This window comes from Hemitrygon akajei, chromosome 8 (assembly GCF_048418815.1).
Source record: "Hemitrygon akajei chromosome 8, sHemAka1.3, whole genome shotgun sequence".
Classification (NCBI taxonomy): domain Eukaryota; kingdom Metazoa; phylum Chordata; class Chondrichthyes; order Myliobatiformes; family Dasyatidae; genus Hemitrygon; species Hemitrygon akajei.
Window position 1 is genome coordinate 27,114,635 of NC_133131.1, and position 115,787 is coordinate 27,230,421.

Sequence of the window (115,787 nt, forward strand, 5' to 3'; positions counted from 1 at the left end):
AGTTCCCTTACCTCACTATACTTGCTTCTACCTCCTACCCAAGATCCACGAACCTGACTGTCCAGATAGGCCCATTGACTCTGCCTGCTCTTGCCCCACTAAACTTGTTTCTTCATACCTCAATTCCATTCTAAGACCCCTTGGTCCAGTCTCTTCCCACCTATATCTGCAACACTTCTCATGTTCTCGATCTCCTCAATAACTTTCAATTCCCTGGCCCTGACCACTCCATTTTCACCCTGGATGTCCAGCCCCTATACACTTCTATCCTCATCAAGAAGACCTTAACACTCTCAGCTTCTTTCTCAATAAAAGAACCGATCAGCTCCCCTCCACCACCACCCTCCTCTGTCTGGCAGATCTGGTCCTCAACCTCAACAATTTTTCCTTCAGCTTCTTTCACTTTCTCCAGACTCGAGGGGTAGCATGGTCACCCACATGGGCCCAACTATGCCTGCCTTTTCATTGGCTACACAGAACGGTTCATGTTTCAAGCTTTCACCTGTAATTACACCTGTAATGCCACTCTTCCTCTGCTACATTGACAACTGCACTGGTGCTGCTTCATACAGTCATGCTGAGCTCGTCAATTTCATCAACTTTGCCTCCAACTTCCACCCTTCCCTTAAGTCCATTTCTGACACCTCTTTCCCCTTTCTCAATCTCTTTGTCCTCTATCTCTGGAGACAGCCTGACTTTTATAAACCTACTGATTCCCACTGTTATCTTGGCTTTACCTCTTTCCAACCTGTCTCATAAAAATGCTGTTCCCTTTTCTCCGTTCATTCGTCTCCACTCCATCTGTTCCCATGATGTCCTCCTTCAAAGAATGGGATTTCCCTTCCTCCACCATTGATGCTGCCCTCACCTGCATCTCCTCCATTTCCTGAACACCTGCTGTCACTCCATCTTCCCATCACTTTAACAGTGATAGAGTTCCTTTTGTCCTTACCTACCACCCCATGAGCCTCCGCATCCAACACATCATATTCCTCAACTTCTGCCATCTGCAAAGAGATCCTACCACCAAATATATCTTTACCTGCCCCCCCTCCACTTTCTGCAGGGATTGTTTCCTCCGTGATTCTCTTGTCCCTTTGTCCCTCCCAGCACTATCCCTGCAAGTGGCAAAGTGCTATACCCGCCCATACACCTCTTGGACATTGATGTTTCCATACTAGAATGTGATACAGTCAGAATACTCTCTGCACACCTATAAAAGTTTGTCGAAATTTTAGGTGACATGCTGAATTTGCCAAACTTCTATGAAAGCAGAGGCATTGACGTGCTTTCTTTGTGATGGCACTTTCATGCTAGTCCCATGATGGATCTTTTGCTATGATAATAACACCCAGGAATTTCAAGTTACCAACCCCTCTCCACCTCTGACCCCCCTAATAAGGATAGGCCCATGGAGGTTTCTTCCTCTTGTAGTCACTGCTCAATAAAGACTGAACAAGTGTCCTAAAACTACTTGTGTCTCCTAAAATTTATACTTTTTTAGTACTTATCAGATCTACAATAGTAGAGCTCCAATCAACTCAGCATATCATATTCTCCGTGGAGTAAAGAAGATTGAGAGATATACCATATCATAACTAGCTATGTTGTTGTTCCTTTTGTGGCATATCAGGCGGCATTTTTGCCATTTCCGTAGAATTTGATTTTTTTTTACAAGACCGAGTTGCTAGCTCAATGCTCAATGCAGTACGGATGGACAGAGTGCAAGGAGCTGGCTGGATTCAATCACCTCAAAGTCCAGTGCTAATACCACTATACCACCGGGTGGCTATAACCAGTTATGAGGAGAAGAGCTGTTCCCAAGATTAGATAATTCAAGGGCCATGAGAAACAGGTTTGAAATTTTCTGCAAAATGTACATGCGGTGTGTTGAAAAGCTTGAGCACTTGGAATACATCGTCTAAAATAATGGTGGAAATAGAATCAGTCTGGTCTCCAAAAGGGAGTTGATAGGCACTTGAGAGTCAATAATTTGCAAGGTAATGGAAAAAGAGCAAGGAATGGCACTGATGGGATTGCATGATTAGGAGCCTATCTACACTGAATGGGTTGAAATGCCTCTGGTGTTGTAACAGTTTTATTATGTTCTGACCATATTAATGAGCGTGTTGTATGAGCCTGCCTAATACAAAAATAATGCCACATTAACTTCATACAACTTCAGAAAAATACATTTATTTTTTGGAAATATTAACTGCCTTCAATTGCTTTCTTTGTGGGGAGCATGGGGTCGGCAGCAAACTTGAAATGAATAATTGGTCATTTGCCAGGCTCCCCCTTTCACATGCACAGTACATTAGAAAAGGAGCGATTGCAATTTTCTCATCCAGCAAGTTATATCTTCTGTACTTTTACAGAGCAACATTAGTTACAAGCCTTCAGGTCGAAAGGCTGTTTGCGATGACATGCATTGACGACAAGGTATTAAAGCATCCAAATCAAGATTTTTTTTGGTGGGTGGGGTGAAGATGAAATAAAGGAAATACATTCTTGAAGTGCCCTTCTCAAAAGGAGGGCACTGTGTGTGCATCATCTCATAGCAACAGAGGAAATGGATCATAGTTCATTAAAAATCTTCCAGCATATCTTATGACTATCTGAATAACAGGTATCACTTTTAACTTGAGTGACCAGCGAAAGATGCAGATTTGATTTAGCACTGAATGGGGAACAGTTGCTCATGTACCCATACAACAGTAACCCAAATTCATTTCTTGCAAACTGATGTATCCTTGGAAAACAATGGTACGGAGAAGAGGGTGCTATCGATGAAAGTGAACAACACACGTACAGTAACAGACCAGAAAGCAGTCAGTGAGAAATGGAATATGCTCACTGGGGAGGTGAAAGCTCTTCTAGACATTTGTCCAAGGAAGAATGATATAGAGGAACTATTGAATCAAGTAAATGAAATGCTGAAAATAGATGACAATCTAATTATTGAATCGGTAATTGTTTTAATCTACTGTTTTGGTCAAAACTTTGCCTGGTTTACATATGCTACCTTTTCAATTTGCTTGTAATTTGTCCTTGGAAGAGTTAATTCTTGAAACTTATTGTTTTAATTTTTATGCACAAACTTCTCAATGTTGTTCATCAAGGTGATGTTAAATATATTATACTATCCAACTCCTTTGGTACTTATACATTGACATGATAGCATTGTTAGTTTCTTTCCATATTGATGTATTATTTAACATAGATAACACCACATTCTTATTAATATCTTTATGAACTAAAATGTAATTCGAAGGTAATGCTGTTTAACCCTGTGACAACACTAATAGAGAGTCTTAATTTTATAATATTCAGAATGTTATAAAAAATAAACGAGCACTTCAGACATTATTTCTAAATCTGCCAGTTCTATTTCTGTTTTGGGCTACCAATTATAGTGTAGGGAAAACGGCACTGAGATTATAAAATGTTTTGCATGTTAAAGTTTGGTGTTATATTATTTTGTCAGTTTTTATTTAGCTTGCTAACTTGCATAATACCTACTTGTCACATTAAAGCAAATACTGATTACTACCTGGTGATTGGTGGGACTAAATTGAAATGAATATTCTGCAAATAATTATAGGGCATTAAAGTCATTTTAGATAAGATTTATGCTAACTGTAAGCTCTGCAGAATTAATGTAATCAGATGGGAAAATTTGTCCCAATATTTTCTTTAATTTTTCAATTGTCACTCTAAAGTTCACAAATTATAGTTATTTAGTGTGCCTTTGGCTTTTTAAAATATGAAATATCAACAAGTGTTTTTTAGATCCTTGTTACTGCACTGCAGAGCTATTGGCCTACCTGTTCCCATAACTAGAGCTACTGCTGGCAGGCGAATCATAGTTACAAACAATCTTGCAAGCCACTGCAATACAATCTTATGCTGCTTTCCCATTACAAGCATAGAGTGAGTTTAACATTATATGATGCTAAATATGAATGTATTTTTGTTGTCAGGGACTACATTGACTCTGAATTTAGAAACCATTAAGGTGTGTGTTGATGCTACTGCTAAGGGAGACAGACAGTTTAAAATCATGTGTGCCTCGAGTCAGGAGCCCAAAAATTAAGAACATTTTAATTTATACAGTTCTGTGATCATGCAACTAAAGTTATATATATCTGATATCTTTACAGTTAGACCTGTGTTCAACCTTATTAACCTGTATTTTATTAATACAGAAGAAAAGGATTACTTCTATAAAACAACATAACTAAATTGCATTGTAGATACTTTGATAATTTATAAAAATTTAGATATCGAGATTGCTGATGTAATAAAATCTTCAGAATTAGGTTTATTATCACTGATACATGTCATGAAAATTATTGTTTTGTGGCAGCAGTACAGTGCAATACATAATAATAAATATTATCAATTACATTAAGAAAAATAAACTTAAAATTAAATATTAATCAAATATTTAATTAAAAAATAAATAAGTAATGCAAAAAGAAAGCAGAAATCTTGCATATCTTTAGTGTTAACCATATATATTTTGAGAATTCATGGACCACATTCTAACCTGAGCTTTTGCCTTACAAAATTAAAATCTGTTCTAAACCCTAATTGACTGAGATCGTCGTCACTTGTAACTTGGATCATCAGTAGTATGTACTTTTATGTCAATAGAACATTGCAGCTTTCATAACAAAATGGTAATAACATTTCATTTATTTTTTTTAAAAAGGGCATCTATTGATCTGTGACCTGAAATTTACAGATTAACTTCTGCACAGAGACAAGGAAGTGCAATTGCCAGAATTTATTTGAGAAATAAATTCTGGCCTCAGAATAGAAGGATGTCCATTTAGAACAGAGATGAGGAGGAATTTCTTTAGCCAGATAGTGGTGAATCTGTGGAATTCGTTGCCACAGGTGGCTGTGGAGATCAAATTATTGAGTATATTTAAGACAGGTTGATAGATACTTGATTAGTCAGGGCATAAAGGCAGGAGATTGGAGCTGAGAGGGAAAATGGATCGGTCATAGTGAAGTAGTGGAGCAGACTTGATGGGTCAAATGGCCTAAATCTGTTCCTATATCTTATGGTCTTACAGTAAATATCCTAATAGGGAAGCAGCAAATAAACAGATACTCTGCTATCTCTACGAAAAGTTAGACCCCAATCTGTTTTATAGCAAACATGAAAACTTAGCTAATTTTACATACTGAGGTTAAGTTCAAGTTGCTGAATTATATTTAAGTATTCAAAACAAAAACAGTGGTCTGCCATTTATATGGAATGTGAATAACTATTAGATTTTCACTGTGAATTGCAAACTTATTACAGCGCAAACACTAAATTTAAAAAAAAAAACCTAAATCACAGTAAAAGAAAAAGATGAGTCCTATTGCTGGACCATTTCAGTCCATAGGATTGGATTAACAATGCACAAGAATAGTTATTCTGTATGGTGTATTTAAAAACTGATAAAATGACACAATGTCATTTCTTCCCTGTATTTTTAAATCAACATCGCTTAATTAAAACTTATGGTAAAAGTGCAACATTTTTGAGTGGTTATATGCTGGTTCATAAGCACAGCAATTTTGAATTAATAATTTTATTCTGATAATATCCATGAATGCTACCTTCCTTTAGTATCATTGTACTATTGTTTCTTATTTTATTCAGAACTATCAGAACATTATAAAAGAACTTGAGATGACTGGGGAGCTCTGGGTAGATCCTGAATTTCCTCCTGAACTTTCATCACTAACCTATGAACCAGTAGCCCCAGAAGAAATCAAATGGATCCGTTCCTTGGTAACTACAGAATGGTCTCACACTTGTTGGTCCTAGGTATAGTTTGTTACTGTCATAAAAAACAATCGTGCTAAAATGTACTGGAGATGAAACAGCTGAGATCATCTGGATTTTCTTCATGATGTAGAGGTATAATAAACGTTGGGCAACAGTGCAAAGCGGATTATACTGTGTATCAGTTAGATAGAATAGAGTATTGATTAGTCAGTGAAACTCTTCCCTTTTAACGTGGACAAATTTTAGTCCTGCACTTTGTTACAACAATATATTGGCTTTTCCTTCCTGTAGACAATTTACAATGGAAAAGAAATGATTCTAGCACATTCCTTGTTAGTTTTATTTAAATTTATATATCTGATGGCAAATTATGAGGTGACTAAGTAAGATGAAGATGTTGATATTTAACAGTGTCAGTAGGAATGTAATAAGGGATTGAAGGATAAATGTTATGGGAGTGTTTTTCAAAATACCAAACAGCAAAGCTTTCCTTAGGTAATGATTAGTTCTTCTTGAATAGCCATAAGGCTAAAAGATCCTCAAAGATCTTACAAACAAGAGAAAATCTACAGATGCTGGAAACCCAAGCAACACACACAAAATGCTGGAGGAACTCAGCAGGCCAGGCAACATCTATGGATAAAAGCACAGTTAATGTTTCGGGCCAAAACCCTTCGGCAGGACTGGAGAAAAAAAGCTGAGGAGGAGATTTGAAAGGTGGGGGGGGGAGAGGAGAGAGAAATGCCAGACAATAGGTGAAACTTGGAGGGGAAGGGATGAAGCAAAGAGCTAGGAAATTGATTGGTGAAAGAGACAGAAGGCCATGGAAGAAAGAAAAGGGGGGGGGAGAGAAACACCGGGGGGGGGGGTGATGGGTGGGCAAGGAGATAAGATGAGAGAGGGAAAAGAGGATGGGAAATGGTGAAGTGGGGGGTGGAGGCATTACTGTAAGTTTGCGAAATCAACATTCATGCCATCAGGTTGGAGCTACCCAAACAGAATATAGGGTGTTGTTCCTCCAACCTAAGTGTGGCCTTATCACAACAGTAAAGGAGGCCATGGATGGACATATCAGAATGGGAATGGGAAGTGGAATTAAAATGGGAATTAAAATGCAAACATCTTGCACGCTCTGTAAAAGGCATCTGATTTCTCAAACACTTCTAGCATTTTCTGTTTTAATTTGTAAGCGATTTGCAGCATTTACATAAGAGCCCTACCATTAACTTTCTTAAAATTTATGCTTGTATCAGCTTTTTTCATCTCTCAAATGAAGTGCCTTGATACATTTTCTTAAATTAAAGCTGATGTACGCAGTAGATAATCATGTAAATGGAAATGGTTAAGGCTAAGAGGAGTGATGGGGTGGGGGATGGCAGAGCTTTATCACGGACATGATGAACTGTATTTTATCCTTAATAAATTCCAATTTGTACCAATTCATTCCTCTGTCTTGAAATACTGAGCAGTGGAGTAGGATTCTACTTATGATAATCCCTGATTTCTTTGGTCTAGGACCTACATGAAAGGCCTTACTTTATGACAGATGGAGTTAGCAAAAGTGACATTGTGCAGGGTGAGCTTGGAGACTGCTGGTTTTGGGCATCAGTGGCTACTATAGCCAATTATAAAAGATTAACAGAACGAGTTATTCCATCAGGTAAGCATTCCTATCTAAAAATAGAGATTTTTGGTGTACTATTAGTGTTGTAGATTTCCAGATTAATGTTTAGTGTTTGCTTTTTTAAAATTTAACTATAATTAAAATTTAAAAATTAAAGTTATGCATCTATCTTATAAGTACTGTATATTAATGGTCCCAGGCCATCATCCCAGAATTGAGGCCTTTGAGGGTGATTCAGTGTGTAGCAGGTGCCCAGTTGCCAGGGGAGAATGCCTTTAAGGTATGATGCCCCTCTTTTCATGCTGCTTAATGATGTGTCAGCAATTGCACCAAATTGAATGCAGTGTCATTGTGAACCATGAGTTCTTGTTACAGCACGTACAGTATTTCTGGGTGTAAGTCTCCTCAGCATGGGTTAAAATATCTTTTGGCCAATTCTCAGATACTTTGTGGGGACCTAAATGAACAGCAGTTTAGCACACTAAAGAAGGCCAAATCCAATTTCTAAGCACAAGTATTTGGTTTTGGAAGGGTTAGTTATGACTGCATTCACTTACTACACTCTGGCATGACTTCAGCACTAGCTTGGAGATGTGCCAGTGGTATAAACAGAAGGATTGTTATCCCATTTCACTGACAGATTATACTTGATGAAATATTCATTCTTTCTAATTCATTGCAACAGCAGGTAACATGGTTGCATATGCAAACCATGCATTTTATATAGGGCAAAGGAAATAAGTTGAATGGAAAAACAAATTTAAAAATCAACCAGACATGTTTTAAATTTACACTGTACATTCATGTTTCTAATTTATAAATGAATAGTAGATCAGCATTATTTTAAATTTTAACATCTAGCAAATAAAATACAATTCACTGATCATTATGATAAATGACAACTACATTAAATAATAAAAGATATTGAGATGTATGAAGAATCTCGAACAAGGGGACATAGTTACAAGGTTAGAGAGTGGTCACTTAAAACCCATGCACATAGGAACAACACCTTAAAGCATATATGTCAAACTCAAGGCCCGCGGTGGAATTATCTTTGGCCCGCGAGATAATATCTAATTACTATTAAAGCTGGCCCCAGTAATCGAAGCGCCTATGGCGTATGATATGGCTAATGCTGAGTTTATTCAGGTACCAGGTTTTCAGGGTTTTTAGTGTTTATTCGGCAGTCTTGCTCGGCAGTCTTCTTCATAAGAAACGGAATTTGTAAAGTGAAACACTTTGTAGTTATAGCAGAGACTGAGACACATGAGAGCAGGCTGAAAAAACGGAGGCAACGAAAGCTGCGTTCGCACGCGTCCGACTGATCCGGCCCGCATGAACCTGCATTTTGCTCAATCCAGCCCGTGACCTAAAATGAGTTTGACACCCCTGCCTTAAAGAGTATAACGAATCTCTGAAATTCTCCACCTTACAGAGTGTGGAAGCTAGATCACTTGGAGTACTTAAAGAGGAAGTAAGTGCATTTCTGATTGATCTGGGCTATGGGAATTGAGGGCTATGGAGAACTAGCACAGAATAGGGGGTAAGGCTTGATTATACTGAGGGCCAAGTGATCTCGATCCTCTTCTAATTCCTCATTTTTTTATATGCCAGTATTAAAGCCTCGAAGAATATGTAATTGTTTTAGGTGCCCATTTCCCTGTTTGACAAATAAATACATCTCAAACTAATACTCAAAATAGTATTAATTCATTTTCTTAGTCTAAGATGCCAAAGGAACTGCAAGGTTATTATTCAAATGTTAGGCTTAGTTAGAGCTAGCATTTCTAGTAGTAGCCAGCTCCCTAAGAGATTGAATAAATGAAGAAAATATTTATGATGTTATTCCATTCAAACCCATTGCATTTGCAGGGAGAAATTGCAGGGAAATTCCATTGAATATGCTGATTCTGAAATACTTGAACGTGTGAGAGATTTGCTCTTGTTTATCAGTTCTCCACCACCTGGTAATTAGTATAGCATTCAGCTAAGACACAGGTGTGATTCAACCTGTCAAGTGCACTTAATTAATATCTTAATACATCACAAAATCCCAGTGGCGTTCTTCCACAAGTGCAGGCTTGTGTGAAGACTTTGGTCCAACAAGTCTGAATACACGATAAACAGAGAGTTACGGGTAACTGCCTGAACATGAGAATTAATAAATATGTCTATATTCCATTTTAAACATCTATTGCCATAAGTGTCAATACATTTTGATTAAGGCATAATTTTTTTTGAAAATTGCACTTAGTCTGCCAAGTTACTCAGTGTATTTGCTAGTATCAGAATCTGAAACAGAAATCAGAATCAAGTTTATTATCACTAACATATGTCATGAACTTTATTGTTTTGTAGCAGCAGCACAATGCAATGCATAATAGACTATGAAATCCAATAGGAATATACTGTATATGTAGTGCAAATATAGTGAGATGGACTATTCTGAAGTGAATCTCACATGGACCATTTTGACATCTAATAGCGGAGGGGAAGAAGTTTCCCTAAGACATTGAGTGTATCTTCAGGATTTTGAACCTTCTTCCTGATGGGGTAATGAGAAGAGAGCATGTCCTGAGTGGGGAGGGAGGTCCTTAATGATGGTGCTGCCTTTCTGAAGCATTGCCTTTAAGTCGTTACTTTCCAGGAAAGCTTATTATAATTATCATCAGTTAACCTAAATTTCTCTTGTATAATTTGTAGTGTATTTAATATTTCAGTAATATTTAAGAAATACTATATTGTTTGATTTAAGCATTCTAGTTCATTTCAAATAATACATTATGGATTATATGTAAGTGGCGTATGTCATCATGGCACCCGGTGATACATGCACACCTTGCTTAAAAAAATAAACTAAGACTCTCATCTCTCAGCTTCTGTGTCTTTCTTTTAATTAGTTTTGATGTTTTTGAGTTACAAGGCATAACATAATTAATGATTAGAATCTCATGTTTGAAGCTAAGTAGGTTAGTAGAATATCTTCTGGTTCGTATTACCTATCATGACAACATCAGGCAATGAATCCCTCCATATACTGAAAGTAAATAGTAAATGGAAAGTAAAAGTAAACATAATATTGATACATATTTGAGTGAATAATATGTCTGTTCATCCGTAAAATATTCCTTGCACCAATATAAGCAGCATTGTACCTCATGCAAGCTCCATAGGAGCTTAGAAAGTCTTGCAGACTCTCTAGGTAATCAGTCAATGAAATTGGCAGAGGTGGTTTTCTAACATTCTTTTGGGGTATTTGCTCCTGGTGGACTGCAATTAAGGCTAATGAGCCCTTTATAATTGGGAGGGGAACTCTTGCTTAATTTGTACATAAGTATCCATTTCCACAGTGACTAGAGCTTCAACTTTGAGTAGGTCTGTCTGGAATCTTTATTTTCCAACTCGAGGGTGTGATTACTGCCACAAGAAGAAGGTTCGCTTCTTCCCTCATTGCAATGTATTGGTAGAATTAAGTCAATCCGACTGTTCTCTAATACATCACAAAGTAATGAATGTTATAGAACATAGAACAGTAGAGCACAGTGCAGGCCCTTTGGTCCACAATGTTGTGACGACATTTTAGCCTACTCCAAGATCATTCTAGACCTTCCCTTCCACATAGACCTCCAAAGGAACACACACAAAAGTTCGTGACATAGACCTCCATTTCTTTCATCCATGTGTCTATCTAAATGCCCCTAATGTATCTATCTCTACACCACCCCTGCTGGAGTGTTCCACACACCTACTACTCTCTATGTGTGAAATAAACCTACTTCTCAATAGAGCCCAAGGGCAAATGACTGGTGCTTCACACACCAGGATGTTGGCATGGCAACATAATCCTAATTCAGTTTTAATGGGCAGGTGAAAAGAGCTGTGGGGAGAGTGAACCGAGATGTGTAATATTGTGAACAACCTAGTAGGGTGGCTAGGAAACAAGTCCTTTTCACATTAAAAGAAGCACTTGTTGTGCTGTAGCCCATAGGACAATGGAGGAGGATTTAGAGCTGAGTTCCCACCCTGGGGTCCACAGACCCCTTGCTTAATGGTATTGGTCCATGACATAAAAAGGTTGTGAACCCCTGATTTAGAGTGATTGTCTTTCTCAATGGCTGTGAATTCATTGAGTTCCCTGGGCAATGAATCTTTATGATGGTGATTCAGGCAGTTCCAATATTATTGACTGCATTAGCCACCAAGTCTAGCCTCCATCTTTCGCTCACAATCATATCTTTCATTACTTTTCCTTTATAAGCAACTATTTTATTTACTTTCAGCTTAATGATTCCACATCAACATTTCTCTGAGGTTTTGAATTTTCATCTTTATTGTAAAATATTTATTTTTCAAAGCTCCACTTCAATTTATTTTAAAAATCTGTGCTCTCATGTTAGCAAGAACTTATGCCAGGTATGCCCTGAAGCTGTGTTATTTTCTTAGTAGTATCATCTAGAGAACCAGCAAATGAGTCATAAGCAGAGCAAAGCTTTCCATTTGAAATATTTAAGGTCAACAACTCTCCCAGGAATCCAGCTGTCAGCTCCTGCAGAGAAAAATGAATGGGGGAAGATAGAATAGAGTTCCATCATAGACAAAATGGAAATTATTGCTCTTCATTATGAGATCATACCTAATATTAACAGTTTTACATTAATTCATTTGTATTACTCTTTGAAAACTCTTAAGGGGAATATTAATTATTTAAACTAAAGGACGAGGCAAAGAAATCAATGAATTTTCTGAAGTTCATTAATGACTTTTTTGTATATACAACCTCTCATTCTGGATACCCCATAAATGGAGTAATTTTTGTTTGCACCTACTCAAACAAAATCTTGCATTATTCCCAAGATCACCGCCAGATCACAGCATTCCCTAACCTTCTCTAGAGATATTTATGTTTCTGTCTATTTCACAGGATTCAGGTTGTGTAACCCTTACCCCAAATTCCAAAATCCATAAAACCCCCAAAATCCAAATTTTGTTTTGAGTGCTGATATAACGTCACAAATCGAGAGTTCCACAAGACACTGGGAAGGTTCCAAAGTGATGGGCAGGTTTCTGTGTACCACAGACAGTTCTGAGAAGTGGTCTCATATATATAGTGAACAGAAATGAATGCAAAAACACTGCATAAAGCCGAAACTGAAGGTCTTGATCGTGTATCGTCAGTGGTGGGGCAATCATAAGCTGATCGTGAAGCAAGCAAAGATTTATCACGACAAATGAAAACAGAAGGTACTTATGAATATTCAGTGGGCTGGTTGTAGAAATTTAAGAAAAGACAGAATTAAATTTCTAAAGCATTTGTTGATCATGAAAATCTAATACCAGAACAAACCTACAATGCTGGTTGTTCTTATACCTTACATAAAATCAAAAAAAAGTGAAATACAAATTCAACGTACTGTAACTTTTTAATCAAACACTGCGTTTTAGGTGAAGACTGAAAGCTTGTTGTTTATCAATAACTGATTCAGGTATTCTCCTGAAGCTGCTTTTGTTACCCTGCACACATTATATTTTCATTCTGTTAATTGTATGTAATAATTTTTTACTGTTAAGTACATATGTGTGATGAACAAGTGCAAGACAAGGACTGCTTACTGGTAACACATAAATTCAGGGTCAGGAATGATGACGATCCCAAGCTTTCTCATTATATACCCAAAATCCAAAACAATTCCAGCCCCAAGCATTTCGGATAAGGGGTGCTCAACCTTACAAGCACGTACGGTATGATGATAAATTGCTTTAGTTATTGAAAGTCATTTTGTAACTTGTAAAGGGATGACTCTAAATTGAATATCTAAATGCTTACAGGTCAGTTTATCACTGGCAGTTCTCCATACTATGGAATTTTTCGATTCCGATTCTGGCAGTTTGGGAAGTGGGTAGAAATCTTGGTGGATGATTATTTGCCAACAAGGAATGGAAAACTTATCTACGCCAGATCAGAAGCGGACAATGAATTTTGGCCCTCACTTTTTGAAAAGGCATTTGCAAAGTAAGTACATCAGATCAACCGATTGTCAGGATTGTGTTGAAAACTTAAAAGCAAGAGAAGCAGTGAGGTGCGCTAATGCATGAGAGCTGACACTCTGCTAGTCAAATCCTTTCAACAGAGCATGTTCAACAGTGCCGGGGCTGTTTAATACAAATGCTTTGTTTTTTGCTACAAATCTTGGGATAGAAAAAAACTGCAGATGCTGAAAATCTGAAGTAAAAACAGAAAATGTTGGAAAATATCAGCAAGTCAGGCAGCATCAGTGGAAAGGCAAACAGTTCATGTTTCAGGTCAAAGTTCCATTTTGTGTGTGTTGCTTAGATTTCCAGCATCTGCAGATTTTCTCATTTGTCATCTGAAATTCATTCACTTAGATGCCTTAGGTCTGTGATATGGTGGTATAAGACAAGAGACCAGAAGATATAGGAGCAGAATTAGACCATTTCACTCATCGAGTCTGCTCTGCCATTTCATCCCCAATCTACTGCCTTTTCCCCGTATCCCTTCATGTCCTGACTAATCAAGAATCTATCAACCTCCGCCTTAAATATACCCAATGACGGCCTCCACAGGTGCCTGTGGCAATGATTGACCACTCTCTGGCTAAAGAAATTCCTCTTCATCGCCATTCTGAATGGACATCCCTCTATTCTGAGCCTCTGTCCTCTGGTCTTAGACTCACCCAACATAGGAAGCATTCGCTACATCCACTCTATTGAGGCCTTTCAACATTTGATAGGTTTCAATGAGCTCACCCCTCATTCCTCTGAATTCCAGTGAGTGGAGGCCCAGAGCCATCAAATGCTCCTCATATGAGAAGCCTTCCAATTGCGGAATCATTTTTGTGAACTTCCTTTGAAACCTCTCCAATGTCAGCATATTCTTTCTTAGATAAGGGGCCCGGAACTGCTCACAATACTTCAAGTGAGGCCTCATCAATGTTTTTTAAAAGCTCGACATTACATCCTTGCTTTTATATTCTAGTCATCTTGAAATGAATGCTAACATTACATTTGCCTTCCTCACCACTGACCTCGCCTGCAAACTAACCTTTAGGGAATCCTGCATGTGGACTCCCAAGTCCCTTTGCACCTAAGATTTTTGTATTTTTTCTCTATTTAAAAAATAGTCCATGCTTTTATTTCTTCTACCAAAGTGCAACCAAAGTGCATGACCATACACTTCCCGACACTGTATTCCATCTGCCATTTCTTTGCCCATTCTCCTAATCTGTCTAAGTAGCCTCACTACTTTATCATAACTACCTGCCCCTCCACCTATCTTCGTGTTGTCTGCAAACTTGGCCACAAAGCCATCAAATCTGTCATCCAAATTATTGACATATAATGTAAAAAGAAGCATTCCCAATGCAGTCTCCAATGGAACAACGCTAGCCACCGCAATCCACATGGAAAAGGCTCCCTTTATTCCCACTCTTTGCCTCCTTCCCAATCAGCTAATGCTGTATGCATGCCTGTATCTTTCCTGTAATACTATGGGCTTTTAACTTGTTAAGCAGCCTCATGTGTGGCACATTCTGAAAATCCAACTACACATCAATCAATTCTTCTTTGTCTACTGTGCTTGCTATTTCTTCAAAGAATTCCAACACATTTGTCAGGCAAGATTTTCTCTTAAGGAAGCCATCCTGACTATGGCCTATTGTATCTTGTGCCTCCAAGTACCAGGAAACCACATCCTTAACAATTGACTCCAGAGTCTTCCCAACCACAGAGGTCAGACTAACTAGCAAGTAATTTCCTTTCTTCTGCTTGAAAAGTAGAGAGACATTTGCAATTTTTAATTCCTCCAGAACCATGACAGAATCAATTGATACTTGAAAGATCATTACTAAAGCCTCCTCAGCCACCTCTTTCAGAACCCTGGTGGTGTGTTTACATCTGGTCCAGGTGACTTCTCTACCTTTAGACTTTTCAGTTTCCAAAGAACCTCCCTAGTGATGGCAACTTCACACACTTCTGACCCCTAACACTCTTGAACGTCAGGTATACTTCGAGTGTCATCACAGTGAAGATTGATGCAAAATAAGTATTCAGTTCGTCCAGCATTTCCTAAACCCCATTACTACCTCTCCAGCATCATTTTCTAATGGTCCGATATCTACTCTCCCCTCTCTTTTACACTTTATATATCTGAAGAAACTTTTGGTATCCTCTTTAATATTATTGGCTAGCTTAACTTCATATTATACCTTTTCCTTCTTAATGCCTTTAGAATACTTTTTTCTCTTTGGGATATATACATATATCCTGCACCTTTCGAATTGCTTCCAGTACTTTCAGTCATTGCTGCTCTGCCTTCATTCCTGCCAGCATTCTTTTCCAATCAATTTTGGCCAATTCCTCTCTCATGACTCTGTAATTCCCTTTACTTGGGAAAGTTGATCCCTTAGTGGGCTTAACCAGGAGATGCTCTAAAAAGCCATCTCGTAGGCATTCTAGAAATTCCCCCTCTTGGAATCCAGCACCAACCTCATTTTCCTAATCTTTCTGCATATTAAAATCCCCGAGGACAACAGCCCTTTTGACATGTACTTTCTATCTCCCATTGTAATTTGTAAACCACATCTTTACTACTGTTAGGGGGTCTGTATATAATTCCCATCAAGGTGATTCGATCCTTGCAGTTCCTCAGCTCTACTCACAATGATTCAACACCTAATACTATGTCACCTCTTTCTAATGATTTGATTTCTTTTTTTTTACCAACAGAGCCACACCACCCCATTTGCCTCCCTGCCAGTCCTTTCGATGCAATATGTATCCTTAGACATTAAGCTCCCAGCTATAATCTTCTTTCAGACACGATTCAGTGATGCTCACAATGTCATACATGCCAATCTGTAACTGTGCTACAAGTTCATCCACCTTACTTGTTATACTGCGCACATTCAAATATAACACACTTGGTCCTGTCTTCACCCTTTTCGATTTTGTCAATCTTTTATGTTGCAACCCATCCTGTTGACTGCAATTTTGCCCTATCATCAGCTTCTCCTTGCTAGGCATCTCAATACACACTGCCTCTGTTTGTAAACCAGCTACCTCATCCTCAGCGCCATTGCTCCACTTCCCGTGCCCCTGCCAAATTAGCTTAAACCCTCCCGAACAGCTCTAGCAAAGCTGCCCACAAGGATATTGGTTCAGATGTGACCGGTCTCTTTTGTATAGGCCATGTCTTCCCCAGAAGAGATCCCAATGATCCATAAATTGAACCCCTTGCACCAGTTCCTCAGCCACACATTCATCTGCAAAATCATCCTATTCTTACCTTCACTGCTATGTGGTATGGACAGCAACCCAGAGGTTACTACCCTGATGGTCATATTTTTTAGCTTTCTACCTAGCTCCCTAAAATCCCTCTTCAGGATCTCCTTACCTTTCTTGCCATTGGTGCCAATATGTTTCAAGGTTTCTGGCTGCACACCCTCCCCCTTCAGAATGCTGTGGACCCGATTTGAGGCATCCCTGACCCTGGGTGTCTCTTTCTCGTCTCTGTTCTTCTGACTATGGAATCCCTTCTCACCTCTTCACCTCTTTTTCCTTCTGAGCCACAACATCAGACTCATTGTCAAAGACCCGGTCACTGAGGCCCCCCTCCCTCCCAGTCAGTTGTCCCCTTCAACGGTATCTAAAGTGATATACGTATTATCGAGGGGAATGACGACAGGGGTACTTTGCACTGGTTGCTCATTTCCCTATCTTCTCCTGACAGTCACCCAGGTACCTGCCTCTGGCAACATAGGGGTGAGTACCTCCTCGTAGCTCCCATCTATCACCTCCTCATTCTCCTGTATGAGTCAAAGGTCATCACACTACAGCTCTAGTTCCTTAATACATTCTCTGAGGAGCTGCAGCTCAATGTACCTGGTGCAGATGTGGTTATACAGGAGGCTGAAGCTCTCCCAGAATTCCCTCATCTTACATATAGAACAAAATACTGCCTCTGGAGCTAAAAGACTCCATTTATACGACCATAGACATAGGAGCAGCATTAGTCTATTCAGCCCACCGAGTCCGCTCTACCATTTCCTCGTGACTAGTTTATTATCCCTCTTAACCCCATTCTCCTGCCTTCTTCCCATAACCTTTGATGCTGTTACTAATTAAGAACTTATTAATCTCTGCTTCAAATATACTCAATGGCTTGGCCTCCACAGCCATCTGTGGCAATGAATTCCATGGATTCCCCACCCTATAGCTAAAGAAATTCTTCCTCATCTCTGTTCTAAAGGGACATACTTCTATCCTGAGGCTGTGCTCTTTTGTCCTTGACTCCACCCACTATAGAAAAGATCCTCTCCAAGTAGGCCTTAATGTACATACATTCTATCTGTTGAAATCAATAAAAACAAACTTCTGAAGTGAAATACATTGCAAAGCCACTTCAATAGTATGTGCTTTTCAAATGACCAAAAACAAATTCATGAACTTGTTTATTTGCATTTTCCTGTCATGTTTTGCATCGTGCATTCCTGAGCTTGCATTTATAATAGAAGGCTTCGACTGAAAGTTACACTGCAATTATTTTCCTGATAGAAATGGCAGATGATATCATTACAGTGTAATTCTAATTTCAATAGTGATTTCAAATAAGGGAATCTTTTAATAGAAATGTAAGAATAAAGATATGTATAACTTTAAAATTTGAACTGAATTGTCCTGACAAAATCTTGGAGATATCTACTCAAATTATGATAATAATTGTTCGTTCATTATGTGCTGTGTTGTGTGACATGGGCGATCATGGTCTTTCCATGACCATAATTGTTCTTGGCAAAGTTTTCTACAGAGGTGTTTTGCCATTGACTTCGTCTGAGCAGTGTCTTTACAAGACTGGTGACCACAGCCATTAGCAATAACCAGGACTTGTGATATGCAGCGGCTGCTCATACAACCATCTACCTCCTGCTTCCATGGCTTCACATGACCCTGATTGGGGTGGGAGCTAAGCCCAAGGCTAGCTGAGGGAAGGAGCCACTTACACATCCTTTGGTAGAGACATATCTCCGCCCTGTCATCTGTATGATAGTAATAGGTAGTTTTAAAATGCCAGATTCCTTCAAGTATTCCAGCTTTTCCTGAATCTTACCCCAGATTTTGAAGGGAATTGAGTGGAGAAGTAGAACCAGTGGGAATGTTCCAAGAGGAGGCATTAACACAATGACCCTAATGATCACTGTCTATGATATGAAACAATATGAATGTAATTTGCACTGAGCTTAGATGTCTCCTCTGGTGACATGGAGATTGACAACCACAAGCTTGCTTTGCTTCATGCTGTTGAACATTCTCCGTGCCAGCCATCAGATGGATTGTGAATTTCGGTGCTGTTGTTTGCCCACATTTTTCCCAATAGGTTACACGGTTCATATAAAGCAATTGAAGGTGGATGGACACTGGATGCTCTGACAGACCTCACTGGTGGTGTGGGTGAAATTTACAGATTTTCGGAATATACAGATAGGTTTGAGGAACTATACGACCATCTTGCAGCTGCCTCCAGGAAGAATGCTCTAATGACCTGCGGAACAGAAAAGGTAAGGCAGGTGAGATGGAATCACCTTGAGCTTCCATAATCAAATCAGGAGATTAAGCAGAAAATTCCAAAGATTTACTATCTTCTGTATGAGGAAATTTCTGTTCATCTCAGTCACCCAAGGGAAACTTCCATTCCTTTGCCCACTCTGTCAAATTTTTCTGTAATTCAGGAAGGCTCCTCTCATTCTTTAAGGTCAATGGAGTACAGGCCCGGTCAACTGAGTGCCCCCTCATCAGTGTTTTCCCAAGAATCTCACAGCCCCTCTCAACATTTCTTCTCTTTTCTCCTCCATCTGCATGACATCCAAAATCACTTGGATCCACAAAACTCTTGCTCCACTACTTCACTTGCTTTTTAATATGGGCTATCTCCCCTCTAACTTTCCGTCAAGATGAAGAAAGTTGACCTGAAATGTCAATGTCTATTTTCCTTCACAGATGCTGCCTGACCCACTGAGAACCCCCCCCCCCCCCGCCAACAGCATCTTATAGACAATAGACAATAGGTGCAGAAGTAGACCATTCGGCCCTTTGAGCCTGCACCGCCATTTTGAGATCATGGCTGATCAATTCCTATCAATACCCGGTTCCTGCCTTGTCCCCATATCCCTTGATTCCCCTATCCAGCTACCTATCTAGCTCCTACTTGAAAGCATCCAGAGAATTGGCCTCCACTACCTTCCGAGGCAGTGCATTCCAGACCCCCACAACTCTCTGGGAGAAGAAGTTTTTCCTTAACTCTGTCCTAAATGACCTACCCCTTATTCTCAAACCATGCCCTCTGGTACTGGACTCTCCCAGCATCTGGAACATATTTCCTGCCTCTATCTTGTCCAATCCCTTAATAATCTTATATGTTTCAATCAGATCCCCTCTCAATCTTCTTAATTCCAGTGTGTACAAGCCCAGTCTCTCTAACCTCTCTGCGTAAGACAGTCCAGACATCCCAGGAATTAACCTCGTGAATCTACGCTGCACTTCCTCTAAGCCAGGATGTCCTTCCTTAACCCTGGAGACCAAAACTGTACACAATACTCCAGGTGTGGTCTCACCAGGGCTCTGTACAAATGCAAGAGGATTTCCTTGCTCTTGTACTCAATTCCCTTTGTAATAAAGGCCAACATTCCATTAGCCTTCTTCACTGCCTGCTGCACTTGCTCATTCACCTTCAGTGACTGATGAACAAGGACTCCGAGATCTCTTTGTATTACTCCCTTACCCAACTCTATACCGTTCAGATAATAATCTGCCTTCCTGTTCTTACTCCCAAAGTGGATAACCTCACACTTATTCACATTAAACGCCATCTGCCAAGTATCAGTATCTGCCCACTCACCCAGCCTATCCAAGTCACCCTGAATTCTCCTAACATCCTCATCACATGTCACACTGCCACCCAGCTTAGTATCATCAGCAAATTTGCTGATGTTATTTTCTATGCCTTCATCCAAATCGTTAACGTAAATGGTAAACAGCTGTGGTCCCAATACCAAGCCCTGTGGCACCCCACTAGTCACCACCTGCCATTCCGAGAAACACCCATTCACCGCTACCCTTTGCTTTCTATCTGCCAACCAGTTTTCTATCCATGTCAATGCCTTCCCCCCGATGCCCTGAGCTTTGATTTTACCCACCAATCTTCTACGTGGGACCTTGTCAAATGCCTTCTGAAAATCGAGGTACACTACATCCACTGGATCTCCCCCATCTAACTTCCTGGTTACATCCTCGAAAAACTCCAACAGATTACCGTAGTCAAGCATGATTTACCCTTGGTAAATCCATGCTGGCTCGGCCCAATCCTATCACTGCTATCTAGATATGCCACTATTTCATCCTTAATAATGAATCTTGTTTGTTATCTCAGGAATAATTTGATAAATCTTTGTAATCCTTCTATCTCAAGGATATTTCTTCCACAGGTGGGGAGAACAGACCTACGTACAGTATAGCAATCGCGCTTCAGTGCCAGCAGTAAAGATTGGAGTTCGATCTCCCTCTGGAGGCTACATTCTCCCTCTGACCGTGTGGGTTAACTTTGGATGCACCAGTTTCCTTTCGCATTCTAAAGCTGTATGTTAGTGAGATACACGCATGTTATGTTGACACCAGAGCACGGTAACACTTAGCCCAACACAATCCTCGCAAATTTGATCTGAGGTGAATAATACATTTCAATGTATGTTTTGATGTACATGTGACAAATAAAGCTAGTCTTCTAACTTTTAAGAGCAACTTGAATGTCAGGGTCTGTGGTGATTTTAACCCAGTACTGAAAGCTAGATCAATACCCTCTGTCCAGTACAGACAATATATTTGCAAACCTTTCTGGAGAAAAACACTTCAGCAAAGTGGACTTAGCTGTGGCCTATCTACAGTTAGAGATGGAAGAAGAGTCCAATGTGCTTCTTACCTTGAACACTCACAAGAAGGGGTTTATCACTATAACAGATTTTTTTTTGGAGTAGCATCTGCACCTGCAGTCTTGCAGAAAGCTATGGACCAGGTGCTTGCAAGGTTGCCCAGGCACTCTGCATTATCTGGATAACAACACTATTAACTGTAAGAATGACAAGGACCATCTCCCAAATCTCAAGACAGTGTTAAAAAGATTGGAAGATTATGGGCTCAGAGCATGACGCAACAAATTTGAATTCTTTAAACCAAGCGTTACTTAATGCGGTCACATCACTGATGCACGAGGATTACACAAGTACGCCGAGAGAATTCAAGCGGTGTAGGATGCCCCAAGGCCAAAGGATGTATCATTTTTAGGATTTGTCAATTACTACAAGAAGTTCCTGCCAAACCTGGCCACTGTGCTCATCCCTTGAACTCATTACTACAGATCAGGAAGACATGGCAATGGACAAAAAAAAGTGAGGTGGCTTTTAAAGAAGGTAAATGAAATGGTGACATCAGACACTATACTCACACATTATGATCCACATTGTCCAATGAAGCTTGCCTGTGACACCTCACCTTATGGTGTAGGTGCGGTCAAGTCACATGTTATGACATGTTATGAATGATGGAAGTTAAAAAGACACAGTAACTTTGCATCATGTTTCCTTACTGCTGCAGAGAAAAATTATGCACAGATTGACAGAAAGGCGAGAGAGAGAGAGAGAGAGAGAGAGAGAGAGAGAGAGAGAGAGAGAGAGAATCAAAACATCGATACAGTGAAATGCATCATTAGAGTCAATGACCAGACATTCCAAGCACTGTGTTGGAACACCCCAAGTGCTGCGATACTCTACTTTCGGCGCCGACACGACATGCCTGCAATTACCTAACTGTATACCTTTGTAATGCGGGAGGAAACCAGAACACCCGGAGTAAACCCATGCCGTCCTGGGAAGACAGCACAAACTCCTTACAGACAAGAGCAGAAGTTGAACTCCAACTGACAATGGCTGTCTTTGTAGAGTGATGGCGCTAACCACTGCGCTAGCATGGCAAAGCAGTTAGTACTTAGATTTGGTAAACATGAACCATTGTGGCCCCTCTGGTGCTTGTCTTTCCACGGCGTTGTTGAACAAGGAGTTCCAGGAGCTACACCCGGTGACAGTGAGGGAAGAGTTATATGTAGAGAGAATAAACAACAATCGGCTGGATGAACCCTTAGGGTTGAGCAGCATCTGTGGGGGCAAAAGGATGATCGATTATCTGGGTTGACACTGCAGCAGAACATATGGAATGTGTGTGATCTCATAATGGATACTCCATTTTGGCCCTGCCCAATCCCATTATAATCTAACAGCACTCTTACCACTTATAATAGGTACCAGCATTTATAATGGTTCTTAAGTAGCCTGTTCTTTAAAATAAAATTTCTTCCTACTTTCTATCATTTTCTCCTATCTCTCCTGAAAGCAGATAACTTATTTGGCAAAGCCCTTCGGTGTACCTCTCAATCATAGTAATAATTGAAGTGTGTTTTCAAGAGAGTGGTTGTTTATTTAATCATTGGAGGATTATTACCAGAGTGTAGCAGATGGTGGTTAATGATTAGAAATGGTGAATGATTTAACTTCCCCATCATTTAACTCTGTGGATCAGAAGAGCTGCGAATGTATTCAGTACCATCCTTATGTGGGCAGAGTGAGGCACTGTTCAACTGTTGTTACAAGCTACATTTTTAGTTTATAAAGCAGGGATACAAGAACTTACAATGAAAGCACTTGGAAAGGCATACAGTTCTAAATGGCTGCAGTCCATTTCCCCGTAATTTAGCAATAATTTAAACACAAAGTTATTGTATTCTGAATAAACACTTCTCGGGCTTCCAGCCGGGTACAGTGATCAATTATAACTGATGTTTCAGTTACAAACTCTGCCATCTTCATCAGGGATGATGCCTGGATATGTCTAGCCCAGTTGTATTTATATCCCCATAGTCCACCCCTCCTAATTGGCTAGTCCTCATCCAGTCAGGTTTCTGCTCTCCCACCTTGTTTACAATCGTATTCCATTCTTACTCATAATGAGACCTTCATCTTTGTTAAAATTATTTTCTTCTAGTTTTATTTCAATGGCTTCTTTTACCAGGCGGTCCCAAAAGCCATTGGTGTGGCACAGTAATTTTATGCCGTCAAAAGTTAATCTTATGCCCATTGCGAATGCAATGTTCTGCTACCACTGATCTCTCTGGGTAACCCAAATGTATCAAGGAGCACAGGAGGTGTATCTGTTTGGGTTACCTGGAGAAATTGACGGTAGCAGAAGACTTTGACAGCACAAAACGACCTTGCCACGCTAATGGCTTTTGGGACTGCCAGGTAAAGAAAGCCATTGAAATAAAACTAGAGGAAAAGAATTTTAACAAAGACGAAGGTCTCACTCTAAATAAAACTGGAATTCAATTGTAAATAAGGTGGGAGAGTGGAAACCTGATTGGATGAGGACTTATCAATCAGGAGGGGCGGACTATAGGGGTATAAGTACGAGACGTACCCAGGTATCATCCCTGATGAAGATGGCAGAGTTTGTCATCAAAGTGTTGGTTATAATCGATACTAGTACCCGGCTGGAAGCCCAAGAAGAATTTATTCATGATATACATCGAGAAAGCACTAGATCCTTTTTCTAAAGAGTGCTTGCAAAAACATTTTTTCTGCTGCTGTTAGATTCTTACTGAAAGGAAAATTGACAGAGCTGGGATAACATTTTTCTCCTGTGAAATGAAGTGCCGCAAGGGAGGTTATCCACTGCCACATTGCCTCATACAGTAACTATGAAGAAGATACGATCCATTTTCTGTACGCACCCTCTCTGTGTATCACTGTTGCTCCATCGTCACCAGGTCAAGATCCTGAAGTTCTCTGTTTAAAAGTCACTGTCACTTTTTCAAAAGAGTTAGGATGATAAAATAACTGCTGCCCTTATCAACAATGATTCCAACTCGTACATTAATGAAAGAAGACACCATGAGAAGAAACTTAATTTTCTCAAGGTAAGTTTGACCTTCAGCTTTCTTTATCTGCTGTCTTTTAGGGAGATGAAAAATCTGGAAATCAAGATGGTTTAATTGCTGGCCATGCCTATGGGGTTACTGCAGTAAAAAAGGTAAACTCTCTTCAAAAAAACTCTCTGCATTTTGTTTTTCAAAAGATTACAGTTCTTGTATATTTATTTATTGAGATATAGCACAGAATCGGCCATTTGAGCCGTGCTGCCATGTAACCCCCTGATTCAGCCCTAGCCTAATCGCAGGACAATTTACAATGACCAACTAACCTACCAACTGGCACATCTTTGGACTGTGGGAGGAAACTGGAGCACACAAGGAAATCCACGTGGTCATGGGGAGAACGTACAAACTCCTTACAGACAACAGCTCTTAATGCTCCTAATTCTCCTTTGGAGATGGTAAAACAATTCCTGTGCTGGGCACATTTTATATGAAATAGATACTTTTAAATGTTGACATTGCTCAAGTAACATTTGAGAACCACACAAGGCTAGCAGCTCACTGATTTTCTCTACTGTGGTTATTGAGGAAGTAAGAATTTTATTTAGATGTCTCTGTGGTTAGTTTCTAGTGAGTCTAGCTGGTGGTGATGGGGTGTTGAAGCAGAGGCAATTCCCAACTTTAGTACAATTGCTGGTAACGTGGTCCGCATGGGTGAGCTGGGCTAAATGGCCTGTTTATAACTCTATGACAATGTTATTAAGGCAATGATTAATTGCCACAAAACCTAATGAATTCACATTGCTGTTAGCAGTAGAAAGCCTGAAGGTTTTAGGGAAGATAGCTCTGAAATACATGTAAGAAGTGTCAGTGTAACAGACAGTATTCATAAGACCATAAGACAAAGGAGCAGAAGTCGGCCATTCGGCCCATCGAGTGTGCTCTACCATTTTATCATCAACTGATCCATTCTCCCATTTAGTCCCACTCCCCCGCCTTCTCACCATAACCTTTGATGCCCTGGCTACTCAGACACCTATCAATCTCTGCCTTAAATACACCCAATGACTTGGTCTACACTGCTGCCCGTGGCAACAAATTCCACAGATTCACCACCCTTTGGCTAAAAAAAATTTCTTCGCATCTCTGTTCTGAATGGGCACCCTTCAATCCTCAAGTCATGTCCTCTTGTACTAGACTCCCCCACAATGGGAAACAACTTTACCACATCCACTCTGTCCATGCTTTTCAACATTCGAAATATTTCTATGAGGTCCCCCCTCATTCTTCTAAACTCCAAGGAGTACAGTCCAAGAGCGGTCAAACGTTCCTCATATGTTAACCCTCTCATTCCCAGAATCATTCTAGTGAATCTACTCTGAACCCTTTCCAATGTCAGCACATCCTTTCTTAAATAGGGAGCCCAAAACTGCACACAGTTAACGTAAGGTTAGCATGAATCATAGCATTGACAACTTAAAATTTGTAGATAAGCTGTGTTTAGTTTTCTGTTTTCTGCTGTTAAAACAGCAGAGGCAGCTCCAAATTCAACCAAACAAAAATACAAAACAATTCCCAAGTGAGGAAATTTTCCAGATATACTTATGTTATTTTCAGTGGTCTCTCTCGGCAACAAATCTATATTTAAAACATTTTGGAACAAGTTCATTCTTTTTTTTTGAATTAATCCGTATAGCCTCACATAAATTCGAACCCATTTTGCCCGCTTTGTGTCCTTGATTCATGTCAGGTCCCATAGATGTCAATGTAATGAACTGAACTGAATTGGACAGGAAATATTCTGACCCTATTTTTAAATCATTCTTTCCTTTAGCTAACCACTCCAAGAGGAAGGGTGCCCCTTGTTCGGATTCTCAATCCATGGGGATCAGGGCAGAACATGGAATGGACAGGGGACTGGAGTGACGAGTAAGTATTGTCATTCTTGTAATTTCATTGTTGGAACAGTAGGAGGGCAAAGCTCATCAAACTGCATTTTTGAAATCTGTTTCCATATAGAGCTTGTGATCTTTCTTTGTATATACCTGTTTATATTTGTACAATTGAAATAAACACTTAACTCTACTTAAATTTAGATCTAGACAGTAACAATACACTCAATGGCCACCTTATTGGGTACTCCCTGTACCTAATAAAGTGACCACTGTGTATATGTTTGTGGTCTTCTGCCACTGTCGCCCACCCATTTTCAAGGTGCGATGTGTTGTGTGTCCAGAGATGCTCTTCTGCACACCACTGTGGTAACATATGGTCATTTGTGTTATGGTTGCCTTCCTGTCAACTTGAACCATTCTGGCCATTCTCCTCTGATCTCTCTCATTAGCAAGGTTGGTTGGCCCACAGAACTGCTGCTCACTGGACGTGTTTTGTTTCTCGTACCATTCTCTGTAACTCTAGAGACTGTTGAGTGTGAAAATACCAGGACCTCAGCAGTTTCTGAGTTACTCAAACTACTCCGTTTGGCTCCAACAATCATTCCATAGTCAAAGGCACTTAGATCACATTCCTTCCCAATTCTGACATTTAGTCTGATCAACAACTGAACCTCTTGACCATGTCTGCATGCTTTATGCATTGAATTGCTGCCACAAGATTGGCTGATTAGATATCTGCATTAATGTTCAGGTGTATCTAATAAAGTGGCCACTGAGCGTATGTTACAACACTAATCAGAACATAGCAGTAATACCAGCCAATGCCGCAAGTCTGTTAGAAGTTCCATTTAATTGGCCCGATTGCTGTAAGTGCTTGAAGATTCTAAGTTAACCGACCTTGGAGAATCCAATCTATTTACTTTTTGATTCAAAGCATTCTTGAATTCCACCAAAGTTAAGAAAATGATTCTCAATTTTGAACTTAGAATTCTGAAAACATGAATCTTGTAAGTACAGATAATGAATTGCCTCCAGTACTTCCATCAGTTTTGGAATAGCAGGAAGAGTGCAAGATCCCAATGCTTCAAGATGCACCACTGTGTTGGACAATGCACCTACAGGTCCAGTGCAGATACTTAATGAAAAATTAAATTGCGTAGTGAGGTATTCATTGAGCTGTGCATGTACATCAGTGGGTTGGAATAAATAGGATGCTTATAGTTTAATATATTGTTATTACATGGGTGTGGCTGAGGTAATTCCCGAGCTCAAGATATTTACACCTCAACAGTAAAATTGCAGAGTGCCTAAGCTTACTGATGAATAAAAAACAAAGGGAAAAGTGAGATCTGAGGAAGTCACCACAGATATAAGGAAGGCAAAATGAATGGTCAAGAAGATGTAAGATGGAGTATAATGTGGAAAAATGTTTGGTCTGTGCTTTAGAAGGAATAATGAAAACGTGGCACGTATGTTTTTAAAAATTAGTATGTCTTGGAGTATGTAAGTATCTTGATGTGCTCATTCACGAACTATTAAATAGAAATTCACATATAACAGATGCCAGATAGTTTGTTGGCACTTACTGCAAGGGAGTTAGCTTACAAATTTGGTGAGATCATACAGGACTTTGAATAGATTCCATTTGGAGAATTATGCGCACATTTGATCAGCCATCAGGACTAAGATGAGGAGAAACTTCAAGCAGAGAACTGTAAGTATTTGAATTTCCCTACTTCAGAAGCCTTTGGATGTTCATTCATTGAAACATTGCTTCCTGATGTGATCTCTGTTTCACGTAGTCCTTTCAACAGCACATTGCTTCAAACAATGAATGGGTGCTTCAAATTCTCAGTCATCAAAATTTTTACCTATATATCCCCAGCAGTCCTGAATACTGATCTACTCTCCCATGAACAAATACAAGTAATTATGTGTCTCTGGTGATCATTTAACTGTGTGCAAACATTTTAGGAAACTGGGTAATGAATCATTTGATGCACTGTTGCATCTGAACACTGGGTGGAGCTTTGCTCGACTACAGACACAAAAACAGAAGATGCAGGAAATAGTCAGTGAGTCAAGCAACAGCAACTAAGAAGATGTCTTCTTTTTTCATCCAACTGTTCTCTCAGCTGGGTGCAAAGGCACTATTTTGAAGACACTCAAGGAAGTTACCCATAGCAACCAGCTCAATATTTATCCAACAAGAACCGTGTTGCTTGAAGCAACCAATGCAAATTGCGTGCAATAGTCCATTACAACAATGGATACACTTTAAATGGCTGTAAAATGCTTGTGGATACTCTGAGATCATGAAAGATATCTGTTCTTTCTTTGTTTCTAGTTATAGACACAAGATTATGCAGATGTTGAAATTCTTGAGCAAAACCCATCGAATGCTGGAAGAACTCAGCAGACAAGGCAGCATCTATACAGACAAATAAAGTGTTGACATTTTTAGTTGAATCAGGAAAGGTCTTAATGAAGAGTCTTGGCCCAAAATGTTGACTGCTTATTTCCCTCCATAGATGCGGCCTGTTCTGCTAAGTTGCTCCAGCACTTTGTGTGTATTTCTTCTGTCTCTAGTTTATTATGTCTTTATACTTCACCCTTTTATTGGACAACTGGATGTTCTGGGTGTAGCGTAACAAAAGTAATCAGCTGGACTGTATGAAGCTACAGCTGGCTGACAGCTGAAAATAAGGATCCATATCCAAGTGAAGCATGGTCCTGATTTTCATTCTCTGTAGCACTACCTGGTTAGTAATTGGAGCAAAACCAATATTGCACTTCTAGTTTGAAAGTATCAACTCATGTTGCTGATGTCCACTTGATACTCATCCCTAAGCTCCAAGATCTAGGCCTCAGTCCCTCTCTGTGCAACTGGATCCTTGGTTTCCTCACTGGCAGGCCCCAGTTAGAACAGATTTTGGCAACAACATCTCCGTCTCACTATTAACGCAGGTGTAACTCTGCTCACTTTATACTTGTGAGGCTAAGTACAGCTCCAATGCTGTATTTAAGTTTGCTGACAACACAGCTGTTGTTGGCCAAAACAACGAATCGACATTTAGAAACATAGAAAACCTACAGTACAATACAGGCCCATCGGCCCACAAAACTGTGCTGAACATGTCCCACCTTAGAAATTACCTAGGGTTACCTGTAGCCCTCTATTTTTCTTAGCTCCATTTACCTATCCAGGAGTCCTATTGTATCGCCCACACACTCACCACTCTATGCGTAAAAAAACTTACCCCTGACATCTCTTCTGTAGCTAGGAGGGGTGATTGATAAGTTCTTGGCCTAAGGTAGAAGGAGTCAATTTTAGAAAACCTAGCTTATTTATTTTTCAGCATTGCCCCCCCCTTTCATTTACACACTTAGTCCAGCGGTTGTGGAACATATGGATCTTGGACCTCCGGAAAGTGTCCACAGATGGGTGATTGATAAGTTCGTGGCCTAAGGTAGAGGCAGACAAGATATACAGCTCTCGTACATGCACAAGCAGGTCAACTCTTTCAGTTATCATGCAGAAAGTGTGAAGTTAATAACTCATCTCCTTCTACCTTAGGCCATGAACTTATCAATCACCCCGATAAGTTATTAACTTCAAACTTTCTGCATAATCACTCAAAGAGTTGAACTGTATGTGCATGTAACGAGAGCTGTATAACTCATCTCCTTCTACCTTACTAACCCTTCCCTCCATTTCCTCATCCAGGTCATTTATGAAAATCACGAAGAGTAGGGGTTCAAGAACAGATCCCTGAGGCACACCACTGGTCACTGATCTCCATGCAGAACCACTCTTTGCCTTCTGTAGGCAAGCCAGTTCTGGATCCACAAAGCAATATCCCCTTGGATCCCATGCCTCCTTACTTTCTCAATAAGCCTTACATGGGGTACCTTATCAAATGCCTTGCTGGAATCCATATACATTACATCTACTGCTCTTCCTTCATCAATGGGTTTAGTGAGATCCTCAAAAAATTCATTCAGGCTTGTAAGGCATGACCTGCTTTTGACAAAGCCATGCTGACTATTCCTAATCATATTATGCCTCTCCAAATGTTCATAAGTCCTGCCTCACAGGATCTTCCCCATCAACTTACCAACCACTGAAGTAAGACTCACTGGTCATAAAATTTTCATAAAATTCTATTGTATTTCTTTTTTCCTGTAAATGCCTGCAAGAAAATGAATCTCAAGGTATTATTTGGTAACATACAGTATATGCACAGTACCTTGATAGTAAATGTACTTTGAATTTCACCTTTGATGTATCACTTCCACATGGAAAGAATGTCATATTTCTCTTTCTCAAGAAATATGGACTCTTGGGACAAAAAAAGGAAAATTTAACTTCATAAGCTTCCACTGGTTCACACAGCTACCTGGACTATACCTCTTCCCACCCTGTAACTTGTAAAAACGCCACCCCCTTCTCTCAATTCCCTGGTCTCCACTGCATCTGCTCTCAGGATCAGGCCTTACACTTCGGAACTAAGAAGATGTCTTCTTTCTTCAAAGAACGAGGCTTCGTTCCTCCACCGTTAAAGCTGCCCTCATCCCCATTTCTTCCATTTCACGCACGTCTGCCCTCACCCCATCCTCGCGCCACCCCACCAGGGATAGGGTTCCTCTTGTCCTCACCTACCACCCCACCAGCCTCTGCGTTCAGCACGTAATTCTCTGCAACTTCCGCCAACTCCAATGGGATCCCACCACCAAGAACATCTTTCCCTCCTCTCCCTCACTTTCTGCAGGGACGCTCCCTGCACGACTCCCTTGTCCATTCATCCCTCTCCACTGATCTCCCTCCTGGCACTTATCCTGCAAACAGAGTAAGTGCTACACTTCCTCCCTCACTACCAGTCAGGGCTCCAAACAGTTCTTCTAGGTGAGGTGATACTTCACCTGTGAATCTATTGGAGTCATCTCCTGTATCTGGTGCTCCTGGTGTGGCCTCCTGTATATTGGATGTAGATTGGAAGACTGTTTTGCTGACCACCACCCGCCAGAAGAAGCTGGATCTCCCAGTGGCCACCCTTTTTAATTCCACTTCCCATTCCCAATCTGATATGTCTGCCCATGGTCACACTCAGGTTGGAGGAACAGCACTTTATTTTCCGCCTGGGTAGCGTCCAACTTGATGGCATGGACATTGATATTTCGAGCTTCTGGTAATGGCCCACCACCCACCCCCATTCCCATTTCCCTCTCTCACCTTATCCCCTTACCTGCTCATCGCTTCTCTCTGGTGCTCCTCCCCCTTTCCTTTTTTCCATGGTCTTATTCCTCTCCAGTCAGATTCCCCCTTCTCTAGCCTTTATCTCTTTCAGCAATCGGCTTCCCAGCTCTTTACTTCATGTATCCCCCTCTCCCAGTTTCACCTATCACCTACCACCTTGAACTTCTTCCCCTCCCCTCACCTTCTTACTCTGACTTCTCGTCTTTTTTCTCCAGCCCAAAATATTGACTGTCTACTCTTTTCCATAGACGCTGCCTGGCTTGCTGAGTTCCTCCAACTTTTTGTGTGTGTTGCTTCACAAGCTTCCAATCCTTTTTGCTAAACATTGGTTCAAAGTTGCATAAAGCCTTGTACATCTGCTACTTGATATCTCATAAATAAATGAGCAGTATTTTTATGTGTACATTTGGGATTACAATATAGAGGATCTTGGAAATTTATAGCATCAAAAGGAGGCTACCATGGCCACCGTGTCCATGCTGTTCAGAAATAGACTTTTGTTTAATATCCGCTCAAATTCTTCTTCTCTCCCTGCATTTAATTTATATAAACTCTCTTAAGATGTTAATGATAGATTTGTTTCTTCTGTAATAATAATGTGCCAAAGCCTGAACTAATAGTGATATTTGGTTCATCATGGCATTTATAAACTGAGAATGCTGTTTTCGGCAGAAAGTTAAAATATACATGGATACTTGGATTTATGCAGAGATTTTATTTTAGTGTGAATACTCTTATAATGTTTTCATCAACCTAGAGTTCTTCTGCATTGAGTAACATTGTACTCAACTGACCCATCGCTCTTCAGACAGCACTTGTTCACACTTTGTAACAATGGAGTTCTTGTAATCATTGTAGGAGTTTTTAAAATCATTGTATGCTTTTCTTCAAACCTTGAATCGTATTTCTTTCCATTCTCTCAGAATATCATGTACAATAATTCCTACCCCTCCACAATTTATTTAAGCAAAAATGTTACGTTTTTGAATGTTTCTTGAACTGAAGTGGTGTCAAAGGACACTTTATTACAAACATACCAATCAAAAAGACACACTTTGCTGTGCCGTGCTCCTTGGATGTTACTTTCCCTCCGCAGTATTGCAGTATTCAAGCTCCTCTAGAAAAGTCCTGCAAATCTCCTGTGCAACCTTGTTATTCATGTATTGTGGTGACTTAAACTGTACACACTATTCTAGCCATGACATAAGAAGTGTCTTGTGTACTTCTAGCAGTACCTTTCCATCCATGCAATAAAGGCAAGTAAGAGATAAGAGTTTAACTTCAGTTGCCACGTGTACATTGAAAGATACAGTGAAAGGCATTGTTGGTGCAATGATCTCCACAGTCCAAGGATGTGTTGGGGGGAGGGCAGCCCCCATTATTGCCATGCTTCCTACACCAACATAGCATATCTTGAATGATAATTAAGTGCACCTCTTCATGAAACATGGCTCATGGGTAAGGTTGGGGAATTGATCCTAGAGGTGCCCAGGAATGGGATGGCTTAAGGAAATCTTCTTCAAATATGCTAATGCTTGGTCCCACGTGTAAAAGCAATTCCTTCATAAGCATTAATTTTTCTTTAACCGGGTGCCAGACACATAGCTAACCCCCAGATCGATATCTTTAGAAACAGGGATGATGATCAGTATAACTCTGAACTGGTAGGAAGCTGAGTTTTAATCTCTAATGTTTGACCTAGGTACTGTTAGTTAGTTAGTTAGTTAGCTATTTATTTATTGTTTGTTTGTTTATTACTATTTTATTTTTTTCCCGCTTCTTCTATATTATGTATTGCATTGAACTGCTGCTGCTAAATTAACAAATTTCACGACGCATGCCGGTGATTCTAATTCTGATTACTAATGTTTTAATCGTGGTATTTCTCAGCTTTTTTACTTAGAACTCTACTGATAATATTAGCTGATGATGATTTAAATGAGGAAAAAATATTATCAACAAATTTTAAAACCAAGGCAGGTAGAAATTCAGAAATAAAAAAAAGGAATACTTATGAAATATCACAAGACAAATATTTTCTCCCCTAGCATAGTCATCACTATAGTGTTTAATGTATAGAACAGCCCTTTAATCCTCTGGAATGTGATGGCATTCTGCAAACCTAAATTTCTAATTTGCTATTTCCATCAGTACCTTCTGAATACTTCTTTGAAAGAAGTAATCTGATTGCCTTGAAATGTTTAGAAAGAGATGTTATTAATTAGCGACATGTGAATTCTTTTCAAAAGTTCCCCTCTGTGGAATCAAATCCCAATCTGGACTAGGGAATCATTTGGATTTACGAAGAAGAATGATGGTGAATTCTGGTAGGATACTTCAGATAATGATCTTTATATTATTTAATGCACTACTTGTAGCAAAGTTGACATATCTACTGCAAACACTGCTAGTACATTTATTTCATAGGATGAGATTCGATGACTTCTGCCAAAAGTTTGCGAATATCACGGTTTTGACACTGGGACCCGACTTTGATGGTGATGGAGGTGCAGGTAATGACAGAAGTTCATTCTTGATGAAGTGGTGGGAGGGGAGAATTTTTTTTTTTAAAGAACATTAGGAACAACTACAGATACTGGATAAAGAACCCTGAATATGCTGGAAACTTTCAGTAAATCAGAAAGCATCTGTAGAAAGTGGAAGAGAGCTAACTTATCAGGGCAAAACCCTTTGTCGGAAAATAAACATTTAACAATTTTAAAGGAGCTTTTTGGAGGAGACATGTGGAGGGTCAGGTTGGCTAGGATCAATCTTCAAAGCCTGATCAGGCATTGTCTAAACCATAATTCTGACAGTAAATCAGCCAGGAGGTTTCTTGCTGTGTATAATTGGCACAGTGACCATTGCCAGACTTCCTTCTGGAAAAGAGGGATGAGGCAGCTTGGGAGGAAGAAGATTAAGGGAGCATGCAACCTGCAGGACAAAACCACTTCAGGTAACACCTATGTTGTGACAGTTGGCAAGAACCTGACCATGAAAAAGGCGTTATGCTCTCAGTGCAGATCACTACTGCGCTCTACCTTGCTCCAGATAACCTCAAAGCAACTAAACGCTCTGTTATGCACCACTTAATTAGGCAAGTATCTGTTCATTATTTATCCAGAAATATGTCAGACCTTTGACCAGGAGTAGGGTATCTGGGCCATCAAGCCTCCTCTGCCCGTCAGGAAGATCATAGCTGATCTGATCAACTCCACATTTTTGCCCTGTCCTTGCAACCCTGTAAAACATAGTCTGCATGGGTGACTCATTGTTTAGTTTATTTCTGCTCTTTGGAGATAATTGGGAATATTGAAACGGCATGTAAGAGTTTCAATTTGGCAGGTTTGTATGTCTTTAATATACAGAGTATATTCAAATACAGCTATTTTTTAAAAGTGGTATTTCCAAGTTATAGAAATTGCTGAAACTGGGCTGAACAGCATAATTCTGCTCCTGTATCTTGTAACATATGTGTGCCTGCTTGCAAATGTATTTAAGCAATGGAGGCTATCTCTCAGAACACGTTTAACATTTTCTGCTGATTACAGATCCTGGCAGCTTGAAGGAGGTAAAATGTCGGTGGGTGACTGGATTCAATGCAGGTGGATGCAGAAATAATATGAACAAGTACAGTTGTAACCCTCAATACCCTATAACCATCACAAAAACAGGTAAGAATAGACTTCCATATCCACTTCTCAAATCCTAAAAGGTAATCTGGCATAGTCACTTGTAATTTATTCAGCAGCTTAGATATTCATTCTCACAACCACTGGACCACAGGATACCAGTAATTTGCTAAGACTTTGTCAACAGCATCTGTGACTCATTTCACCTCGGAGGTCGATGGTAGCATGCACACGGGAACACCAGAACCCCAAATTGTCCATTTACGTCACACACCATCTTGACTTGGAAATACATTACCATTTTTCATTTGCTGCTCTATAGCCCACAGCTGAACAGCCCACTTCGAGAAGGTGGATTCCTAATTGTCTGAGTGCCAGGCTTGCTGACACGTTCTGCAGAAGAAAATAATGACATTCCTATGGAAGCTCTTCCGCTCAACTGGGAAAAAAATATTTTCCCAAAAGCTAATGGAATCAGAAAATTGACATTAAGTTTGAATACTTTATAAAAGAAAGTAAAGGCAAATAACTAGATGAGGGGGAAAATGAAAAAAAAGTTCCAGAACTTCAACTAACTTATGTCAGGAGTAGAAATAAAAGGTAAGTAGTCAGTAATCGGTGTCTTATGGGAAAACTGCCAGCAGGTAGCCAAGAGTAACTATAAAAAGGAAAAAGAAATAGTTATGATCATAGGGTTAGATGGTTGAGTTAGGAAAGAACAGAGCTGCAGAGATGAAATGGCTGAATGTTCAGCTAACCTGATGTTAATTCTACTTGGAAATAAACAGAACAAAATCCTGAAATAAAAATATAGTAAAAGAAAATGGGAGAATGAATATGGGATGAACACTCGAAATAAGTAATGTAGACCATGAAGGAATGAGTGTGGGAAGGAAATCTATGGTTTGCAAGAAAAAAATATTTAAAAGATTTAAAAAATTCGAACATGGAGGAAGTTTTATCATGTGAGGATATGCACCACTAGAACATATTTGTTTCTCAATTAACAAATGTTTGATTTACCATTTTTTTTTTGCAATGACACCTTTGACTCTTTGAGGGTCTTGGCCTTTGATTTAGAAACCTCCTTCACCATAAGGAACAGCATACCATCCTTCATCTATCAGTGAAACACCTAGAAAATATCTTGCCCCACCTTTTTGACTTGTATCATTTCTCAATGGAACAGTTTCCAGAAACACATCCATTTTCTTTTAATGAGAATTTCTGTACTTACCTGAAACTCCAAATGGACTAGGAATTCCCACGTCCCGGTATTTAATTTTGAGAGCTGTTTTCTGAACAGAGGGTCCTTCTCAAAGCTCTTCTCATACTTCAGTGGGAAAGAAATGTGAAATACAAAAACAAAATATTTAATGTAAATTGTTCTGATATTTTAGTGACTGGAGTGAAAGGATTATTAGGATTAAATGCAATCCTTGTTCATCTTAAAATTAATTACCTCAATTAATTGTTTACTCAATTGCCAAAAGAATCTCTAGTAGAGATTATATAGAATTTAAGTTTTCAGTTTTGTTGGTATCCCAATATAAAATCACAGATCATCACAAAGTGAATATTGGTTAAAGTAACTGGGGCATTTATTTAAATTGATAAATAATTAAGCATCAAAGTAAAATGTGAATATTCAGGTAGTTAATCATAATTGTCCTTCACAAATTAGTTTCTTTTTGAAACTTGAGGAAAATTTGGAAGCGGGTTTCAGCTGAATGAAGAAAATAGAGAAGTAGAAAAGATAAAAGAGAGATTGATGAAAGGCTTCAAAATAATGTGAGTTTTGGATAGAATAAGTGAGGAAAATTGACAGGAAGATCCTGTCAATGCAGAAAGGATGCAGATTTGTCGCATTAGGAAACAAACCCGAAGCAAGAGGAGGATTTTGTTTTGCAAATGGAGTTATGATTTGGAACCCACAGCACAAAATATTGCTAGAAGCAGGTCAGAATTAATTCTCAATGTTGAACTGGCTAAAAACAAGAAGGGAAAATATTTGTAATAGCTGGGGGGAAAAGGAATTGAGAGTGTGCACAGCTCATTATTTCCAACCTGTTATATGAAGAGTGGAACTGCCGCTGCAGATTGGTTTCTGATTATGGTGAATATCTGATCATCGGTCAGCATGGACAGGACTCCAAAATTCCAGTAGCCTAAGTCAAATTATCCAAAATAACACATTTGTTCTGTATGGTATCTTAAAATTTGTAGATGCTATTTCAAAGTTGGAAGAGCTGTACAGTCCAGAAATTCATCCGCAAAATTGGTATGGTCAAGCTTCTGTAGCAAGAGTTATGACAACAGAGTCCTTAAACAGACCAGCTGCAGGATTCCTGGCACCTATATTCTCCTAATTAAAAATAATTGGCTAGTAATCAGGCAGCTTCATCTCATCGCAGTGTAAAGCTTGACCTTGGTTTCCGAAAACATGCACAATGGCTTCAGCGTCCATATAGTGATCATACAGGAAGTTTACACGGTCTTCCCTGCAGCAATGAGAACCACACTCCCTTGAAGTCTAGTATTTTAGATCCTTATCTTTCATGACATAATTCCTGAGATATAAGGGACCATTCAGCCAAAAATCAGAGCAGTCCCATTGCCCCATTTATTTCCACTCACAACTTCTCCTGCCACTCAGGTACATTAGGGAAAATTTACAATATATGGTTCATCTACCAAGCAGCATGCCTTTGAGAAATGGGAGGAAAATGAAAGTCGTACAAACTCCCCAAAGGCGGCAATGGATGTTAAGATTGCATTCAGGTTGCTGAGGCTGTGAGGCCACTGTGTCTCCTTCAAAGAGTGCTCACTCTAGAGTAAGATGAATCCTGAGTTCTTGATGATATCCAATGCTCACCATATAAAAAAGTGCTTTCCTGTTATGGTTTGCAACTCCAAAAGATAAAATCTAATTGAAAGGTGGCATGATGACGTATGCCATTTATGTACTTTTACATACAACCTGCATGCATTACTTAAATGACCAAGAATGCTGTCAAACCATAAATTCACAATATTACTCAAATATTACTGAAATATTGAATACACAATAGTTGCCCATACTATAAGACGAATGAGGTGGTTTCTCTTGGAGTGTTGTGATTCTTTGGAACCCTATTTCTCAAAGTGCATTGGAAGCATAGTCTTTGAATATGAGGCAAGGCAGAGTTTTGACAAACCAGGGGTGATAGGTTACCGGGTTGTTTGGAATAGACAGCAGAGGTTCCAATCAGCCATGATCTTGTTCAATACAAGAGCAAACCCAAGGGGCCATGTGGCCTACTTAAATTCCTAATTCATAGATCTAAATGTGATAAGCGGGTCACTGGATTATGGCAGACTATCCACCTCCATTATAGTGCAGGGTTATTTCATTTCGTCCTGGATAAAATTTCAACCTTGGCATGAATGGCTAATGTATGAACAGTATCATTCCACCTTTCAAGTAACAAAGACACGTGCAAACATAAACCATACTTTCTTTGACTTGCCTTCACTCAAAATTTATCAATTTACATAGTTTTTTTAAAATTATACAAATATGGGTATTTTTATTTCAATTGCTCAGTTAGTACTATTGTTCTCTTGGCGGTTTAGCTAGATGGAGAATTACACAAACAATTTTTTTCTGTTTTGCCACTTCTCAGATGTTTATATACGTGGTAATGGATACCATGAAGATGAGGCATGTTCTATTCTTATCTGCTTAATTCAGAATTATAAAAGGATAAACAGGAAGCTTGGAATCTCAATGAATCCCATTGGAATTCAGATTTACCAGGTAAGTCAAAGACAAACTCAAGTTTACTGTCATATGCATTAGGACATAAGTAATGAAAGACTTCATTGCAGTAGCATCACTGTCACATAATATTAGAGACACATTACCGATAAGAACATCAATTATACAAGAAAGAACAAAATTAGACCAAAAAATGTCCATTGCAGTGCAAAGTGGTCATAGTACGTATATAATACTCCCGAAGAAAGGTCTCAGCTTGAAACTTTGACTCTTCGTTCATTTCCATGGATGCTGCCAGACGGGTCGCGTTCCTCCAGCATCCTGTGTGTGCTACTTCAGATTTCCAGCATCTGAATAATCTCTTGTGTATAGAATACCATGCTGAAGTAGTGATAGGGATTGTGCAGATTAGTTAAAGAACCAAATAGTTGAAAGGAAGTTACTGTTCTTGGACCTGGTAGTGGGAGACTTCAGACTTCTGAACCTTCTGCTTGATGATTCTTGCTCGATTCTTCTTGCAAGCAGATGGCAAGGCATGGATGGTAGAGATCGAAGACAATGGATGTTGCTTTCTAGATTCAGTGCCTCATGTAGATATGTTCGTTGAGAATTATGCAAAGAAAGCAACATTTCTTTTAAATATGTTCAGCACTGAATCCTTGTTCACATGACTGAGTAGAGAAATTGCATGTTTTAAAATGCATTTCTCTGTTTCTACACGCAGTAGTTAGTTTCTGTTACCTTGAAAGAAAATGTGACACGGAAGGCGGTGACGTTTGTCTGTAAGTATGCTATCAATGTCAAACAGCCTTTTATTTACTCTAGCCTGAGTAAACTTGCATCTGTTTGCACCAGCTGTGGAGAACAGTTATCCACAATCAAACATGTTGATTCCTAACCTTTCTCGAATATTCTGAAAGAGTGTTCATATTTTATTATTCTACTTTATAACAATAGCAGCACCTTTTTTTTGGAATTTTGGAAAGACACCTGAACTAAATTATGTAATGTCCTTTCTGTTTTGACAGTCTTACAACCCCCAGAAGGTTCTAACTGCACGGCATTTTACCCATTGCGCAGAAGTTTCAAATTCAGGAGCCTACGTGGCCCAGAGAAGCATAACTCTCCGCAGCAAACTTGTACCAGGACACTATGTAATCGTTCCAAGTACCTTTGCACCAGACACCAATGGAGCATTCATGCTACGTATTTTCACTGACACTACAATTCGGTTTCATGAGGGATTTAATCTTGTTGAAGGAGTGGATTGAGCACCTAAAGCTGCTTAAGTGTGACAAGACCTATACTAACAGGAAGAGAAAGATGAGTGATGTAGCCAACATAGATGTTTTATCTACCAGTACAATAGCTGTCACAATGGTTCAGTCTTCTGTGTGTGGGCAAAGTAATTATATTTGGGGGTTTAAACAGTCTCAGGTGCAAACAGGATAAAATACATTATCTTCCAAAAAAATGTTCTGACCTATCAATTGCATTTTTTTAGCTACTTTTCAAGAATTTAACATGACATCTGAATTTAAGTTACTTATAGGCAAACTTGCTTTTTATAAATACTAATTCAAGTACTTATTTAAAATGAATTAGTTGTCATTTTTAAGTTATGATCATGATTTGAATGCATAGCCAGTAGCTGAACCTACGTTAATTTCTTAATGGTTTTGGTGTGAGCATCTTGATATATTCAAAATAACAAACTAGTGATCCCTTATATGACTTAGGAAAGCCAATCCACATTTTACTTTAGAAACTGCGTTGTCTCTGTCCTACTACCATCCATTTGTTGATGCATTAAGAACCATTTTCTATCTAGACTTAAGTTCATGAGAATCTAATCCAAAATTCTGATAACACATTTGATTTAGAATAATATTGTTAGTATTATTGAAAGACCTGCTCACTCAGTCATTTGTTCATCCATTCATTGTCACAGATAGGGTCACTAGACTCCAGCACATATTTGCCCTCATTCTGCTCTGTACTCACACGTTTATCTGCTGTCCTATTGTTAGCTTGAGGATCCCTCCTCACAGTCTTTTATAAGACATTCCTTTTATAAGGAATGGTTGTATTCTATTGAGTGGTGGCTTATAAAACTTTATACAGGCACTGACATTAAAGGAAATTCTTGGGTTCTTGTCAAAATCCCCAGACCAAAGTTGAAGACTTGATTAAACATTCCACTCTACTTGGACTGCTTCTTACCAGCTTCAAATGCAAGCATCACTTTACCACTTTTTGTCTCCTTCTTATATTCAGGCTGCTATCTTCTCATTACTTTAGTTTCCTTCCATCAACTACTCACCTCCAAGGCTGGATTTCAGACCTTCACTTCACCTGTTCAGTCCTGGAAGCAAAACACTAGAGTCCCTTCTTTCTCAGCTACCTTAAAGACCACTCATTTGGTTCCACACTTCAAACCAAAATGTCATCACTGTGGCAATATGTTACATAGTTTTAAATGGAAATTTCAGACTACCACATGCCCACAGCTGCTCTGGATAAAAGCATGGTGGTACTCACTGACCCATGTTGTCTAAATAATGGTACGGTCCAAAGTTTTATTTTATATTATTCACTGTTTAAAGTATAATATTATATATTAAGAATTTAACCCAATACACATGTAAAAGATTTCAAAAAGATCACTGGAGATAGAACTATATATGCAGTCAGAGAGAGACAAAGTACAGGAATAAATTCCGAACAACCCACATCTTTGAGCTGTGGGAGGAAACCAGAGCACCTGGAGGAAACCTGTGTAGAATTAGGAACCAAGTTCATTCTTAACCAGCTAGTATTTTCTTATCTGGGAAATTTAGAAAGTAGCCAAGCTTCTAATAGTATTGTTTGTGTTGAAAGTAGCATTTAACACACAACTGAATTGCAAAGATTCTTCCAGTCAATTCAATAAAGATAGCATTGGTTGTCATTGTAAACCTGTCTTCATTTAATTGTACTTCAGCAACTAGTGTCATGAGTGAGTTTTGATTCAAATTAACACAACATAAGCAAGTAATAAAGCAATATGTGTTATATTCTAGTACTGAATGATTAAAAATACTGAAAAGAAAATTTTACAGAGCAAGTTACTTTATCTATTTGTGTCGTGATCTCCCATAAATGAATTTCCACACCGGATGCCTGAAGTGAAGGTGTACCTATTTTGTGCATACTGAATCTGATAAGACTGCCTCTCGGAATGGTGTAAATGTCATATAGATTGGAGGTCAAGACTACAGAGAAAAACACTGAGACATTAGAGGATACACCATAGAATTAATTTGGATTGCAGGAAGGAACAATATTTATTAAAAATAACAGAAATTTGATAAGGAGTTTAAAACTATATAAGATAGTATTTGGTCTGTTTCAGATGGGATTAATCTCTGGAATGAAGACAGAGGTAAAACATTAAAAGTGAGAAATTTAGTTCAGCAGGGTTTTTTTTAAAGATCAGTCATGGAGCAGTAAAAGCATGACAATATTGTAACTAAAGCAGAGAGTGCAATTTTATATGGATAAAATATAAATGGTTTAAGAAGAATAAAGGGTAGGGACGTAGGAAAGACACATAGGATTAGGGCTGTTTTCTGTGTGGAGAAAATATAGGGACACATATCAAAGAAGTCGCAAGTTGTTTCTGTGTTATTCATACCAATCCTCACAGTTCCAATATCTTCATCACGTCCACCCTCAGAATAACCACCATTATCATCTTCACCCCCAAAGATCCTCTTCTGATTCAAATTGATGATCCCCTCTCTAATCCTACCCCCTCTCATCTAATATTTGATCATCCAGCCACAAATGCTAACGTATTGCCTTTGCAATGTTAAGGCATTAAAAAGGGGTCTATTCTACCACAATGGGGTTCTGTTTGGCAGAAAATTTGATGCTTTTAGCGGACTAAATTCAAGAGTTGTTGTGGGGCAGATTTGGCCAATAGGCTGCACTCAGCTTTACAGAGTAAATTATACCAATTCTTAAAGTTTCTGATCACACTACAGCTTGATATTACTGTGAACATTTTGCTTTAAATTAAAATTTTAGAGGCACCAAGATATATAATTGTGAAGTACAGAATGATAGTGTATTTCTGACACAAGACAGGCCTTTCATAGCATTGAGCTAACTGGCTTTATCACACCGTCCATTACAAGGGTCTACAGACCTTTATGTGACGGCACTACGATTACATGTACAGACACCATTTATGTGTAATAAGGTGTTTATCTTGATCAACCATTTTAGCATCAAACTTCATACTACTATCGACAAATAATTAACTTTGGAAGTTTGGTTGATCGCCAAGCTTGGCAATACGTTTGCAGTTATTTTGGCTCCAATCAAGAAGCTATCATGAGTGCATAGTTGAGGGTGTTGTCTCCTCAGAATGCTAGCTTAAATACTCTTTCGGGGTCCGAATGGATTAACTTTCTATTCATTAATAGTTTTCAGACTTTAATACGTAGTTAAGGGCTGAAATCATATCCGTACTCAATAGCTGGAAATCCAGCTAAGAATGTTTTGCCATATTCAAAGACTTTCCTGGCGAGTAAGTGCTTCCAAATTAATAGCTGTAAACTCACCAGAACAAATGCTTTACAGTATATTTAATATCTTTGAGCAAATTTTCACACAAATTACTTCATTAATCAAAGCATCAAAAATAAAATTAAAAATCTTTGAGAAAGCAGTCTCAGAACTGGTGTATCCTGTCACAGGATAAACACATCAATATTTGCCGCAAATGAAATTATTTCTCATAAAAGCAAAAATAATTACTTCTGCTGTATATACCTTGTATTACCTGAATATGAATACTCAAGCAAAAGTTCAACTTTGACATAAGAAAAAGAGCAGAGATAATTGGTAACAGTTCCAAAAATAGTTGAGTCGCACACATACAGATATATTTTCAAAGCAATGTTAGTTTGTGAAGATATGTATTTTCAAGATAATGATATACCTGCTTAGACTACTGTGTGCCTCCTGTAATCACCACTATCACAGATCATCTGCATGGCAACCATCACTCTTAAGGGGCTCCCAATCTTTTATATGCCATATGGACCCCACCTTGGGAACTCCTGCTCAATACAAACTAAGGAACAACCCAGCAACCATATAATTAATTGAAAACATACGATGAATGAACTCTATACTTTATGACATTGTTCATTATGATAAGGAAAACCCTGATAATGATGGTGTTCTGTCTTCTGTACCACCACAGGTCTATTAGTGAAGGTACTCTCATATGGCTGTTGGGTAGGGAGCTCCAGCAGTAAAACCCAGAGATTTTGAAGTTGATATATTTCTAAGTCAGGATGGGGTTTGTGGGGAACTCCCAGAATAACCTGGCACATAACCACAGTGTAGCTCTGCTTGATAACGTTAATACTTGCAAAATGTAGTTCAATGTGAGGTAGTGAAAAATTAAGGAATTTTACTCTTTTAGCACATCTAGAAGCATATGTTTAAAAGAAAATTCACAATGTTTTTTGCATAATTATTGTATCATTTAAAAATATAATCCATGATGTAAGATACAAAAAATTAAGTACAAATCCGTAAGTATATATACAGTGTAAAATAAAATTTCTGATCAATGGAGCAAAAAAATGCTTCCTTTTTAGTAACTAAATCCAAGTATCAGTACCATTGGCAGAACACCATTTCAAATTTCCTTTTCCTTCTTCCCTTCTCTGCTGGATTTCAGGAAGTCACTTCTCAGTAGTCTGTAAAAGAGCACAATGTTCATCAGAATCATAATGGCCATTCCCACACTGCCAATGCTGTAAGTCACCAGAGGAATATTGTCACGATTTAAGGCCACCCAGCGTGTCATCCAGGCAAGTGTGCTGATGCGGAAGATGATGTAGGTTCCCAGATTGATGATGCTATTGATGCGGAAGAACGTAGTTTTGCGCATGTTGGCCATCAGAAGAATCTGCCTCAGATGGAGAAAGACTGAGTTGATTTCAACCAACAAGGCAACCACTGCAAACCCGATGTATCTGCAGAGGCACACAGCTATGCCAAAACAGATAATTACCTAGGAGATAGAGAATATTTGACATTAGAGCATGCAGAAATCTGAATGGGAAAGTGCTCTTTAAATAAAGCCTTTAATCAATAAATGAAGATGTTGCAAATCTGAAATAAAAACCTAAACTGCTGGAAGCACTCAGCAGGTCAGGTGGTGTCTCTGGAATGAGAAACTGACAATATTTCAGGACTAATAGAGGGTCTTTGAACCAAACCATTAAGAGTGCTTCTCTTTCCTCCCGTGTTGTCAGATCTGGTGAGTGTTTTCTGCGGTTACAACTAAAGGCATGTTCTTTGCTATTTACCCAATGATGAGGAGTTCTCTCCTCCTTTCAATCCCCTTATACACTAAAAAGACTGGCTTCAGTTTCAGCCTAGAACATGGATGAATGAAAACCTTGAGATGTGCAAGGTATTTAAAAAATACTGTTACACTTCAGAGTTGCAACAACTGATAAATATGTCACTAGGAAAACCATGAGTTTGTCGGCCACAATTCAGTTGCAAATTCTCAACTGTGCTTCAACACTGGACTGTTTATGACACCAGTAGTGGAGATGTGAGCTGCCACATTTTGGCAGCAGCTACACTGAACTGCACCAGCATGTTCATTCATTTCAATGGAGAGGAATGGGTGCAAAGAACAAGGGTGTAGCTAATTTGTATTTGTTGAAATAATAATATTTAGCTGAATACTCAATTGTTGCTTTAATGCAATTTTTGTAACTTACATTTAAAATTTGGCTGTTTTTCTATTCTATATTTGACAGCTAACCAAGCAAAGGTATGTTTTATCAGGTTGTAACTAACTTGAGGTTGTAACTAAGTGCTTTAATGGAAAAAGCAGCTTGTTCTGGCTTAACCATGGGCAATGTCATTGATGCACAGCTCTGGTGCTCCACAGGTTGCCTCAGTTATGATGAAACCAAATTCACAGGTATGCAAATCACAAGTACACATTTATCATGGTTGGCACTGCCCCAGCTGTGCTCCATAAATGTAATACATATTAGGAAGAGTTTCTCAGAAGAAAATGATGCTGCAGATTTGTAGTCAAACACATCAATGCTGTACAAAAGATCATTGAATGTTTGGAGTGAAAGTATGCCAGAAGGTTTAATTTAATGGGATAATTCTGCTTTCTGACTTCAAAAATTATACCTTGGAAAAGTATAGTGTGTGATGAAAAGTACTGGAAATCAGATAACACAATAAATGTTAAAAAGACACAACACAGTCTCCAAAGAAATTATTGGAAGGAAAATCTTTTATCCTAAAATTTCAGCCTACCTTCCTTTTACAGATTTATTCTGGTTAATCTAACATGCATGTTTATACTTCCGTACACAGTAAAGCCACTGATAAATATTTTAGAAACTCACCTCCTGCAACTATAACAGGCTTGACTGTTAAATGGCAAATGCTGAAACAGTCAAGTCGTTACAGCATTACCCTGGATTTCAGGGCACTTGCAGTGGATTAGCCACAATCTGGGAACAGTTGAATGATACAGCTGTGAGGCATTAGTGGCTCCACTGAAACTGACAGTTTGTACTAACAATGTTATACAGGATGGCAGAACCAGTGAAACTAAAATGTCACAACTAATTGGCAAGGCACAAAACCTTTAGTTACAAATGACCATTTGTAAAAAGAAAAAGCAGTTGCAGTATTAAGGCTGAACATCGCGTTAAAGACAGTAGCTCACCACCATCTCATCGACAACAATTGGAAAAGGGGATTAGATGTTGAGCTTGCAAAAAAATTCCAAGTCCCATAAATAACACCCAGTGCAGATCATGGACTGCCTTCATACAATGTGTTTGATGACTGCATCCTCCAAATCTTCATTCTCATTGTAATATTCAAGATGATTGTCAAAACATTCAAATTCTTTGCAGTAGAATGTAGTGGCATAGTGCCCCCAACTAAACAAAGGGAATCCTGGCTATTTTTTGATTCGTTTTTATTCTTTCAGAGTTGTCCCAAATAAGCAGCAACCCCAGTATATCTACGCTACCTTGAGATTGTTGCCTCACAGGCATTTACTCTAAAAAAGAAAGGAAATAGAATTCTACAAAAAAAAACTATAAAACTGGACATAGACTGACAACCAACATTCAAAATAAGACAAATTATGCAAATAAAGATAATACTGAAAACATTAGTTTTAAAGACTCCTTGAAAGTGAGTCTGTAGGTTGTAAAATCAGTTCAGAGAAGTGGTGAATGAAGTTATCCTCGTCAGCTCAAGATTCTGATGGCTGTAAGGTAATAACTGTTCTGAAACCTGGTATTATGGGATGAAAAGCTTCTGCACCTCCTGCCTAAAAGTATTAGAAGCTAGTAATACAAATTATTCTCCAGGATATTGGGACTAGTTAAGCCAAGCCAAGTCAAGTCAGTTTTTATTGTCATTTCAACCATTACTACTGGTACAGTACACAGTAAAAACAAGACAACGTTTTTCAGGACCATGGTGCTACATGAACAATACAAAAACTACATTAAAAAACACAAAAACTGCTCAGGCCAAAGAGGCTGTATCCATGCCCTATTGCTCTGCAACTCTAGACTCTGCAGCGGATAGTGAGGTCAGCTGAGAAGATCATTGGGGTCTCTCTTCCTGCCATTACAGACGTTTACACCACATGCTGCACCTGCAAAGCTAACAGCATTGTGAAGGACCCCACGCACCCCTCATACAATCTATTCTTCTTCCTTCCATCTGGCAAAAAGTACCGAAGCATTCGGGGTCTCACAACCAGACTGTAAAACAGTTTCTTCCCCCAAGCCATCAGACTCCTCAATACTCAGAATCCAGACTGACATCTACATCATTTATTATTATATTGAAATTTGTCCTTTACTGTGCCTACTCTCGTTTATTATTTATTTATTAATTATTGTACTGCCCTGCACTGTTTTGATTTGTTTTAAGTAGTCTAGTGTAGCCGTGAGTTGTCTTACAGTCTAGTGTAGTTTTGTGTTGTTTCATGTAGCACCAGGGTCCTGGAGGAACATTGTTTTGTTTTTACTGTGTACTGTACCAGCAGTTTACGGTCGAAATGACAAAAGCGACTTGACTTGAAACCCTGTGGTTAAACTGCAAAGTCTGCAGAGAAATTTGCTGCCAGGACTAGAGGGCTTAAGTTATAGAGAGAAGCTGGCCAGGCTAGATCTTTATTCCTCAGAACTTAGGAAATTAAGGGGTAATCATTTAGAAATATTTAGGATTATGTGACACATAGGGCAGGGAAGTCCAAAACAAAGGGGGAAGGTATAGTTTTGGGGTGAGAGGTGAAAGACTTAAAAGCATCCCAAAACATAATATTTTCATGCAGAGGATGGTGAGTATATATAGAAATTGTTTGGCGGTGGTATAATATTTCCAAAGCACTGTGGATAATTGGTATTGCAAATTACCTTGGTGGACGAAGTGGCAAAGACAGAAGCTGATGGGATAGCTTTGCTCTGCTAAGGGCTGAACGGTGTCTTTCTTTGCCAGAGTAAGCCCAGAATTTTAACACATACACTTGGGTGAAGACACTAATGTCCAATTGAGTGAATGGGATGGAAAAGGGAAGTAATGAAAATGAGTTTGGTTCACAATGGACAAAATGATCATTAAAAGCTTGGGTTGGACAGCTGTCTGTAAAGGAATCTCATCAATTTCCTCTGATTCATTTCAATTCCAGTGCTTTGGAAATAATTAACCTACCCTCCAGAAGTGCTCTGAGCTCACGTGGACACAAGGATATTGGGAAACGAACATGCGGAATGTCCCTTCGCAGTTCATATTTGACTGCAGGCTTTCTAGTTACAAAGTCACAGAGAGCAACATTGAACAGACACAGTGCCCTTCAGCCCAACCAGTCCATGCCAACCTCGATGCCCACTCAACTAGTCCCAATTTCCTGTGTAGTCCCATATACCTCCAGGCCCCACCTCTCCAAGTGCCCATCCCAGTGCTTCTTAGCTGGTATTATTGTACCTCTCTCAACCACTCCCTCTGACAGCCTAATTCCATATACTCAAGGCCCTCTGTGTGGAAAAGTTGTCTCTCAGGTGTCTTTCAAATCTTTTTCGTCTCTTCCTAAACCTACGCCTCCTAGTTTTGGACTCCCCTACCCAGCTGTTAGCAGCCAAATTATCTATGCCTCTCATAATCTTAAACGTTTCTTTAATGTTGCCTCTCATTCTCTTACATTTCAAGGAATGAACACCTAGCCTAGCCAACATCTCCCCATAACTCAGGACCTCTAGTCCTAGAACCATCTTCACTCTTTCCAGTTTAACCACATACTTTCTGTAACAGGGAAAAATGTAAACAGTGCTCCATGTGTGGCCTCACCAATGACTTATACTACTGTAACAACTCCTATACTCAATCATTTGACTGATGAAGGTCAGCACATTAAATGCTATTTTCATGATACTATCTACCTGTGATACCATCTTCACCAAACTATCTACTTGTACATCTAGTCTCTTGAGCCCTACCATTCATAGTACAAGTCCTATGCTGATTTGACCTCCCATATATCTGTATTGAAATCCACTTGTCACTCCTCAGCTGACTTCCCCAACTGATCAAGATCCCTCCGCAATGTACAATAACAATTTTCACTATCAACAGCACCTGCTAATTTGGGTCATCCACAAGTTTACTGAACATGCCTTATGCATTTGCATCCAAGTAATTCATATAATTAATAAATAACCAGGGTTCCAATACCGACCCTGTGGCACACTATCAGACATCAGCCTCCCTTCTGAAAACAACCTTCAACCTCCACTTTTTACCTCTGACCCAATTTTGAATCCTTCTAGCTAGCTCTCCCTGGATTCCATGGGACCTAATCTTCCAGACCAGTCTATCATGCAGTATCTTGTCAAATGCCTTGTTAAAGTCAAACTAGACAATATCCACCACCCTTTTGATTATCCCTTCAAAAGCTCCAAAAGTTTTGTCAAATACAACTATCTACAGACAACACCAGGCTAACTCCTAGTCAGACTCTTGTCTATCCAAATGCTGGTAGATCCTGTCCCTCAGAACTCCTTCCAGTAACATTTCCTCTACTGACCAGCCTGTAGCTCCCTGGCTCATCTTTGCCAACTTCTTAAACAACAGAACATTAGCCATCTTCCAGCCTTTAGGAACATTACCAGTGGCTAACAGTGAAGGAAGTATCTCCATAAAGGCCCCTGCAATGTCTTTTCTAGCCTCTTACTAAGTCAGAGTTCAGCAACAGCTGAACAGAGGAAGCTTCTGCCACAGTCTTGTAGGCGTGAGGCTTTGCAACACCTCGTGGTGATGAGTTCTCTCCCAGAAGCTTTGGAGATTACTGGTAAATACCACTTCAATTGTTCACTGGGAAAGGTGATACACTCAACATGCCTACATACTGTAACTCAAGCCCAATAGGAGCCAACCAGATATATTGGGTTCAGGTCAGGGCAGGCTGCGTCTAGCTTAGTACTTTAAGCAGATCTGGATGATTTACTTTGCAGTGCTGCATGCATCCTCTGTTTTAAATAGCTGGCATTTCATTCTTGAATGTTCAAAATTGTCATATTTATAGCAAAGGTGGAACCAGGCATGGAAAATATTAAAGACTCAGGCTCAGGCTGAGTTTTAATCTTATACTGAGCAAACCTATAGATGCTGCATGCAGGATTAATATTCTGTAGCTTAAAATCCAGTATTCATCTGGTTACTTTGGCTGAGACAATGCCAGCAAGACCAAGGAGCTAATTATTGACTTCAGGAGGTCTAAGAGCCAGTTCTCAATTCTCATCTTGGGGGCGGGTGGAAATCAGAGTTGGAGAGGGTCAGCAACTTTAAAATCCTCAGTGTTATTTCAGAAGACCTGTCCTGGGCCCAGCACGTAAGTGCAATTATGAAGAAAGCACAGCAGTGCTTTCTACTTAGAAAATGGCGAAGATTCGGCATGACATTTAAAACTCCGGCAAATTTCTATAGATGTGTGGTGGAGAGTATATTAAGACCATAAGAAATAGGAGCAGAATTAGGCAATCTGGCCCATCGAGTCTGCTCCACCATTCCATCATGGCTGATCCTTTTTTTCCTCTATCTCTTCCTCAGCCCCAGTTCCCGGCCTTCTCCCCGTAACCTTCGATGCCATGTTTAATCAAGAACCTATCAATCTCTGCCTTAAATATACCCAACGTCCTGGCCTCCACAGCTGCATGTGGCAACAAATTTACCACCCTTTGGCTAAAGAAATTTCTCCGTATCTCTGTTTTGAAAGGGAGCCCCTCCATCCCGAGGCTGTGCTCTCTTGTCCTAGACTCCCCAGCATAGGAAACATCCTTTCCACATCTACTCTGTCTAGGCCTTTCAACATTTGAAAGGTTTCAATGAGATCCCCCCCCCTCATCCTTCTGAATTCCAGTGAGTACAGACCCAGAGCCATCAAACGTTCCTCGTATGATAACTCTTTCACTCCTGGACTGCAGGAATGGCTGCATCACTGACAGAAATGGGAAAACCAATGCCCTTGAATGGAAAAACACACAAAAAGCAATGGATATGGCCCAGTCCATCATGGTAAAGCCCTTCTCACACTGAGCACATCTACATGACGCATTGTCACAGGAAAGCAGCATCCATTATCAGCGACCCCACCACCCAAATCATGCTCTCTTTTGCTGCTGCCATCAGGAAAAAGGTACAGGAGCCTCAGGACTAACACCGCCACATTCAGGAACAGTTATTAACCCTCAAACATCAGACTCTTGAACCAAAAGAGATAACTTCACTTGCCCTATTATTGCAATGTTCCCGCAAACTATGGACTCACTTTCAAGGGGTATTCATCTCATGTTCTCAATATTTATTGTTTATTTGTTTATTTATTTATTATTTTCCTTTCTTTTTCTATTTGCAGTTTACTGTCTTTTGCACACTGGTTTCTGCCCTGTTTGGCATGGTCTATCATTGATTCTATTATGATTATTGGACATTGAGTATACTTGTAAGAAAATGTATCTCAGGGTTGTACAGTATATGGTGTCATATATGTACTTTGATAATAAGTTTACTCTGAACCTTGATACTCATTTTTGAAAACTGAATCGATGTTGACTATGCAATAACTTCAGTATTGAAATCATAAATCATCCTTTGTACCCTTAGTGATATGAAGCAGAGCATAACTATTGAAAATATATCTTTATACTGAACACTCCAAAACAAATCTAGCATGGAGCCCAGTAAAAGAGCTCCATTCATAGTAAGTGGGTAGGGGGTGGAGTTACATTATACATGTGAGTTTTGGTGATTAGAATCCACATCTATGACTGTAGCTTAAATCAAACACCAGGTGGCAACATACTACAGCTTGCAATAATATGGACAATCTGTGCTAATGGAACAAAAATGAACATGTTTAAAACATCAACTCCAAGTAAAAGAAATCGCATTAAAATTCAAACTTTCTTCTACTAATTACTCACGTGTGAAATTTACCATTTTTTGTGAACCTTTACCATAAAAAAGTTGCCAAGCACCAAACTATATTGTGTTGCAGGTCAATTTGCAAGTCAACTCGATTTGCAATCTACTTAATTGATTTTTGCCGCAGAAGTTACTTATATCCTTAATTGCTTTGCACCTAAGTTTCCTTTTGTTCTTGGCCAAGATAATAATACATTGAGGAGCATTAGGGATCCAGAATGTAGTCAGGCAGTTCTGAAGTGGAAGGACAGACTGTACAACCGCTGTTTCACAATAAAATCATCTTGGCAGTTACAGTTTCTAAAACTGTCAAATAATAATGAACAGTGTGATAACAGAAAATGCTGGAATACCAAAAGGAATAGTTCTCTGTTGAGGGCACCATGTTAAAAAAAAACCCCATGCCACAAGCTTGCTCTCAAAGGCCAACAAGAAAGCCTGTGGAAATTTGCATTTAGGCAAGTTATAGACAAAGAAAGCTCTACTGCTCCAAATATTTGGGACTGCAACTATTGCAATTATTTACTAATAATTGGCTCCAGCATATTAGTTTCTACATTTTTCCAACTTCTGGATGCACTGGCTCAAAATGAAGCTAGTTCAGTACTGGTTGAACTGTTCGGATCCAGAAAATCCCAAGGACCTGTATGTTTTGGTGCCATTACCGTAGTTTGCAGAGTAGTCTCCAGGGTGGATGTTTCAGTAGTGCCAAGCTTGTTTACATTTTTAGCCGAGTGTTTTGGTTCTACACTTTTATCTTTAACTATACAGGATTTTGCCTATATTTTACTCCTATAATGTGTCTTCCAAGAGACCAGGAGGTGTGGGAGGTGGTGATAGTGCTAAGATGCATGTCCAAAAGTTTGAATTACTGGTTAGATGAAGACATTTTGTTAAGAGTTTTGTGCAGGTTCTATGATATTAGATCAACTGTTCGTAAATTAAAGAAATAAAATATTTTTTAGAAGTTTTTTTTAAGAAGTTAGAGAAGCTTAGAGTTAGGAAACTGAAAACTGTAAAGAACATGGAGTTAGGGCATTTATAAAGTGGCATAAACTTGGATATAGTGATGGTGTAAGCATTTTGGTGCTGGCAAAGGTTCTTCAAGCATTCAACCTCGAGTATGATTACAAATATTCACAGATGGCTATACAAGTTTAAAACCAGGTATGGTATTTCATTGCACTGTTTGTCGCAGAAAAATGAAGTGTTGATATTGAAGCTGTGGATGAATCTGCACAGTTGGTGGCAATGGAAAATTTATCTACAGAGCAGTTGATATGACCAGTCTCTTTTGGCCCCGCGTGCCATGAAAATCTCTTGCTCAGGAAATTGAGAGGCTCCACTTGGAAGTAAGGACTCCAAGAATAGGCTCACAATTCTTGGCTGCAGCAATGCAGCTAGCAGACCCAAGCTAATGTTAATTGATTGGAATGGGTACACAAGGGTCTATAAACAGGTGAATTTTTCCCAGTTTAGTGCCATGGCAACAAGAGAAGGTAGATAAGAATAAAACAATGTCTTGAATGGTTTGAAAATTATTTTCACCAGAAGCTAGAGCACACTGCAACTCTGATGGCTTCGATCCAACGTGTAAAATAGTTTTGCTTGTTCAGACCATCCCAAAGCAGAACAAAGATAATGTTATTCGGCTGTATTTACATCCTAAGTGTACCACTTTGATTCAGCCCTGTGCCCTGAAATGTAAATAAAGATCAGAGTTCATGCACTGTTTGCTCGTTGTATTGAATAATGAGAAGCCTGTTCCATTGTTCATAAAGGAATTTAATCTAAAAGACAGCACTTGCTTCAGCCTGGGGCAAGTTTGATAACTGGACATTGCAGGGTGGCTGACACAAATAGTGGCCAGTCCTGAATTCTGATGAACAGAAAGGCAAGGACTAACTTTGCTGTGTTTAGAGCTTCCAGTGAAAAGAAAATTATCCAGAATTGGTGAACAGTATGAGAGACTCAGTGCCTTGATATAGTCAAAGACAAGACAGAACAAAATCCGGAGAAATGGATAAAAATCAATGCTGAAGTGTCAGTTGCCGATCTAAACTCTGATAAAGAGATTGTGGAGAGGTTTCAGCAAGGTGAGAAGCAACAAGAAGATGAAGGAGGTGTAGAAGAAGGGAAATTTGAAGTACGATTTTCTTTCCATACAAGTACCCAGCTGACTAGAAATTCAACTCCAGGACTGTAACAAAGGGATTTAATTAATTTAGTGTGAAATAAGTAAGCAGATATAATTTATTACTTAAGTTTTTTAAAAAAAGCGGTACATGAAGTTACTTTGGAATACTGGCTCAAGAAAACCATCGAAAAGACTAGTGAGGGACAATCTATCAATGATAATTCACTTTCCTCCACCCTGATGAAAAAGTACCCTGCTAACACTGATGCTGCCAATAACCATTAAAAGTGGAATAATGGCAGCAGTAAAAGGAAATTTGCTTTGTTTTTCTGTTTTAAGCTCTATGTGCATCTTTCAGCAACATTAGTTATACGTGAAGGTACACTATACTTTTTCAATTGCAAGTTTCATATCATATTTCATGAAGAAAAAACATTCTTCTGGCATTTTATTTTCTGTTTTAAGCTTTACTTTACTTTTTTTGGACATGGCAATAAATATGCAGAGTGAACTGGCAAGTCACCACATTAATCCTATGTTTACTTAGAGGTTTCTCAGGGCATCTTTTGTGCTCTGGCACCAGCTGGCTCCCTGGGGTGCTAGGCTAGAGTGCGTGAACTGTACGACTACAACTGTACTTATTTTCCAAGAATCTTTCACTACTAAATACCCTGATCATATCTTTTCATAATGCTGCGTTTAGAGCTTACAGTGAAAAGAAATTTACCCACGAATTGGTGGAGTATGCCACGGGTATGACAGACCAGATAGAACAAGATATGGAGCAATGGATAAAAATTGATGCTGAAGTGCTAGTTCCTCTGATAAAGAGATTGCAAAGAGATTGCAAAGGTGAGAAGGAATAAAAAGATGAAGAAAGTGCACAAAGAAGATCTGAATTCTGTCCACAGGTAACCAAGCATCTATACAAAATTTTAATTAATGTTTTTATTGTCCATCTGCTGGAAGTACCATCAATCAACTGGATTCTGTTTCAATCTCACCACTATTTGATAGAAGTATACAAAATTATGAGGGGTTAGATATAGCAGGCTTTTCCCACTGAAGTTGGGAGACTAGAACTAGAGGTCATAGGTTAAGGGTGAAATATTTAAGGGAAACATGATGGGGATCATCTTTACTCAAAGGGTGGTGAGAGTGTGAAATGAGCTGCCTGTACAAGTGGTGGATACATTCAAATTCAGACTTTAAGAGAATTTTGGATAAGCACATGGATGGCAGGGGTATAGAGGGCTATGGCTCGGGTGCATGTCAACAGGACTAGGCAGAATAATTGTTTGGCACAGAGCAGATGGGCTGAAAGGCATTTTACTGTTCTGTAGTGCTCTATGACTTTATTTTGAAAGAAGAAACATTCAACAATGTTTAGTAAATTTTCTGCAATATGAGCGAGCTCTTTATCCACTTCATAGAAGAATTATGATGAAGAGTAAACTGTTGTGCTTAGTACATTTTCAAAATCACCAAACCTTCCATTGAGAAATTAATATAAAATTAAGTGATAGATAACCAAGTATTAGAGAAGCCCAGTCCATAAGTCATGTCATTCTGAGAAACACTAACTTATGGGAATAACTAAATTTCACTTTGTAATGAATAAAACCAGTTCAAAAAGAATTAAGAAACAATAGAGAAAAATGATGAAGGGTTTCGGCCCGAAACGTTGTCACTACCTCCTCCCATAGATGCTGTCTGGCCTGCTGAGTTCTGCCAGCATTTTGTGTTTTTATTTATTTCCAGCATCTGCAGATTCACTCGTGTTGCCCAAGAAAAATTAATTAGTGGTCATGTATGTCAAACTCAAGAAAAAATTGTAATTGAAAGACTTAATATAAGGGTTTCACAATTGGACATTCAGGGGAAATAAAATTAACTGTATAAGATAACCTGCCTCAAATTCAAAAGGTGAAGAGGTGTTGAGGTCATACAAATTTAACTGCATCTGAAGAAAAAATATTCACATGGATCATCAGCGTGATGGGATTTTTGTGTGATCTTTAGCGGATGGGATACAAGGTAGTTTATAACAGATCATGTGCGTAGTGCCTCTTGCCAGACTCATGACATGGTTATTCATTTTGTTGCAAACAGTGCTGTGTTACTGTGACAAGCGTAAAACAAATGGCTATTGTCAACTTTCAATCATGTACATAGTTTACTAGTTATGCATTTCACTGGATCTAAATCCTGCAGGGAGACTTAGATAGCTTAGGGGAATGGGCAAAGAAGAGGCAATTGAAATACAATGTTGGAAAATGTATGGTCATGCACTTTGGTGGAAGAAATAAACGGGCAGACTTTTATTTAGATGGGGAGAGAATTCAAAATACAGAGATGCAAAGGGACTTGGGAGTCTTTGTGCAAGATACCCTAAAGGTTAACCTCCAGGTTGAGTCAGTTGTGAAGAAGGCGAATGCAATATTGGCATTCATTTCTAGAGGTAAAGAATATAAGAGCAGGGATGTGATGTTGAGGTTCTATAAGGTACTTGTGAGACCAAACTTGGAATACTGTAGGCAGTTTTGGGCTCCTTATTTTAGAAAGGATATACTGACATTGGAGAGGGTTCAGGGAAGAATGATTCCAGGAATAAAAGGGTTACTATATGAGGAATGTCTGGCAGCTCTTGGGCTGTATTCCCTAGAGTTCAGGAGAACGAGGGGGGATCTCATAGAAACATTCCAAATGTTAAAAGGCCTGAACAGATTAGATATGGAAAAGTTATTTCCCATGGTAGGGGATTCTAGGACAAGAGGGTATGGCTTCAGGATTGAAGGATGTACTTTTAGAACTGAGATGCAGAGAAATTACTTTAGTCAGAGGGTGGTAAATCTGTGGAATCTGTTGCCACGAGCGGCTGTGGAGGCCAAGTCATTGGCTGTATTTAAGGCAGAGATAGATAGGTTCTTCATTAGCCAGGGTATAAAAGGGTATGGGGTGAAAGCAGGGGAGTGGGGATGACTGGAAGAATTGGATCAGCCCATGATTGAATGGTGAAACAGATTCAACAGGCCGAATGGCCTACTTCTGCTCCTATATCTTATGGTCTTAAATTCACCTTCTTAATTAACTCAGCACATTTCTCACACAATAATGAAGCTTTAATATTGAGAAAGTAAAACAGTTTTGCACATTTCATAATTTCTCTCTTCCCCTTTGCACAATGAATCTATGTAGCATTGCACAACAAACTTAAGGAAGATGGGGATTTCAAATTACCAGCTTCGCCAATTCAATGGATAATACTTGCCAAACCAGAGGAACCCATTTAAACTAATGATTATTTGATATCAAAACAAGTCAACCTTCTGTAAATATGGGCCCGATTATTCTTCAATCATTCAACAGAAAGAGTGACATTTTCAGGACTGTTAAATCTAAGCAAGATAGCTAACTATCCCAAATGACTCTTGGGATACACAGTTAGTACACTGCCTGATCTAAGTCAAGGCAGATTTGGCTGAGCATTGCGGGCTGTGGGAGTGATACTTTATCTAGCAATAAACAGCATCTACCTGGAAGGAAGAAAATCGATACGAATTGTCCCCACAAAGTGTCAAATTTAGCTCATCACAAGTATAGATGTGCAACTAAAAAGGGACAAGATCGTTCATGTTAACTAAAATGTCGTACAAAAGAGAGCTTACGAGATTCTGCAGATGTTGGAATTCCAAAGTTACACACACAGAATGCTGGAGAGACTCAGCAGGTCAGGCAGCATCTATGGTGAGGACTAAACAGTCAACGTTTCAGGCTGAGACCCTCTTGGCCCAAAACTTCTACTGTTTATTTCTCTCCAGAGATGCTTCCTGACCTGATGAGTTTCTCCAACAACGCGTGTGTTAAGCAAGAGAGCAGTTGATGGCATAACAGAAGTATAGGCAATCCACATATTATGGCCATTCAGTTTATGGAAAGTTTCCCTTGCAGATTTTACACATCATTATCCAAAATTTTGAGATATAGAATGAAGTTCTCTCTCATGGAATATATGTGGAAAAATTAAACGAATCTATGCAGTTTTTATTCAACCTTTTTCTTCACACATGGTCAGACAATGTGCCTCAAGTTGAAATATTGCTCATTTTTTTAAGAATATCACCCCTCCCCACCTGCGCTATATGAGAGGGTCAACTATGCATGTAACATGGTTATTTCAGTGCAGATTTCCCACAGCTCCTGGGACTTGCGTTTATTTCTGAACTCAGGCAATGTGTAGGAGTTTGCATATTCTAATTATGATAGTGTGGGTTTTCCCCAGGGACCCCTGGCTTCCTTCCACATTTCCAAATCTCACTGGCTGTCAACTTAATAGACTACTGTCAATTACTCCTTCTGGAGGTGGCTGGTGACAGAATCTCCAGGATGGCAGAATCTTGATGCAAACCGTCTTCATGAGGTGTCAAGGTGATATGTTACAAGGAAACAAGTGACAAATGGATTGATGGGATCAATCTGAGAAGCAGCATAGACTTGATGGGCCAAATAGTCTCCATAAATTATTATTCAGCAAAACCAAAGAGGCCAAGAAAATTAAAATGCCTGCGAACCTACACCATTGTCATTTCTGTGCAGAATGTCTGCAAGGTAGATTTCTGGATGAGTGCTTAAAATGTAATTCTTTATAACAGGTATTGTTGGATTACCACACAGGCTATCAACAGCTAATAACAACAGTTCAGAAGTCTTAATGATAGAGTCGTATACAAGGAGAACTAACTAAATGATCTCAAGACACTAGTTCAGCTCCAACTACAGCTGCTTAGGAATTTAATACATTAGAACTGATAAAAAAAATTCTGGAAGGCTGCTTCATAATAAATGTCGTATGCTGACACCACCCATGTCCACTGAACAAATAAAAAGGGATATAGGGATCAACTCTTAGTTCAGCTCCCCAATCTTTGTTAATTTGATTATTTGTCTGATTGACTGTGTTCACCAATAGCAAAAAAGTTTTCAATTTATGGCTCCTGAGCTAATTCATTAGATATCAGATACAGAAATGCACTGTTTTGTGTTCCAAATCTCATGCGAGCCTAAAAGGCTGAAGAGCAACAGCTAGACATTCTGTTTAATTTCTGCTGACATGTCGTTAATTTTGAAGCTAGTATAACATAATAGCGTAATAGTTTTATTTGAAGTTGCCTGGCAGCTGCTACATACCGGTAAGTGAGAAGTTTAAGTATTAATTGACATTGGCTACCAAAGAACTTGGAGGGTGTTACTGTAGTAAATTCAATCACTGAAGAGGAGCGCTCTTTTCAAATGCCATTAAGTACTGCAGTTCGGTATTTAATTGATCTCTCAAGTTTGATTGACAGACTTTAAGTCAACAGTAAAACATCTTGTCAAGCAAGCACACCCTCCTCAACCCTCCTTTCAAAACCATACAATTATCACGATTTCTAAACTACTGGTGTGGTATATTTATTAGCAGAGCAAGCATAACGTTGGTAGACATGACTCAACAGCTGCCTCTTAAAAGTAAAAACAGCAAGCCCATCATTCAGCCGCATATTTTGCCTTAAGTTCACTAAGTATTTTGAGTAGGATTGCATTATAGAAGACAACTGCACTCATTGCTGATAGGGTTTATGGAGAAAAATGAGAAAGCAATTAGTATCGCTTTCACTGTAAAATTAGACACATATAAATATATGGAATGAAGAAGTTCACATGATTTTGTTACTAACATTGTAACAAACCAGTCAAACCAGCCAAGCCTGTGCGGGAGATTAAGTGATGTCAATGTCAATAAATTACGCATATGTTTTTAGTGATCTGTTACAATGGTATTTAATTAAATAACCTTCTTCGGGTACTAAAGGAGATTTTGCTGATAGGACTACTTGAAACACTTCAATTCATGAAATTTGCCTATAGTGTGCAAAGTAAAATCTGGATGTGTTTCAACAAGTTCTTTCCAAATGGTCTTCAAGAAGCCAACTGATGTTTCTAAACACTTCTGCCAGAGGAAATATTAGCCAATGACCAAATAAAAGGGTTAAATAGAAAACAAAGTGTGATAAATAGAGGAATCATGATTTTACTTACTTACTTTACCATAACTAAACATGAAATAGCCATTTTTTTTTAGCTTGGCTTGAAATTTGTTGCATCTATTCTGCATTTGCTACAAACCTTCACCTACAACCCAATCTCGCCACTGCTAGACTTCCTCTTTGCCAGTTTAATTAAGGAGATCTTGCTTAAAATAAGAGATGGAAATTCATGAAGCCCTCCACCAAACACCTGGGAGCTGCATCAACAAAAGCAGCAACTATGGCATGGTGAATCTTGGTGGACGTACTGGGTGATGGTAACAGTGGTGTGCCCACTCCCATTTCAGTCCTGGACTTGAGGCTAAAAGCTTCCCTTCCAGGCCTCAGAGAATACACTTGGGATGGAAGCTTACTTTGGACATTTGATAGAATGGGGCAGCGTGGGAAATAAGGGAAGTTCAGAAGCTGCAGGTTGGGGACCATCAGAGAGTCAAGAAAGTGTGGGAGCTTGGAGGAGGCACAACAAATAAGAGCAAAAAGTTAGACTTAATTTATTGAGCTCCCAGTCCAGCAGGTTGTAGTTCTCCTGGGGTTACTCACAAAGGCCCCTCCCAGAACAACTTTGTATAATTCCCAAGCCACACACACAAAATGCTGAAGGAACTCAGCAAGTCAAGCAGTATCTATGGAAATTAATAAACAGTCTATGTTTTGAGTCCTGAAGAAAGGGCTCAGCCTGAAACGTTGACTATTTATTAATTTCCTTTCCTGCTGAGTTCCTCCAGCATTTGTGTGTAATGCTTCAGATTTCCAGAATCTGCAGACTTTCTAATGTTTATGAATTGAATAATTCCCTCCTTCTGGGGTCTGAGGTAATTTGATGTGTTTAATGTGTGTCTGAGGGTCAGTATGACTACCCACTTGTACCTGATGGGGTTTATATGTGGCGGGTGAACATCTTGCTAAAACATCTGTACTCATTTAAATATTTTATTCTGTCAGAATGGTTTGCTAAACATTCCTGCTAGTGGATCTTCGGGTTGTTGATCAATATGGTGTTTCAATCACAAACAGCTTGTTTAAGTTTGATATATGGAAAAGAACTAGAACAGCTTAGGTCAGGTGTGGATCAGCTGTGCTTGGGTCATGTTTTAACCTTACATCTGAGACCTTCAGTCAACAGGGAATGTGTGACTGACACAGGGAACGGCCTAGTTGCATTTCTGGAGTGACATGTAAAGATCCAGAAATGATCACCAGTCAAGTTTTCTTCCATGTAAATACATTTGCAATCACATGGTGCAGAAATGAAAAGAGTCATACATTCTAACTTCCTGACTGGTGTTTCTTTATAATCACCAGATTGAAAAAAATGTATCATGAACATCTTAATATTTAAATCTGAGAAATGCAGGTCAGAATCATGAATTCAATGTCAGATTACATTCAGAAATACATTGAGAGACAAAAACAAAAACACACCCTGCAAAACAAATGGAATATATTATTTTTAACATTAAGTTCTTCAGTGATCAAAATCTGTAGCATATGAACATACAAGAATGCTCAATTTTCAATGTCAGACAAGTTGTTTGACATTAATTAAATTACTCAAAACATTTAGAAATGGATACATCAAACAGTGTATTTATAACTAGAAAAGAATCTGCAAGATTCATGTACAAATCAGTTATTTTTAAAACAGGAAAATCTGGCCTATTGTCTTTAGTAATGTTGTTCCTTGCCACGCCTTGTGGTGCATCAGGCAGCAACCATGCCATTTCTTTAGCATCTTGTCTGTTTTTTTATGAAGCCAAGCTGCTAGCTCGAGGGCTGGATTCAAACCAATGACCATTCACCTTGAAGTCCGGTGCAGATGCCTCCACACCAACAGCCGGCATCTTTATTGACAGGTCAGTAAAAAGATATATTGACTGCAGTGGACATTACAATAAAGCTAATTCCAAGCTCCAGAACAACTGTCTGTGGCTGGATTCTTACATGAGTAAGAATCCTCCAGCGATGATCAGTATCAGATTATTTGGATTATCAGACATCAAAACAAACTGGGGGAAATTTAAATCTCAAAATTAATTAAGAAATTGTTCAGTATTTATTTATTCCAGCCATTAAAGTATCAATCTATCACAAGCTATTACCCCATAGCGATAAGCACCAAGGAAATACATATTTTGTCTTTTATTCATTCATCAATAAAGGAGTTCTACTGAGAAGGGAAAGAACACCCAAAAGATCCCTGTCACCATTATTGATAATTGAGAGAAAAATAAAACTGAATTACAGTAAAAAAATATATAGATAAATTAACTAAGAAGTGCAAAAAAATACAAAATGAAAAATGTAGTGAGGTAGTGTTATTAGGTCACATGTCCATTCAGAAATTGGATGGCAGAAGGGAAGAAGCTGTTCTGAATCATTGAGTGTCTGCCTTTGGGTTTCTGTACCTCCTTCCTGATGGCAGCAATGAGAAGAGGGCATGTCCTGGGTGCTGGAGGTCCTTAAAGATAGATGCTGCCTTTCTGTAGCACCACTCCTTGAAGATGACCTGGATTCTACGTCTTCTCCAGCTCATTTATGTGTTTCTCCAGCATGAAATAGGATCTCCCTAAACTATTTTCTCTGTTACTGCACACACTCTTCATTAACTAACCTGTTTCATTGAACAAACAACACATTTTATACTCATGCATTTCCTGATTTAGCTCATAACACTCTTGGACAGGTTAATAGAACTTCAAAGTTTTAAAAAAAATCCATAATACTAATAACGATTCTTCCTTCCTGAGGTGACTTTTATTACCAGGCAACTTTCCAAATAACGAAAATAGCTGGATGCAATCACCGGTAACCCAGTTTTACTCAGGGTCTCATCCTGTTGCATTGGAGTAGAGCCCAAACCCCAGGGGATTACAAACTACAAAAGGCAGCAGGCATCAATACACAAAGTATTTCTGGAATTTTGCATCCATCCTTTCACTCAATGTATGTGTATACTTAACTCTATAGGCTGTGAACCATGCTAACATTCCATCTTTTAACTTACTTGGTTCTTGGTCCTCCAAAATATTCCGCATGGAATTTAAACTGGAGGTAGGTGTACTTAAGAAGGAGATTTTTGAAGAAGAGCTGTCTTAAATTTAATTGGGTTTGATTGTGTGACTATGGTAGGATGAAGATTATTCCATGCTTTAATTGTGTGGGGGAAGAATGAATTGGCATACCCCTGAAGATAGAATGGCAAGTACAGAATCCACATACCCAAAAAATGCATTAAGAAGGGATCTTTCCCTTCTCAGTAGATGACCATTATCAATAATTGAATAAAAGACTAAGTATGCCAGCACATCCTTTCTTAGATAAAGGGCCCAAAACCGCTCACTGTATTCCAAGTGCAGTCTGACCAATGCCTAATAAAGCCTCAATGTTACATCCTTGCTTTTAAATTCTAGGCCTCTTGAAATGAATGCCTCCTTACTTCCTTGAAGTAAATGAATTACTTCCATACTACCAACTCAACCTGCAAGGTAACCTTAAGGGAATCCTGCACCAGGACTCGCGAGTACCTTGCACCTCTGATTTCTGACTTTGCTCTTTCAGTTATTTCATTTAGGCTTACCTTAACATTTAGGAAATAAGCAGTGGTTTTTTTTAAGCTCTGGATTACAACTATCTTTAGGAGAACAATAATTTTTATTTACTCTATGTGGAAAGGAAACTGACTTGTTTAACATGGGGAAAATGAGCAGATACTTGCAAAAGTCAACAAATGCTGGCAGAAATTCCTGAGCAATTAGCAACTCATTCATGAAGGATCCTCCCAATAGGAATGAATGGTGACCACACCTATACGTTGTCACATTAAGTGCTAAAATAATTATTTTTTTTCATTCTTTCCTACTTTTGGCTGCTTGCGCGAGGATTAGGAAGTGCAGAACATTTCTATGACAGTTTGTTTTCAATGTGGTTAAAGATTTTCTTTAGATTATTGTAGTTCCATGTAGGAGGCTATAGTAGGAGTGAGAGAATGCACAAAGCAAAATGGGAGGAGATGTTAAAGATACAGAACACGTCACTGTAAGTGATGGCAAGATAGATATTAGGAGCGATTTGTGGATTATGGGTCAAATCAAAACTTGAAAACTGCTTTTGAAAAAAAAATCAGAGGGCATAGATAGATAGATAGATACTTTATTCATCCCCATGGGGAAATTCAACTTTTTTTTTCCAATGTCCCATACACTTGTTGTAGCAAAACTAATTACATACAATACTTAACTCAGTAAAAAAAATATGATATGCATCTAAATCACTATCTCAAAAAGCATTAATAATAGCTTTTAAAAAGTTCTTAAGTCCTGGCGGTTGAATTGTAAAGCCTAATGGCATTGGGGAGTATTGACCTCTTCATCCTGTCTGAGGAGCATTGCATCGATAGTAACCTGTCGCTGAAACTGCTTCTCTGTCTCTGGATGGTGCTATGTAGAGGATGTTCAGAGTTTTCCATAATTGACCGTAGCCTACTCAGCGCCCTTCGCTCAGCTACCGATGTTAAACTCTCCAGCACTTTGCCCACGACAGAGCCCGCCTTCCTTACCAGCTTATTAAGACGTTATTAATTATTATTGTACTGCTGCCATTAAGTTAACAAATTTCACGACATATGTCAGTGATATTAAACCTGGTTCTGATTCTCAGTGAGTGGCTCAGGCAGCATCTACATTGCCTGCTTTGAGTAGAGCTTACTTTTAGCAAATGTAGCTACCGAGATGTCAATTATATAAATAGTTGTATTAGTTCAGAGTCAGTTCCATTATCTCCTCCCGTTTTGCATCAAATATAAGTGCCATTAAATGCCTATTGATTTTACAGTGGGACTCAATTTATGTACAGAGGAAATGCATTTTAAATGGAAAAATTCATTGTATTGTAATACAACAGGGGATTTTCATCTAATGACTTTTTTTTAAATGTTTTCACTGACATACAGTATGTTAGAGAACAAAAAGTAAAGGCCCAATATCAGTGCAAAATGATTCATTTACTTTGCTGTAAATCATCTTAAGTATTAGCTGAAGGTCTTTCTGAAAAGGTTTTGTTTATGGTTAATAAAAACAGAGGCAAACGAGCACCTCAATCATACTACCGGTAGTTAACTTAGGATGAAGCGAAACTCAATGGTAAATGGTCTTTATAGTTTGTTTTAATTTACAGGCTCGGTGTGATCAATAATTTTGGTTGCTGTCCTGTAGCAACAGGTTATGAAATTAGAGAACAAATACAAGAGGGCACAGGAAATATTTTACATTATGACATAATAAAACTGGAGAACTGTGCTTAATTCTCATAAATGGAAAAAATATGAAGGCTTTGGAAAGGGTGGAGAAGGTATTTGTTGTACAAATTCCAGGAATGAGGAATTTTAATTGAAAAAGCTGGGAATTGTTCTCGTTAGAAGAGGGAAGCTGAGAAAGTATCTATTAAGTATTTAAGATCATGAATGCTGTTGGAAAAAAAAGCAAATACAGACAAATTAATTCCTCTGGCGAAAGAGTACAGAAACAGGAGATAATAGAATGAAGCTGATTGCAAAGAATCTAAAGTGACAGGAGGAATTTAAAAACTCTGAATGGAGCTCCGTATATGGTATGTACTACGGGGCAAGTATTGGCACCAGATTCAGCGAGGCCACTCTAAATGGAACGTAGGCACATGAAAGGTTAGAACTACGGCTAAGGGGAGGGGGTTGAGGTTGGCAGAAGTTTTTGCATATGCTCTTACACAGATCTACTTAAAGTCAATGGACTGAATAAACCCCTTTGTGGCACAAACCCACTGATTTTTTCAAAAGCAGTTTTCAAGTTTTGATTTGACCCATACTCCACAGGTCGCTCCTAATATCCATCTTGCCATCACTTACAGTGACCTGTTCTGTACCTTTAACATCTCCTCCCATTCTGCTTTGTGCATTCTCTCACTCCCACTATAGCCTCCTACATGGAACTACAAACGTACAATAATCTAAAGAAAATCTGTAATCACATTGAAAACAAACTGTCATAGAAATGTTCTGCACTTTCTAATCCTCACACAAGCAGCTTCAAAAGCAGGAAAGAATGACAAAATCATTATTTTAGCACTTAATGTGATAACGTATAGGTGTCGTCACCATTCGTCCCTATTGGGAGGATCCTTCATGAATGAGTTGCTAATTGCTCAGGAATTTCTGCCAGCATTCGTTGACTTTTGCAAATATCTACTCATTTTCACCATGTTAAACATGTCAGTTTCCTTTCCACATATAGTAAATAAAAATTATTGTTCTGCTAAAGATACTTGTAATCCAGAGTTTAAAAAAAAACCACTGCTTATTTCCCAAATGTTAAGGTAAGCCTAAATGAAATAACTGAAAGAGCAAATTCAGAAATCAGAGGTGCAAGGTACTCGCGAGTCCTGGTGCAGGATTCCCTTAAGGTTACCTTGCAGGTTGAGTTGGTAGTATGGAAGTAATTCACTGGCTTCGAGGAAATAAGGAAGCATTCATTTCCAGAGGCCTAGAATTTAAAAGCAAGGATGTAATGTTGAGGCTTTATTAGGCATTGGTCAGACTGCACTTGGATTATGGTGAGCAGTTTTGGGCCCTATATCTAAGAAAGAATGTGCTGGCGTTGAAGAGGGTTCAGAGAAGGTTCACAAGAATGATCCTGGGAATGAAAGGGTTACTGTATGAGGAACGTTTGATGGCTCTGGGCCTGTACTCACTGGAGTTTAGAAGAATGAGGGGGAATCACATTGAAACCTATCAAATATTGGAAGGCCTAGATTGAGTGGATGTAGAGATGATGTTTCCTGTGGGGGGGGGGGGTGTCTAGACCAGAGGGCACACCATAAGAATAAAAGGACCTTCCTTTTAGGAATGAATTTTGAGGACATATTTCTTTAGCCAGAGGTAGGTGAATCTATGGAATTCATTGCCGCAGATGGCTGTAGAGGCCAAGTAACTGGGTATACTTAAAGCTGAAGTTGATAGGTTCTTGATTAGTAAGGATGTCAAAAGTTATGGGAAGAAGACAGAAGAATGGGGTTGAGAGAGATAATAAATTAACCATGATAGAATGGCGGAGCAGACTGAATGGGCTGAATGGCCTAATTCTGCTCCTATGTCTTATGATTTTATGGAGAATTATAACTGGAGGCAGGATAAAACAAAAATTAGACTAGTACCAAAATAAACCTCAAAGCCTAGAACTCCATGACATATCATACCTAGTTAAGATATAGTAGTCCATGAAGTCTGAAAATGAGGACTTTTGAACTGTAGTTCCTTCCCTTTTATACAATGGTTGATGATCAGAGATGCTGTAATTAGTACAAATGAACACATGTGGCAAAACTCTAGATGTGTAAGACACAATAGATTAATAAGCAAGTTGTAAAATCTGCAACTTCTGTCAGTTGAGTTAAAAGTTGTTTAAATTTAACAGAAAATCTTCAACACAAGTTATTTTACTGAGAGTTTAGCACTGGTCCAGTTGCAAAATTAAATCTGTGTTAACAGAAAATACAAGGTTTCACAGCGTCCATAAAACACATCTACTTATTACAAGTAGGCTCAATGTGTCTGTCAGTATATGAAACAGACTGCAAAAAACAGAGATATCCTCTCATAACAACTAGAATAGAGGCAGATGTACGTGACATTACTACCATCTTTACATCCAGCCCGAGACTGTCTTTTAAGAAAAAATTCTGCATAATCACACAGATACAGTGTACTTGGTCTTCAAAAAAGGACAACAGAGCAGAAAATACTCTGCAAGATTACCTGTTGCTGAAACAGAATTTACTGCCAGTAGGCAATGCTTATGTACAGCACTGATGATCAAAGGTCTTTTCTCTCAATAAATTTCACTCAATTGAAGTGAAACTCATTCTATTTTATAATCTTATCATTGATATAATCAATTCTTGAATAATATGCATGTTAAAATTACTTGCAACACACACAAAATGCTGGTGGAACACAGCAGGCCAGGAAGCATCTATAGGGAGAAGCACTGTCGACGTTTCGGGCCGAGAGTCCTTTTTTTTGGTCACAATTATTACTGCCACTTTATTAGCTTTGAATCTCAATTACTGTAAGAGGGTATTAAACGTGATTGGAATTGAAGTTCAATTATTACGTCAGCTTCGATTCCAATCACGTTTAATGCACTCATACCAGTCAGGAAAGCACAGATACAGATGCAGGAGCAGGAGGAGGCTACTTGGCCCCTCAGGCTTGTCCCACTGTTTATTATGATCTGTCACAGGCCCACCTCCTCTTCTATGCCAATCTCCCATTTCTTGGATCTTTTATATATGTATATACCTCCTTTTATGCTATATTGAACAGTGGATGAGAAAATGTTGGACATTTCTTCAAGCATCAGGAAGACAACATCTGTAGCTCAGTCTGCAGATGAATCAGACTGTCCCAATCTTGGTGTTCTATTTAACTATGCAGTAGATTTCTGATTGTCTTTCCCCTCCAACTATCTAGGGTGCATTTCTGTCCTTGCTTCTGTCTTCCTATGACTCTCATGCTTGGCTCCAGATTTGATCATTCAATCTGCTCATTGCTGGCAATTCTCTATAAACTTGAGAGCCTACATTCTGCTGTCCAAAAAAAATCTCAGTCCACCAGGTCTCAATCCACAGTCACCTTGATACATGCTGCCTACAACTGCTTCCAGTCCACAACCTCAAACCTGAAAATCTCATCCTTGTTTTCAAGCACTTCAAAGGTCATCCTAACCCTGGAGCACTGCAATGTCATACATACTTGTTGACAATGTGGTCAATTTGATACAACTCTAAGCGAAGTGCAAATCCAATATGGAATGAAGCCAGGTTTGGCTGTTGTTTAATTGTTCATTTAGGCTTTAGTTGAAGCTTAGTCTTATTAATACTTTGGGAACTTCTGGTTTTATATTCAAGGTATTTAAAATTATTCATTTAAGAGTGGAGCACGAAGAGTATATGTTAATATTCAAGAACTTGGAAGGATTGCAGCAAAAAAAAATGACGATTCAAGATTGTCCTTCAGATGATTATTAATATTGCAATTCCCATACAGCATTCAAAGATACATTTGCAAAGCAGAAGGTCAAATGTCAGATATTAGCCAGGAACTTGCTGACAGTATCAACGTGATCCAGAAGTGGGAGATAATGCTCCCACATAAGGCAACACTGTATCACTCAATTCCTACTGAACCCTCACCATTCAAACTATCATGTCTTTTCCTAAAAGTATTCAGTCTCAAGATTTATGGTACTGTATGACCTTACCTGATGATGACGACCTATTGAGTAAAAGCATTTAAAATAAAAATTGGTAGCCCAGAGACACAAGGCTAGAATAATCTCTAAGATCATTTATTTGTGGATACAGGGTTTCAGTCTTTTAAGAATGTAGATTCTAGCCTTACGACGGGCCCCTGTGGAAAAAATTAAAATGGCCTGGGAGCAGGATTTAAATATCTCCTTATCCGAGGAGAGCTGGGACTCAGTTCTCAAATCGGTTAACTCAACCTCTCTTTGTGCTCGCCATTGTCTCTTACAGTTTAAGATTGTTCATAGAGCCCATATGTCTAAATCTAAACTATCTCGATTCTACCCTGGCTTTAGTCCGCTCTGTGATAAATGCAAGAGGGGCGTGGCCTCTCTCATCCATATGTACTGGTTCTGTCCTAGCTTGGAGAAATTCTGGAAAGATGTCTTCACTACACTATCGGGTATTCTGAATCAGCACCTAGAACCTAACCCCTTAATTGCTCTATTCGGTTTTTGGGGCGAGACAGATTTATGTCTGGGTCCGACCAAATGCCGAATACTATCCTTTGCCTCTCCTCTGGCGAGACGCTTGATCCTCCTTAGATGGAGAGATGTTGCCCCGCCCACTCATGCGCAATGGCTTAACGACATTATGGCCTGCTTGGACCTCGAAAAAATTCATTATTCAGTTCTCAATTCGGATTTAAAGTTCCATAAGATCTGGGGGCCTTTTATCGAGTACTTTCATAACCTTCCTCTTGACTAGGGTTTTTTTTTCTTTTCAGTCCCTTGCTTTCAGCTCCCTTTTTTTTCTCTGGTAGTAGGCATTATTATCCTCTGTTGCTAAGTGTATTTACAGTCTGGGAGTTTGACTGTCCGGACTTATACTCTCTATATTGTGTGGTGGTTGGTCTGGAATTGTTTTTTTTCTTGTGTTATGGGGTTTGGGGAGGACACTAAGCTCACTTGTCTTTAAGTTAGGTACTTTTTTGTTAAATTCTCTTCCTGTGTAGCATATTGTTATTGTATGCTTAACCTTGCTCTGTATTAATGCTCCTCATTGGGATTTGAGGTTTTTAATTTTGTAAAATGTTTTGAAAAACTAATAAAAAAATTTAAAAAAAAGAAAAAAGAATGTAGATTCTGTGTACTGAATGACAAAAAAGTGATACAGCCAGTGCATGTTAGTTGCCTAGACACAGAAACAACTACAGGCCATCTTAGATTTGGATAAATAGTTTGAAAAACTGTTCAGAATAGTCTCTGCTGATTGTCTTGCAGGGAGGCATTTATAAACCCCTCTTAAACTCGCCTTGCAAAAAAGTTCTGAGAGAAACAGCCTACATTTTCTATCACGTAAATGCAAAATTTTCCAAGTAGGCATCTTTGGTCAAAATCAATAAAACTCTAATGACATCATTGCATTCCAATAACATCATATAAAAAGAAGCAAAACAGTGGTTAACATCAGGAACCACGAGAATGATATTTGTTATTCATAAACACAAGAGATTCTGCAGATGCTGGGAATCCAGAGCAACACATGCAGAATGCTGGAGGGACTCAGCAGGTCAGGTAGCATCTATGAAAGTAAATAATCCGTCAGGACTGGAAAGGAAGAGGGATAGGTTGAGCCAGGTGGGTGAGAAAGGTAAAGGGCTGAATAGAAGAAGTGTGGACCACAGGAGAGAGGGAAGAGGAGGGGCACCAGGAGGAGGTGATAGGCTGGTGAGAAGAGGCAAGAAGGACGAGTGGGGAATAGAAGAGGGAAGGGGAAGGGGAAAAGAAAAAAAAGCAAAAAAAAATACTGGAAGGAGAAATTGATGTTCATCCCATCAGTTCAGAGGCTACTTAGGTGGAGTACATTGTTGCCCCGATTCACCCCTGAGAGTGGCCTCATCATGGCAGGAGATGGTGCTAAACGTATTGCTTTGTAACCTTTCAATTGGACTATACTGGTGAGGCCGAGAGGGGGCTCTTGATGACTGGGCATCTCAGGATCTCGATATCTTCTGCCCAGGCTTATGATGATGGTGATCATCACCCATCGTCCTCCGAGACAGACTGATGCCAACCACTTATTCCCAAATGAAAAAAATCATAACGTAATGACTAGAGGTAACCAAAGTAGAAATTGCAGATGGCACTGTCTTCAACATATTGTAGATGCTCACAAGATTTTTGATAATGTCCCACACTAGAGCTAGTATATAAAATTGAAGCTCATGAGATTGATACTACATTGGTAGAGGCCAAGGACTTGCTGACTGAAAGGTGCTTGAAACTGAAACAATATGTTACTATTGGTTTTGTTGCTATATTGAGGTATAGTGACAAACTTTGTTTTGCGTGCCATGAGAACAGATAATTTCATACATTTGTACACTGAAGTAATACAAAGGGAAAAGCAATAAAAGAATGCAAATTATGGTGTTCGCAAAAATGCCATGCAGATGGCAGGCACAGATTAGTGGGGCGCCACAGGGTTTGGTGCTTGGGCCTAGCTAGTCACAATGTACATCAATATTTGAACAAGGGAACTGAATGTAATGTGCAAACTATATAAACTGGGTGTGGGATGGGTGGTGAGTAATATGAGATACAAGAATGCAAAGAAGCTCCATTATGATTCAGACAGGATGGACGAATGAGTTAATGTGGAAAAATGTGACTCCATTCTCAAAGTTCAAAGCAAATTCACTTCACCATATACTAACTTGAGATTCGTTTTCTTGTAGGCATTTGCAGGAAAATAAAGAAACACAACAGAATTTATGAAAACTATAAACAACAAAATCTGACAAACAACCAATGTACAAAAGAAGACAAATTTGTGCAAATAATAACAAGTAAATAAACAATACTAAGTTGTAGTGTCCTTGAACATGAAATCTATAGGTTGTGGAGACAGTTTAGTGTTGAGGTGAGTTAAGTTACCCACGCTGGTTCAGGAGCCTGATGGTTGGAGGGTAATAAATGTCCCTGAACCTGGTGCGGTGGGACCCAATGTTATTGTACCTGCTGCCCAATGATTGTAAGCAAGAAGAGAGCATGGTCTGGATGATGGGGGTCCTTGATGGTGGATGCTGCCTTCTTGTGGCAGCGCTCCTTGTAAATGTGCAAGATGATGGAGAGGGCTTTGCCTTTGACAAGACTGATAAATACGTTTCTAAAAACAATAGTGAATGGTGATAGACTGGGGAAAGGAAGATGCAAGACCTGGATGTTTTTGTACATCCAGCAAGCCTTCAGGAAAGCAGACTGTATATTGATCCTGTGTAAGACTTTTCTGATGCTGGAGTCATGGCCTCTATATTCTAATGCCTACAGGCCTACATGATTAACATGTGCCAGCCCCGCTATTTCAGGAATTAGCTTGGCAAACTCGGGCAGTTGCAGCAAACTTAGGCTTGGTGCAACTGCAGCAAGGCATCTTTACTGATGTTGCAATGGAGACCTATAGGTCATTTATAAACAAAATGAGGATAAATGTTTCTATCGAAAGAGCTGTGACCTTGTGAAGTGCTCGGCAGTGGAACCAATTGTTAAATAACCAAGTCAAAAGGGCTTAACGGTTTACTCCTACTCTTAATATATACACCCTGTGGCCACTTTATTAGGCGCACATGTATATCTGCTCGTTAATGCAAATATCTAATCAGCCAATTATGTGGTGGCAACTCAATGCAGACATGATCAAGGGGTTCAGTTGTTCAAATCAAACATCAGAATGAGGAAGTGTGTTCCAAGTGACTCTAGGATTTCACACACAGAAGTCCCTAGAGACAGACACTGGAATTTACAGAGAATGGTGCAAAAAAGAATAAAAAAGCATCCAGTGAGAGGCAGTTCTGTGGGCAAAAACGCCTGGTTAATGAGAGAGGTCAGAGGAGAATAGCCAGACTGGTTCAAGCTGTCAGGAAGGCAAAAGTAACTCAAATAACCATGCATTACAACAGTGGTGTGCAGAAGAGCATGTCTGGATGTACAACACATTGAACCTTGACTTGGATGGACTAGAGGAGCAGAAGACCATTAACATACTGTACAATCAGTGGTCACTTTATTAGATGCAGGAGGTACCTGAGTGTATATTCAAGGAGGAGGTACAGCAGGTATTCAAATAGATAACCAGCCAGGATTGTGTTGTTATCTGGAAGAAGTTTATAGGGCTTGAATGGCTTGCTACTCCTATTTTTAAATATTCATTTATACTGATTGTGAACAACTGCAAAATACAGTAAAGTATTTGTTTCATTGGAAACAAAATAAATAAGGATTTCTTCGTATTGCATTAGATAGAAAACTTCCAACTTGGCTGACGTTTCATACAAACATGTACAAAATCCTCTAAGCTACCTAATGGGAACTCCATGTCAGACCTGCATTTTCCTGTGAGAATGAAGCAATTGTATTAAGTCAGGGAGTGGTAATGTAATCTGTTGCTCTGATCAAATAACAACAGTGAGGAGAAATATCTAATGCTATTAACACTTCTGGGGTATGAACGGAATAGGCATGTTACTTGACTAAACGTTGAATCAAAACTTCCTGAGGACTGTGTAATTACCAAATTTTTTACAAGGGTAATTCTGAAGTGCCATTAACTATTTGAATGAATCACATTTTATTGTTTTTAAAAGTGCAGTGATTTCCACTATACAATCCTTGTACTTAACGGGTTATGCTTTTCTGAGTACATGCTTAATGTTGGCAGGTTCATGGATATAAATCACACCTACTGTTGTATAAGAGGAGGCGGCAGGAAAAATACACTGCCAATTTCCATATAACTGACAGTCAAAGTCATGAGCATGCTCTAGATTGCAAAGACTACAAACAGCAAAGTTTTAACTATTAGCACAACAGGGTGGGCGAAATAACATATGACTTAAGCATTCCTGCAAACTTGGAATTATTCAACAGATCCCCCCAGCCAGGCCTCAGACTGGAATTTGGATTTCCCAAATTTGCCCAAGTTACAGATTTTATCATACTACAAACCTTTGTTTAACAAATGATCTTAAACAGTATGTGAGGGCATCACAAATCTTCATTTTGATAATCTAAATACAGACACTCTCAACATTTGCCAATGGAGAATATCTACCACTTTCATTTGTAATATATTTCATTACGTTTGGCCAGCGGTCTTTTACTTCTGACCAGATGTTGTGAAATGCTAAGTAAGTTGACATTATTTTATTGTAATGATTTTCATTATTAGATTCTATAAAGGGAACGTAATCACTTCAGTTTCATTAACCCTTTCAAGTTAGCTTTACTATCTGACATAAATCACTGTAACAGGAATAACCCAGCAACTGCTGATAAATAATAAACACAAAATAAAGAATCACAAGGCTTCCCTGATTCCCTCCCCAATTTTAATGGGAATTCCACAAAACAGCCTTTGGCTCTTTACCTCTTTTTGTACAAAGAAATTCCTGCTTGGGAATCCCCTTACAAAATTCACTCATGGAAGATTGACTGTTAAGTTTGAAAGTAACAATAAAGATTAGTCTTTTGCATGAACTTTTGTAGTATACACGTAAGCTAAGATCACAACTCTTTAGTTTTTGTTTGCTGAAGGAAAGAAATAAAAAAAAATAGGTGGTTATTAAATTGAAGTCTGATGCTACAAGACTTTAGTAAGGTACAAGATGTCAAGATATTAAAGGAAGTGACAATGTAATCATTAACTGTTTAGATGCTGAATTGAATGTATAACTCTATTACTCTGTAGTGAAAAAAAAACTTTTGTATTGTGTTAGATTCTAAAATCCTCTCAGACTCTGTATTACTTCGTTTTTACCGATGGTAAAAACGCGTTCAAGGAAGGGGGTGTTACGAATGTGCCACAACTCTGAGGGGCCGAAGGGTACAAAGTAGCCCCCTCCTTTTCGAGAATCGCAAGATCGCTATTAATTCGGGTCTGGGACCCAGGAAATATGAGAGAGACGTTCAGAATACACAGGTTTGGAATTTGTCCTGGCCCCAGAAAGGCGGAACCATTGATAACGGCCATTGTCTCTTGGAGACGGAATTGTGCATTGAGTACTGTACTATTCTTTGAAGCCCTCAGGGAATGACCAGAGTGGGCTGGTTGAGGGACTGTATCATCCCAACCTGATTGACATCTGAGACCCCGCGAGTAAGGATAAAAGAGGGTCTGGGGAACAACCCCTTTAGACGTACCAGGAGAAACGTATGAGACCGGTGGGGGCTTGTGTGTGTCCATCCTTGCCCGGATGACAAGTCTTCCACAGAACGGCCTCGCTAAAGGACGAATACGGATCAAGATTGGATAAAGGAAAGCTGGCAAGTTTCTAAAAATCTGTCTCTCTCTCCAACCAAAAAGCTGCAGCCTGAATGAACTGAGTGACTTTTATATTTCCATCGGACAATACATTATCCCCTAGACAACGATAGAGCTTATTTCTTTTTGATTATTATTATACCCGCACTTTTAGATTTAGTACTGACGACGTATATTATCTGTATGTTTGCATTGATATTATTTTTGTGTATTTTTACCAATAAATACTGTTAAAAATAGTACCATCAGACTTCAACGGACCTCTCTATCTTTGCTGGTAAGTGACCCAGTTACGGGGTTCGTAACACTGGCAACCTGTTGAATGTAGAGGGTCAGCACATTTGGTCCTTGGTATTCAGACACAGTGGTGTAGGCAGGTAATATAAAATGACTGGATTCTCAATGTAGCCCAATCACCAATTTCAAGAGTATGATGGCCATGTTCTTTAAGGATCTTAAAACTTCAAAGAATGATCTCAATTGCTCTGAAGGGTTTCAAATGTTACTATGTCCACTAATACAATATGGACATGACAAAACCCTGTATAGAACCACCATTAAGAGTGGAATAGTTTGTTCACAGAAGTTAATTAGGCAGAACCATATCTGAGAAGTTGAAAACTGAAGCTCAATTAAGTCTGAGACACACTATATGACATTCTCCAAGACAGACTTTCAAAAGGGTTAGAAGTACCTTTCAAGTAAATCAAAAGGATCTTGCACAGCTCTATTTCTGAATGTTTTTCAATCAATCTAATAAATCAAATTCTCATGTATTTGGTAGGTTTTTTTTGCACTGGAATTACTAAATTTAATTCATACAAGTGATTTAATGGAAGATTTGTTCATTCTCAGTGCAATCACATGCCCACATTCTCAAAAGTCTCAACAACATTCATTCAAAGCAAGCTAATTCAGAATCTTTTATTTGTGTAAACTTTGTTGTCTTGGCCTTTTGTACACCTCTTGAAATCACGTTCCTTAACACTCTATTCCACTGTATTTTTAAAAAGAACATAACTTTAACAAAAAAAAGCTCTTCTCCCCTTGATTATTAAATGAAACAAAACAAAGTCGTACTTTTCCAGCCATTTTATGAGTTGCCTTCAATGCATTTTTTCCAATTGCATTGATGGTAAGGTTTCTTTTTCATGATAGGAAAGGAGCATGAGGAAAGCAGAGGATAATGAAGCGCCACAGAAGCAAGGAAGGTTTATTCCTAGCTATCTCTAAGCAGAAAACTTGTGTCTAGCAACATGCCCATTACACACAAGGTGCACTCATGTTACATGTTGAATGAGATCATTGTACATTTGCATTTTTACTCTAACATTCTGCCTTTGCTTTGTATCTTTTTATACTTTTCTAAGACAAACAACTACTAACATTTTATTTTCAAATAATTGAATGAATATCTTTTGCTTTTGGAAGGAAGTTCCATCCTGCTACTACTATTCATATGAAGTACTGATTCCCCCACAATGGCTTGTACTAGATATCCCCCTACACCCTATAAACTCCTTTTTAAAATCCAGAAATATTCAACACCACATAACTTTATGTACTCTGGGAAGCAGTTTATGTTTCAGATCCTGACAGAAGCCATGGAAACATCAAAGTGGATCTTTGCCCTGCTATTTTAAAGTACTATCTAAATTACAACCCTGACAGCTGTGCGCATTTTCTAGATGGGATCCAACTATTGCCATTTATAGTTGTAGCAAAGGTTCATTTGACATATCCTTGCTTTATGGACCAAAAGACTAGCATTCCATTAAATTTTGATTATTATTGGTCTGGACTACTATGTTTAAGTGATATTTGTATGCATTTTCTTAATCCCCTTGGACCTCAGATATTCCTAGTTTTCCATCATTTATTCTGAATCTGTTATACTTTTGAGTTCACATTTAGCTAAAATGGAATCCATTTTCCCCAGGTTTTCTTTAATTTAATCTGTCATTAACTTGTTGTTAGCTTATACTCTCAATTACACTGTTTATTAATTACTAACAGGTTATCAATAATCTTAGATGAATAGTTATATTTCATTACAATGGTTATTATATTAAACATGATAGGTAGGTTTCCAGAGTGGTTCCCTAAATAAAACTCACGGTCCTATCTGAAAACATACAGTACCTATTGTTCTTATCCCAAATTAAATGTATTTAACTCCACGATCATTCATTTGTAAATTAATCATCTTACTTGGAACTTTAAACAAATGCCTTTAAGATCCATATCTACTTCCAATTACATCCCCTTTCCACAATGAGGCAGTAACTTGTGTATCTACCTCACAGCTTCTGTGACCGAGGTTTAGCCCTGATCTCCAGTACTGTCTACGTCTAGGTTCTGAAAGACGTTAACAGAAGAGATTGTGCAGGCATTTAGTAGCAATCTTACAAGAAGCACTAGATTTTGGAGTGGTTCTAGAATATTGGAAATTTGCAAATATCATTCCACTCTTTCAACCTCTTTCAATAATGTTTTTACATTGCTGGTATTTATGTATTTATGCACATTTTATTCCATATCTGTACTTTAACCTCTAAGTACTTTTATATATTTCTTTATAATTGAGTGCTTTTTTTTAAGCATGTCATTTCAACACGCCTAATATATGCAAATATGCCGGCTGGTGGTGTAGTGACATCAGCGCCAGACTTAGGAGCGAAGGCTCCCGAGTTCGAATCCAGCCAGCTCCCTTGCACGCTTTCCATCCATGCTGGGTTGAGCGTCAAGCTAGCAACTTGGCCAAATAAAAATAAGAAAGCTTGCTAAAAAAAAACACCGTCACGACGACTCCACTCGGAGTTAAGGGCCTTCTTCTTCTTCAATATATGCAAATGTATATGGCAAATAAAGTTATTCATTGATGCTTTAACAGAGGGAAGTAAAAGGCCTGAAATTATTGGCCAGTTAAGACGACTTTGGTGGTTGGCAGGATATTAGAGACCATTATTAAGGATGAAGTTTTGGGATTGTTGGAAGCACACAATAAAAAATAGGCTGAAGTCAGCATGGTTTCCTTAAGGAGAAATCTTGCTTAATAAATCTGTTGTAATTTATTGCGGAAATAACACTCAGAGTAGACAAAGGAGAATTAGTGAATATTGTTTAGTTGGATAGTCAGAAGACCTTTGACAACGTGTCACATATGAGGCTGCTAAACTAGATAAAAGCCATGGTATTACAATAAAGATACTAGCAAGGATAGCTGACTGAGAGGAGGCAAGGGGAGCCTTTTCTGGTTGGCTCTTGCTGACAGATGGTGTTCTACAGGGTTTGCTATTGGGTCTGCTACTTTTCACGTTATATGTTAATGATATGGATGATGGAATTGATGGCTTTGTGGTCAAATTTGCAGATAATACTAAGATAGTTGGAGGACCAGGCAGTTCTGAGGAAGCAGGGAGTCTGCAGAAGTGCTTGGACAGATTAGGAGAGTGGGCAAAGTGGCAGATAGAATATACTGCAGGGCAGTGCACTGTGGCAGAAGGAATAAAGGCCTATTCTAAAACAGGGAGCTAATTCTGAAATCAGAGGTGCAAAAGAACTTGGGGGTCCTAGTGCAGGTTGAGTTGGTAGTAAGGAAGGCAAATGCAATGTTAGTATTCATTCTGAGAGGACTAGAAAATAAATTTAATGATGGGGGTTTGGAAGGAATTGGTCAGATTGCATTTGGAGCATCGTGAGCAGTTTTGAGAGCCATATCTAAAAAATACGACGGAGGAGGTTCATGAGAAAGATTCTGGGAATGAAGAATTAACGTGGGAGGAGCATTGGTGCCTCTGGGTCTGTACTTAGTGGTGTTTCTCATTTAACCATATTGAATATGGAAGGGCCTAGATGGAGCGGATGTTTCCAATAGTGGGAGAATCTAAGACCAGAGGGCAGAGCATCTGAATAGAAGAACATCCCTGTGGAGCAGAGATGAGGAGGAAGTTCTTTAGGTAGAGAGAATACAAATCAGCCATGGTCAAATGGCATAGCAGACTTGATGGAGACAATGGCCAAACTCCGCTCCTATGTATTATCGTGCAACTTGCATGCTCTACTTAACATCATGCAGATTTTCCATAGGGCTCTAGCTTTTTTTCCATATCTCAAAAGCATGCTTTGTAAACTAACCCCGGTATATCTGGGTAAGGAGTTGATGGGTCCATGCGGAAAAAGATATAGCTAAAGAGAAATAAGTGCTGGAAATTGCATCATTCAAGGTCCTGAATTGACCTTATAGGTCAAGTGGCCTCCTTCTACCTTGCAAGAAATTATGCAATAAGTTTTGTTATAATTCAAATAATTAAACTCTATAGATGTGAATATATTATTGGAAATACATTTTTTTCAATAATTTCCAGAAATCAACCATTAAACTAAGAAAATAAAATTTACTGATTTCAGCTTCTTTTCGTGAAGGAAAAGCAAGAGAGAGAAAAAAAATCACACCTACACCTGTATAAAGCAGTCATCCCATAAACAGATAAACAACTTCCTAAAGAGCAGCTTGGGGCACAGCTGGGCATCAGTGAACTCAGTAGGTGAAAGGATACTAAATGAATGAGATCATGGTTCATTCTGGGTTGGAAAACACCACTAATGCTGCAATCATTTTAAAAAACAGATCAAGGTACCCATGCAGGCAAGATCTGATGCAGTGTACTGAGCCGATTTCAAGTGACTGTAAACACGTGAAGTAGTATCTTACCACAGCATGATGGAAAAGAAGCTCCCAGGAATGTTGCAATTTCTGATTCCACAGCATGTCCGTGAAATCATGGAGGAAATAGCCTATGAATCAAAAATAAAAATACGTTTATAGGTTGTAACTCTTTGCCCAGAGCTCTCCCCAGTACAATGGAAAACAAGTATTGTTGATGTTTGGAATATTTCAGGCACTGCTTTCATCAAAGACTTTTGACATTATTAGCATCTACAAATTTTCTGTGACAAGTTAAGCAAAGTTATTCAAGAATGAAAAATGTTGTGAAAAAATGTAGTTATAAACATACTCTCCAGGTGTTACATGATTTTTCCAATGGCAATATTAAATGGGCTCTAAGAATGAGGATCACAGTACAAGCTTTCTCTACACTACAGGGAGGGTTGTGCTCCTAGAAAATGATCCATATTATGATCATCCGTAGTGCAAAGATACGCCATTTGCTCATGCATCAAGAAACGAGAGTTTGAAAACAAAATTGATGATTATTTATTTACATTTTCTCTTATAAATTGCATCAGGCCAAATTTTTACTCAATATCTCAAACTTCTCGTAGTATTTTGTGAATTTCCATTACCTAAAGTGCCAAAATGCACCAGTCATATGTAGGTGAATAATTAATGTATATTTTTTTAATAATCAATTAAGTAATTTCAAAATGTTTAACATTATGAAATAGCTGCATTGAACAGAATAATTATACATTGAAAAGAACTACTGTACATCTTCCAAAATCATGACACTGCATGTACATTATTTGGAAAGCACAGTAATAATCTTCCATTTCATAGTGCCTTTTACACCACTATCATGAAAAAGACACCCTTCCATCTAGTGAAGCCTTTTAGAGGTCTGTTCACAGTTGTAATGTAAGTAATGTAGCAAAATTGTATAAGAATATGAAAATGACCTAACAATCTGTCTCCATCCATCACATAAGATGAGGGGATAACTTTGCAATGCACCAGAGATAACTTCACAAACACCCATCTAAGAAAGATGTTAATATATCATTCTGGAGGTGGAACTGACTGTGTAGCACTCCCCTCTGTTCTAACTGGAATGTCAGCGTATACTTTCGTGTTCAAACCTCTGAAGTGGAACTCAAACCCATAACAGAAATAAGAGTACTTAACTTTGTATTAGCTCAATCATTAAGTGTTATTTGGTAACTGGAAAGACGTAATATACAGTTCTGTGCAAAAGGCTTATTTATGTACCCAAGCTATATAAATACGTATCTGCCTAACACTTTTGCACAGTACTGTATATAAAGGCACATAAATGGCACACATAATTATACCGCCATGTCATATAAAGTAAGAACAAAGTTTAGATGCATCTTTTGGGCTCCCTTGTTTTTCTTTCATTTTGTAACTCAACAACAAGAGTCCTACTTAATGAATAACAACTGATTCTCACAGAAATGACAATCAGCCAGCTGTATTGGCAGAAACTGCACCCTAGGTAGCTGGTTGAACTATGTGTTATTGAATTACAATTTGTCTTGACTTCTTTGTAGAGATGCTGATATGATAAGGGTGGGAGGAGGTTAAAAGTGTATTACAACTTCGATGGGCTGATAATGGGCCAAGTGCTTCCCCACTGGAATCAACATTTATAGAAAATGTAAATAGTCACCAAGGCCAAATCAGGAGCATCCACAAAGATGCTCAGAAACTGAGATGCTGCACGTTATGATTTGTAACTCCAAGACATAAAACAAAACAAAAGAAAAGCAAGGGACCCAGAAAGATGTGTCTAAACTTTGTTTTCACTTTTAGCGAGACACATAAATACGACATGGCAGCATAATGACGTATGCCATTTATGTACCTTTACATACATTACTGTGCAAAAGTCTTATGTATATTAATTAATTAGATATAGATAGCTTGGGTGCCCAAGACTTCTGCACAGTACTGTTTATTACGTCAGTCCAGTTACCAAATAACACTTAATATGATTGAGCTAATACAAAGTTCAGTACTCTTATGTTTCCCAACATCTTCCTGTTTTAATCAATACACAGTATAACCCATAATGTATTATGTAAGCAACAAATAATGCTTAATCAAACAATATATTTACAATATTACTGAAATATTAAATAGACAACACTCCTTCCTGCTTAGTTATGAACTCTAGTTCAACATTGAAATGCATCTTAATGTGCCTACACAGTATACCATATGATACAACTACAATATATCCATCCACAGCAGAACAACTTTTAAATGATCCCAATCAGACCAAAGGATTTAATCACTGTGGAGGATTTCTTACTCTTGTGGGCTGTCTTTCCTAACAAACTGCTTGGCAGGTGAGACTTGTGGTTATGAAACAATCTCAGGTTCTGGGGCCTCCTACGATGCATCGTCTCCATATGACACCAGATGCGACCTCCACTGTGTAGGAGAGTGGTCTAGTTCTGTTCTTAATCTTCTTGAGTACCCACATCGGTAGCTGAGCGAAGGGCGCTGAGTAGGCTACGGTCAATTATGGAAAACTCTGAACATCCTCTACATAGCACCATCCAGAGACAGAGAAGCAGTTTCAGCGACAGGTTACTATCGATGCAATGCTCCTCAGACAGGATGAAGAGGTCAATACTCCCCAATGCCATTAGGCTTTACAATTCTACCGCCAGGACTTAAGAACTTTTTAAAAGCTATTATTAATGCTTTTTGAGATAGTGATTTAGATGCATATCATATTTTTTACTGAGTTAAGTACTGTATGTAATTAGTTTTGCTACAACAAGTGTATGGGACATTGGAAAAAAGTTGAATTTCCCCATGGGGATGAATAAAGTATCTATCCATCTATCTTTGAACACCTCTGTATTCCCTAACTAGGGCTGCTTGTCCAGGAGTGAAATATCGAAACTCCTTGTCTGAGGAGCCTTCAGTTTGTCTCAGATGTTGGCACTGCATGCACCTTCTGAGATTGGGTTTGAGGAGTCCCAAGTGTGAATACGAGGGATGACCCAAGAACAGTCTATTCGGTGAGTTGCTGGTTGTGGAGTGTGCCATAATGCAAAACGCAAAGAGGAAAATAATGAGCTTCAGATTCAATGACAGTGTAGTGGATTCAGCTGACATTGCTCGTGGTGTGTTCTTTAGACTCTGGACAAACCTTGCCACTAAGCCATTTGTGGTACATTATAGATGTAATATGGCTGATTACATTTATTTTCAGGAATCTCAGAAAATCTCCACAACAAAATGCAGTCCATTGTCACTGATCAAGTGTTCTGGAACACCAGTCCTTGAGAAGACACTTCTCCACATATCAACAGTGTGCAAGGCTGTAGTGGATGCTATTGGGAAAACTTCTGGTCACTGCTACCAGGAAATTTGTGCCCATGAGTAATCCAGCAAAATCAACATGAATCCACTGCCAGGGCAGTGCAGGCCATTCCCAGGGATGGAGAGATACCACTCTTGGCATCTTCTGGATATACTGCAATCCCAAATACTGCATGGCAAGCTGCTCAATCTTCTGATCTATCTCAGAGCACCAAAAAAAAAATTCAAGCCAACTCTTTAATTTTGACTACATCTGGATGAGCACCATTCCCCACATAAGGCAACCTCCATCAAGGGGAAGTTCATCCCAGTGCTGGTAAAAATGGGTGAACTGGAGTTTCTGCTGTACTTTCCAGCCACTTTGAGTTGCCATGTACATCTGCGACAGTATGGGGTCTTTTCTGGTTTCTCCCTGGATCATTTCTGCCATAATAGGGAGACTTTTAATTGGCATTAGAGGGAGTATAACAAGAGGAGTATCCTCTTTTGTAAATTTTTCAGGCATTTCATTTTCCAAGGGTAAACAGGACAATCCATCAGCCTTTTTGTGATTAGTCGTCCCCTCGAATTTGGTCTTGCAGTTGTGACTCCCAAGAGCTAATCTCTGCATTCATGCTTCTGCTGTTTGTGGAACATCCTTCAGTGGATTGAAAATGGACACTAATGGTTGAAGATCAGTGAGTGTTTATGGTAAGAAACATTTTAGACTCTTCTTCCATCTCCAGCTGTAGGTAGGCCTCAGTTAAGTCCAGTTTGCTGAACTGTTTTCCTCTAGAAAGATTTGCAAAGGGTATTGATCTATTTTCAGTACTGGGTTGATGGTGCCATTATTGTTGTGTTCTTTATACGAACTGTAGGTAACTAAGAACAAACCATATTCTGGAAGAATTAAAACTAAAACTTAATTATCTAACAGCAAACACATTTTAACACTGTCATGCTTCTAGATCATTCTGTCATTTCTGCGCATGCTCATAACTCCGTCCAATCACGTTCTTACACGTGACACGTGATATCACCACATCTTCCTTTCCTTAAAAAGAAAATAATTAGCAACATTAATCAAAACAAATGCATAACTTAATATGTCTCTATCAGTCTCTCTGGGGGTTTAGGAACATGAGTCGACCCTCTAAGTGGTTCACACAGTTCTTGTGTTTTGTTGTTATTTTCATGATTTGTCTGGTCTGCATCAGTTAACTGAAACTCTGGAGTTGGCTCTTTCTTGAGGTCTTTGTGATTTCTTCTCAACACTGCTCATTCTTCTGTTTGGACCATGTCTGATCTGGGTTGTACTTCTTCAAGTACTGTAGCTTTCTGTGTTCATGTGTTCATTCTGTCTTGTATCCTCACTTCATCTCCCTGGTGCAGTTCAGGTAATTGACGAGAACATCTGTCAAAGTACGTTTTCTGCTTTGCTTTGTATTCATCTTTCTAACTTTCCACTTGTTCACCTCCCTCTGTTCTCAGGAGGCTCTCATCAATTGGCAGATTGGATCTCAAACAGCATCCCATCAAAAGCTGAGCAGGTGAAAATCCACATTCAAGTGGAGTACTGCGATAGGCTAACAAAACTTTATAAAAATCATCTCCACTATCTTTTGCTATGTGCATCAGTTTCTTGATAATTCCTACCAATTTCTCAACTAATCCACTGGACTGACAGAAAAATGGACTAGATATTGTATGAACAAAGCCCCATTCATGAGCAAAATATCTCATACATTCACCATTGAATTGTGGACCACTGTCTGTGAAAACTTCATCAGGTACACCATGTCTGAAAAAAACTGATTTCATGCATGTAATTGCATTTTCTGCTGTTGTTCTGCCCAAACCACACACTTCAGGATACAATGAGTAGTAATCTGTTATTAATAGATAATCTTTGTTGTCAGTTACAAACAGATCAACGCCTACCTTCTGATAAGGTCTCTGAGGACTAGGATGTGGATGCAGTGGCTCCTTACGATTGCTAGGTTAGCATATTTGACAAGAAGACACCAATTCTGCAATTTCTTGATTCATCCTGGGCCAAAACATCACTTCCCGTGCCCCTCTCTTACACTTTTCAATACCTAGGTGGCCTTCATGAATCTTCCCAAGCATTTCTTTTTGGAGACTTTTAGGTAACACAATTCTACTTACTTACTTACTTACTGCCCGTTATTCCTAACGTCACACACATAGCCCTTCACTGGACACCAGAAGAGGAAAAGAGGAAGACCCAAGAATACCTGGCTTCGAACTGTACAGGGAGAGCTGAAGACCCTGAACTACACCTGATGTACCATTCAGAAGCTAGCCCAGAATAAACAGGAGTGGAGGACCTTCGTTGCTGCTCTACATTCGCAAAGGACAGTCGCTTAAAGGTTTGTTAAACAATGCAGTCAGAGGCTTATGGTCAGTTTCAACATCAATAGATTGCCCTGACACAAACTGATGAAATCTCTCACAAGCAAACACAATGCTGAGCAATTCTTTTTCAATTTGGGCATACCTGGTTTCTGGATCAGATAATGTACGAGATGCATATGCGACTGGTAGCCATTCCTGATCATATTTCTGGAGTAATACTGCCCCTAAGCCTGCCTGAGATGCATCACATGAGATTTTGATGGGTCTCTCTGCATCATAGAATTTCAACACAGGTTCTTTGGTGAGCACGTTCTTGAGATTTTGCCATGCCTTCTGTTCATGATTCCAGCTCCATTCGTTTTTCTTTTCTGTTAGCTGCCTCAATGGAGCAAGCTGTTCCAAAAGATTGGGTATGAATCGTCCCTTGTAGTTGACCATTCCCATGAACCTTTGAACATCCTTTTTACAATGCAGTCTTGGCATGTTCTCAATAGCAGAAACCTTCAATGGATCAGGACGCACACTCTCTTTGCTGATGATATCACACACAAAGGTATGTTCAGTCACTCCTAGCTGACATTTGCTTTTATTCAACTTCAGGTTTGCCTTGCGTGTTGCCTCAAAGCCTTTTCTGAGTCTGGCGTCATGCTCTTGTTTAGATGATCCCCAAACAATAATATCATCCATGGAAGTATCCACGCCCTCAATGTGCTCATATAGCATGTGAATGGTTTTATGGTACACTTCAGGAGCTGATGCAATTCCAAATGGAAGCCTGAGAAAATGGTATCTGGCAAAAGGAGTGTTAAAGGTCCAGAGGATGCATCTAATTTACTAAAGTACTTTGAATTAGCAAATTGTGACATAATTTCTTCACGAGTAGACAATTTGAAATGCTCTCTTTTAATGGCTCGATTCAAGTCTCTTGGATCTAAGCAGATCCTCAGCTTTCCATTTTTCTTATCAACAATAACAAGCGAATTAACCCATTCAGTCGGTTCATCAATATTTTTATGACTCCTAGCCATTCCATTCTGTCAAGTTCTGTTTTCAGTTGACGACGTAATGCAAAAGGCACTTTTCTACATGGATGTGCTACGGGTGGCACTGTGTTGTCAATTTTAATCGTGTGCTCTCCCGGAAGACAATCAAGCCCTTTGAACAAGTCCTCATACTCTTTCATCAAGGTGCTGTATTCTGACTCTGTGTCACTGTCCAGGACTAAGACTCTTTTCACCAAATTCAGTCTCTCACAGGCAGATAAACCAAGTATTGACTGTACATTTTTTGGCACGACCACAAATGAAAGCGTGTGCACAGTATTTTTGTGTGATACTTTTGCCACACGTTCCTTTAACTGGGATGTCTGCACCTGAATACCCAATCACTTTTATATTTGCCTAATGTAACTTTGGTCTTGGCTTTAATGTATTAAATTCAGATTCTGCAAGAACATTTACTTGTGCTCCACTATCCAATTTAAACAGAATAATGTTTTGGTTCACTTGCAATGGCATAGTCCAGTCATTCTTACTTTGTTTGTTTTCACAAAGCACATCAATATAAAATTCCTCGCGTTCATTTTCAAGCACTGCATTTACATGTTTTATTTCCTTTCTATTTCTGCAACAGTGTGAAAAATGATCACTCTTACCACAGTGATTGCACATTTTTCCATACGCTGGACACTTTTTAGGTCTGTGCTCCCACCCGCAGCGATCACAAAGTTTTTTCCTTCCAAACAACGTCTTGCTTTCTTTCGGTTTCATTGTCACTTCATTATTTTTTCTAATAGGTTCGCGCTTCACAATGTCTACGTAGCTCTCAATAAAATGCCCTTTAGCGTGCGATGTCACAGATTCCGAAGCTTTGCAGAGAATCAAAGCTTTTTCCAAATTTATGTCTGTTTCTCTTAAGAGTCTTTCTCTCAGACTATTATCCAGAAATCCGCAAACAATTTTGTCTTTAATGAGAGAATCTGTCAGTCCTGCAAACTTGCAAGTTTTACTGCAGTTTCTCAATTCGGTAACAAATTGATCAATCGTTTGATCAGCTTTCTGCTTACACATGAAAAATTTATATCCTTCATACGTCACATTGTGCTTCGGTATGCAAAATGTCGGATTTGTCCATTATCGCTTTTAGATTCACATTATCTCCATTCTCAAAAGTAAAATGGTTGTATAACTCAATTGCTTCATCCCCTATTATGTGGAATAGGATCGCAGCTTTCGTTTTTTCCGTTTTATTTTCTGCTCCGTTCTCTGATAAATAAATTTCAAAATGCTGTTTAAATCTTTTCCAGTTTTCAGCTGTGTTTCCCGTCAGCTGAAGCGTTGATGGGGGTTGCAAAACTTCCATTTTTAAAGCTGTTAGCAAACAACGAAAGAGTTTGCGCTCTTTTTTTCCCGACTATCTTCGATTCTCCTGTTTCGGTGTTATTCTTCCAGAGTGACTTCTGACACTATGTTGTGTTCTTTATACGTACCGTGGTTTACTAAGAACAAACCACATTCTGGAAGAATTAAAACTAGAACTTTAACAGCAAACAGCAACGACGTTTTAACGCTGCTATGCTTCTAGATTATTCTGTCATTTCTGTGCACGCTCATAACTCCGTCCAATCACGTTCTTACATGTGACATCACCACAATTATAATTCCCACAGATCCTTTCTTCTTAGCAACTGGGACCACTGGTGATACCCATGGGCTTCACTCCATCTTGTAAAGAATTCCTTCAGCCTCCATGCAATTTAGCTCATTGGCTGCTTAATCATGGATGCTATAAGGCAGGCTTTCCAAAACTTGGGTGTGGCATTTTCATTTAACAATATTTTACCCTTGGTATCTTTGTGTCTTCCAGTGCCATCCTTGAACACTGCTACGGCATCATCTAGTACCTTTTTTAATGCGCTTTCAGTTGATTCTATTGCAGGGGATGTAGCAAGCAAATCATGGATGGATCTCCAATCAAGTTGTAGTTGTCTAGCCACTCACATCCCCACAGTGATGGCACTCCTGTTTTTACCACATACAAGCCCAATGTAGCTTGTTTGTTGTTGTTATGTTTCACTGTTAGAAATGTCATTCCAACAGGAGTTATCTTTTCTTTAGTACAAGTTCTTAGCTGGATATCTGCAGGCTTCAGTTCAGTATCTTTAAAATGCCGATCAAACTCATTTTGTGGAATGATTGAAGTAGCTGAGCAAGTGAACAATTCCATTTTAATTAATTTACCATTCACTTTTGGTGTAATCAATATTGCTGGTCTATTGTCAGTTTTCACTTTTACCCAGGTTACCCACTCCTGTGTCTCTCATCATTATCATATTTTTCATCAACAGCATGCAGAGTAGTGCTCTTTTTGAACCTTTTTATTTTCCTCTCTTCCCTGCGCAGTCCATTTATTTTTTTCCTGCCCCGACATGCTCTTTGTATGTGTCCTACTTTGTTGCATTTTCTGCAAGTTTCACCTTTAAATCTAAATTGGTTTGGTGTATGTGAGCCCCTGCCACAGTGGTAACACAATTTGTTCTGCCAGACAGGTTTCAGTTTAGACATTACAATTTTACTCACAGTCGCTTTTATTCCTGACTGCAACTCAATTGGATCTCTGTCTGCTGTTTCCACTGATAAAGTGATTTCAACGGCTTTTTTAAATGTGAGTTGTGCTTCTGTTAGGGACCAGTTTTGAATGACTTCTTGTAAGATTCCACAAACTAAACGATCTCTAAACTAAATGAATTGACAATGCTCGGACAATCTCTTCAATTAAGCTACATATGCTGAAACGGGCTCCCCATCTTTTTGATGCTGCTTATGAAACCTAAAGCATTCTACAATCAATAATGGTTTTGGTTTAAATGTTCCTGAACTACTTTCATAATATCAGCAGAGCTCATTTCAGCTGGATTTGTTGGACCAGTTAAACTTCCAAGCAAACTGCACGCTTTCCTACCTATTACACATAGCAAAACTGGTACTCTATAGCAATTTGGCTATTCCAGAGGTGTCAAACTCATTTTAGGTCACGGGCTGGATTGAGCAAAATGCAGCTTCATGCGGGCTGGATCAGTCGGACGCGTGCAAACGCAGCTTTCGTTGCCTCCGTTTTTTCAGCTGCTCTCATGCGTCTCAGACTCTGCTATAACTACAAAGTGTTTCACTTTACAAATTCCGTTTCTTATGAAGAAGACTGCCGAGCAAGACTGCCGAATAAACACTAAAAACCCTGAAAACCTGGTACCTGAATAAACTCAGCATTAGCCATATCATACGCCATAGGCGCTTCGATTACTGGGGCCAGCTTTAATAGTAATTAGATATTATCTCGCGGGCCAAAGATAATTCCACCGTGGGCTGGATTTGGCCCACGGGCCTTGAGTTTGACATATATGGGCTATTCCATTTGCTTTAAAGTACTGCTCAATTCGCTCCTTGTACAATATCCAGTGTAATCAAACACATCTGTCTTTCCAATGTAGCCAACCACTTCTACTTTTTAAAAATTTATAATTATCACCCAGTAGTACTCGCTGTTTATGAACCTGTGAATTTGTCCATTTTTTGCCTTTCTGAAAAATTCAACCATCTTTCCCTTCTTGCGAAGAAAGAAAAAACTTGCTACGATTTTTAAAAAACTCAAATGTCTCATTGCACTTCAAGTAGGTAGTCATCTTGGGTTCATTTAGAACATACCGTACTTGTCGCCACTATAACACACAGAAAATGCTGGATGAACTTAGCAGGCCAGGCAGCACCTTGGCTCTCAGCCTGAGACATCGACTGTACTCTTATCCATAGATGCTGAGTTCCTCCAGCATACTGTGTGTGTTGCTTGCATTTCCAGCATCTGCAGATTCTCTCGTTTGTCAGCACCACTGTTGTTTTGTAACTACAAAACAGAATAACTAACTAGAAGACAAAATAGGACCCCAAGAGATGCTTCTAAACTCCATTTTTACTTTTAGCGAGACATGGTGGCTTAATGACTTTTGCCATTTAAGTACTTTTATATATAACCTGCAAAACATTATGTAAACACCAAAGAATGCTTAATTAAACAATATATTACAATATTACTGATATATTAAATATAAAACACTACAGGTGAGACATCGTTCGGCTATCAACTTGGTATAAGATGCAATAATCTGCGTTGCTGTTCTTTTAGGTTGAGGAGATGACCATGAGTAAAGGCTGTTCACTGTCATATTCCCAGTTGCAGGAGCGTGCACTGAGAGATGCACTGATGCCTAGACTAGCCACTACAAGGCTCGACAAGAAACTTAGAAACCTACCATTAGTGAACAGTGAGGGGCTGGGCCCTATGTAACAGACTCTCAAACTTTTCACTGATAAAATGCTTAAAGATGAAACATTAGTGATATTAAAGCATTGTAGAGGATGGTACTGAAATCGATTTTTAAAGAATGAAGATCTTGACATGTAGTGTATATTATGCCTGAAGTATACTTTCAAGAATATAAAACAAATCCAGTTTGGTTTACCACTTCAATTTTCTTTTACAATGTAAAATGTATAAATTAAAATTCTGTGATAATTCAGTAATACACAGCATTAGAATATTTCTGAGTTCTCATTTTGATTAAGTATCCAATGTAATCCCGCCCTCTTAAAGACTCAATTCATTTAAAACATCTGGGAACAATTCTGTGGACATATACATAAAAAACATTTCAAGCATTACAAGATTCCTTGGCATCTAAGTTTCCAACCCACTTTCTACTTTCAGAAAGCAACTCGTTTATTGTAGCATACTGAATAGAATTCAGATTTGCTAGTGTATCTGCCTATTCAAAGGCACTTGAACCCAAAAATCTATTTTTAACTAAATGTGATTAATCTTCTAGCTCAGTAAATCTCAGGAAAGATAACAAAGAGAATTTGGAACAAATGAAATCACTTGGTATTTATGCAGCTATGCTAATATTTTGCAGTCTAAATGTTTAGGGATTATACCATGGAAGGAAAAATGACATAACATCTTCCTTTAAAGTAGACAAAAGGGCAGCTAATTGTTCTATTTGTTGAGCTGAAATGCAGCAAATCACTTGCTCCACCTTTCCGAATTTAATTTCATTTGACACTAAATGTACCCCACAGGTTTTATTTCAGATTTCCACAAACCACACTAATATGGAGTAATACATGAAGATATAATTATTTCCTTTGCTAGATGATTCTGTTATAAATCTTCCAAATATATCTAGATGTTAAGAATAACCATCAAACTCCACTATAGGCAAAGCTAAAGTCAATGTTACAATGGTTAAAATGTACATCTGATGATTGACTGCAAATTGCAAGGGAGAAGCAGAATTTGGAGTTGGGAAGAGGTGTTGTGTGGGACTGGTGAAGGTAAACCCTTGAGTGTTCTTGACATTGACATTTGACTGACTACAGCATCAGAGAGGCCTATCAAAGCTGAAGGCAACGTATATCAAAGGAGAACACTGCAATACTTGGAGTTAAATCTTGCATAAAAGAAGATAGTGCTACTTCGAGATCCATCATTCCAGCCCCAAGATGTCACTACAGAACTTCCTCAAGGCAATGTTCTTGGTCTCAACAACTCCAGTTGCTTCAATGTCCTTCCTTGTAATACAAGGTCAGAAGTGCGGATGTCTTCCAAAGATTACACAATGTCCAGAAACATTCACAACTCCTCAGCAAATGAAGCAGCCCAGAAATGGAACATAACCATTGACATAAATTTCATGGTTTCAACAGCAGATTAGAGAATAGGGTATAATGTAGTGAGTAAGCCTTCAATAAGGTTGTTATAGCCGGGGGCAGTAGTGGGGATAAGCTCCTACAATTTATTAAATGCTCTAATGGCATGCATCTCAAATAGCCTCTGACAACCAAGTCCAGCTCCTGGCCTTCATGTGTGGCTTAGCTACTAAGCCCAGTGGAACTGTTTCTACTGACAGGAGATCAGACAAAGGCAGGTCACTGGCGCCTTAAAACCATTCCACTTCACACAGAATAGGACTCATCAGCAGTGGTTGGCAGCTCATCTAGAAGGAAAACTCTGATCGCAGACTTTCACTACCTTACGGCTATACTCACGGGGCGGGCTTCAGGAGTAAACCCCAAGGAAAAATCCAGATCTGGAGTCCCTAAGGATGCCCTACATTGAGTTCAATGCTGACTGTCAACTCCTGCAAAGCTGCTGGAGCCAAACTGTGTCAGTCTCTCCTATTGTTTTAGATTCGTCAGCTGCATGGACAGTGTAGGATGTCACATGGGCAACAGCTTTCTCTCCATATCGTACTGCTCTGGTTTGCATACTGGCCTGCATATCACATGGTCAGCTGGGACACAACATCGATGTTTGACCCTGAACAATGGAGGGCTTCAAACCTCACCTGATATTCAAATGTAAAGAGACAGTACACTGTAAGACCTTTAAGATTGTTGATGAGCAGAGGGATCTTGGGGTCCAAGTTCACAGCTTCTTTAAAGTGGCTACACAGGTTGATAGGGTGGCTTATGTGGCACCTGGCATACTTTATTGGTTAAGGCATTGAGTTCAAAAGTCAGGAAGTTATGTTGTAGCTTTATAAAACTCAAGTTAGGCTGCATCTGGAGTACTGCCTACAGTTCTGGTCGCCCCATTATAGGAAGGATGTTGAGGTTTTGCACAAGCTACAGAAGAGGTTTACCAGATTGCTGCCTGGATTAGAGGGCATGTGCTACAAGAAGAGGTTGGACAAACTTGAGTTGTTCTTTTCTACAGCAGCAGAAATTGAAGGGAGAGCTGATAGAAGTTTATAAGATTATGAGAGACATAGATAGAGTAGACAGACAGTATCTTGTTCCTAGGCTTGATATGTCTAAAACTAAAGTGCATGCATCAAGGTGAGAAGGTGTAATTTCAAAGGAGATGTGAGGGACAAGTTTTTTTTAACTTAAAGAGTACTGGATGCCTGGAATGCACTGCCTGGGGAGGTGGTAGAGGCAGATACATTATGGACTTATAAGAGATGTTTAGAGATGCAGAGAAAGGAAGGGTATGTTCATTGTGTAGGCAGAGATTAGTTTGATTATAATTTAATTGGTTTGGCACAACACTGTAGGCCAGAAGGTCTGTTCCTGTGCTGTACTGTTCTATCTTCTATGGTATCTACAACACAAGAGATTCTGCAGATGCTGGAAATCCAGAGAAACCTACTCAAAATGCTGGAGGATGAAGGGTCATGGAACATCGACTGTTTATTCCTTTCCATAGTTGCTGCCTGTCTTACTGAGTTCCTCAAGCATTTTGTGCATATTCCCTGATACCTACAAGCCACAAGAGTTCGATGGAATATTTTCTATTTGTCTGAATGAGTACTTCCTCAAAAACTTTCAAGATGCTTGACGCCACCTGGGACAAATCAGTCTGCTTGATTTACCAAGAATAACTTCCCTTACCTCTGGCAAGCAGGACTGCAGTGTCTCTATCAACCATAAAACGGATTGCAGTTACTACCTCGGCTACTCCAACAGTACTTTCCAAATCTGTGATTGAGTTGGATAAAGGCAGCAGGCACACAGGAACACCACTATCTGCATGTTCCCTTCCAAACATGTGTATTATTCTTGGTTTGGAAATAGCTTGCTGTTCCTTCATTATCACTGGGACTAAATCATTATCCATAGTCCAATGGTAATAATCTCACCAGAAGGACTGCAGTAGTTCAATGTCAGCTCACGACTACCTTGTCAAGGACAATCAGGGATGGGCTATAAATGCCAGTGACATCCAGATCCCAACAATGAATAAATCTCAAAGGAAAAGTGATGGAAATCAAGTATTGTTGCACAACCTCTTTTCCCAAAACATTCAACATAAACAGCTGTCAAACTCATTGCCCTGACTGCCATTTATCATTCCAAGTAATCACATTTATCAAAACAAGAGTAAGACAATTTTAAAAAGGGCAGTTGTTACTTAACACTTAAAATTTTATTAGTCACAAGCTTCAACTTCATTACATTTACAGCGATCACCAATCCAGCTTTTGATTCCTGCCACTGCAAGAAGTCTGTATGATCTCCTTGTGAGCATGTGATCAGCCTGCATATCTGTTCCTCAATATCCCGGTGACTATTGGGAGGTCTGCAGTATAATCCAATCAGAATGATGGAATTTTTCTTATCTTTTTGAGTTCTATGATGCTGTGGTCCCATCCCCGTCAGACTGGTTTAAACTCTCCCAGGTAGCGAACCAGCCAACATATTGGTCCCCCTTCACTTAGGGTGCAACTCATTCTCTTGTAGTGGTCCCTCCTATCAGTCCCAGAAACTTTATGACCACCTACCATCAGGCAGAAGGTACTGCAGCATAAGAACAAGGACTGTTAGTCTGGGTAACAGCTTCTTCCCCCAGGCAGTGAGACTACTAAACACCCTGCAACCACCAGAGCACATTATTTATGATAGCTCCCGCAGCATTATACTGTTGTATATTTAACTACATGTGGTATGTGCAGTGAGAGGATTTCACTGAACTGCCAAAGGGATCTTGTGATGAAGCCACACTCACGTTGGAGGAGTAACACCTTATATTATATGTTAAGTATTGTATGAAATTAGTTTTGCTACAACAAGTGTATGGGACATTGGAAAAAATGTTGAATTTCCCCATGGGGATGAATAAAGTATCTATCTATCTATCTATTCCGTCTGGGTAGCCTCCAACCTGATGGTACAAACGTCGATTTCTCCAATGCAGTAATTGTCCCAACCCTTCACCATTCCCCTCTCTCAACTAATCTCTTTACCTGCCCATCACCTCCTTTTGGTCTATCTCCCCTCCCTTTCTTTCATGGCCTTCTGTCCTCTCCTATTCCCCTTCTCCAGCCCTTAATCTATCACCAATCGACTTCCTAGCTCTTTACTTCACCCCTCCTCCTCTCTCGGTTTCACCTATCACCTACTGCCTTGTACTTCCTCCCCTCTCCCCACCTTCTCCCATTGACTTCTAATCTTGTCTTCTCCAGTCATAATGAAGGATCTTGGCCTGAAACGTTGACTGTTTACTCTTTTCCATAGATGTTGCCTGGCCTGCTGAGTTCCTCCAGAACTTCGTGTGTGTTGCTAGGGACATACCTGTCCAAACATGCAAAGTCAGCTCCGGCAGACTGATTGGATGAGATCTACAGTGGGATCTTATGGCCAGGAGGATGGTATTGCAACACTTCATGGAGAGCGAAGGGCATGACAAGACACAGAAGACATCATGGTCATCCACTACAACCAAGGAAGACCCCAGTTTGTGACGCTTATTCGTATCACAGGACCTGGATTTCTGAGATCCAGAGAGTGGAACCACCCCAGTGGCTATTCCATTTTAAAATTTTCCAGCATAGGTTTATTGTCGTCATTGGGCACAACAGACAGCCACCATTATTGTGTTAATATTATTTAACGTGCTATATGTGATGTGCTGTATGTAATGTGTTCTACACCTTGGTCCCAGAGGAACGTTGTTTCATTTAGCTGTATACACGTGTACAGTTGAATGGCAATATAATTGAACTCACAGGGATTGTCCTTCCCCTAGAAAAGGTTTCAATGACCCAAGAACCTGAAACCCTGTCCCCTGCCCCAGTTCCTAGGCCATACATTCATCTGCTCCATCTTTCTATTCCTGCACTGCCTATATGTGGCACTGGGAGCAATCCAGAAATCACAACCTTTGTGGTCCATTTTTACAGCCTCTTTCTTAACTCTCTATACTCACTGCACAGGTCCTCATCCCCCTTTATAACCATGTTGATGGTGCCAAAGTGCACAGCAGTGGATTCCAGTTAATTGAAACATATTGGGACCAGTACATTTTGGCCCAATTAAACGACTGCCTCAATTAGCCAAAGTTGCATGGAAATAGTTTAAAAGCTATAAAAAAGACAAACTACTATTTAACAGAGTAACAAATTCTGTATTTAAATGAAAAACATAATAAATTAGAACACTATTGGTACTAGTACTGGACTACAAAACTATACATTAACTCCAAATAGTTACAGATGGAGAATTCAGCAGGTGTGTTCTTTTGATTGACTGTAAATGAATAAAATCAGTGCAGACACCTAATGTAGATAATGGACTGCCTTCATACAAAGCTTTCAACAACTGCATCCTCCAAATCTTCATTTTCATTGTAACATTGAAGATGACTGTTGATACCTTCAAATTCTTTGTAGTTTCTAACTTATTGAAGTAGTGAAATCAGTTCTGAATTGTCTTACTGCTTATTTCTCATCAACTAATAGTGACAAAAATCGCAGCGTTTTGAACACAAACACACTTAATTGATGCTATTTTAAAAACTGTTCACTCTAAGCATGGTGAAGTATCTAACAGCCATGCAAGTGCACGTTACTGATGCTAGTCAGAAACTGTTTGACAGCAGTTTCCTGCCCCAATTGAGGGGCACAGTGTCCCAAATCAACAAAGGGAATCCCAGCTAATTACTCAATTAATTTTGTTCTTTAAGAATGTTCTGCAGCTGCTCCCAGACATCCCTCATCCTGGTACCCAGTTGGCAATGCACCAACTAGCATCTCTTTTGCAGCCACAGAATCCTGTCTGAACCCCTAACTATTGAGTTCCCTATCACTATTACTGTCGCAATCTTTAACCTCCCCTGTGGTGTGTCAGAACTGGCCAGAACGCCACTGACCTGGCGGTTGCCACTGCTGCTGAGCCCCGACAGGTCAGGCCCCCAACAATACTTAAGGATATTCTTGTTACTGCGAGAAATGGCCCTGGGGGGTATCTTGCACTGTTTGCTTGCTTATTCTATCTTTCTTGGTGGTCACTCAACTATCAGCTGCCTCCACCAAAACTTTTGTGTATGATTCTCTCAGCATCAAGCAGAGTTGAGGAAGCAGGGAGTCTACAGAAGGACTTAGACAGATTCTTGGAATAGGTAAAGTGGCAGATGAAAAATAGTGTAGAGAATTGTATGGTCATGCACTTCTGTAGAAGGAATAAAGGATATACAATTTTCTAAATGGGAAGTGAATTTAGAAATCAGATCTGCAAAGGGACTTGGGAGTCTCAGTGCAAGATTCCCCAAAGGGTAACTTGCAGGTTGAGTTAGTAAGAAGGAAGGCAAATGCAATGTTAGCATTGTACATTTGATGGTTTTGCACACTGAAGTTTAGAGGAATGGTTGGGGGGGGGGAAAGAATCTCACTAAAACCTACTGAATATTGAAAAGAGTGGAAGTGGAACTGGCTGGATAGCCTCCAACCTGATGGCACGAACATTGACTTCTCTAACTTCCGTTAATGCCCCTCCTCCCCTTCTTACCCCAACCCTGACATATTTAGTTGTATTTTTTCTCTCTCTCTCTCTCTCTCTGCCCATCACTCTGCCTGTTCTCCATCTCCCTCTGGTGCTCCCCCTCCCCCTTTCTTTCTCCTGAGGCCTCCCGTCCCATGATCCTTTCCCTTCTCCAGTTCTGTATCACTTTCGCCAATCACATTTCCAGCTCTTAGCTTCATTCCACCCTCTCTGGTCTTCTCCTATCATTTCGCAATTCCCCCTCCCCCCACTTCTTTCAAATCTCTTAGTATCTTTCCTTTCAGTTAGTCCTGACGAAGGGTCTCAGCCCAAAATGTCGACAGTGCTTCTCCTTATAGATGCTGCCTGGCCTGCTGTGTTCCACCAGCATTTTGTATGTGTTGTTTGGAAGTAGAAAGGATGTTTCCCATAGTGGTGGAGATTAAGACCAGGGGACATAGCCTCAGAATAGACAGGCATCCCTTTAAAACTGAGAACAGGAGGAATTTCAGGGTGGTGAATCTGTGGAATTCAGTGCTGCTGACAGCTGTGGAGCTGGTTGTGTGGGTATAGTTAAAGTGGGAGTTGATATGTTCTTAATTAGTAAGGCTGTCAAAGTTTAAGTGGAGAAGACAGAAAAATGGGGTTGATATGGACTACAAATCAGCCATGATCAAATAGCACAGCATACTGACGGGTTGAATGGGCCAATTCTGCTCCTAGGTCTTGTGGTCTTACACCCGCACTTGAAGGACTGCAGCAATTCAGGAAGATAGCTCACCACCAGCCCCTCTCCAAGGCAACTAGGGTTGGGCCATTAAGTGCCCAGGAGTGTGAGTGTGAAGCATCTGTGAGTGTCTGCTGTCTCCTGAGCACTTATTCAATACCTCTCCAGCTCCCCGCCCACCAAGCGAACAGCTCATCTGCCATACCGGAAAATCTGGCTAGCGTTTGGAGATTCTCGCAACAGTCAGACTTTCGGACATAAACTAGCCAAGAGTCTTGCTGCTGGTATCTGGGGATTCTGTACACCTGTGTATAAGCTGCCTGTGATATTTAAGTTGTGTGGAAATACGGAGAAACAGCAGCCTCATGTATGTATACGGAGCCAGTTTGCCACGGCAAGGTAATTCGGATGAAAAATACTGAACTCCAACCACATTCAAGGAATCATTAAAATTAATACGTTTAAGGTAGACAGCACATCTTGTCGCCCCGATGCCACTGCGCTCAACAGTCATGCTTACAAAATAACAGTGAGACAAATAATTTACGAATCAGATCAAGGAAAAAGACAGCCAAAGTTCAATTGCAGGGCCACGTCAATACCGCGTGCTAAACTACCACAACCTACTGACTGGTGTTGTGTAACACGGCGTTGTATAACTCCTCATTACATCACTTACACTTAGTAAAAAGATCAGAGCCCCCTCTCTCATTCCCCACGTGCATCTGTACTTACCTACGGAGACAGACACAAGACAGTGAGACGACAGAGAATATGTAGCGATCAGGTCCTGGGCCATCGGCGGATGCAAATAAAAACTGAAAAGTGCAAAACGAATTGGAAGTGACCATACTGTTGGCTGTGCCCGGATTCCGTGAGCAACGTAAAACTTAATAGAACTAAATATCACATTGTTTGAAGAATATTTCAGTGAATATTCGCTTAGCAATTAATAATACAATCAGCAATTAAACCCCATGGGGGTTTAAAGTTAGTATCTTTAATAAATTCGGACAACGCGGTTGGTTTGAAACACTCACCACAGGACAGCCCAAATCCCTGTCACCACACTGTGCACCACAGAAGTGAGAATGTTTCTCCATTTCCATCTGTTCCTCAAGGCAGACTCTGGCGTTGGGAAAGACCCCACAACTCGACTAATCAGTTTGAAACTTCCAAAGGAAGCCCCTATAATTAAAACCGCGGGATTCCACTCCATTGTACTTCAATCCATACAACGAAAGAAGTAAACAGAGCAGGCAGCCCCGCCAAGAAAAACAGAGCACAGTGTTTTGGTTTCAGCTACAGGAGCAGAGGCTTGGCCGAGTGGGCTTGATAAATAGCCTCTGCGAGTTTCACGCAACTCGCTGCCTCACCGCATCAGCTTGCCCCGTCTCTAGCGTTCAGTGCATCGCCGCCGGGAACCGGAACCGCGCGCGCGCGCACACACACACAGGGCGCGGGAGCTCGCTCACGAGAGCGCGCCAGCTAATTCCCCAACCCCGCCCCACCCCACCCCACCCCACCCGTCCTCCGCTGGCCGAGTGTACACCCAGCTCGGCTGGGGCAAGTGAGCGCAGAACTTCTGCCACGTTTCGCAATGGGAACGTCTCATTTCTGGCAGTGCTTGGTGCTGTCCTCGGATATATTCCAAGGCGGGCTGGAGTTTGACATGTTGGGCATTGCAGTCCGGATCGTGGGTGGTGAAGTGAAGTCGCTCTGTAATCGAGGCATCGCAGCCCGCAGCTGGAACCGAACTCGCCACGGCGCGATGTGGGATCCACCCCGCTAACAGTTGTCGGCTGTCACCAGTTACAAGTACTGTACCAGCCGACTGTTGCTTTTAGTGCGGATTACACTGACACCTGTTGACAGCACCGAGCCACTTCCATCATATCAAACTCTTTTCAGTTTATCTTGCAGTTAAAAAAAACAAATTACATAAAATATTCGTTAAATTACTATATTCGAAACATAGAAGTAGGCCCTTTGAGCCTATTCGCATTCAATGGGATTATGGATAATCCTCTATTTGTATTCAATATTTCCATCTTTTTCCCATCTGACAAGACGCCTGAGTTCAGACATATACAATATCTAATTCATAGAGTCATAGAGAAGTACAGCATAGAAACAGGCCCTTTGGCCCATCTAGATCATGCCAAAACCACTTAAACTGCCTACTCCCATTGACCTGTGCCAGGACCTTACCCTCTATACCTCTACTATCCACGTCCCCATCCAAATTTCTCTTCATCGTTGAAATCGAGCTGACAGCTCATTCCACACCCTCACGACCCTCAGAGTGAAGAAGTTCTCCCTCATGTTCTTTACAAAAATGCCTTACTAAAGTCCATGTAGAGAACCTCCCCTGCCTGGTCTTCCTCTACTTTCCTGGTAACTTCCTCAGAAAACTATAAGATAGATAGATAGATAGATAGATACTTTATTCATCCCCATGGGGAAATTCAACTTTTTTTCCAATGTCCCATACACTTGTTGTAGCAAAACTAATTACATACAATACTTAACTCAGTAAAAAATATGATATGCATCTAAATCACTATCTCAAAAAGCATTAATAATAGCTTTTAAAAAGTTCTTAAGTCCTGGCGGTAGAATTGTAAAGCCTAATGGCATTGGGGAGTATTGACCTCTTCATCCTGTCTGAGGAGCATTGCATCGATAGTAACCTGTCGCTGAAACTGCTTCTCTGTCTCTGGATGGTGCTATGTAGAGGATGTTCAGAGTTATCCATAATTGACCGTAGCCTACTCAGCGCCCTTCGCTCAGCTACCGATGTTAAACTCTCCAGTACTTTGCCCACGACAGAGCCCACCTTCCTTACCAGCTTATTAAGATGTGAGGCGTCCCTCTTCTTAATGCTTAGCAAACACAAGGAAATCTGCAGATGCTGGAAATTCAAACAACACACACAAAATGCTGGTGGAACACAGCGGGCCAGGCAGCGTCTATAAGGAGAAGCACTGTCGACGTTTCGGGCTGAGACCCTTCGTCAGGACTAGCTAAAAGGAAACTTTCAAATCTCTTAGTATCTTTCCTTTCAGTTGGTCCTGACAAAGGGTCTCAGCCCGAAACGTCGACAGTGCTTCTCCTTATAGACGCTGCCTGGCCCGCTGTGTTCCACCAGCATTTTGTGTGTGTTGTTGGAAAACTATAAGATTGGTTAGCACAAAGCCATGCTGACTATCCGTAATCAGTCCATGTCTATACAAGTACTTATATCTGGTCCCATAAGACCATAAGACATAGGAACAGAATTAGGCCATTCAGCCCCTCGAGTCTGCTCCACCATTCCATCATGGCTGATCCTGGATCCCATTCAACCCCATACACCTGCCTTCTCACCCTGATGCCCTGATCAGTAAACTATCAGTTTTTGCTTTAAATATACCTGCAGTCTTGGCCTCCACAGCTGTGTGTGTCAGAGCATTCCACAGATTCACTTCTCTCTGGTGAAAAATATTTCTCCTCAGTTGTGAAGGGTCGCCCCTCAATTTTGAGGCTGTGCCTTCTGGTTCTGTGCCTATGGTTCCACCATAGGAAACATCCTCTCCACATCCACCTTATCTAGTCCTTCCAACATTTGGTAGGTTTCAATGAGATCCCCCTGCATTCATCTAAATTCCAGTGAGTATAGGCCCAAAGATACCAAACACTCCTCATATGTTAACCCCTTCATTCTCAGAATCATCCTTGTGGACCTCCTCTGGACTCTCTCCAATGACAACACTGTTTTTCTGAGATATGAGGCCCAAAACTGTTGACAGTACTCCAAGTGTGGCCTGACTAGTGTCTTATAAAGCCTCAAAGTTATCTCCTTGTCCCTCAGAATACCTTCCAATAACTTTCCCACAACTGATGTCAGTTTCATCGGCCTGTAATTTCCTGGATTATGCTTAGAGCCTTTTTTAAACAACAAAACACCATTGGTTATCCTCCAATCCTCTGGTACCTCTCCTGTCGCTAAGGATGTTTTAAATATCTCTGCTGGGGCACTGGCCATTTCTGCACTTGCCTCTCATAGGGTCCGATGGAACACCTTGTCAGGCCCTAGGGATTTATCCAAACTGGTTTGCCTCAAGGTAGCAAACACCTCCTCCTCTGTAATCTGTACAGGGACCATGAAGTTGATGCCTCTTTGCCTCGCTCCAATCGTCTGTATCTGTCTCCTGAGTAAATGCAGATACAAATAATTTATTTAAGATCTTCCCCATCTGTTTTGGCTCCACACATGGATTACCATTTTGATCTTCCAGAGGACCAATTTTGTCCTTTGCAATCCTTATGGTCTTAACATATCTATAGAAACTGTTAGAATTTTCCCTCACCATGTATGCTAGAGTAACCTCATGCCTTCTTTTAGCCCTCCTGATTTCTTTCTTAGGTGTTCCCTTACATTTCTTATACACCATGAGCACCTCATTTATTCTCCTTTCCCTATACCTGCTATGCATCTCCTTTTTTCTCATAAAGAGTGCCTCAAAATCTCTTGAAAACCGAATTTTCCTACATTTGTTATCTTTACCTTTTACTCTGGCACGCACAAACAAGTTTTGTACTCTCAAAATTTCATTTTTGAAGGTTTCCCACTTTCCAAGCCAGAAAACAGCCTTGTCCCAATCACACTTGCCAGATCATTTCTGATAACATCAATATCGGCCTTTCTCCAATTTAGAATCTCAGCCCACAGACCAGATCTATCTTTTCGTATATTTACTTTGAAACATATGGCATTGTGGTCACTGGTTGCAAAGTGTTCCCCTACACAAACTTCTGTCACCTGCCCTGTCTCATTCCCTAACAGCAGATCTAGTATCACACACTCTCTCCTTGGGACTTCTACATACTGATTAATAAAACCTGAATACATTCTGTCTAACTCGATCCCATCTAGTCCTTTTACAGTATGGGATTCACAGTCAATATGTGGAAAGTTAAAATCACCTACCATAACAACCTTATGTTTCTTGCAACAGTCTGCAATCTCTTTACACATTTGTTCCTCTAAATCCCTAGGATTGTTAGATGGTCTATAACGCAGCCCCATTAACCTGGTCAAACCTTCCTTATTTCTCAGTTCCACCCATAATGCCTCACTAGTTGAGTTATCCAGTCTGTCCCAACGGAGCACTGCCGTGACATTTTCCCTGACTAGTAGTACCAGTCCTCCTCTTTTAATCCCTCCCGCTCTATCACATCTAAAACAACGGAACCCCAGAATATCAAGCTTCCAGTCCTGTCCCTCCTGCAACCAAGTCTCAGTAATTGCTACAACATCATAATTCCAGGTGTTGATCCATGCCCTGAGCTCATGGGCCTTTCCTACGATACACCTTACATTGAAATATACGCAGCTCAGGACATTAGTCACACCATGATTCCTTACTTTGTCTGAGGTCTTACCAACATCTGCCTCCACAACCTCCTCACTAACTGTAGTGGCACCCTGGTTCCCATCCCCCTGCAACTCTAGTTTAAACACCACTGTGCAACATTAACAAACGTTCCTGCTAGGATATTAGTCCCCTTCAGTTCAGGTACAAACCGGTCCTTCCATACAGATCCCACCTTCCTTGTAAGAGAGCCCAATGATCCAAAAATCTTATGTCCTCTCTCCTACACCAACTTCTTAGCCACGTATTAACTTAATAATCTTCCTAGTTCTGGCCTCATTAGCATGTGGCATGGGTAGCAACCTTGAGGTCCTGCTTAGCCCCTAACTCCCTGAATTTCCTATGCAGAACCTCATCACTCATCCTCTTCATGTCATTGGTACCCGTATCCAGAGATACCGGCCACGTGATAGATGCACTGCCACCTGGCTGGTCAGAGGACACACCACATGCCAATCAACATTTGGTCCCTCCCAACTAATCAATGCACACCTAAATTATTGGTCACCTTAATTGGATTATTTTACCCAGCCCCATGCTATAAAAGGTGAGACTTGGCCCTGGCTCAGTCTCTCTTACAGACCACCTCATTGAAGGTAAGTGCATTGATTTATGTTTGGGAAGGTCTATCGTTTGTCCTGGTAAGGGAGCCGCAGCTATCCAAGGTCAAGTGGGATAGCTGTCGTAGTGCTTTTCCCTTGTTCTTTGTATGTGTAACCGCACCCTGTCCCCACACCGCTTCCTGTGTATTGTAGTTGACCTGACTTCCCCTTTAATAATAAATTCCTTATTATTAAAACTGTGTGTGTCCACGCCTCTACTGTTGACACTCAAAGAACCAGTTATTTCCATCACAACAGTACCTACATGGACCATGACCTCAAGGTGACTGTTCACCCTCCCACTTAAGAATACTGAGCACTTGATCCAAGATGTTCCAGACCCTGGCACCCGGGAGGCATCATACAATCCAGGAATGTTGTTCTCACCCTCAGAACTTCATGGTAGTTCCTCTAACTAAAAAAATCCCCTATCACCACAGTGTGCCTCTTCTCTCCTCTTCCCTTCTGAGTCACAGAACTCTTTAAATATGTTCAGTAGCTTAGTCTCCACCACCTTCTGTGGTAGGAAATTCCACAAGTATATCACCTGAGTGAAGAAATGTCATCTCAGTCCTAAATGTCTTACTTCATATTCTGAGAATGCCGCCTAGTTCTAAACGCTCAGCTGGGGTAACCTTTTCCTTGAATACAGTCAGTTAAAGTCAAGTTTGTTGTCATATTTACATGCACATGTAGCAGTGAGTAGCATCATAGGCACATAGCATCATATAAGCAGCATTCACAAGACGACCATTGATTAGACATAAATACAACACAATTTTCACGAGAAAACGCAATTAGAACAAAACAAATGGTCTCAGTTTTCAAAATGTGGCTAAGCTTAGTGATTAGGGATTAGGGTCTGTATAGCTTTGTCAAAGTTTTATACATTCAAATAAGATACACATTCACTCTAAATTCCAGTGAACTCAGGCTTAGCCAATCAAAAGTCACCCCAAGTGGTAGTCCTGCCATGAACTTTGAACCTTCACTGAACACTCTCCAGAGAATTGCACTTAGTGTCCTCTTTAATGGAAATATCTAATCAGTCAATCATGTGACAGCAACTCAATGCAAAAAAAAAGCGTGCAGACATGGTCAAGAGGCTCAGTTGTTGTTCATACCAAACATTAGAATGGGGAAGAAATGTGATCTAAGTAACTTGTACTGTGGAATGATTGCTGGTGCCAGACGGGGTGATTTGAGTATCTCAAAAACTGCTGATCTCCTGAGATTTTCATGCACAACACTGTCTCAAGTTTACAGAAGAAGGTGCAACAAAACAAAATAAAAATCCAGTGAGTGGTAGCGAAAACACCTTGTAAATGAGAAAGTTCAGAGGAGACTGGTTGAAAGTTAAAGAGAAGGTGACAGTAACTCAGATAACTAGATATCACAACAGTGGTGTGCAGAAGAATATCTCAAAATGCACAACACGTTTAACCTTGAAGTGGATGGGCTACAGCAGTAGAAGACCACAAACATACATTCAGTGGCCACTTTATTAGGTGCAGGAGGTATCTGTGGTGAACTACAACCACCTGTCTGGACACGCCCCCCTACTGACTGCTCCTGTGGCTCCTCCCACGGACCCCGGTATAAAGGCGATTGGGGACACCGCCCCGGCCTCAGTCTCCAGGATGCAGTGTGGTGGTCAATTGCTGCTTGTTCTTTCTTCCAGCCAATAAAAGCCTGTATCTCGCCTCACATCTCGAGAGTTATTGATGGTGCATCAATTTTATTGGCTGGAAGTTTTTAAAACATGGAAAGCATTTTACATCTGGAAAAATTGGACATTGATCCTCAAGACTCAGAAGCAGCTCTTGCCTTTGAACTCTGGCTTGCATGCTTCCAATCATACTTGGAAGAGATTCCCGTGACTGAGCCCGCTATTATGCTCCTTTCGAGGGTCACCCCGAAAGTTTACTCCCTTATCAGGGACCTGCTGACCTACCAAGGGGCACTGGACACCCTTAAAAGACAGTACCTGCGGCAGGTGAACACCGTCTACGCAAGACATTGCTTAGCGACGTGGCGGCAGCGACCCGGTGAGTCGAGCGGGCAGTTTCTCCGAGCCCTACAGACACTCGTGCGGGGCTGCGACTGCAAGGGACTGATGGCGGAACAGTATGCGGAGCTGCTAGTATGAGACGCCTTCGTTACGGGGATCAGGTCAGTGTACGTGCGCCAGCGGCTGCTGGAAAATGCCGATCTTACCTTACGCTCGGCGGCCGACATGCTGGAGGCTGCTCTGCACAACGCTGACGCTGTCCAGCCGTGCGGACCCCGCCAGTTCCCGCGAGCGAATTCACCACAGCTGCTGCCAGTCGCAAGTCCGCTCTGTGTTACTTCTGCGGACTCGAAAAGCACCCCTGAAAACGCTGCCCGGCCTGAGAAGCGACCTGCTCCAGCTGCGGGAAGAGGGACCATTTCATCAAGGTCTGTAAGTCTGAACCACGAGCGGGGTCGGGCAGTGCTGCATGTGAGGCATGGGGGCCGCCATCTTGCCTGCCCTCCTCGTGCGAGGCATGGGGGCGGCCAACTTTGTCAGCGCCACCTCGCCCCGCCCCCGACCCACCGGTGCTTACCGAGCACCAAGACGGCAGTTCAACTCTGGTCTCCGTAACCCTCGACCAAAGCGCCCCACACCAGCTTGCAAGGTCAATGATGGACATCCAGGTGGAGGGGCACAGGACTAGCTGCCTGTTTGACACGGGCAGCACTGAGAGTTTTATTGACCCGGACACGGTGCAACGCTGCGGACTCGTGACACGGCTGGTAAGCCAGAGGGTCACCTTGGCTTCTGGGTCGTATTCCACAGACATCCAGGGGGGTTGTTTAGCGACATTGGTGGTGCAGGGCACAGAATATCGGAACTTTGCGTTACTGGTCATGCCTCAACTGTGCGCGCCTGTGCTATTGGGGCTGGACTTCCAGAGCCAGCTCGAAAGTGTGACAATGGCATATGACCGGCCCCTCCCACCACTCACTGTCAGGAATCCTCAGTTTTGTGGGACTTCGTCATATACCCCGCTACTGACCACACACACACACTGACACACACATCCCACCCAGCACCATGCCGACAGCTGCGCTACTGACACCACTTGCAGCCTCTCCACCCTCAAGATCCCTCACCCACCGCTGTTTGCCAACCTGACCCCCGACTGTAAACCTGTGGCAACTAAAAGCAAGAGGTACAGCGCGGGGGACAGGGCCTTCATTCAGTCGGAAGTGCAGCAGCTGCTCAGGGAGGGGATCACTGAGCCAAGCACAAGTCCTTGGAGGGCCCAGGTGGTTGTTGTTCGGACCGGGCAGAAAAATAGGATGGTCGTGGACTATAGCCAGACCATCAATAGGTTCACGCAGCTTGACGCGTACCCCCTACCCCGCATCACGGATATGGTCAACCAGATAGCTCAGTACAAGGTGTACTCGACAATAGATCTGAAATCCGCTTATCACCAGCTCCCATCCGCCCAGAGGACCGCCCCTACACCGCCTTCGAGGCGGGCGGCAGGCTCTATCACTTCCTGCGCGTCCCATTCGGTGTCACAAATGGTGCCTCTGTCTTCCAGAGGGAAATGGACCGGATGGTGGACCAGTGCCAACTGAAGGCCACATTTCCCTATCTGTATAACATCACCATCTGTGGTCACAACTGGCCGGATAACAATGCCAACCTCCAACGATTTTTCTAAGCGGCCAAAGCCCTGAACCTTACTTATAACAGGGACAAGTGTGTGATCGGAACCACCTGACTCACTATCCTTGGGTATGTCGTGGAGAATGGGGTCATTGGCCCTGATCCCGACCATATGCGCCCCCTGTTAGAACTCCCTCTTCCCACCACCCTCAGAGCCCTCAGACGGTGCCTGGGCTTCTTTTCCTATTACGCCCAATGGGTCCCCCATTACGCAGACAAGGCCCGCCCCCTGGTCAAGTCTACCACATTTCCCCTCTCTGCCGAGGCCCACGCGGCCTTCAGCTGTATTAAAGGGGACTTTGCCAAAGCAACGATGCATGCGGTGGACGAGACCATTCCCTTCCAAGTAGAGAGTGATGCCTCCGACTTTGCGCTGGCTGCTACCCTCAATCAGGCAGGCAGGCCAGTAGCATTCTTTTCTCGTACCCTTTAAGGCTCTGAAATTCGGCACTCCGCGGTGGAGAAAGAAGCCCAGGCCATAGTGAAAGCTATTAGGCACTGGAGGCACTATCTCACCAGCAAAAGGTTCACCTTGCTGACTGACCAGCGCTCAGTTACGTTCGTGTTCAGCAACCAACAGCGGGGCAAAATCAAAAATGATAAAATTTTGCGGTGGAGAATAGAACTCTCCACCTACAACTATGATATCCTGTATCGGCCTGGAAGGCTCAATGAGCCCCTTGATGCCCTATCCCGGGGAGCGTGTGCCAGCGCACAGCTCGACCAGCTATACGCCCTCCATGCAGATCTTTGCCACCCGGGGGTCACCCGATTTTACCATTTCGTGAAAGCCCGGAACCTGCCTTACTCCCTTGAGGACATCAGGACGATGACCAGTGACTGCCAAGTCTGCGCTGAGTGCAAACCGCACTTCTACCGTCCTGAAAAGGTGCAACTTATCAAGGCCACCCGCCCCTTTGAACGACTGAGTGCTGACTTTAAGGGCCCCCTTCCCTCCACCGACCGCAATGTTTACTTTCTCAACATTATCGACGAGTACTCGCGGTTCCCCTTTGCCATCCCCTGCCCCGACACCACTGCCACGTCCGTCATAAAAGCCCTGTGCCAGCTCTTCACACTGTTTGGATATCCCTGCTATATCCACAGTGATAGAGGGTCCTCCTTTATGAGTGACGAGCTGCGCCAGTACCTGCTGGCTAGGGTCATTGCTACTAGTAGGACCACGAGCTATAATCCCCGGGGTAATGGACAGGTGGAGAGGGAGAATGCCACAGTGTGGAAGGCCACACTTTTAACCCTTAAGTCAAAAGGGTTGCCGGTCCCTCGATGGCAGGAGGTCCTCCCCGAGGCACTCCACTCTATCCGCCTCCTGTTATGTACGTCCACCAATGCCACCCCTCATGAGCGCCTATTTTCTTTTCCCAGGAAGTCTGCCACTGGGACCACCCTACCGGCTTGGCTGACATCCCCAGGGCCAGTGCTGCTCCGGAAACATGCGTGGAGCAATAAATACTCCCCGATGGTCGAGAGGGTTCACCTACTACCTGCGAACCCCCAGTATGCCTACGTGGTCTTACCTCATGGGCGGGAGGACACGGTCTCCGTCCGCGACCTGGCGCCCACAGGAGCAGCAGACCACTACCCCGAACACTCCACGGTAACTATGAACCCTGTACCCGAGGTGACACCGCGCACACCGAGCCCTACACAGACTCCTCACGACACTCCTATACCGGGCGTCTCGCACACGCATGAGGGATCACTGACGCCTAGTGGGCTGACACCTCCAGTTAGGCCGGAACCAGCACAACCACCGTCTCCGGTGCAATCACAGCCGGTGCTACGTAGATCGCAGCGACAGATTCGACCACCTGATAGACTTAACCTGTAAATATACTTGTAAGAAAGTTCCGAGGAAGTAGAAGCTACAGAAGGACATAGACAGATTAGAAGAATGGGCAAAGAAGTGACAAATAGAAACAGAATCAGAATTGGGTTTATTATCACTGGCATGTGTCATGGAATTTGTTAACTTAGCAGCAGCAGTTCAATGCAATACATAATATAGAATAATAAATAACTAGGTCAATTCAGCATATGTATATACATTAAAAATTGTGCAAAAACAGAAATAATATATATTGAAAAATTGAGGTGGTATTCATGGGTTCAATGTCCATTTAGGAATCAGATGGCAGAGGGGAAGAAGCCTTCAGGTTTCTGTATCTCCTACCCGATGGTAACAACGAGAAAAGGGCATGCCTTGGGTGCGGGGTTCCTTAATAATGGATTCTGCCTTTCTGAGACATTGCTCCTTGAAGATGTCCTGGGTACTTTGTAGACTAGTACTCAAGATGGAGTCAACTAAATTTACGACCCTCTGCAGCTTCTTTAGGTCCTGTGCGGTACCCCCGACCTCCCATACCAGACAGTGATGCAGCCTGTCAGATTGTTCTCCATGATACATCTATATAAGTTTTTGAGTGTTTTTGTTGACATACCAAATCTTTTCAAACTCCTAATGAAGTACAGTGACTGTCTTGCATTCTTTATAGCTGCATCAATATGTTGGGACCAGGTTGGTCCTCAGAGATCTTGACACCCATTAACTTGGAACTGCTCACTCTCTCCACTTCTGATCCCTCTATGAGGATTGGTATGTGTTCCTTCGTCTTACCCTTCCCGAAGTCCACAGTCAGCTCTTTCATCTTATTGAGGTTGAGTGCAAGGTTGTTGCTCGACACCACTCCACTAGTTGGCATATCTCGCTCCTGTACGCCCTCTTGTCTTCAACTGAGATTCTACCAACAATAGAGGTATCTATTGGCAAATTCATAGATGGTATTTGAGCTCTGCCTACCTACACAGTCAAGGGTATAGAGAGAGTAGAGCAGTGGGCTAAGCACACACCCTTGAGGTGCACCAGTGTTGATCATCAGTGAGGAGGAGATATCATCACCAATCTGCACAGATTTTTGTCTTCTGGTTAGGAAGTCGAGGATCCAATTGCAGAGGGAGGTACAGAGACCCAGGTTCTTCAACTTCTCAATCAGGACTGTGGGAATGATGGTGTTAAATGCTGAGCTATAGTCGATGAACAGCATCCTGACGTAGATGTTTGTACTGTCCAGCTGGAGTTCAGTCTAGTGATGACCAACCTCTCAAAGCATTTTATCATTGTAGATGTGAGTGTTACTGGGCGATAGTCATTAAAGCAGCTCACATTATAGAATAACATGTCAGGAAGTGTATGGTCATGCACTTTGGTTATTAAAAAAAAATAAAAAGGTGGCCTCTTTTCTAAATGGAGAGAAAATTAAAAATTCTGAGCTGCAAAGGGTCTTTGGAGTCCTTGTGCAGCATTCTCTCAAGGTTAATTTGGAGGTTGAGTTAGTGGTGAGGAAGGCAAGTACAGTGTTAACTTTCGTTTCAAGAGGACTAGAATGTAAAAGCAAGGATGTATTGTTCAGACATTATAAAGCACTGGTGAGGACTCAGCTGGAGTATGCGAGCAGTTTTTGGCCCCTTATCGAAGAAAGCAAGTGCTGACATTGGAGAGGGTTCGAAGGAGGTTCACAGAAATGATTGAAAGGCTTGTCATATGAAGTGCGTTTGATGGTTCTGGGCCTGTACTCACTGGAATTTAAAAGAATGAGGAATTAACTTATTAAAACTTATCAAAGGATTTGATAGAGTGGATGGGGTGAGGATGTTTCCTATGGTGAGGAAATAACCTTTTAGTACAGAGATGAGGAGGAATTTCTTTAGCCAGAGAATGGTGAATCTGTGGAATTTGTTGCCACAAGCAGCTGTGGAGGCCAGGTCATTTGGTATACTAAAGGCAGATAGATTCTTGATTAGTCAGGGCATGAAGAAGGCAGCAGATCGGGGCTGAGAGGGAAAATGGAACAGCCATGATGAAATGGTGGAGCAGACTCATTGGGCCAAATGGCCTAATTCTGCTGCTATATCTTATGATCTTATGATTGGAAGAGTAAACCTATTTAGCTATATTTACAAGTTCAAGGATCAATTGGCTTTCAAGTTTACTTTGATTTGCACAACCATACTGGTGCAGCTTGGGGAGACTCCACAGATGTTGCTTATGTAGCATCCATCCCTGGACTCAGTGAAGGTGTTTGTTCTTAACTCTCTTCAGTCATTTCCGGGAATTGTTGGACTCACCGGGGAATATAATATTTAAGCCCACTGTCTTCCTTACTATTCTCTTGGTGTCATGCTCTGAGAACATATAGTCTATGTGAATCTTTCCACATCATTCACCCACTTTCAAACAAACCAAGTAACATGAACCTCTTCTCTCCGCAGCTAACGTAATTCTATTTGCTTTGCTTTTACTTTGGCCTTCCAGATTTCATTAAATCAAGCCTACAGAAGTCCCAATCTCCAAAGAATTGATGCTGGAAATCTGAAATAAAAATAGAAATTCTGGAAAAACTCATCAGGGATACGAGACTATTTCCAGTGATATGGATCAAGTTAGATTAGCATCACAGCACAGGCACAGTGGGCTGGAGGGTCTGTTCCTATGTATTCCAAAGTGTGGTCACAGAGTGAATATTCAGAGCTTAAGAAGGAATTTGAATAATCCTGGAAAATATTAGAGTATTTGTTTCCCTCCTATTATCCTGCATACTGCACATGGTAATTCACTGCAGACCAGGTACCCACAGGAGAATATGTTGCTTGGCAATTTTCGGATGGAATAAGTTGCTTGGCCTTTAGTTGGTCTGACAACAAGTAGCTGATCCACTCCACCATTTTATCACCCAAGAAGGAAAGGTTATAATCTTCCCCAGGGAGAATAAAAACTTTCCAATAGGATTATATTTTGTGGCTTATTAGTGAATTACCAGGGGTTAAAAAGCAAGGATTAAGCTGGCTTGTCAGATCTTGTTTACACAATGTCAGAAGAAATAGATTGAACCTACACGGTTGAAAATAGAAAATTATTTTAAACCTTAAAGCTTTTTGTATGGTCAAAAAGCTGAACCACAACATCACACACAACTGTAAAGCATTGTTTTGGGAGGGCAAATTTGAAAAAAACAAACAGTGACTACTTTACAAACAGGAGAAAATCTGCAGATGCTGGAAATCCGAGCAACACACACAAAATGCTGGAGGAACTCGGCAGGCCAGGCAGCATCTATGGAAAAGAGTACAGTCGACGTTTTGGCCTGCTGGGTTCCTCCAGCATTTTGTGTGTGTTGCAGCAACTATTTTATAAAGGTTAATTCTAAGTTCTTTATCTGGTAGTTAACTACCTGCTAGCTTGAGTTAGTAAAGTGCATAGGGTGAGGATTAGAGAGAATCTGTGGAGGAATCTTTTCACCCAGAATCTGGACACTGGAGTGTATTGCTTAAGAAGGTGATGAAGTTCATGTTCAAGTTTATTCAGCTGTACACAATTATATACCGAAATGAAATGATGTTCCTTAGGACCAAGGTGCAAAATACAGTACATATATCACATACAGAACATAAAATAATATTAAACACAATCATATTAACAGATACATTTTGCCCGATGCTTGGAGGTCAAAGAAATTGTGGAAGGGATGGGAGGGGTGCTTGACTAAGTTGAGGGCTCTGTGAACACAATGCTTCTGGTGTCTGTCCTGCATGGAGCGGAGAGAGACCCTGATGATTCTCTCAGCAGTCCTCTCAATTTGTTGCAGGGTTTTGCAGTCAGATACCTTGCAATTCCCATACCGGACAGTGATACAGCTGGCCAGAACACTCTTGATAGTGCTCCAGTGGAATCTGGTTAGAATGGGGGTGGGGAGCCTGGCTCATCTCAGTCTCCTCAGGAACTGTAGGCAGGTACACTCACATAATTTAAACTGTATGGAGACAAGCATCTAAGTCATTAAAGAGTAGAAAGCAATGGACCATGTGCTAGTAAATGGGATTCGTAAAGATGGCTATTTGATAGATGACATGGACATGGTGCTGGTTGCATGACACTATGAACACAAATTGCATTTCCATTAGTATCCATCTAAGAAATGGAACGCTTGGTCATGCAAACAAAGTTTTTTGTGTTCAGGGTTTGTTTGTTCCTGTTAACATTTTCAAGCAGCACTCACTATTTAGTTTATGCCTTAAAACAAGCAACAGTCCTGTAGCAGACTCTCACACCCTAACAAACTATGATGTGTACATAAGTAATAAGTAACAAGGTAACCTTATGCTAATGCATCTTGAGCCCGGTACATTCCATTTAACCAGCTCAGACAACAATTTTCACATTAGGTTTATAGAATGGCAAATTTTAACAGATAAGAGATCTAAAGCAGAGATTTTACTAACGTACAGAA

The 115,787-nt window shown here is 40.1% G+C and overlaps 3 protein-coding genes across 3 annotated transcripts; 2 read left to right on the forward strand and 1 right to left on the reverse strand.

Moving 5' to 3' along the window:
* Positions 1 to 2,789: 2,789 nt before the first annotated feature.
* On the forward strand, positions 2,790 to 21,025 carry LOC140731520 (calpain-A-like). The gene is made up of 6 exons (XM_073052990.1): positions 2,790 to 2,969; positions 5,666 to 5,797; positions 7,310 to 7,454; positions 13,248 to 13,431; positions 18,811 to 18,991; positions 20,915 to 21,025. The coding sequence occupies exons 1-6, from the start codon at positions 2,790 to 2,792 to the stop codon at positions 20,942 to 20,944; spliced, it is 852 nt and encodes a 283-aa protein (XP_072909091.1). The 3' UTR covers positions 20,945 to 21,025.
* A 3,264-nt stretch (positions 21,026 to 24,289) lies between these two features.
* LOC140731742 (calpain clp-1-like) lies at positions 24,290 to 41,906 on the forward strand. The gene is made up of 7 exons (XM_073053490.1): positions 24,290 to 24,447; positions 26,240 to 26,334; positions 33,807 to 33,884; positions 33,985 to 34,070; positions 35,109 to 35,231; positions 38,855 to 38,988; positions 39,978 to 41,906. Exons 2-7 carry the CDS (start codon positions 26,306 to 26,308, stop codon positions 40,218 to 40,220), a joined length of 693 nt encoding a protein of 230 aa, XP_072909591.1. The 5' UTR covers positions 24,290 to 24,447; positions 26,240 to 26,305; the 3' UTR covers positions 40,221 to 41,906.
* Positions 41,907 to 43,568: 1,662 nt separating this feature from the next.
* On the reverse strand, positions 43,569 to 101,199 carry tlcd2 (TLC domain containing 2). The gene is made up of 4 exons (XM_073053489.1): positions 100,798 to 101,199; positions 100,493 to 100,575; positions 81,038 to 81,120; positions 43,569 to 45,028 (listed from the first exon to the last, which is right to left on the reverse strand). Exons 1-4 carry the CDS (start codon positions 100,974 to 100,976, stop codon positions 44,651 to 44,653), a joined length of 723 nt encoding a protein of 240 aa, XP_072909590.1. The 5' UTR covers positions 100,977 to 101,199; the 3' UTR covers positions 43,569 to 44,650.
* Between the last annotated feature and the right edge of the window lie 14,588 nt (positions 101,200 to 115,787).

Coding starts and splice junctions, on each gene's coding strand:
- LOC140731520 (XM_073052990.1), top strand. CDS start 2,790: ATGAAAGTGAACAACACACGTACAGTAACAGACCAGAAAGCAGTCAGT. Junction 2,970..5,665: donor ACAATCTAATTATTGAATCG/GTAATTGTTTTA, acceptor TATTTTATTCAG/AACTATCAGAACATTATAAA. Junction 7,455..13,247: donor AGAACGAGTTATTCCATCAG/GTAAGCATTCCT, acceptor AAATGCTTACAG/GTCAGTTTATCACTGGCAGT.
- LOC140731742 (XM_073053490.1), top strand. CDS start 26,306: ATGGAATGGACAGGGGACTGGAGTGACGA. Junction 26,335..33,806: donor ACAGGGGACTGGAGTGACGA/GTAAGTATTGTC, acceptor TCTTTTCAAAAG/TTCCCCTCTGTGGAATCAAA. Junction 38,989..39,977: donor TTGGAATTCAGATTTACCAG/GTAAGTCAAAGA, acceptor CTGTTTTGACAG/TCTTACAACCCCCAGAAGGT.
- tlcd2 (XM_073053489.1), bottom strand. CDS start 100,976: ATGGAGTGGAATCCCGCGGTTTTAATTATAGGGGCTTCCTTTGGAAGT. Junction 100,576..100,797: donor GGGATTTGGGCTGTCCTGTG/GTGAGTGTTTCA, acceptor TGCACTTTTCAG/TTTTTATTTGCATCCGCCGA. Junction 81,121..100,492: donor TCTTGTGTCTGTCTCCGTAG/GTAAGTACAGAT, acceptor TTTGATTCATAG/GCTATTTCCTCCATGATTTC.